At 37.6% G+C, this 132,678-nt stretch overlaps 10 protein-coding genes across 14 annotated transcripts; 6 read left to right on the top strand and 4 right to left on the bottom strand.

Annotated features, from left to right (window-relative positions):
* Positions 1-25,392: 25,392 nt before the first annotated feature.
* Positions 25,393-41,093, top strand: stra6 (signaling receptor and transporter of retinol STRA6). The gene is made up of 17 exons (XM_030135945.1): positions 25,393-25,828; positions 27,069-27,135; positions 28,537-28,619; positions 30,082-30,215; positions 30,728-30,894; positions 31,535-31,660; positions 32,352-32,419; positions 34,330-34,409; positions 34,507-34,568; positions 34,784-34,946; positions 35,778-35,853; positions 36,375-36,508; positions 36,912-37,029; positions 37,872-37,973; positions 38,082-38,245; positions 38,894-39,031; positions 40,031-41,093. The coding sequence occupies exons 1-17, from the start codon at positions 25,758-25,760 to the stop codon at positions 40,267-40,269; spliced, it is 1,992 nt and encodes a 663-aa protein (XP_029991805.1). The 5' UTR covers positions 25,393-25,757; the 3' UTR covers positions 40,270-41,093.
* Positions 41,094-41,493: 400 nt separating this feature from the next.
* islr2 (immunoglobulin superfamily containing leucine-rich repeat 2) lies at positions 41,494-45,768 on the bottom strand. The gene is made up of 2 exons (XM_030135943.1): positions 45,504-45,768; positions 41,494-44,817 (listed from the first exon to the last, which is right to left on the bottom strand). The coding sequence occupies exon 2, from the start codon at positions 44,806-44,808 to the stop codon at positions 42,661-42,663; it is 2,148 nt and encodes a 715-aa protein (XP_029991803.1). The 5' UTR covers positions 44,809-44,817; positions 45,504-45,768; the 3' UTR covers positions 41,494-42,660.
* A 13,295-nt stretch (positions 45,769-59,063) lies between these two features.
* On the bottom strand, positions 59,064-71,044 carry sema7a (semaphorin 7A (JohnMiltonHagen blood group)). The gene is made up of 14 exons (XM_030137508.1): positions 70,841-71,044; positions 70,399-70,538; positions 69,532-69,570; positions 69,310-69,405; positions 68,569-68,671; positions 68,265-68,375; positions 67,827-67,969; positions 65,803-65,981; positions 65,396-65,504; positions 64,677-64,872; positions 64,353-64,465; positions 63,085-63,230; positions 62,755-62,813; positions 59,064-62,662 (listed from the first exon to the last, which is right to left on the bottom strand). The coding sequence occupies exons 1-14, from the start codon at positions 70,959-70,961 to the stop codon at positions 62,238-62,240; spliced, it is 1,980 nt and encodes a 659-aa protein (XP_029993368.1). The 5' UTR covers positions 70,962-71,044; the 3' UTR covers positions 59,064-62,237.
* Positions 71,045-71,065: 21 nt separating this feature from the next.
* Positions 71,066-76,571, top strand: commd4 (COMM domain containing 4). Its single transcript, XM_030137515.1, has 9 exons — positions 71,066-71,429; positions 73,108-73,223; positions 73,510-73,581; positions 73,664-73,729; positions 73,825-73,864; positions 73,980-74,099; positions 75,839-75,919; positions 76,046-76,222; positions 76,344-76,571. Exons 2-9 carry the CDS (start codon positions 73,221-73,223, stop codon positions 76,382-76,384), a joined length of 600 nt encoding a protein of 199 aa, XP_029993375.1. The 5' UTR covers positions 71,066-71,429; positions 73,108-73,220; the 3' UTR covers positions 76,385-76,571.
* A 251-nt stretch (positions 76,572-76,822) lies between these two features.
* On the top strand, positions 76,823-80,946 carry neil1 (nei-like DNA glycosylase 1). Of its 3 annotated transcripts, XM_030137513.1 has the most exons (10): positions 76,823-77,142; positions 77,471-78,031; positions 78,118-78,237; positions 79,651-79,759; positions 79,859-79,952; positions 80,074-80,195; positions 80,279-80,306; positions 80,404-80,474; positions 80,551-80,764; positions 80,842-80,946. In XM_030137513.1, exons 2-10 carry the CDS (start codon positions 77,580-77,582, stop codon positions 80,877-80,879), a joined length of 1,248 nt encoding a protein of 415 aa, XP_029993373.1. In that variant the 5' UTR covers positions 76,823-77,142; positions 77,471-77,579; the 3' UTR covers positions 80,880-80,946. The 3 variants fall into 3 exon arrangements, with proteins under 3 accessions (XP_029993373.1, XP_029993371.1, XP_029993372.1); XM_030137511.1 differs by having other exon boundaries at positions 79,651-79,952; XM_030137512.1 differs by lacking the exon at positions 76,823-77,142 and having other exon boundaries at positions 77,150-78,031; positions 79,651-79,952.
* ca12 (carbonic anhydrase XII) lies at positions 79,268-107,444 on the bottom strand. Of its 3 annotated transcripts, XR_003935701.1 has the most exons (12): positions 107,267-107,444; positions 106,963-106,983; positions 103,421-103,600; positions 102,072-102,214; positions 100,434-100,529; positions 100,285-100,348; positions 100,030-100,187; positions 99,783-99,909; positions 97,305-97,328; positions 96,757-96,841; positions 93,719-94,737; positions 79,268-79,280 (listed from the first exon to the last, which is right to left on the bottom strand). XR_003935701.1 is itself a non-coding variant. In XM_030137510.1 (11 exons), exons 1-11 carry the CDS (start codon positions 107,427-107,429, stop codon positions 94,659-94,661), a joined length of 1,140 nt encoding a protein of 379 aa, XP_029993370.1. In that variant the 5' UTR covers positions 107,430-107,444; the 3' UTR covers positions 93,147-94,658. The 3 variants fall into 3 exon arrangements, 2 of the variants coding, with proteins under 2 accessions (XP_029993370.1, XP_029993369.1); XM_030137510.1 differs by lacking the exon at positions 79,268-79,280 and having other exon boundaries at positions 93,147-94,737; XM_030137509.1 differs by lacking the exons at positions 79,268-79,280; positions 93,719-94,737; positions 96,757-96,841; positions 97,305-97,328 and adding an exon at positions 97,685-99,119.
* Positions 80,889-91,848, bottom strand: man2c1 (mannosidase, alpha, class 2C, member 1). Its single transcript, XM_030137507.1, has 26 exons — positions 91,672-91,848; positions 90,350-90,475; positions 90,141-90,264; positions 89,991-90,061; positions 89,730-89,907; positions 89,447-89,636; positions 88,725-88,831; positions 88,512-88,622; positions 88,258-88,350; positions 88,064-88,180; positions 87,826-87,921; positions 87,579-87,724; positions 87,139-87,262; positions 86,160-86,281; positions 85,983-86,068; positions 84,918-85,064; positions 84,729-84,808; positions 84,554-84,648; positions 83,700-83,804; positions 83,432-83,588; positions 83,160-83,303; positions 82,387-82,496; positions 82,213-82,292; positions 81,625-81,767; positions 81,225-81,328; positions 80,889-81,134 (listed from the first exon to the last, which is right to left on the bottom strand). The coding sequence occupies exons 1-26, from the start codon at positions 91,770-91,772 to the stop codon at positions 81,023-81,025; spliced, it is 3,069 nt and encodes a 1,022-aa protein (XP_029993367.1). The 5' UTR covers positions 91,773-91,848; the 3' UTR covers positions 80,889-81,022.
* A 10-nt stretch (positions 107,445-107,454) lies between the features above and the next one.
* LOC115421040 (papilin) lies at positions 107,455-113,571 on the top strand. The gene is made up of 7 exons (XM_030136695.1): positions 107,455-107,672; positions 110,370-110,542; positions 111,596-111,787; positions 112,292-112,468; positions 112,613-112,657; positions 113,316-113,394; positions 113,484-113,571. Exons 1-7 carry the CDS (start codon positions 107,455-107,457, stop codon positions 113,569-113,571), a joined length of 972 nt encoding a protein of 323 aa, XP_029992555.1.
* Positions 113,572-115,656: 2,085 nt separating this feature from the next.
* On the top strand, positions 115,657-124,509 carry usp3 (ubiquitin specific peptidase 3). The gene is made up of 15 exons (XM_030137184.1): positions 115,657-116,184; positions 116,418-116,478; positions 116,802-116,939; positions 117,278-117,361; positions 117,471-117,552; positions 117,859-117,938; positions 118,830-118,943; positions 119,221-119,334; positions 119,494-119,640; positions 120,001-120,107; positions 120,810-120,890; positions 121,000-121,118; positions 121,239-121,352; positions 121,849-121,916; positions 123,165-124,509. Exons 1-15 carry the CDS (start codon positions 116,094-116,096, stop codon positions 123,607-123,609), a joined length of 1,845 nt encoding a protein of 614 aa, XP_029993044.1. The 5' UTR covers positions 115,657-116,093; the 3' UTR covers positions 123,610-124,509.
* Positions 124,510-126,068: 1,559 nt separating this feature from the next.
* fbxl22 (F-box and leucine-rich repeat protein 22) lies at positions 126,069-132,075 on the top strand. The gene is made up of 2 exons (XM_030135709.1): positions 126,069-126,781; positions 130,458-132,075. Exons 1-2 carry the CDS (start codon positions 126,444-126,446, stop codon positions 130,804-130,806), a joined length of 687 nt encoding a protein of 228 aa, XP_029991569.1. The 5' UTR covers positions 126,069-126,443; the 3' UTR covers positions 130,807-132,075.
* Positions 132,076-132,678: the final 603 nt, after the last annotated feature.

Raw genomic sequence — 132,678 nt, 5'->3', positions numbered from 1 at the left:
CAATGAATTGTTTTTTTTATATTAGAAACAACCATTAATTGTCTTTCACTTTTTTACAGTTCAACTACAGCCATGCTAACGGTGCTAACGGAGCCTGGACTATTGAAGGCATTTCTGAACAGGGCTAATGCATACAGCTAGCGTTAGCTTTACTTTACCAGTTTTTCACTTGCTAACATTTGCAAAAACGGTGCATTCTGAGTCCCACACCCCGTATATTCCATATGAAACACGACTAAGATGAATAAAATAATGTGAAATACAGTCACTCACAAATAAAGAACCATTATTCTTACAAAAATGCTAGTTTTGACATGTCTACATTACACGCCAAGTTAAAACAGACGTCTACGCGGTCAAATTTTATTGCACCAATTTACTACTTGAATCACATTCTAATTTTGTGAGCTAATAATGTCTTACTTACACTTTAGTGGGTGGATGGATGCCGGTTTCCCGCCTCTGTGTCCATCTTCATGTCCTCTTTTGTGCCTTCTAATACTAACAGTGTGTAATTGTAATTTGTATTGTTTATGGTCAGGACCAAGTGAAAACAACCATCCTATAATTTTACAGTGTGATACTGTGAATTAACACTTGAAGTTACTGTAAATATTTTTACCCACAGTGCATTGCAATATACGGTTACACTTTGTAAATTGATAGAACAAGAAGCTACCAATTTTTTATGCTGTAGAAATCACAGGAATTTGTTACAGTGAATGCTGATCATTTGTAAAGCTGAACGACTGAATTCCCACCTCTGCTTCACTAACAATGACATCCAATGACACCCTAAGTTTATGATCCTGCGATACATTTACTATCTTTGCATCTGATTGTAATATTTTATGCTGTAGAGACATTTAGGCTTTCTTTGTGTTGGTAACATCTGTGCAATCACATCATTTAAGTTCCCACAAAATGGCTACTGGAGTGATACGTGCTTTGCATATTTATGCATTTCCTGTAAAAACAGCAGTCTAAATGGACCGGCCCCCTCCTGAAAAGCCCAGATTGGTCAGACTGGTGGACTAACTGCCAGCTACCTCATCCACCCTCCACTCCAGACAAATAAACTAGAGAAACCATTTCATTGAACACAGAATTAGTATAAGCCCCGGACAGCAGGATGAGTCATCAGACAATCTTTTGCTGTTTTCCAGGATGTGACAAACCCTAAAATGCCATAAAGGATACCAGCAAAAAGCAGGCCAGACACACAAATGTAGTGATGAGTGCCACAAGACATAAATAAAAACAGATCATCATTTGATTCATTTGATTCCAGGTGGACTTAAATAATATCATGATTTCATACTAAACCCAAACTGTAGCTATGCATTTCTAAATGTCCTTGGGTATATAGAGAGCAGAGAATACACACTGTTGACACATTTCTGAGCATCAAATAAAGTTAACGTTTTGAGAGCAAAAGAAATGAAATGCACATCAATTTGTGAGTGGGCACAAACTATTTACTCAATTTAACTTTTATCATTCCTAATCCTAAACAAGTCTAGACCAATGTTAAAGAGAGTAAAAAACAATTTCAGCCTCTGCCTCTTTTAATGGATCCGGCCCTCGCTCCACAAACTTTTATGAAAACTGGAGCGGTAGTTTATGTATAATCCTGCTGATAGACAGATGTATGTGACCATATAATCTCCTATAGAGGTAATAAAGCCATTCCAGGCTGGTGAAATATTACTGAGACAGATCATGTTCTTTGTGCTATAATATACAATCTGAAGCTGAGCCCACACAACATTACCCAATCGTTTTATCCTATTTGGTGGTGTGTTGTACTTTCACCCCCTCTGTGGACTTGCAGCTCCTGGAGCTCAGTGGAGAGTCTATCCTCCAGGGAGCGGCTGCATGTAGGCTGATGGGTGCAGCGGATCAACTTCCTGACTCCTCCACCTACAGGAATCCTCCGCTCCACTTTGCCTGTAAATGCAGAGATGCAAACATATGCATAATGTAGTGGAGATAACACTCAGCAGATGAGTCCACACATGTCTGAAAGGTCAGCTGGTTGGCTTATCTATGTGTCTGATGAAGTTCATGGTTGATTAAAGTATTTAAAGTTCGATCATTTTGAAAATGTGTAATTTCAGCACTCGTGCAGCTAGCATTATACTGTATGCAAGTGGTGTTAGCAACAAGTTATGTAGAAAACTTAGGTAAGGAAGATTATGGATTATAGTCACTGCAAGGAAAGGGCTCGGCTCTAAAACCGATTTGGGGGAATCTAGATGTAATACCACTGATGCCCACTGGGGTTGGCTTAAAAAAAACCTTGCTTCTATAGATTTATAGGAAAAATCTCTAAAAATAATAAGTCTGAAATTTTTTCCAGGATTAATTCTATGTTCACACATTTAACTTGGAACCTTTGATAAGTGATCTGGTCACCTATCTTTAAAAATGTCCTCCTTTAGTTGTCTGACAGATTGGTATGGTACTCACTTGTTTTTCTGACGGACAGCACATTAATTGTGGTTGATAGTTTCTGCAAACAAGACTGTAAAATGACTTTGTTATGCAGTGGTTGACTGTTTTCTTTTACCTCTGAGTCCTTCGTCCCCCATGGTTCTGCCCCTTTTGTCCAAATATGGTCACTTCTGGTTCCAAAAAGTCAACATGGAAGGTGATGTAAGTAATGTTAAACTGAACATGAAATGTTAAAGGTGAAGTTGTGCTTTTATATTATTATAAGCAACAGATATCAGAGGGAAGCTTATATTATTACTGGTATACTCAAGTTTTTTGTGTTTGCTAAAAAATGGAACAGATGGAATAAAAGGAGCAGTCCTTCAAAAATAATTTATGAACAGTAAGTTGTATGTTAGATCAGAAAAAACAATGAATGGTTTTACAGTTATGCTCAAAAATCAAAATGATCACATTTATTCTTGTAACCCTTTGTGGTTCACAAGTCATTAAATAGGAAAAGGCACCACTCAAACACAAAACTTGAAGCATGTTTGTTGAAAAAAATGTTAAACTGATTTCTGGTCTGCTCAGGAAACAAAATGATGACAGAAGGATGGACAAACCAGTAACTCTATTGTTGCACATTCTATCCAAGGGGATAAAAAAGAAAGACAGATATAAATTGACATTAATTTTTTGCTGAAATATAATACTGGTCAGGCAAGACTTATCAAAATGACCCAATAAACACTCTTCAGTGTGTAGAAATTGACACTGACCACACATGGAGCAGACGCTATGTTAAGCAGAGTCTGACCAGCTTTCTAAAATTCCAGGAGAGGCCAAGATTGAAGCCTGACCCCTGAAATAACACCACTCTCTTTCACAAGATGTTATAAAACACACATCCAGAAAAATCAGGAGTCCGGCTCAAAATGCCTGACTAATCACATGAACACCCTCCATACTCCTGAACCTTTGAAAAGGCTAATGAAATATACTCCCTCTCCCTTCAGGGGCCTAATCCCTCTTAGCAAGGATGTAAGAAACGTGCCACCTGCCTCCAGTCATACAGCTCCAGGCCTGACTGCCCTTGTGACACCACGCCTGCCTTAATCCCATGAACAAATGCATAACTTCATATCGATACCACCACAGCACAAATACATTTTTACTCCTATCACTTACAAAACTCAAAGGTCCTGTTACTGGCAGGCTGGGATTAAGGGACTTTGACTCAGAAATTCAGATAAACCCAAGAAATTTATTAACTCTTGAGCTTTTTGTCCATTTAGTCCAAAAACTTCACCTTTTAGATCCTATTTTGTGAAATCTTTTCAAGATGGTGATTAGTCTTAGCTGATAAGATGATCACCTATTCTGAATGTGAAATGTATGTGACGTAATTAATCAACTTAAAGTGGTCATCTTTTGCCAAACCCACTTTTATTAGTCTTTGGTACATTTATTTGTGTATTTGGACCCTAAGAGTTTGAAAACTTGAATTAGAACCCTCCAGGTGCTGCAAAGCTATCTTTACATTCATTTTGGCAAAAATCGAATGGATTTCTACAAACTGTTTTAATTCCTTCTTAATTTGTTATATTTTATAACTAGTTACGTCATGACATTTGCACATATAAGATCAAGACTTCCAACGAACATTTCTCTGAGTACGCCATAATGTTTATCAGCAGCAGCGGTTGTAGTCCATACTAAAAATATGTCAAAACTTTGAGCCGATTACTTAAAATGTTCAGTTGTTGGTTGAACTGGACAGAGCAGCACAGTCAACAACCTGGAGGGGGTGGGGCATGAAGTGGCTCATTTGCATTTAAAGGGCCAGCGCTCAAAACGACCTTTCTGGTGTCATTACTCAGAAATAGGGTTGAAGATGGACCTGTGGAGTTGAAATAATGAAGAATTCAGACCCAAGCATAGCATTTACAGTTTATGTAGACTACTTGGAAATCTTTTAAAATGCATAATTCCATTTAAAAAAAAACACAATATCACTCCTTTAAAATATAAATATATATATATAAAAAACTTTCTCACTTTGTAAGAGAAAATATCTATCAACAATAAACAGAAACATTGTGGTATTGATTTAAGTGCTGTGAAGTGAATCGACAAACTGCCAGCACAATATTTTTGAGATGATATCAGACGCTATAAAGTGAGTGTACTTGAAAAGTAGAGCAGTAATGTTCAGACGGATCCTCGGAAGTTGTCTTTAATTTGCCTTTGCAGTAGCCCATTCAGGATGACAGCGGTTGTTTAAACAAGGAGGAAAATGTCAGAATGCATTAGCATCCAGACGGACTCTGCACCCAGAGGATTCAGCAGTGCCGGAAAATCAGTCATTAAATTTGCAGCCATTCTGCCGAGCTGCACCGTCTGCTTATGGGATGAGGGGCTGAGCTTTACAGCCATGATCCTTTTATCGTGGAACAGGTTTCATATTTCTGATTCACCTCACAGATGAAGAGTCGCCTCTACCATCTGACACACAGGGCTAAATTGTTTTTGTTGAAGATGAATTGCACTAAGATGCACCTTATGTTTTTCTATTTCTGTAATGTGGAAGCGAGTACGCCATCTTTGAACAGAGAGTCTTCAAAGTGCACATTCAATATTAACAACATACTAATAAGACACTGGCAACCTTAAAGGCCTGAGCTAAAAATACACATCTGCCGCTAACTCTTCCATAGTCTTGCTTGTATATTTTGTAATAATGGACAATAACTAATCACAATGTTTTATGTACAACTTGGAAAACACTTAAAGACCCAAATATACACCTGTGACCAAAATCATTTATTGATATAAAAACATAAATCACTATTGATCCACTAATTCTATCAATACATGCAAATAGTTGGTTGTAAAGATCCTTTATTGTACAGTACATTATTACCACACACTGAAATTCATCCTTTGCTTTTAACCCATCTCTTGAAATATAATCCCTCTCCCTTCAGGAACACACCACATACTGCAAACTAGGAGCAGGTGCCTGGGGGGTTAAGTGCCTTGCTCAAGGGCACATCAGCCAACAACTTTTTCTGCTAGTCCATGGAATCAAACTGGCGACCCTTCGGTCACAAGTCGACTCTCCAGCCCTCTGGGCCACGGCTGCAATACAGTTTGTCATCTTTTCATGATCATCAGATATGACCCATTTGGATGTTCAGAGGCTCCAGAGTGAATGTGGAAACACCGTCACCTTCTATAACATTGGTTCACCAATAAAGCCCATGAAATATGATAAACGACAGCAGTTGGAGACACTTGGTTTATGTTCAGTCAATGATATATTTGGTTGAAAAAGTCACTTTTTCTAAAATTTTCTCAGTTTTTTGTATAATAACCCTCAAATATAATGATTAAAGTACATGATCAATAAATTAATATCTAAAAATACCTGATTTTCACAGAAAAAATGCAAAATGGAAAGAATAATATTACATTAAATGGAGATAAATCACATAAGAAAGGTTAAATCTAGAGAAAAATCCTTTGGGAACTGTCACAAAAGTAGCACTGGGTCTTTATAGATTAAAATGAGCAAACCCCTTTCTTCACATCTGCACAAGTGATACTGAAAATGCTCTGCCAATCATAGAACAATATCTGACAAGCAAATTGCATGTTACAATTTGGGAATCTATTGACGTGTTGTGGTAGCAGCCATTTTCCAAAGCACACAGTAATGTTCAGGCATTAATCTTTTGCTACTCAGATTTTACTTTTCAGCTGGCTCAGATAAACACGGGCTTTGTTTACAGATCTTTGTTCATCTATGGTAAACAATGGATTTTTGTTGTTCTTATTTCCAGTGCCCTTCCCCCGTCTACCTTTTGTCTCTGAAAACCCTGGTTTGTTGTTAGAAGCCTTCAATTGGAGTCTAGCTGGCCTGCCCCCTCTCCTGCCTCAAAGCCGGTTGCAGATGAAAAATTTATGACTCTATGCCTTGAAAACCTCACATTCCATTTGAAGTGCTGCTGTTCCTCTGATGCTGCCCCCACTGATGGCGACTGCGTCTGCCGTCTTCATTCGACCAGCACTTTTCCTCTCAGTGGGAGTGCAAATCAGGGAGAGAGGGTGGGATGGTGTTCGTGGCTTTACTCTCCTTCACTGTTCACTAATCAAGGACAGATTTTTTTTTTGGATGTGTGCAATAATAAGGCATTGATTAATCACTTTTAAAAGCCACTTACTGCAAACTCACCTCCACACAGCCCCCTTATCAACCAGTGACTTCACCTTCTTTTCCAATCTTTTGTCTTCTTCTTCTTATAATATGGCTCTGTTATTTCATTTCGTTGAACTTTCTGGACGATGGCTATGCTTATGCAATGTCACAATACATGTCACAACATTTGTGTTTACACAGAGGTGCATTAATTTTTTACCAAGTTCCTTTTGATGATGACAGAGTCAGATAGTTACACAAAGTCTTCTCCAGCACATCCAACAGATTCTCAATAGAGCTGAATTTTGTGGTGGCCAAAGGCAAAGGTCATTGGATGAAGCCAATATGGAAGTATATTAAAGTTGTAATACCACTGATGGCCACTGGGGTGGCTCCAAAAAGCCCTGGCTCTTTTAGACTTAGATTGAACATCTTCCTAGACAAACCAAGTGATTCATTTTTTTTTTTTCAGGAATCATTCATGTTTTTCCTTTATTTTGGAACCTCATATACAGTGAGTGATCAATACAATAGTTTATCCATTGATCAGATCTCAGGTCTAATGTTGGGATGTATCTGTTTGACAACTCACTCACCTGCTAAGTCAGACTTTCAGAGTTTAGTTTTACTTGATAAATTGCATTTTTCCTGAAAAATTACTGTGTTATACAGTGCTTGTTTACCATTTTATTCAATCAGTGAAATAACATATTGCATTAGCTCACCTCTGACCACTCAGGCTCAGCTCTGTCCCTTTTGTTCAAATACAGTCACTTTTGGCATTAATAAAGCAACATGGCTGTAATAGAACCACAATACCAACAGTGTCAAAATGGCAAATCAGAAATAAATAGAAGACATTATGAGTCTTCTGTCTGGTAATTACAAACAATTCAATCCATGGCAGTGGCCAGTCCATGTGTAAAAATTATATGTCATGCTCCCTGATCCACCGTGTCACAAGTGCCGTGAACATGATGAATTCTGGTATATGTCTGTGACATCAGGGAAGAAAAATCCACTGATGTTCAGACCTGGTAATTCAGTATATTCGGGTAGTCAGCTGACCTCATATTTTGGATACATAACTTTACTGAACCTACATCTAACCAACTGAACCAACCTCAGATCATAACACTGCTCCCACAGGCTTGTGCTGTAGGCACTAGGCATGATGGGTAATCACTTCATCTGCCTTTCTTCTCACCCTGATGCACCCATCACTCTGGAACAGGGTCAGTCTGGACTCATCAGACCACATGACCTGTTTCCACTGAAACACAGTCCAATCTAAATGCTCTGAAACATATTAATCACTGTAGTAATTATCCATTGGAAGGAGCTGATCCATTGGCTTGAATCCATTTTGTGACTTAGGAAGGATTACCCTCATATATCAGAGTCAGATAGATGTACTGACTTAGAGTAAGCAACATACTTATGACCGTTTTGGGGCAGTTCTGATTATTTAGATTTTGTGACAGCAAAAAAGTGCAGGCAGGCTGCTGCAGAAAGTATTTACATGGCACATGCTGCTCTACTGGAAGCCATGTATTGGTATTTTTTGTAGCTTTTATGAGTTGTACAATCAGTAATATATCAAATTATGTAAATATTTCAACAGCCAGTTAATTATTTCTGTTCGTTATATGTACATTATACAGTTACATACATGTTCATTTGATAAAGCTTTGCTGAGAAACACATCTGCTCTAGGTTCCCAATCAGAGGAACATCATCATAAGATCTGTAGTTCATTAACATTCATTATTTCAATGATACTCACACTTCAGTTTGCTGTGAACCTCATCTTATACCAGCAGTGGAAGATGAAATCAGTGTTCACAGTGACAACAACAACCTGTGTCAGGGCTGAGTGTGTAGGCGTCTTTTCCCAACACCTCCTCTCCATCCTTCACATCATCAGTAACCTGAAAAATATGTTTTCATGCATCTATACAAACAGCTGGGAAATATGTAAGTGTAAAAAAACCAAAAAAAATACAATGAAAACAATACAGTATTTTTAATTATTAAGTGCTGGATATGCAGCTCACTGATAAAAAACCTTTTCAAAGAAGAGACAGTAAAAAATGCACATCAGGGACATGTACATATGCAGTCAGGGGCTTTGATTAAAATGGTTGTAATTCTAAAATGGCTAATGCAATATTTTTGTTAAACCCCTTGAATTAAAGTTGAAAGTCCACACTTCCGCCACACATTGGCTTCTTTATTTCAGATGCACTGTGGTGTTGTGCAGTGGCAAAATAACAAAATTTGCGTCACTGTACAAATACCATGGATTTGCATGGACGTGCTGTATATATTGCATGATTTAGATTTTTTTTTTTTTTCCTAAACAGAGGATATAGGAATTCATCTTTTCAGTCTCCTCTTGTGCATCAAATCAAAGTGGTTCCTAAGCAACAGGTAATTTCACAGCACACATTGCTGTACATGTAGCAGCTTTTCATTGCAGAGGCTCCGGGCCAATTTTAAGTCACAAGTCACATCAGACTGCAACCTTGAGCCACTCAGTACTTTTCAAAGCTCTGTGTAAAGCTCAGGGGTAACGCCACGCTTGTCACTGGAATAATTAGTTCAGGACAATGAAGCAGCATTCATCTTCTGCACAAGGTCTCCTCCTGCACTACAGAGATCAACATTCCCTTGAACAACCCGTGGTTTCCTGGTGAGGGCCGGGATGCCAGGCTTTACAGGTTCTGATCAAAAACAAAACATAACAGGGAGGCTCATGAGTCTCTGTCAGTTTCCAGTCGAACTAAACTTAAGCTTTAATGATCTCCAGTTAGCTAAACCTAAAATGCTTGAAAAAAAGAAAAAAAAAAAAAAATATATATATATATATAAGGGATGCATACAAATCTCAACTAAGACCAACTTTTTTGACAGACATCAGCTACCAGCAAATAAAAGGTCATTTCACAAATGGTATCAGTTGATGTTTGTCTGTTGTGTTGTATTCCACCAACAGATACAATAAAGGCTTCAAGCACTACAAAACACCACAACTATTTTTTACAGTAAGGTGTTTCCTTGGCACAAGAAGGCATGAATACCATTAAAAAAAAACATATATATATATATATATATATATATATATATATATATATATATATATATATATATATATATATATATATATATATATGTACAAAAGAGGAATGCTAGAGGCATCTGTATCAACTCAGAGTGTCACAATGAGTGAATCCCTGCAGCCAATCTGTTCTCACTTATGTAACACTTATTCCCGTGTAATTACAAAACTGCTTTCACTTATTTACAACAATCTTTCATTTAAAAATAGCAAAAGCAACAAAACTATTTCCTGCATTTCCAAGCCTGATACCACTCTACACTACAAACCTTTACTGTTTCCAAAACAATGAAGCAAATGTGCCCCGCCATGCATTTTTTTATAGAAGCATTCCTGTTGTTATATACGATGTAACTTATTGCATAAACTCATTAATCCTCCTGTTTAAGCAACACTTAACCCTGTAAAACCCGACCCATCAAAAACTTACTATAAAACTCAAATTTTTTGGAACTGAGATGTTTATTAGACCTTTTAACAGAATCCAAGTAAAACATTTTGCTATATCATTTTGTTTGATATATTTTTGTATCACATTTTATACATTGGGCATTTTTATAAAGCACTTTATATACCTGCAGTATCAAATTTGATACACACATTTTTAACACAATTTAACTGAACTATAAAGAATCAGTTATGAAGTAACTGCGTACTTGGTAAAAAAGTTTATTACAATATAAATGTTCTTCTTAACATGATTTTTTGAAAATTACCAATGACTTTCCTGCAAAAAGTGTGTGGACGATTTAACAATAGCAACCATATTGAAAAAGGAAATAAAAAGCCCTGTCATTGGCTGCAGTGGGATGATGATAAGAAAACACATATCAGGTCATATACAACAGGTTTTTAAGGAAAGTATTAGTCTTGTTGATTAGATAGAGGTCTCAGAACCTGGTGAAACAAAATGATACAAATGGTTTTATAGGGTTAAAGTACATAAGTGTTTAAGTAAATCACACATGAAATTACATACTTTTGACCTACTTTTCACTTGATTGTTTTTATGGTATTCTTAATCAGACAGTTATATATCTTTCTTATCAGTTTAAAAAAAACACAACACGGAGCTGTTTTTGTAATATTTTGTTTGTTACAACTGATAATCTGAAAAATCTATTTATGGCAAAGTACACTGCTCAAGCCAATCAATCCATACAAAGAAACAAAGAATGACCCAGTTTAGAATATTTTCATACACACTACATAAAGTCTGATGCACAGATGTATTATACTAACCTCACTGCATTTGGCTTTCCATAAGCCCGTTTAACAGTATAGACTTATAGTAGCATAGTGGCCTGTCATAGTCACACCTAAATGGTTTTCTAACCTCATCAGTGTTATTACTTTTACCTGAGTTGTGTCTATGGGTAACAATATTTGAGTAAAAAATAAAATCTAAACAAATATTTAAATATTAAATAGCATTTTGTGGGAATAATGTAGGATATAGTGGTCTGAGAATGATTTATTTATGAACTCATTTCTGCCTGTCAGTGCAGTATGTCATTCTTATTAGATGGAAGCAGTGAAACTCAATCCTTACTGTTCCCCCAGACTCTGAACATGATAAATCCCACTATGTCTTCATTTCAGTTTTGGGGATTCAGTGAAAAAACGAAAAAAAAAAAATCCTGATGCTGCGGCTGAAGGACAACAACACACCATCAGCTTTGTCTCATGGGATTCAAGCCTGGTCAATAATTCATAGCAGGGCAAGAAATTTTATAAGGAGGCAGAATGATGGTGGACAGTAAAAAATAAAGCAGGGAGAAGAGTAAAGAGTAGATAGGGGAGAGTATGGAGGCTTACTACTGTTTGTCTGCTTCTGACTCAGGGCAATAACATGTCAGCAGAGGCTTTCGGGGCTTCTACCTGTCAATCAAAAACAGTCGGTACAGGGGAACGGTCAACATATAGTGCAGGAAAAGAACCATTTTCTTCAATTTTCTGTGGGTGTAGTGTTTTATCAGAGAAATGGACTCAATATCTGAGGGAATACACTATAGCTGCACATGAAAGACTGATAAGAACAACGGAGCAATGATCAGAGATTGCAGTGCAGATGCAAATCACTGCAGAGAATATTTGCATGTGTCGTACTTAGCTGCTTAGCATGACTGATGTTGCGCGATATTAAACTGGCCAGAAGCATATGTATCAAGCTGATAAATGGTACTGATAATTAAGTGCAAAAACAAATCAAGAACACGGGTAGAAGAGTGGGTTTTTTGACATAATGGATGATTTTCTTTGTATTGAGTCATTTATTCTTGTTTCAAGAAAAGCCATTGGTTCTGAAATAAATTTGAAGAGCTGAAAACCCATTTAATTACATTCAGTAGAAAAAGATTAATGTATACAGAAACATTAAACCAAGTCAATAAATCATACTATCAACTCAGAACCTGATCCCACAGAACAGATTTTATCTACATTGCCAACAAGACCTTTTTACTTTAAAGCGAACAGTCAAAAGCATGTACTGTTTTAATGTCGCTGCCTGAAGCTAAATAAAAAGAGGAGTCTAACAGTGCTTTAGTGCTTTGTTCTCCAGAGGCAGAAATTCCCAGCAGGTAAGAGGTAGATCTTTTGTCAGGATCAGGGCACACTTCGAGAAACAATGGCATTCACTCTGCAGAGTTTCCTGCATCTGCTGTGTATATCAAATGCTGCCAAATGCCACCGTTATGGTGAATAACATAAAAATCAAAGACAAATAGTTTGTGTGATCTCTAAAATAGTGCAGATGCCCAAAGACCTTAAAAAGAATGGTGTTTTTGTTTAGAAATTAATTGATCTGCACTGTTATTATAATGCATTTTTAAAATAACATACTATCACTGTCATAAGTCAGTGATTTTGTTGTTAATATCAGCTACATCAGGCAAATATGCACATAAAAGAAGAGAATAACTGTATCCACTTTAATAATGAGGTGCAATAACACTCATGAATTGACTGCACCTTTGGGGTCTGTTAAAAAAAACTGGCCCTGAAGTGCTACAATCCACCCCCCATATGTACGCCACCTCCCATCTCCTCACTGGGGCACGTACATGCAAATGACAATCTGTTGCCATACTAATTACGGTCTAGGTCACGTGAAAGAGAGCCGTGTGACTCCTTGAGCTTAAAGAGGTTATTTTATGATGCGATCATTTGGCAAGCAGCCTATTGTGATATTATGGAGAGGAAAACAGCTTTGAAGCAGAGTTTCAAATCATTATAACGAAATAAAAAAGAGAAAGGGTGAAATCAGACGGACTGTTACATATTGTGCCCTGCCCATCGTCTGCCCACTGGGGTTTCCTTACTGGCTTATCATGAAACCTCTCCGGGAAACATGACTCAGTTCCCTGTGGCACTCATCTGAGGAATCAATATCATGATGACAATGACAGCCGGTGGATACCAAAACCAATACTGATAATACATTAGGGAAACTATAACACCAAATGTGGTAACTCAATACTGGGCAGATGTTTATTAAAAAGTGTAAATCTAACAGTATCAAAGTATTTCTCATCTGTAATAAGCTGAAGAGAAATAAAAATGTGAGATTTCTTTGGGCCTCATATACTGTTTTTAATCTAGAAATAAGCTCTTTAAACCTACTGATTATTCATTAAACAGGGATTTTAATTTCTTTTTTCATTTTATAGTTTATTTGGAAGGGTCAGTGTACATTAATCAGCATTTCAGCAAATGTAAATATATGTAAATGAACATTAGCTCCAGGCTAGTTTTCATCCTTAGTCCCTTTGCCTGTTGTCCAAAAATATCCAAAAATATATAAAATAACAATAAATACTACATGTAAACACAACATACAATCCTGTACAGCATGTATAAAATAGAATAAAATACTAAATGATACATTGTATAATTGTGTTTTCAGTTCATCAATGAGCAGATTAATTTTACATTTCTTTGGATGATTGCAATAATATTTGTTGAAAATGCAAAAATACCTACTTTTTAGTCAATAACAACAAAGAAGCCATGAAAACCTTTTTACGAATTATTGTAACATTTTGTCAAGAGTATTCCTAAAAATTCCTAAAAATTTCTATTCCTAAAAACTTTCCTGGTTATAATAATATTTAACTCTACATTCACTTTCATTATTATACGTCATTTATGTCATTAAATATGTTTACCGCTCATTATTTATATACAGATACACACAAACTTACATGCTGAAATTTTTCTTCTCACTGATGCAAATCTATTTTGTTTACTTATACTAATACAAGTCTAATTCCTCATTTCTGAAACAAATCCTTGCACAGAAAGAGCGTACACAGAAGCAGCGAACACAGTAGCAGAAGGTGACACAACGCTGCTTTGATAATCATGTCATGTCTTTAAGAATCACCACTGTCTTTTATCAACAGATTCTGACTCTGAAACACATCAGTTTAAATTATAGGACTCATTTCTCTGCAGATGTGTCCTACCCTTTCATCAAGTTCTAGTAAATACAACAAATATGCCAGCATTACACAAGTTTGTAATTTATAAATGACACAGGCTTTTTCTCGTGTCAGACCGTGTTTACCAAAACCTTATTTATGACTGCTGGCATTCTTGCTTTAGTGTCAGATGAATACATGTGTCTTTGTTCACGCAGTGACATGTGGAGAGCAGCCTTCTGCTAATGGAGTCGGCCGTGAGTGATCTTTGCAGGGGATCTATGTGGTGCGACGGTCCTACACTCTCAGCAGGATTTACCGTCAGCATCAGAGGACACCCAAGTTCCCGCTCATCTGGCCATTTGTGCTCAACTGAGTTCAATAAATCATCACGTCAGCCACCTCCGTGTCTTCAAAGCAACCAGTGAAATCCATTTCCTCTGACAGAGAGTGATTTGAGAAGACACAACACACAAGAATCTATGAATCTGAGTTTAATTTCTGTAATTTTCTGTATGATCTAAGTATTACCAATTCATAGAGGTCATACACATCAAGCTGGAGCTAAGCAATAAAATGACAATAATAATAACAATGATATTATCTTAAATCATATCATTTTATAGCTTTGTCTCATATTATAATCATGTGACTAGCAGTCATGATATTGACTAGCAGTCATGATGTTTATGATACAATACGATACACTTTATTGTCCCCTTAGGGAAATTTGTCTTGGACTCCAAGAGCTGCACAGGTGAAGCTGCTAATTAAAAACACAGAAGTATTAGACTAGGATACAATTACATAAACCCACACATATTGCACAAACCCATCTCGCATAAGACTCTCATAAATAGTTAAAAGAAACATGCTAGCAATAGATAACGATGACAAAGAATAAAAAACAGCAAGATAAGATAAAGTAAAAGATAAGAAATAAGAGATAACACAGTGACATTATTGCACAATCCGGCTACTTCTGCATGAAACATGGTTCAAATCCCTGATTGAGATGGTTTTATATCATAATGATTATTGCTATCATGATATAAGGATTTATTTAAATTACACAATCAAACAAAGCAAAAAATGTTGCAATATTTTGCTGTTTTACCTAATTTTTTACATATTTTAATGCTGAAAAGCATATAGTATTGTCATTATAATTGTTTTGACTGTTGAATGTCTCCCTGCTTGTTTAGTGTTTGCAATGCTTGGACCAAAAAGAACCATTTAAAACCACAAATAAATCATCTTTTATGTTGTTTTCATGTTGTACAATGAGAACTAAGATTGCACTCATGTTCTTTATTATGAGCTGGATTTCACAACATTAAAATGAAATAAGCAAAAATATGACTTAAATAACAAAAACAGAGACTGCAGGTGTATTTTTGTCTCAATACAATGTCATGTTGTTGCATCTTTTGTGTTAAATTTATTTTATTGTATCTTTTAAGGATAACTTAAAACCACAAACAGTTAACAGACACTAAAAAATCAACCTTTACATATGAAATAACTACTGATATGACATTTATTTGTAACGATAATCATTGCCAATTGTAAAAAAAAAAAAAAAAAAAAACACACACAAAACATTAAATAAACAGTGCATTTCTTCACTTTTTTTCTTTTGTAATCAACATACTCATCAGTGCTCAGACTCTATGAAAACAACAGTAAATGTAGCACATCTCAGAATGGGTATATTGATGACTGCAGGTCAAAACAGCTCAGTAGACTGTGCAGAAATTAATTTGTATGCTGATCATGAACCACATTTACCTTTGCCTTAATATGATACATCTTGTTATGAGGAAAAGAAAAACAAATGTGATTGCTTTTGTGTATAGTGCAAGCAATTTGATCTTTAATATTGATCCTCTACTGTATCGCAATATATTCAAACACAGAACAAACACAGTAAGTGTTGAATATATTGGAATATTTCATAGGTCTTCAAATGGTTTTACATACAAAAAAGTGTGACTTTGTAGAAGTAAAGATATTATTTTTTTTATTCAGAATGTCATTTAGTCATATGCATACAGTATTATTTGCATAGCAAAACCCCCCATTTACACCTTATGACCTAAAATATAAAAAAATAAAAGAAACTACTTGAAACTTGTCATTAAAAGTAAAAAGTATGAGGTTGAAAAGTCACATTATGTCTGTTCCATTTAATTTCAGTCTACCTGACAGATTAATTCAGTATAATTACCTACATTATGACGACAATATTAGAATGGACACACTACAAAAATGCAAAACTACACCTGTGCCATTTGAGACCAGAAAAAGAATCCTTCTACAAAAGAAACAGAAATATGTCTTTCTTTGCCTTTTCTGTAGCAGGTTATTCCCCACAGCTACTGATAACCCAGTCAGGCTCTTGATTCAGCCTCATTCCAGCAGAGAAGTGTGAAAGTCAAGCACCTCTGAACACACACACTGAGACACGTCGACAGCCTCAGACTATAAATACATTATTCATAAGAAAAATCTAACATTTACCGCCTCGGAAATACCTTCTCATATAAACTGGTCAAGCTCAGACCTTGTGGCGTAAATGACGCTGCTCAAATGAACGCAGGATAATCAGACATTGTTATTGCAGAGCCTGTCGAGGCTTATTCTAGCAACAGACATATATTAATTCCTTTGGTAATTTTATGAAGCGTAAATGGCAAATGGAGAGACTTGCAACAATAATATGCAATCTTGAAGCAAGTAAAATGGCCATTCTTTTTTTTTTTTTTTTTTTTAACTGTGCCCTCAATTAGTTTTTTGCAGGATGTTTTGGAAAATTCCTCATCCTTACAGCAATTACATTTGGCATGCTGGGGTGCAATTTCATTTCATAATTAAAACTCTGACATGTCAGAAATGCAAATCCTCCATCAGACTGAGACAGGACATGTTTATCAGGATAATCCATATTCATAGCACATTTTTTCAGAGTGTTTACATGACTTTGGTGGCGAAGAATGACACTGACTTCATTTTCTCTCTTTTATGACCATTTGTTTTTCCCCAATTTGATAAAGCTAAACTAAAAAGTTGCTTGACTGTGCTTTTAAACCACATCAGATTTAAAATATTCTCAAAAACACATCAATATGATTGAACCGCTTCCCTCTTGTTCTATAGGTCGTAAGGTTACATCATCCTAAATTCAACAACAAACCAATAATCTATTGCACATGAGCCACATCAGCACATACTGCAGATGTAAATATGTGTTTGCGTAGACCACACACAAACACACACACACTGACAAAATAGAGGCCACGGCAAGGACGTCATCTATCACACCGACACGGACAACACCCCAACTAAAACAGAGATTAAAACCACAAGAGCAATAAACACCTGATATCAATAACAGTGTTTAAAGAGTATGTCATTCTTTTTTATGTCACTGGGTTATCTCCCTGCAACACAACATAAACGTATACTGTGCACTAGGAGTCTAGTTTAGTGTGTACGACACAGAATCTGATGCATTCAGTACAAAAAGCATGGCTATTATTCCTACACAATCCTTTGTAAAGCTTAAAATGTTGGGCTGTTAATAATTATTTTCATTGTCATGTAATTTCTGGATTGTTTGTTTGGTTTGTAAAAGGTGTAAAATGGTGTAAAAGTGCAAGAGGAAAGAAACTAGAAAAACTTTCAGGTTTAGTTTTTACTTCTTTCTCTTTCTTCTTATAAAATTATCCTCACTGATCAATTAGACCAAGAGCTGTTTTTGTGGTGACTTACAAATTCATTTTTCTCTACATTTAACTTTTCCTAAGTGATTTGTCACATTTATTATGTTTTTATCCTCTGCATTTGTCATTTAAAATCAGGCATTTTGCTATATTTAATTCACTGATCATGTAGATGTCCATAAAAACTGAGAGTGAATTCATACTCATTCAAGGTTTTTATATCAAAACAGAGAAAACGGAAGAAAAAGTGTCTCTTTCAGCAAAATATATAAATGCCTACAACCACTGTCATTCATCAAACTACATGGATTTTATTGGTGAATCAATGACGCAGAAGATGATGGTGTTTCCATGTTCACTATGAATGGGTCATATCTGATGATGTTGAAAATCTAAGAGTCTGCATTTTACCTGAATTATTTTAATGCATTGATACTTATTAATTACACTGGTCTACAATTTTTTTTAGAAATGATTTGCTTCAGAGATTAAATGTGTTAAATGTTACATATTTTAATAAGATTAATTGGAAAATAAATGACAAAAGTACCGGTTTGCTGATGTTTTCAAGGTACATGATGAAGTGTTATCACACATATATATTGGTTTATGTACATTTATATAATAGTTTTATAAATCTTCCACTCAATAGAACCTGTCAAGTGAATGTATTCTAATGTGCAGACAGTGTTTTGAAGTAGATCTTGTAGCTCTGAGACAAATATTCCTTTTGAGTCAAACCCATTCTCTCGTTAATTCTTGAATTTCACATTTTGACCCAAGGCTGTATCTTGGAAACTTCAGCCAACCAGCATTTTTGACTTGACTTTTCTTTATCAGTGACTCTCATGTGGTAAAATTTCATTACTTTTATTCTGGAAGCATTTTCCTTGTAGACCAGTGTTATTTTAGATCAGTAAATGCTTTTGGCTGTCAGGGACTGGGTAGATTTTTGAGGGTTAATAGTCAACAACTTATCGCACCTCTACTGAAATATTCTATCCACATAGTTATAACCGATTTATGATCTGCTCACTCACAAGTGTTTATACTATTTTTTCACACCCCACCCCCTTTTGGAGTATAAGTGGGCTGGTAATGTGCTTAACATCCTGTATAGTCAGTGTAAATGCAATTCCACACAGATGAGATTTCTTAAAGCATGTCTTCAGTAAAACATCCAGTGTCATTTAAGATAAACAAATCATGAAGATCAAATCAAATTCTTGAGTATGTGCAGTGTATTTGCCAAGGTGTTCACCAAACGGTTATATAAAGAAGATTATTACATAGTGTGACACAACCCCCGTCCCCACGCCATAAATTCAGAAGGCTTGTCAGGCGATCGCAGCAGGAACGTGACAGACTGAGTGCAGCACACCGGCATGTCTGCAGCAAAGTGATCATGACCGCTTTAATAACTATCAGGAAGATTTGTACTTGTCACAGGCTCCTTAGATATAACATCCCATTCTCAGCGCTCATAAGCAGGGAAATAAATCTTTCACTCCCGGTCCACCACAATAACAGTAATATATCAAAGCAGAAACGACCTGTATGACTGAAATTGATTTTTTTTCCTGGTGGTCGTTTAAATCCAATCAACTACAGGTGTTAAAATGCAGTCCAGAAGCTGACCTAAGTACATAAGACAATATTAAACCTCAGTGTATAAAATAACAGCATGATAATAATTTTTTTGTGTATTAACATCAATAAATCCTTATATTTTTTGCATTATTCACCTCAAAAAACCTTAAATATGACAATGTAAACATTGCATATGGACTCATTATGTCTGGTTCAGGCTTTGCGCCCAAGAGTGAATTATTAATTGAATATTATAATGTAAATCCAAGCTGTTTTTAAAGAAGCCAAATGTGAGGTATCTGGGGATAAGAGTGGGAGGAGTGTGTGAATATGCTTACATAGACTGAATATTTCTGGAATTTACAATTGGCTGACCCAATCCAGCTTCATTACAGCTGTCAACAGAGATAAGCAGTTCTTTCATGTCTGCTCAAATGTACATGTTTTTCCACCTCGAACACACACAAATCCAATTATGGTCTAATTGAGTGTTACAAGGCTCAATGATTATGACAGAGGCAGTGCAGCAGACTGAGCCGCAGTAAAATATCCCTCGTAATTAGTCCCAGTACTCAGGAGGCATGATTTAATACCGAGGTAATATTACTTAATATTACTCAATTTGGATCGACATTGCCAACAATGAAAGATTAATATGTTTGGAGCTTAAAATGAAGAACTGAGGAGTGTCCAGTTCAGAATTTCAAGTCGAATGGAGTGAACACTAGACTGTGAAATGTGTTTCCTCCCAAGCAATAAAAAACTAATAAATAACAATGAATACCAATATTGTCTACCATAAAATCTAATTTTGATGAATTTAAGGATTGGGTTTTCTCTCCAGCCACAGCTGAGATAGCAATTCTACTTCTGTTTTCATTCAAAAGACAAGCTACAGTCAGCTAGTTAATAATTATTGTCTTGTTCTAAGTGTCGCATAGAGTCGATGGTCAGTAACAGTGGAACATTTCCATGACAGACAGCAGTCACAGGAGGATGCACTCACATGCTTTTAAGTAAAGGTCACAAGAAGGTCATTCGTAAGCAGGAAGAATAAAATGTGAATAAAAACATCGTATCTTCAGTATCTGTATCTACAAAAGAAGAACATGACACAGTTTTTGATATTAAACATCTGGTCATACCATTAGATTTATACCAGTAGTGCCTTGAAGGTAAAATAAAGCATAAAATACAGCCCATGTTACTCACATGAACCAGAACATGTCTCTATTAAAGCCACAATCTAATTTGTAAGGTCAGAAATTCGATTTGTTGACTTTCTCTCTGGAGCTGCGGTACTGTCACTGGTGAGTCAGTTGGAGTACAGACGGTGGAGTTGATGCTCACTTCCATAAAAGGGAGATGATGATTTTCATGAGAAAGAGTTAAAGGAACACGGCGTACAACAGCGCCCACGATAAAAGGACAGAGAGCTGTTTGCAGTGAAGCAAGGCCATATGGATAGACCTGTGTTACAAGAAAAGACTAGAGAAACATACTGATACATGGGTGAAACCAAATGTGACATGTGGAGGATTCACATCAGTATGGATACGTCCCTTATGGTTGAACTTCACCTTCGCCAGTTTAATTCCTCCAGCTCTACTGGGCTGAACATTTCAGTTTAATCTGAAATGTAAATAAAGCAGTTATTGTGGTTCAAGCTAAAATATATCTGGAGTCAGGCCTGTGGTCCCCAGTCCAACATACATGATAGGATTGTAGTTCCATATGTAGGGAAATTGCAGGCAGTGATGTTTCATTAGTTTCACCAAGAGTATTATAATTGACAGATTACCACCAAAATGTAATAAATTAATAGACAGACGGACAAACGCAGGTGGAAACATAACTTCCATGGTGTCCTAGATCCAGCAGAAGAATTATATGGTTCAAACCATTAGGGTAAATAAGCCTAGATATTTGACTCTAGGTGCAGATAAATGCAGATCTTTTTTTGTTCAAGAAAATATGGTAATCACATAGACGTAAATGTAGCATGTGTTTGTTTTATAGGATATAGGCAAAGACCTAGGCCTAAGAACATAATCCGATGCTAATATACCTTGGTGGCTGCTTAAAAATGGTACTGATGAGCCTAATACACTTGTAACTTTTTAAATTTAGTTTCTTTTAAAATGTACCAATTAAATTATAGGCCTATCTAGATTCCTAGTTTTGGAATGTCTAGATCTATTGTATGTGATATATGAAACATATTTGAGCTATGAATGTGAGTAATTATTAATGGATTCAAATTCTTTGTTTTTTCAATATTCATATATTGTGTGGCCTTTTTCTCTGATAAGTACAGCACAATGTAATATTATATAATCACAGACATGAATATTTTTTTCCAATGGGAGTATAGGGAACACAGATATGCTACCAATATGTCTAATTTAGCAGATGTTACTTTAAATATAAATGCATCAAACAAGGCCTACATAATTTGTTTTTGTAATGCTGTGAAATATAATCTTGCACAACGTCCAGTCTGAGTGTTAACTTGAACTTAACAACATTATTCACCCGTGTGGAAGACCATGTTTCACAACAGGTTTTTCTCAGTTCGCCTGCAGCAGCACTTTTATGATGTTCTTGCTACAGCAAGATAGAGACAGGGCAAAGTCCCCACCAGAGACTCACACACAAAAACTTCAGATTGAGAGTTGTTTTGTCTATTGAATTATTGAACCTCTTCTAGGTGGCTGCATGTTGGAAAGTGATGATCTGAAAAGACAGTGTAAATTCAGCAAACCAAGAAAAGGACTGCGCTTTACCACAGGGTAAGATGCTCGAGGACACGTAAGGCATATGTTTGGCGTTACTATGTTGGAGTAAAGGAAGATCAAAATTCACATGATAAGTCTTTCTAGCACACCTGCAGGCATGTCAGTAAGGGGTCTAGTATGTGCCACTAACATGGACAAAGTATAGGTACAGTAAACCTTGAGGTGAAACTCTGTGATTCACTGTTTCTGCATGTAGTTGTGATAATGCTGACTCCCTGAATTCCACAGAGTTGTAGATAGCTTAACACATGTGAATGGAAGCACAGGTGATATTTTACCTGTGGTGGCGTACAGGCTCAAAGTCTCTTTGTTGTCAGAACATCAAGCTCAGCTTCAAAGCCATGAAATTTGTACATGATGCCTGTGTGAAACCGGATCCAGAGAGTTGACTGCTGCTGCCGTTGTACAGAAAATGAGACCACTGTGTCCACTGTGGGAAGGATGACCGTATGTCTGCTTCACATGCTTTAATGACAGTATGAAGTTCTCTTCTATTGTTAAATTAGTTAAATGGTTTATTATGTAGGACACTGAGAAATGATATTAGAGATCTGAAAGAATTTTAAGATGTTCTACATGTACAATTCTATAGATGGACTCATATATATAGGCATAAAAATGGAAAAAACATGAAAACATGAAAATGTATAGTGTTTAGATCCTTTACTTAAAGATAATGTTAAACATTTAAAACTAACGTAGGTACAAGTATGTGTGTTTTATCAGCAAAATTGAAGTGTGAAACTGAAAGTATTCATCATTGGGTAAATGGTCCCCATCAGTTTTTCGCTGTTGCATTGAGCTTGTGTATGAGTGAAAGTACTTAGTTTGGTTTCCACCGCTGGAAAAACATTAAACCCAACATGACATTTTTGACTGTGATCATTGAAGCTAGAGTGTATTTGGTGGATGCTTCACTCTCAGTGTTGATGCTGTTGTCAAATATGACTCAGTAAATCAGTATTTCAATTATGTTTGGGTTTTAACAAAGCTCAAGCTGAATAGATTTCCTACCAAAAAGCTTTGGCTGATTCCTCGACCTGATACAAGTGAACTGTCTGCTTTAATCACACTGCTTTTCTCTGATGTAATTATAACTGTTCAAAGCATTCTTTGTTCAGTGACCCCTTTATTTGCTGGGCTGATTTTTCTTCAGGAGCCTATTTGATTTGGTGGCTAACCATGCTTGAGAAACTATGTTTTCTCAGGAGTGTTAGGAGGGAAATTTTGTTGCTTTTTAAAGTTGGGGACCGTAATCCTGGCATAATGAGTATATGCTGACATGGGGTTAGTGTTGCAAAACTGCCTAAGCTGCAGGTGTGAGCAGCAACTGATCACTGCAGACATGACAAACAGGATAAGGCTTGAACAACTCTTGTCATTGTCGTATCTTATGTGCATAGTGGTGCATTTAAACACAGATGTGCATTGCAGCTTTTGTAGAAATAATGGATGACCTTTGTTTTCTGGCAGTCATATCAGTTTTGACATTGTTAAAACCAGATGTCGCCATGACCTTTCAGAGGATTAAGCAGATCAGAAAATGAATAGATGAATAAAATTTGTTGTAGATGGTCATTGAATTAAGTTGGAGTATCCATTCAGTTGTAATAATTTTGTTTTTAGACACATTCCTATTTTTATTCCTATTTATACACTTCAGTAATCACATTTCACCATGCAGGTGCAATGATTACATACTGAGTCCCAATTACACTTTATTTATCAAGAATAAATCACAATGTGACAAACCTTTCATCAGAAGAGGTAAAAATATTCTATCCCAACTTTATGGGCAACATTGTACAACATTCTTGCCCACACATTATACAGTATTGTGTCCGCCATTACTGTCTGGTTCAGATCTCCTGAAAGGGAAGAGATTATCTTTACAGAATAAACACAGAGGGAAATTTAGTAAACAAATACAATGTGCTGGTTCGGTGATTTTGCCTGTAAAAAACAGCTGTGTTGTTAATCTCCTGTTGGATTTAATATATAACAGAGTTTTGTACATGTAAGCAGTCTGGGACTAAGGTCAAGATCCACCTTGTTGATTGTACCACAGGGCTGGTCAGGTCATACTATCATATAACACAAAAGACAGATGAACAATCTATGCTGTGGTTTTCAAGGTGTTCATCTAACTGATCATCTGTGATAACTGTGATCAACTGTGATAATGTCAATTAGTCTATAAAATAGAAACAATATTGAGATTACATTCAAAACCTGAAGCCTGTAATCCCTCACATTAGCAAATAGAGTACATGTTTTAGCTGAGAAATAACTGACTGTAGAGGATCATGAATTATCAGCAAAAATATCTATTAAAGTGAAAATATGCAGCACTTTTATTCACTATTTCCTGAATATAATGTGAAGTGTAAAAAAACAAAACAAAAACACAACAGCCAATAAAAAGGTTAAATTTCTCTCTTCTGGGCAATGCGCCTGCACCTATTGTTAAATCCATTTCAAATATCATGTACTCCAATTAAAATATTGAATTCCCAACTTTCTGTTACAGTTCAATGATCTATATCAGTCGTTACAGACATTTGTTGTTATTTGGAACATACTCAGGTTTCATTTTTAAGTAGTTGACACCAGTGAGGGAGAGTTAAGATGCAGGTATCTTGTTCCGAATGCTATCTTGCCATGAATACAACCTTGGAAACAGCAGATATCTTAATTTATCTACTGAAGACAAAGTACTGGGTTGAATGACCTCTCCGTTGATCTTTATCATCATGAACGTGAGTTGAAGTAACCCTGTCTTCCTTCCTGTTCTGTTTGTTTCCATGATGCTATGCCTCTGATTTACACATGTAGTTTTAGTCGCATTTTACTATAAGTGAACCGTGACTGAAGGGAACAACGGGAGAATTTCCCTGTTATCTACTGGGAACTCCACTCTGATAGGAAACTATGATTACTCCCGGCTACCCACACAGTCCGAGCTGGAGTTTTATAACTGATCCTTTAAACCAGCAGCACCAGGTCCAACAATCCAACTCCAAAAGTAGATATAATCCCAGTAAGCTGCAGGTGGCCTTCCAGATTGACTGCCCAGATTTCTACATTTTCTCCTCCTTTCAAACACTGCCCCCTCTCACTCTCTCCTCAGGCTCCCAGTGTGGTGGTAACCCTCAGCTGAAATAGGGCCCTCGAAGGGTGGAGGCAGCACACTGAAGCCAGGACCTGTCACATTACTCCTCAGCTCCACATTGGGACCAGGGCACCTGAATACAGGCGGTGAGGGAGGGTAACAGACTGCCAGTGAGAGTAGACCAAACACAAGGAAACAAGGACGCGTCTGCAGCAGCAACAGGGTCCAAGTTGTTGGGACTTGGGAGACACTTTTTCTTCTTCAGCCAAGGGAATCACACAGATTGTGGTTAAAGTATCAAAGCTTCTTTCTAAGACTTTGGATCTGTTTGAAAAAGAGACAACACAATGGATAAGGATGCTTTACTGGACTATGAGTACCCGGACCTGTATCCTCCGCCAAAGAAAATGGAAGTTGAGTAAGTAGACTCACTCTATCTATCAAGGACTAGAGATTATTTCTGTAAGGTTAGACTTCCCGACCTTTCTGTTATCAACTTATACTTGTCCAATGTTTGATAAATCAGTGCATAGTTCAAAGTGTATTATCAGTTACTTAAACTGGCCTATGCTTTGAACAATTGTGCAGCGAAATACAACATTCCTGTAGATATTTGGTGCCACTTGGCACATCTATCCAGAGCCAGTATCTGTGTGTAGTCATGTTTGTGTTTAATGACATGTCATGTTACACAAGAGGCCTTCTCATTTTCATGTTTGGAAAGGCAGGGTGTTTAGTTTTGGCATAAAAAAAATAAAAGTGTGTGTTGTAATTTTTACAGTTTTACAGTTTGTTTTCACATGTAGTTACTTTTCTTATGCAACATCATACTAAAAAAGTACATAGTGGACATATTCAACATAAGTCTTATATCATCCTCCTGGCCTCATCCCACAATGCACCAGCGCTCATAATGTTCAATTCATTTTGACATGTTTTCTAACTAGATAAATTGTTATTCTTTCTAAACCATTACCCATATCAGCAAACAGTCTCAGTGAACAATAGAAATAATATTGATATTTAACTCCCTCTATATAATAGAAAAAGCCCCTTTCATCTCCAGCTGACATGTTTAGTTTGGGGACTTCCTGACTTTTGTGCAAATTAAAAGGTTGTGGTTAAATTGTGGGCTGAGAAGCACTTTAGTGAACTAGTTTCTTTTCTTTTTTTTTTTTGTAAACAGCCAAATGTTCTGCTGCACCACCTCTGTATCCACTAGAAATTTTGACATTACCTTAAATGTATATGGTCTGGTTTGGTGCCAGAGCCATTGTCAGAGTCTAAAACATACATTTTGAAAGCTACCATCTCCATGCTCATTATTTCCAGGGGTCTAAGAATAGCTGATGTGTGAGGCCTTTGAGTGTCGGTGTTGAAACAGGTACCTCATGACCAGGATATTACCGCTCTTCTGTGTACTGTGGAATGTGAAAATAGGCATTTGTTGTTTCCACATGTCATGCTGATACCAATCCGTTTACATGCAAATCTCTGCAGCGGGATTTCAGCTATAAAGTTTCCAGCCACAAACGGAGCTGACAGTGACGTGTGAAAGGTTTAGTGAGGTGTTCCGCAGGGCAACACAGCAGCTCACATTATCAGCTTCAGAGTGATCGTTTTTGCTCATGTGTGAATATTTTCTTTCCTTCTTTTAGAGTAATCCCTTCATGTGACCCCACCGCTGATGACAACCTCTACCACATATGCATCACTGCAATATCCGTGAGTTCCACTTTACTGTGAAAGTGACAACACATTACACAGTCCGGCCTCTCACTGCCAGTCATCCACTGGGTTTATTATCACACCTTGTTGTCAGACACGTGCATGTCACATATAGATACAAGGGTTTATTTCCTGTTGTAAAGTTATGAAAGAAACAGATGTCGAAGTCTGTCTCATCCTAATAATTCCACTAATGACTTCATGTTGTCAGTCTGCTTTTTGTTTATATTCTAAGATAGTAACTTAATAAATCTGAATATGTTTTAATGGAATTTGGTTAAATGATAGTGGATTGGTCCAGATGGAGGTGTGGTTTTCCTTGACATTAAAAAGCCTCTCTTACTTTTATTTCAGCATTAAGATTTAATTAATTTATTTGATGCTATAACATTGATAGAGACTGTCACTTGATATTTGCAAATGATTCTTATCTTCTTGTATCTTCTTATTCTATCTTCTATTTATGTTTATGTTTATGTTTACGCATTTGGCAGACGCTTTTTTCCAAAGCGACTTACAGGGGAAAACCAGTTAAATCACTCAATCAATCAAATTTTATTTATATAGCGCCAGATCACAAAAAAGTTATCTCTTGACATTTTATATATAGAGTTGGTCAAAACCAGACTCTAAGTCAATTTACAGAAACCCAACAGAATCTATTTAACAGAATCACTATTTATCTTGTATTGCAGAATTATCAACTCTAGACATCAATACAGCAGTATGTCTTTGTAAATACGTCATGCAGATCAAGTAATATAAAAGTATAAAATCAATATATCATCTATGTGCTACTATTCACTCACTTTTTTTTGCGTATTCATTGATGTGCGAAGTATGTTTACCTTTCTGTACACATGGCACCTATTGCATTGTCTGTCCTTGAAGACAGAGTCCTCTTGTTTTGCTCTTCTGCAGGTTTCCTCCATTTTTTCAAGTTTTGGAGGAGTTTTTCCTTTTCAAACCAGATGCTGTCATTCATTGTACAGACTCTAAAAGCTTTTTAAAGTTTCTGATTTGTGGCTACATAAATAAAATGGACCTGAACTGAATTTGTTATCAGACTCAATAGGTCAGTATAGTCCACAGCCAATATGTGATATCATTTCTCTACTTTTGATATCTTTTTAGGGATAATCTTAGTGTGTGGTCCACAGTGCCTGATGTTATAGCATTACATTCTTCGTAGTGTGTTTTCTTAATGTGTTACAGGTCATATTCAGACCACATCCATGGGGACCACTAATGAGACACAAGGGTCAGGCCTTTTATGGCATCGTCACTTCCCAGTTTTAGTTCAAAGCAAAGGCCTGAACCCTAAGGAAGACACAGCTGCCTGCACAGGACACACTGCTCTGCAGATAAAGCTAACCAAGGTCCCTCTTACTTTTCCAGGTTGTTATCATGCTCATCCTAGCGATTTTAGCAAGGCGAACAAAGGCGGGCAACAAACAAAAAGGACTCCTAGGTTTACTCAGGTGAGGACTTTGTTATTATAAACTCTTTAAATAGGAAAGAAGACAGATACCTATAGGATCATACTGTTAGCTTAGCATGTTCTAACCTAGTGTAAGAAGATTTATTTTTGCTTTGTAAATTTTACTTCTATAATTTAAATGGGTATATATTGTTTCTGTTATTGGGACTACTGAAATGGATTGGCGGAAGGATACTGTGGGGAGAGAAGGTCATATGACAGGGAGAGTACAACTGTAAGTGAGAGCTGGAGATGGCTAATAAATATTTTTCCTGTGGAGTTAAAATAAATAAATAAATAAATGAATAAAAATAAATAAATAATCTTACAAAAATAAATAAATAAATCATCTTACAGTAGTACTTATTACTTATGACAAGTGTTCATTTTGTTATAGAAAATAAATACCTAATAATGGCTGTGAAAAGAATGATTTTGTTGAACTGGAAAATTCACAAGTCAAAGTATTCTCAATAGAAACATGGGTTTCTGAATTTTTAAATCTCTTAGGTATGGAGCAAATAACAGATAGACTTAAAGATACTAATTTTAGAACTGAAACCATTTGGAGGGGGTACATATCGTCATCATAAATATTAAGTTGAAAGACCATAAATTCAGAGCAATAGGCAATTTTCTCATTTCTTTTTTCCTCAATCCTTAACCACCTTGTATATGATCTTTGGATTGCCTTTGATAATTTAAATGATTATTTATCTAAGTTGAGACTTGCACAGTCCTTTTATGTGGTATTGTTGCATAAGATATTAATGTTCCATCTTTGTGTAGTCGGTGGTTTTGGTTGTTGGTTTTCATCATGGTTTAAATCTGTGTTTATTGTTGTTATGTATAATTGCAAAAATTAAAAAAAAAAATGTGGAAAAACAAAGAAAATAAATACCAAAGTGAAGTATGTTGCACAGCATTCAGATGAGATTTGGAAATAGAAGATAAAAAAAGATAAATAGAAACACTTGGAATAAATCAAAAACAAACCTGGTTGATGAGGATAGTCATTATTTATTATATATATTAAAACCACAATCTTATATTTTATTGTAATAATACAGTGGTATTTTCTTAATAGGTGATTCTCAAGTCAAATTTATTGCAACTTCTCCAAAAGTGCAGGAACATAACAGCAAAGAAGCTGAAATATGTAATGAAATCACCTGTGACCATATAGCAACTTGTGAGCTGACTGCAGTACCTATGAGCAAGGAAATTAACCCCCAAACCCTTTCTAGCAGAGCTGCTCAGAGGCTGACAGATAAGACTATGACCATAGCAGGGACTTTTCAAGTATTCATGGATAAAAGGAGAAAATAGTAAATGATTTAAAACCAGGGATAAAACACCACTATGGTCTTTTGAAGTATGATGATTCTTGCTCAATAACCATTTCAGCCAAACCTGAGGCTGCTCACATGTGGGCTCTAAATACCTGCTGCTTGATTTCACAGTCCGGTCAACTTCCTGGACCATACACAGCACAAGGGCCTGGCAGTGGCTGTGTTTGGAGTCCTCTTGTGCAAACTATGTGGCCTGATCCTATCGCCAAACCCCCTCCCCTTCACAACAGACTCAGAGAACAAACGTGAGGAGCTCATCTTGGTTATTTCTGCACTAACATCAGTCTCTTTGCATTTAATGAATCTGCAATCTCACTAGTTAAAAGCTGCACTAACTCTCTTACATGGATGTATCTCTGTAAGCGTTATTGTTTGTTAAATATGTTATATAATTGGATTTTTTCCATGTGTCTCTGTTATTTTCGACTTAACTGCATTATAAGCTTTACAAGAAGCTTTTTTTTCCCTGACGTTACACAAGATTTGACTGTGAGAAGGCTGTCCCCTGCTACTTTCGTCAATCCCCTAACAGTACATGATTTAAAAGATTTTGAAATACAGCTGCTGCTCAGAGCTATGACATTTGAATTCTTGCTCCTCCTACAAAAACTTAGAAATTTAGTGAGTAAAAATGAATTGGCGTAAGCAATATTGTGTCATATGCTTTAGTACAAGTTAAGAAACTAGACATCCTGTTTCTTATTCAGTACACATTTTGACATCTGTTTTTTACATTTGTGTGATGAACTATTTGCAGAGAACTGGGTGATTCTGGGGGTTTTCTACTACCCCGCACTATACTACCCTCTCCTGGCATGCGGTACTTTACATAATAAAGTTGGCTATGTCCTTGGTAGTCTCCTGTCCTGGACTCACTTCAGTGTCCTGGTGTGGCAGAAAATTGACTGTCCCAAAACACCTCAGGTAAGGAAAGGCGCCAATAGCTACTTAGTAGTGGGAGCGATGCATTCATTGTCCTGGGATTACTTTTTTGCAATGTCCTCTTTCTTAGTTCAAGGACAAAATAGTCAAGACAAAATAGCCATTTATCATCAAACAAAGACATCTGTAGAATGTGCAAGAGAAATAACCTTTAGCCTAAAGCCAGATTTTCTGCTTTGCTTGGGTCTTCTATGCTGTGAATGGCTAAGATTCAAAACAATTAGTTCCACTGTCTGTTGATCTTAATCAAGATGCTTTGCCACGATAATCAGTTTAGTGTGTGTCGGAATAAGACATTGCTAGTCTAGTTATTCATCTTATTGGCTGCAACACACTACTTGTATTTCTGGGGGAAAAAAAGACTATGGAAGGGTGGAATTTGGTTTATCACTAAGCAGAAGATTTTCTCTGTGGCTCTAAATCATAAGTGGAGGTCTCAGACTTTTTAATTGTGGTGAAGCCAAAACTAGACCAAACTAGAGACTCTCACCACAACACTGAAAGTTATTTATGTCCCTTTTGTTGTGATACAATGTACTTTTAAGATGTTTTCCTTGTGTGGGTTTTCAACTCTAAGAACAAGTTCCGTAGTGATTCCAAATCTTTTTTTATCCCTTCACAGATACACAAATACTACTCCCTTTTCTCCAGCCTGCCCCAGATAGCTTGTTTGGCATTCCTTAGTTTCCAGTATCCCCTTTTCCTCTTTAAGGGCTTAAAGGGCACGGAAAAGAACAATGCTACAGAGGTAAGTTTTGATCTGAAAGCAGTTCCTCTGGCATGCCAGGTTGACTGTGGCACTAATTGTGGCCGGCTTACATAACAAACTGAATACAAATGCTACGTTGGTGGCTTGCCTAAGTTCACATTCACTATTAAAAAAGCGAAAAAAAAAATGAAAAAAACCCTCACAAACACATTTCCTCACAATCTGTGCATGTGAGGAACTTTGGTAAGCCATAATCAAGGAGATTATGGTGCTGATGCAGTCTAGGCTGAAGGAAAATGTTAACTCCAATGCTGCACACCCACGGACTAATCATTTTTAAGCAGATTTGACGTAATTGGTTTACGTTATGTTCTTGATCAGATTATGAAAAGGTTACCTTGTTTTTTCACTGAGGAGACACAATGCTGTGTTTATTTGATGCTAATCTCAGCTACGGTGTGACAAAGCTCGGGTGAGCCTGACTCATCCCCCCTCCTGCTCCCCACAGGACGTACCTGACACCACAAATGTGTACAGTTCAGCTACAAAATCTTATTGTAAGGAGGCTTAGTTTGTGACCAATGCTTTTTCCTCATATTAATAACTGCTGAATATGATTCAAACTGAAAGAATAGAAAAATAAAATTAAGAATTTTGGGGCTTTGGCATTTCCATTGTTGTAGTGCAGCATCATCATTTTGTTCTTGTGGTTGCTGTTTTTCTCCATTAGGATCTGAGCAGCAGCTACTACAGAGACTATGTGAAGACAATACTTAAGAAGAAGGCTGCTAAAATCAGGTAAGAATTTCATGTTGTGAATAGACTATGATGCTGTCATACTACAGCATTACACTGATGAAGTGCATAAACATTTTCTCTGCAGATTTTGGTGACACTGATACAGTGGTGTGTGTTTTCACTGTGCTGCTACTCTATGTGTCTTATGCCTCATTATAATTAGTTTGTAATTTTTAGTTTAACCCATAAAGTCCCATTGTTACTTTTGTGGTAGTTCTCAAATGAATTTTTCCTCTACATTCAATCTTTCTTGAGCAATTTTTCACTATTTATTGTAATATGATCCTCTTTTTAAAGTTTTTTCAGTGCAAATCATGTATTTTCCTATATTTAATTCACTGATCATGTAGATATTCATTAAAACTCAGAGTAAAAATGAGGAAAAAAAAACTAGGAAAAAGTGACCTTTTCAGCCAAAATATCTTTAACTAAACAAAAAACAAAAGTCTCTGTCCACTGTCATTGATCCAACTCCATGGGTTTTACCGGTGAATCAATGTTGTAGAAGATGACGATGTTTCCATGGTAACTATGGAGCCTCTGAATGTCCAAATGGATCATATCTGATGACCATGAAAAGATGACAAACTGCATTTTACACTAATTATTTACATGCATTAATAAGATTAAAGAATCAACAGGTATTAAACATTTTAGATCAGTAGATGTTTTGGTCAGTGGTGGGTGTTTGGGTCTTTATGGGTTAACCCAAAAAGACACAGTGTTAATTTTATGGCACTTCCCAAATTATTTTTTCTCTCTAGTTAACTTTCCTTAAATGATTTATCGCCATTTATTACAATATTATCCTAGGTTTTTTTCCAGTAAAAATCTGGTATTTACCATATTTAATTTTCTGATCATGTAGATGTTCATCAAAGTTCAGATTAAAGTTGAGGGTTTGTATAGTAAAAACAGATAAAACTGAAGAAAAAGTGACTTTCTGAGCAAAAATATCAATAATTGAACATAAAAACAAGTGTCTCCATCCACTGCCATTTATCAAACTCTATGGGTTTTACTGGTGAATCAATGTTGTAGAAGATGACGGTGTTTCCACATTCACTACGGAGCCTCTGAATGTCCAAATGGGTCATATCTGATGACCATGAAAAGATGACAAACTGCATTTTACACCAAATATTTACAAGTATTATGGGATTAGTGGATCAACAGATATTAAACAGTTTAGATCAGTAGATGGTTTTATTTGACAAAGGACGTTCGGATCTTTATGTGTTAAGACTTAGATTTGTCTTTGTTGTGTAGATGGATGCTTTTCCATTTATCTTGAAGTTCTAACTCACAAGAAAAAAGCAGTTTATACTGTCACATCTTCTTTCCTGGTGTATTCAGGTTAACCTCATATATGTAGTGCACCTCCCTTCTCCATCATTTATCTTTTTATTTCCCCTTTAAAATAAACATTTAACTGAGGAAAACTATGTGCAAAGAGCACCCAGTGCATACAAATATTGACAATAGATTGACAGAGAGACTATGTAGAGGAAACAGGTTCCAACCCTCTTGAAGTGTCCTTGACATTAAATGCTGATTAAAGAGGTTTTCCTTTTGAGGAAGCTTTGATGAGCAACGCCAGAAAATAACTTTATAAACCACAAATGCTGACAGAAGATTACAACTATTTCCTCAGATCGTCAATGCACTGCAAGTCATGCAGAAATGTTGTTATCATGACGAACAAGCGGAAAAGATTTTTTTCATCTTCCTTTTGTAGAAAATGTCTGGAACCATTGAGAGACACATTTTCATCAGTTTGATGCTCTCAAGAATTATTGCAAAAGCACCGCTGTTTGAAGAACAGGATATTCATGCAGAATCGTCTCTTAAATTCATTGAAGTGTGATGGAAAATGCAGGGTTTTTAACTCTGTTTACCTTTCACATCAGCACTTCGAGCACAGAGACGCCCAAGCTCCCTCAAAGAATAATTGATGCTGTGAAGTCATACATTTATACACCAGAGGATGGTAAATATGTCGCTTTAGTCTGGTTTTATGTCTGGCCATGTGTTCATAGCTTACAGTATCCCCTTTAAACTTTTATAACTCACCTTTTTTCAAACAGCTTTCCGTTTCCCTCTGAAGTTGGCTATATCCTGCGTAGTGGCCTTTATAACCCTGTATCAGGTAATAAACTATATTATACACTGCCTGGCTTATTTATACTTGCCTGTCACATGAAATAAAGCAGATTATGTATCTAAGATACCATAATAGTAATAATTACATTACAATATTTTTACTTACAGCCTAATTTTAGATTCAGTCTTATTTACATAGTCAACAACACACAATTTATACAAATAAATATGCAATAATGCCTCTTGTGTGTTTGTTTTCAGGTGGGTCTGCTACTGATCCTTACAGTGGTGCCAACTCTTCAGACAGCCCGTGCAGGAGTCGATGAGGACATTGCCAACGTTTTAGCTGGCTTCAAGATAATTCTGTCTCCAGACAAACATGAAGTAGTTCGATTAGTTGTTTATTACATGTGGTGTGTAGAAGGTGAGTGAAGCTGTGAAATCAGGAAGTAAAAGCATTAGTGCTGAGATGTGAAATCTGCCAGGGACACTTTTATTTAACCCTGTAAAGCCTGAACCATGAAATCATTGACAGAAAATTCCAATTCTTTGAAACTGGAGCCTTTATTGGTCCTTCTGAACCACCCCCCCACCACCACCCCCATTTTTTTTTTTTTTTCAAATATTAATTTTCATGTATGAGTTTCAATTTTGTATCATATTTGATACATCATGTCTCAGTGTTCAGATTTTATTATTTTTGAACAAACAAAAACATAATATAACACAAACATGTCTAACAAATTGGTAATTCCTTTTCAAAATTGCCCAAGTTCTGCCTCCTTCCTCATTAATCACAATCTTTTAGTGTCACTGGAAAGGCCTCTGGTGAACAAATTCCTCCCCCCGTTTGTATTATCCATCTGTTGCATGTATCTAATTGTGTACATTAGGTTTAAAAAAAAAAAAAAGTATATATATATATATATATATATATATATATATATATATATATATATATATATATATATATATATATATATATATATATATATATATATATATATATATATATCACTGATCATGTAGAGGGCTTCAAAACTCATGTATCAAATATGATATGTCTGGCATTATAGGGTTAATTATATTGTTTAAATCCCCGGTTCTTCTCAGCGCACATTTTTTTTTTTTTTAATCAGATGCTACAGTAGCTGCAAAAGGATGTGCATGCATATGATATTTTATCAATAGATCATCATTAAAATGTGGAGAAGATTCTTCTGCTGTAAAACACTTTTTCTGTTTTCTTTCACAGTGTGCTATATCTCAGCACTGACCCTATCTGGTTTGGTCAATCTGGCTATGCTCATGCGCTCCATGGTTCTGCATCGGTAGGTGTGGGAAAAGAACTGCAAATGAAAAATAGTCATTTCGCTAACTCATTTACAGCAATGAGAATTAATGTACAATGTCCCTGTTAAATGAACCAATAAAAAAGAACAGTAGCTATAACTTTTTTTTTCACATATATTTTCGTTCTCCTCCTAAACTTTCTGAAAGCCCTGGGTGTGCTTTGCATCTTGGTTTCTTCATTATATTCTAATGGTTCACAAAGGGGTTATTCTAACATAATAGTGGCCTAATCAAGCAAACAGACAGAGCAGCATTTACTCTGCATTAATGGCTGCTGGAATTGAAAATGGCTATCAAGATAAGCAATGAAATACTGCCCTATTACCATAAATTGTCATATTGAAAGAAATGAGTTTCCAAGCTGAATGTTGAATTGCATTTTTGGTGTACTGCAGGCTAATTTCCCACTTCAATTTACGATGTAATTGGTACATTTATTGATGCATCACTGTCTGTTGCATAATGGAACATCTTAATGATAGTGCTTTTTTTTCTGTAGGTCAAACCTGAAGGGGCTGTACAGAGGAGATATCTATAATGTTTACAACTGCCAGAGAAGCATCAGGGCTTCCCGGCCTGCACTGGTCTGCTGGATGGGATACACCAGCTTTACAGCAGCTCACATTTGTATCGGTAGAGTTATTTATATTATTAAAAGACTTCATTTTGCTAACAATAATGGTTTGTTTTGTCTTGCTCATGACAGTTTTGTTTCATCTTAACACAGACACTAAGCAATACGCTATATTTGACCTTTTGTGAAAATATTCACCATTCTTATCTGTTCGGCCTCATTATTTGTGTGTAAATGCATCTTTCTAGCTGTGTGTTGACTCAGCTGGAATGAAGATGTGAAAGGTTTGGATATGTGGCTCATGAATGGATGCTTTTTCAGATCTTCTCTTGAGCTTATAAAAAGAAATGACATCTCACCTCTGCTTTCACTGATATAAGAGTATGTGTGTCAGCGCAGATTTTTGAAGATGTTTGATAGGATCTACACAGTTACCCTGACGCTCTGATGTCTTCCCTGCAGGCATGCTCATCCAGGCTATGGTGTTCTTCCTCTGCCTTCTGATCGCTGTCTTCCTCATTATCATACCTGTTTTACACGGACAGAATCTGGTTCTCTTTAAGATGCTGTGGAGCATGTGGTGAGTTTTTGTCACATCTCTAAATCAGTGGTCCCCAAACTTTTTCACCTCAAAATTCAAAAAATGTACTTTATGTTTCGCCAGGACACAAACTTACAGAAATATATTATGAGTTGATATGATGTCAACATTTCTACTGATTAATGAATGTTGATTTAAATGCATTTTGCTGGAATGTCAATCATGGAGAGAAAAATAATGTCAAAAGTCACTTCTAACACAAGTCATGTTTGGCTCTGCACATTTAAAGCAGTCATGTGAAACTATTCAGATGCAACCAAATACAAATACACACGTGAATGAGTTTTTCATTGTCAAAAAACTGTGTCTAAAATCTCTTCTGCATCATTTTCATCTTGTCGAATGTTTTCCATCATTGTCTTTTTTTTTTTGTGGTCGTGGTGCATCATTTGCATAGTTTTTGCATTTTTTGTCTTTTATGTTGTTCTTTTTGTCTTGCTACATATTTTACATAGTTATTGTCTTGTGTTTTGCATTTTTTTTTTTTACATCTTTAACTTTTTTTTATTTGTTTTGTCTTGTTGTACCACGTATTTCTTTTTTGTCCTGCTCTTGTTCCAGAGAACAATCTTGTATTTTAATAAAGAAAATCAATTTACATTTTATTTTATTGTCATATATTTTACTTTCACTAACATCCTACATTTACATTTTGGGTTCTGAGTTGAAGAAAGGCAGGATTAAAATATTCCCATCAGCATCAAAATGCCACATACACTTTATACAGATCAGTAATACCTGTAGCTTGCTTCTAAATCCTTTCTTCCAAAAATATTTTCTGTCTGCTAGAGCTGTTCTGATTATTGATTTTGTTCATTCAGGCCCTTCTGGCTCATGATCCTTTTGGCTGTTTTGATACAACACATCACCGCCAGGTTTTGCTTCATCAAAAAAACAGCTGGCACACGAGACCTAGACAACAGGTGATGACTGCATTTGTTTTCATGGTTTTTTTGTTTATATATTATATAGTTATTGGAAAAAATGGCAGAATATCCCGATATGCCTAAATTTTCACACTTTCTTTACAGGGGTAATCTATTCCTGCTGACGTATCTGCTGTTTCCTGTCAATGTTCTGATCGGGGTGCTGCTGGCCATCTGGCGCATTGTCATCACAGCCCTGTTTAACATCGTCCATATGGGACGCACGGATATCAGTCTTCTTAACCGCAACGTAGAGGCATTTGACCCAGGTAAACAGATACTGTATAGTGCACTGTGTTCACATTGTTATACTGTCTAAACTACTTTGACTGTGTACCAACATCAGGTCAGATATCTATAGAAAAAAGATGTTTAAATATAATCTTTCCACCTACAATGTACAAACAGTTTTGAGCCACAGAAAACTCACATGTAACTAGAGAACTGAAAGCCTTTGCATTAACCACTCAGAGTTTACATATTCTCATCTGTTTCATATTCACTGGTATTAGAAGCATGCTTTTTACCTTTGTCAATGCTACTGTGTTTTTCTTTTTTTTTTTAATCCTTGTGCCGGCGTAAAGAGAGGCAATTTCCTCTGAGCAAAGGCACTTTTACTGATCCTACTTAGAGACCATAAATGTGTGTCCTTTCCTCTTTACCCTGTGAGATGCTCAGTGCAGCTCAAATGATATCTGTATTCTGTTCAAGGGACTCTAATTGCACACCGGTCTCTGAAATGGCTGCAGATTTAAGACATCTGTTGTCAGAAAAAGCAGGTGGTTAAAAAAAAAAAAAAACGTGTGATTGTACGGCCATTATGTGTGATTGCCTCAAAGCCAACTCGGGGTGCAGTCCTGTGTGTTTATTGGTTTTTCTCTGTCAGAGTGATCGCCCCTCCCTGTGTCTGTCTGCAGCCTACCGCTGCTATGCTCATTATCTGAAGATTGAGGTTAGCCAGTCTCACCCTGTGATGAAGGCCTTCTGCGGGATGCTGCTGCAGTCTGTGAGCCAGGAGACCAATGCTGCACAGAGGTCACGGGATGCCGAAGAGGGTCTGTAGTACAAAAACAGTACACCTCCTAGACAACACACTCTAATTTACCCAGTACTAATGATTCAGCTCAAACAGCTGCAAAAAAACATGCTATCAAAACATATTCTGTTCTTTCAGAATACATTCAAACCTGCAATGAAAGCAGCAGGCAGTTATAATTTCTATAGAGAATTCAGTAGGTCAGTGTAACACAAAATCAGATCACAGCACAGTCTTGCACGTGCAGAAGAAATGAAAGCATTTCTGATTTAATATGACACGAGCAAATTGAGTCTCTGGGTGGCATAATATACAGTCCTGCTACTGGCCTCAATCAAATCTGTCATAAACTAATCAGCCATCTGTATGGTGAGCCCACACTCACTTCAGCCCTCCACGTCTGTCACTGTAGGATATGGATGGGGTTCTTTGTGTTGCTTGTATCATTTCATAGATGTAAATGAAATATGTTTATCATTTATAAAACTAACCTGAAAATATGAACATCTATGCCCTGTTTTTGATGTGGTGATAGGATAAGTGATGAGAGAGAAGAAAATGTGCATTATCATGAGCAATTAGAAGCAAATGCATCAGGATTCATTGGTTGTGGTGGAATCTAGTCGCAAATGAGTCAATTATAAATGTTGCTTGTTTGTATCCAGTGAACAATGCATTATCTGGAATAATCTGTTTCATTACAAAGATTAGTTCTCCAGTAGCTGGTTACACAGATGAGCTACGCTAATTGCCTGTTTCATATTCATGTAGCCCAAGGGGCTTAAGCTTTTAGTGTTAATGGCAAGCCCAATATGCTCCCACCATGCTTAGAGAATTAGACTATGATTGCTTTCTATTATTATGCTTTCTGTAGTATCAAGGTAGTCCTGGGTGGCCTTCAAAAGTACCTCCTCTTAGTAAACCTCAGATTAAAATAAGGTTATCTATTCATGCAAGTGTATAGGGCTTGAGTACATGTCTCAGAGCAGGTGCTATCATGATGTCTGACTGTCCTCAGGGATCCAGCTGGTCCACCAGGAGAAGAAACAGCACAAAGTGTCCAGTGCCAAACGGGCCCGTGGGCACTGGCAGCTCCTCTACACCCTGGTCAACAACCCGTCCCTGGTTGGTACCAGGAAGCACTTTCAGCGTCAGACCGCAGAGAGCTTTGTGAATGGAAGCCTCAACCGTAATACCAAGGAGGGGAGCAAAAAGGAGGCAGCGACCAAGGAGGCAGAGGCCGCCGCCAGCAACTGAGAAAGAATGTGTCCCTCATGAAAGATTGGCTTCACAATTTTTAAATGTTTTTTTTTTTTTTGGACAAATTATATAATTAAATATTATATAACTGCATGCAATTATATAATTTGTCCATAGTGATATTTCTGCATTTGTTGGCACCAGAGCACTCACAGTGTAATTCAGCACACTCAGCCTTTCCCATTGGTCTGGAGATTGTGTGTTCACTTTGTGTGTTTCATGTCCCACTGGTTGTTTGTTTATGTGTGATAGTTTTCAGTCTGATTCAAAGGCTTGTGTGGCACTGATCTCTCATCTACCAAAACTATGATGTGTCATCTTCAACACATTTCTGTGCTTATTTTGTGGCATCGTTCATTTCTGTTTCAACCTGCAGTTTAATTCCATTTTTTCCCAATAGGCCCAGACTGGTGCAGTGCAGATAATGCAAATTTGAACTTATCCAAACTAAACACTGAATATCCAGTCCACAAAGCATCCTTTGCAACAGGGTATTTATATATAGAGCATTTGAGTATTTATGAATTTACACAATGAGCTGTTTTCATAGACTGGTTAATAAATTGTTTGGTGTAATTACCAATAACGTGGGTTAAAAACTTCAACGCAAATGAAACTGACATTTTCTGTTTTGTGACCTTTAAGTCAAAAACCACTTGCTGCTACCAGCCTTTTCTTAATATTGTCTGCATTCTTTTGCATTTACCAACATGTCATCGTTTGTTTCTGCATTTACAGTTCCGAATTTTATTTAGGTAAGAAAAAAATATGAAAACCCGATTTTTTTGTGATTACTGTGAAAATAAAAATGAAAAACAGTTCCCTCTTTTTTCTTTCTATTTTTTCACACCTTCTTTAAAGGTCATAAAGTGGAGTGTGATGCTGTTGATGCAACGCCGTTAAGATCTGAACTGCAGGATGAGAACAAAGGGATGCTTTGTGTTCATCTGTACTTTCAGTAAAGGCCTAGTTAGCTTTTCACTTCAGATCAAACACAATCCCTACAGTATTAGATCTAGAAAATATGGGAGACATTCGGAAAAAAACACTCGTAAAACATTAGAGGCAGTTTTTACCTTAGAGTGCTGATCTTACATTTTAGTTGTTAATTTGATTCTGAAATACAGTTTAGTTATTTATGGCGAATACAGATGATCATATGAGTGAATTAGAGCTTTTTTTGTTTTGTGTGCAGGGAAAGAACATTTCAGAAAAAGCCTATTTAGTTTCATATATTTTATTAATTCCACTTACATAAAATAATATCAAAAAATCTCAAAAGATCACGTTTCTTGATTTCGTTTCACAACAGTTCACAAAAAATCACTATGTCAAATTACAAGACAGTGAAGCCGCCACGCGCTCGTGCGCTTTTTGTTGAGGCTTCATAGAAATTTACCGTCGTAAAAAAAAGAATAAGCTCAATTCACATGGCTTTACATCACATGTTGACAGTAACATCTAAAGTCCTCTAGACTACACTAATAAAAACCACACAGGTAAATACGTGTGACATGCCATGGACACGTTCAATTGTAAAAAGCGAGAGTAAAACAAGCACCCGTTTATTAAGAGGTTAAAATCGCACATTTTAAAGCCTTACATTACGTGAAACAACATTTGTTGGTAACGTGGTAAATAACCAGGGGTTTCCCGTCAAGCACAGCGCAGTTAAAAGTGATATTTCCCTTTTTTACGCACAGGACAGCAGGCTGCGCGCCACAGTGTGCGCTCTCAGACGCAACATCACCGAGCATTAATATCACTGCTGTAAAAAATCTACACATCCGTAGATGAAAAAAGTGGAGCCGGTGCGTCGACGGATGAAAAGATGAAAAGTATCTGACAGGTGTAAGATCTGTTTTTTCTTCATCTCTTCACTGACGCACACGGCTCCAAAAGAGCATCTGGTCCCTGATGTTAATTTCTGATGGCTTTGAAAATATGGCACTTATACTACTTTTTGCTTGTTTTTGTGCTCTAGAAAACGCCGATCGCATGTTGATATAGTTGTGCCCTCCGTTACGCGTGACCGTGGCGAGCGTTATAGCCTCCGTCCTCCGTCCGTTTACAATTTCCAGCTGTCCTGCAGAAAGGGAATATCTGACCGCTTTTCTGTCCGTTCTAAGGTTTTGAGAAACTGCAGATTATCTGTGCTTGCATTGTAAACGTGAGTTTTAACCTTAAACGACATATGTCACATGAATGAATTAACAATCTCAGTGACTGATGGAGTGCTTTCTGAGGTAAAAAATAAAAAAAGAGTCACCTTTTTTTTAAGAACCCGTCGATTTCACGTGTAGGTGATGGTGGGTGAGTTACCTGCTTGGATGTAAGCTACTTAAAAATCAAATATTTTACAACAGACTGGGTATGCTTCAGTGGAGTTCAGCGGCTGGGCTCCTTATAGTTGCCGTTGATTTCCTCGGAGATGTTGACCGCCTCAGCGCCCAGCGGGAGTCTGTCACTGTACTCCGAGCCCACCTCAAACTCCTCCTGGTTGGTTTTGGATGAGGACCCCGGGATGGACTCGGTAACGACGCTCCCCTCAGCCTCTCCCTCCCTGTCCCCCTCCTCTCCCTCGGCCTCTCCCTCCCCCTCCCCTAACTCGCTGGGGTTGAAGGTTTTCTCTGACTCCACAAAAGACGCCCTGCGATCAAAATCTCCGGCCATTTGTTTCTCCATCTGATCCGGGTTCTGGGCCTTCATGATCAGTTTGTAGGTCTTCCCCTGGTACTTGTATAATAAATGGCAGCAGGTGGCCCCCAGCAAGGGAACTGTGGCCAAAGCCAGAAGGAAAATACTGACAACCACAATGATGAGGAGGGAGGGGATTTTCTTCCTGGTTGTGAAGACAACTTGAACTTGGCAGTCCTGCCCCCCATAGGTGAGACACAGTGTATAATTGGTACCAGGCTGTAAATTGCGGAAGTGGTAGGAGTTAACCCCCTCCTCTATCTTAGACCACTCCACCATTGAGTGTCCATTGCCTGTATTTACACAGAGGTAGAGTATGTCTAGAGAGGAGGATTTGCTGGATGAGGACTGATACAGACTGAACGGCTCTTTGTTCACTGTTTCCAGGTGTTCACTTTGACTCAGGTGAAGGTTAGATTTGCTGCTGGGGAGCTGCAATGGATTCAGCTGGACTTTGGCCTCAGTCTCTGACACTTCCAGCGCAATAACACCAAAATCAAAAGTGTACTGTTTCAGGTCATCCAAGCTCAAATTGAAGGCATGGTTGGAGATGTATTCACTGCTGTCCTGCACACCACACTTGCTTGCAAAGGTGGGGTCTTTCAGAACCCCTCCATCCTGCTCTGTGCCGTCATGTTTGTCAGATGAACCCGCAGGGCTGCCCTTTGTCTTTTCATCAGTTTTGGACCAGTTGATCACATTGTTTTTAGAGATCTTAGGCCCTGCAGGCTTGCTAACAGTGGTGCGACTCTTTTCCGCTGTAGTATCAAGCACTGAGTTGGGGGTGTGCTTTTGGGTGCCTGCCAGGGCCACTTTAACACTACTCTCAGCCCTGCCTAATTCATTGGCTGCAGAGCAGGTGAAATTTCCACTCTCTTTTTTACTTATGCGAGGCATGATGAGGGTACCATTTTGATAGAGGAGGAACTGATTTCTGGTGGATTTGTCATTAACTGGAACTTCATTTTGCGCAACATTTGCAGGCAAGAGAAGTTGAAAATGCTGATTTCCTGCACTTATTTCCCACATGACTTGTGGTGGTGGGTTTCCTTGAGTTTCGCAATTCAAGATCACCATGGAGCCCTCATAGATCTCTGTGTTCTCAATGTCAGGATGGTAGGTAATTGTGACAACGGGAGCCTTACAGTTCAGTCTGGGCATGTTTGTTACCAGTGTACCCCTCAGGTGTTCAGGGGCGTCACATACAATGGTATTCTGCTCAGGTACAGATATCTTGGTTGTGGCGATCCAATCCCTCAGCCATTCGAGGTTGCAGGAGCAGGAGAAAGGGTTGTTAAAAATCTGAAGGTGGGACATAGAGGAGAGAGCAGTGAATGTTCCCTGCACAATGGTGGAAAATTTGTTGTTGTTAATTCGCAGCGACCTCAGGTCTTTCAGGGTGGAAAAGGCATCCTCTGGAAGATTGACCATTTCATTGTTGTTCATTTTCAGAAGCTGCAGGGCAGTGAGGTTGTGCAGATCCTCCCATGGAAAGTTTACAATCTTGTTGTAGCTGATGTCCAGGTTGCGGAGTTGAATCAGGGGGGCCAGAGTGTCCTTCTCTATGGTAACTATCTCATTATGGGCCAACCACAGAGAGGTGACCTGCGTGACATTGATGAAGCTTTTACTTTTCAGTAATTTGATCTTATTGGCAGAAAGACTCAGTGTGGTGACATTGGAGGGAAGACCCACGGGTACCGCCAGCAGGTCTTTGTAAGCACAGTCAGCAAACTGGTGGGCAAATTTATCCAGACAGCTGCAGAGCTCTGGACAACACTGCACAATGCCCACCATGGTAGTCCACAAGGCAAGGAGCTGCAGGAGCCTTCTGGCCATTTTCTGCACCTGAAAGCATCAATGACCAGATATTATCCAATGTTTTTATCAGTTTTCATCAGAGTATAACAACAACTGAAAACAACTTTTACATTTCAGATCAGTTTTAAAGCACTGCTATAAAGGCATAACCTTGGATGTCAAAGCTTTTAAACTTAATTCATAAGTGCAAACTCATGAAAAATTAAAACACTGAGAGAAACGTAGCTTCTACAAAGGAAGGCTGTAGTAGAATTACACTGAAGATCAGAAGATATTTTTAGATTTTATTTTCGCATAGAATAATAACGAATACTTTATGAGAAATAGCTTATTTATCTAAATCATTGAGAGGACTGGATTTGGATATACTAAATGACAACAAACATGTACAAACACTGTTGGTCAGACCTGCAGTAATTTCAGGGTCAGACAGTCTGTCCTGCTCTGAGCGCGTCTCAGTGCATAACAGACTGACGGACTCGGACTACGGCGATGAACCCGTTAACTGCAGAATTTCACTTTCACAAAAGCAAAACTGCACTTCTTTTACATTTCCAGAGCTGTGCTGCTTTTTTCATTCATGCACACATGCCTTTGTGGTTACAACTGGAGGTTTATTCACCCTAGCTTTGATTTGACTGTCCTGACCTTTAATCAAGGTTATAATGTTTTCTTATTATATACAGTCATAATTAACAATGCAATCATCTTACCTGTGCAATGTTAAGTTCAATTCCTGTGTTTTATAATTTACTGTAGTTTATAATCCTCTGAAAGAAGTTTAATGGTCGGAAAAACTCCAGTCCTCATATGTTGCGGTTCCTTTTAAATGACTTTTGCAGACCTTAACAGCGTTGATGAAGGGCGGTGGAGGAAACATTTTTTTTCCGGTAACTCGGTGCAATCCGACGGCGCTTTTTCTTCCTCTGCGAGTGTCAGGATCCACTGCGCGCTCCCGCCGCCGCTGAGCGAGAAAATGACCCGGGAACGCGCAGCCTCTCCCATCTCTCTCCTCACTATTAAAGATACAGAAGCTCCGTGTCCTCCACCCTCCGAGAAAATCCATAATTTAGAATGTGATGTTTAATTCATTTCCCCGACCCAGACCTAATCTTTGACCTCATTCGGTTCACATGAAGCCTCTTGTCTTTAATTAAAGAACCAGACAAAAGTTTCCAAAAGCACCGACACGTTTAAGTTTTACTTCCCAAGTCGAATGGATCCCGTTGTTTATGTTATTATTATGATTAAATAAAAGGGGGACAAAAGAAGCCCGACAAAAGGCTGAAGTCAGACCAGCACAAGTCATGCAACTGAGTCACATCAAATCCAAACCATTAGATCTGAATCACATCCTTCACCGTTATGTGATGCACGATCTATTTTTAAAGCTGAGATAAAACCCATAGCCTGAAGCTGTCCAGGTACTTTTAAAGACTAGAGTGTTTTTTGTTCTCCACATTATCCACAATGACTCGCACAATTACGCACAATTTTTCAGACAGTTGCTTTGTTTTCGATCTACATCACTGCTTCTGCATTTGAGTCCATTTTTCTCCGTCAATATCAGCATTACTCATTCTAGTTCTGCAAATGTTTGAGGAAAAGGAGTCTGTTTGAAGAGACTTATTTCCTGCTCAAATACTGCCATCATCTGGTAGGACTGAGGTATGAATTATGAGTCAGTTCAACAACTGTAAACCCATCTTCAGGCAAGAAATTGAATTACAGCTGTGAGCGGCATCTAAAGGCCCTCTCCATGGGCACGTCCAGTACAAGCATGTCCATCGTTCAGCAGGTGGCGCTCTAGCACCAAATTTTGATGTCTTCTGATTAGAGATCGACCGATATGGGTTTTTCAGGGCCGATACCGATACCGATTATTAGTAGCTAGAGGAGGCCGATAACCGATATTTGGAGCCGATATTCATTTGCAGTAACAATGTAAAAATTGGCATGAAAATTTTTGAATAATGCAAACACTGAACTTCGTTTAAATGCCAAAAGCATGTTTATTTAATCAAATAAATAGAAAATAATAGCTCCAGAAGTCCATGGATTTCCTAGACTCAGAAGCATCTCATATAAAGTTGAATAAAAGCTTAAATAAATAGCTCCCTGAAATTTTTCCACAGTAAATAAAGTAAAATTTAAATGTGAGTATAATGACTTATCTTTGTTTTAAGTTCAAACACAACAAAAATACAGGGAGACTGCTGTAAACTCTTGGGCCACATGCTGACATCTGCTCAACTCATCATGCTTCATTTATTACAGCATTTGGGAAGCCTTAAGTTGATTTCATTATTAAATTTTATATTTTACCATTCGATAGTAGGGACGCTGTCATTCAAAACTATGCTGCTACATTATTAATGATTAATATGCCAAAAGCTACATAAAAAAGTATAATAGTGGCTATGAGTGCAGTTAAACTCCTGACAGAACACAAACAGCCTTTAGGGCTTTAATGAGCACACACAGGATTTAAAATGTTCCACCATGTTCAGATAAATCACTTCTGAATTTGACTCTGTCTCATCTTCACTTTAATTTTCAGATCATAGGACTAGAAAGCTCACAGCAACATTAGTAGTTGTGAGTTGTAGAGTTCCTCATGTGACTTTAACGCAAACACACACTATTACATTACATACCAACACGGTCTCATCCCAAATAGTCAGAAACCGACGCATGCGGTCAGAGCCCCATAGCGGCATTATTTGACGCGGGGGGTGTGTACTCCTTCCGCGTCGGATTTCGACGCGGAAGGAGTACGCACCGCGGAGAGGCGAAGTTTTCTCGTGTGAGAAGCCCCGGAGAGAAAACATATGTGTCAAAGGTAAACGCAGAAAACTCTTCTGAAACTGTAATAATCATCCCTGTGCTCTACATCTCACAACTACTACTAATGTTTCAGAAGAACTTCAGAGCAGAGTAAACATTAGCGGCAGCTCTGCTAACTCAGATTACCTCCTGACGTGTGTGAATTAGACTGCTGATAGTATGGAGATGGAAACAGAGAGAGAGAGAGAACATGTATGTAGAACACAGTCTCATCCCATGTCAGTCCCAGTCTGTGTGTGAGGACAGCTTCCGCGTCAACCAGTCAGAGGGCACAGAGTGGATAGTGCAGGAGAGAGAGGGAGAGAGAGAGAGAGAGAGGCGCGGCTGCATCTGAGCCGAAATAACCCAGTTTTAAATTGATTTCTTAATATCGGCCAGTCGGATTAAAAAAAGGCCGATACCGATATACGTCAAATTCCCAAATATTGGCGCCGATAATCGGTCCGGCCGATAATCGGCCCGGCCGATTATCGGCCCGGCCGATTATCGGTCGACCTCTACTTCTGATGAATGGGTGTAGGCCTGGGAGATTGACAATTGACTCAAATTTGAGGTAAATCAGTGTTCATACGTACGAACTAAAGAAATTTTTGTATAAGTAAATCTGTAGGAGGCGCCATGCAGCCAAAATTCAATTTGCTCCATTGAATGGGTGTAGGCCTGTGAGATGTACTACTGAGTCAAATTAGAGCCAAATTGGTGTTCGTATGTCTGAACTGATGCAATTTTCATAAAGGTAAATTTGTAGGAGGCGCTATTATGTGAATTTTCAATGTCTTCTGACAAATGAGTGTAGGCCTGGGAGACTGGCAACTGATTCAAATTTGAGGCAAATAGGTGATCGTATGTCCAAACTGAACCAATTTTAGTAAAATTAAATTTGTAGGGGGTTCTATGGAGCAAAATTTCAAATTCTTCAGATGAATGGGTGTAGACCTGGGAGATAGACAACTGACTCAAATTTGAGCCAAATTGGCGATCATATGTCCAAGCTGAAGCAATTTTTGTAAAGGTAACTTTGTAGGGGGTGCTATAGTGCAAAATTTAAATTTCTTCCAATAAATGGCTGTAGGCCAGGGAGATTGACAACTGATTCAAATTTGACCCAAATTGGTGACTGTATGACCAAACTGAAGCAAGTTTTATAAAGGCAAATTTCTGAAAAAACTTTGCAAACTTTGTGACCTCCTTGCACAAAAATGGTAAAACTGATCCCAAAAATTCGGCTAACTTTTGATGCCCCACTTCTCTAGATACTGTACACTGATTTTGAGCTCATTTGGCCAAACACCCAAGGAGTAGATAGTTAAAATACGACGTCAGTGAAAACGCTGACTCAGCATTTTGGAAATTTCAATTCAATATGGCCGACTAACGGTTGGTTTAGGGGCGTGGCCATAAAAATATTTTTTGTTTGTCTCCTCATGATGAATCTGTGTACTGATTTTCGTGGCTCTACGACAAACTTTACGTTGGATGCGCTCCCATTGGCGTAATACATTGCCACTTTTCAAGGGGGCGCTGCCGTAACATTTCTTTACCGACATCTACAAAACCTATATGTAAATTCAATTTCAGGTACACAGGTGCTGCTCCGCAAAACGAATCTTCTACAGGGCTAACGGGTCTGGCACCGATCTGGCAAACGGGTCTGAAACGCATCTAGAATGCGGGAGACTCCGGCACAATGGAGCTGGGCCAGAGCCGGGCCGCTTCTGTAGAAGATCTGTTTCGCGGAGCCATACCAGTTTTGGCCCGATGTGCGTTTGGACACTGGGCCAGATCCGCCAAACGGTTTCGGGCCATGTCGGGGTGCGATTCTGTTCCAGATCCGTCCCAGTATCTTTTTGCTATTTGGGACGGAACTGGGCCAGAGCCGGGCCGCCTCAGTAGAAGATCCGTTTTGTGGAGCCGTACCAGTTTTGGCCCGATGTGGGTTTGGACACTGGGCCAGATCCGCCAAACAGTTTCGGGCCGACTCGGTAAGCGGTTCTGTTCCAGATCCGTCCCAGTGTCTCTTTGCTATCTGGGGTCTTCCCCTTTGGAATTTTCTGGGGGGCTCTTCCTTTAGTTAGTGTTGAACGTGGGTAGTGCAGTTGTCTCGGGAGCTCATCCGATGCTGTAGGTGGAGTCTCCATTTTATCCGGTTGCTTCACTATGCATGCGGGATTGAGTGTCTAAATACCCACCACCAACAGACACGTGAAGACTGGGGGGGGGGGAAGAGAAGATTCTGGTAGGCAGTTAGAGGGACTGGTATTTCCTGGTATTTTTCCCCATCTACATTTTTCCTTGGTATTTTTTTTTCCCCACTAATTTTTTTTCCTGGTATTTTTTTTCCTCACTAAATTGTTTTTTCCTGGTATTTTTTTCCCCCGGTATGTTCTTTACCCGCTAAATTTTTTTCCTGGTATTTTTTTTCCTGGTATTTTTTTCCCAGGTATTTTTTTACCCGGTATTTTTTTTTCCTGGTATTTTTTTCCCAGGTATTTTTTTCCCTGTTTTTTTCCCGCTAAATTGTTTTCCTGGTATTTTTTTTCCCCAGTATTTTTTTTCCTGTTTTTTTCCCGCGAAATTGTTTTCCTGGTATTTTTTTTCCCCGGTATTTTTTTTTCCTGGTATTTTTTTTCCCAGGTATTTTTTTCCTGTTTTTTTCCCACTAAATTGTTTTCCTGGTATTTTTTTTTCCTTGCTTTTTTTCCCCAGTATTTTTTTTTCCCACTAAAGTTTTTTTCCTAGTATTTTTTCCCCACTATTTTTTTTCTGGTATTTTTTCCCCACTGTGACGGCCCCGCAGCTTTTGGCCATTAGGGGCACTGTCACTTTTCTTTTTTTCAGATGGAGATGGCCTGATTGACTGCACCTGTGACGGGCCTATTTAAGCAGCTCAACATGGACGCTCACTCTCTCTCTGGTCTGGCCCAGTCTACTCTCTGCCTGCTTGGCTCGGCTCGGCTCTGGTCTGGTCTTGGTTCTGCTCGCTGCCCTGCTCTGGTCTTCATGCTCCTCTCGACTGGCGTTTTGTGTTGGAGTATATTGGTTTTGGTTGTTAGTTTGATTTAATAAACTTTTGTTACATTTTTACCACCTCCTCCATCTCCATCTTTGTCCAACCTCAGAGCTGGGTCATGACAAGTGGGGTCTCCTCCGTTCCTTGCTCCTGTGACAAGCGGAGGTTTGTCTTTTATTCAGCTTCACACTATCTGTGGTTCCGGCCGTGTGGGTGGGGACTGCGTGGTTTTTGTGAATGACTCAGGTTGTAGTAGTGTCCACGTGAGGTGGCGCGCGGGTATGTTTTTCATAGTGCAGGTGAATGCGCAATCTGTTTGAATTTCGGAGACCAGAGGTGAGTCTGTTTTTGTTGTGAGTAGAGAGAACCAGATGTGTGTTTTGTAGTTGTTCAGGTGAGTTTTAACACTGAGTTGTGTTTGTGTCCTTTCACACTGGTGTGTTGCCTCTGTCCGGTCCCTGTTAGGTTCAGTGCGTCTTCCCCTTTGGAATTCTCTGGGGGGCTCTCCCTTTAAGTGGTGTTGAACGTGGGTAGAGCAGTCGTCTTGGGAGCTCATCCAATGCTGTAGGTGAAGTCTCTGTTTTATCCGGTTGCTTCACTACACATGCGGGATTGAGTGTCTAAATACTAGGCCTGTAACGGTACACACAATTTTCGGTTCAGTACGTTTTTGGTTTTGAAAGCCACGGTTCGTTTTTTTTCGGTTCGGTACGGGAAGAAAGAAAACCCCTCAAAATGTCTTTAATACATTTATGAATTTTTTTAACATTTTTCCCCCAATTTTTGGACACAAGAGAATATAGGAAAACAGGAATAATATAAGTCTGTTGCTACAAATCAATAGAGAATAAAATAAATCATTAATATTACTAAATGTATTTTAAACATTAGTATTGCACTTTTCCCTGACAGGTAGTTTTGAACAAACAAAAAAAATCTAATCACAGTTCTGTCAGTTCACATTCTGTATAAAAAGATCAACAAAAAAATTCTGCATGAAGTGCAACATTAACAGGAGGGTAAACTGGTATTCTGTTTTAACAAACTGAAGAGCAACACTGACAACAAACTTAACCAAATTATTTATTTTAGGACAGAGAACAAACTGTTTAGGACACTTTGTGTACTTTTGTGTGTGTGTATGTGTGTGTGTGCGCGCGCAAGGTGCGATTTATCTGGAGGACGGTTTGTTTGTTGTTTTTTCGTTTTGTTTTTTTGGTCGGAGCCGGGGGTGGGGGTCCGGTCCATAACTAAAATAACTAACGCTGGCGTGAAACGAAAGTGAAACTTTATTTTTATATACTTTCAATGGCCAACTCCGAGTTCTATTCCTCTGTTATGCATTCCCAGAGGCCCCAGTGGTAATAGGTTAGAAGTTGTGAAAATTTCGTGTAAGATCCCGAGTAAAAGAGAGGCATAGAAGCCAGAAGTCCAAAGTGAAGTTTCACTTCCAGTTTCACGCCAGTTAAGGAACACCCCCCCTATATGGATAAGTGAGTGATGAGGATGAAGGCAGGACCGCAGCAGGTCCAGAGAGGATCCAGGGAAAACCTGTGAGGACATAAAGCACAGAGACTCCAGGGAAGAAGACAGTTCTAAATAATCCCAAAGGCATCAATTATGTGAGGGATTTAGGACTGTTTGAAACTGACCAAGTCTTTTTCCTGGTAGATTTTTTCCCCACTACATTTTTTACTGGTATTTTTTCCCCACTAAATTTTTTTCCTGGTATTTTTTTCCCCACAAAATTTTTTTCCAGGTATTTTTTCCCCGCTATTTTTTTTTCCTGGTGTTTTTTCCCCACACAATTTTTTTTCCTGGTATTTTTTCCCCACTTTTTTTTCCTGATATTTTTTCCCCACTAAATTTTTCTCTACTAAATTTTTTTTCCTAGTATTTTTCTCCATTTTTTTTCCTGGTATTTTTTTCACCACTATTTTTTTCCTGGTATTTTTCCCCACTATTTTTTTTCCTGGTATTTTTTCACCACTATTTTTTTCCTGGTATTTTTCCCCACTATTTTTTTTTCGTGGTATTTTTTTCCCACTAAATTTTTTCCTTGTAATTTTTTTCCAACTATTTTTTTTCCTGGTATTTTTTTCCCCACTAAAGGTTTTTTTCCTAGTATTTTTCCCCACTAATTTTTTTCCTGGTATTTTTTTCCCCACTAAATTTTTACCTGGTAATTTTTTTTTCTACTACATTTTTTTGGCTGATATTTTTTCCTCACTAAAGTTTTTGTCCTAGTATTTTTTCCCCACTATTTTTTTTCCTGGTATTTTTTCCCACTGTGACGGCCCCGCACCTTTTGGGCACTAGGGGCACTGTCAGTTTTCTTTTTTTCAGATGGAGATGGTCTGATTGACTGCACCTGTGACGGGCCTATTTAAGCAGCTCAACATGAGGCCCTTTCCCACCGCAGGAACTTTTGCAGGAGCTTTCTGTATTACCCTGAACTTTCAAAGTTCCTGGTGCGTTTCCACCGAAAATTACCCTGGTAACTGACCCTCCCCCGGCCCCGAATTTACCCCGAAGAAGTTCCTGATACAGAGGTAGTACTTTTCAGATTACCGGGAACTTTAAGGGGCGGGGCTGTGTGCTGGAGAAGGCTGAGTGGTGGACTAGACTAGCAACATTTCCGCATTCTGTTCACCGCCAATATTTAACTCAGTTAATTTCCACAAGCTTTGTATTTTGATAATTTGGAAAATGGACCAAAAGAGAAGCTACAACAAGTGGATGGACGATGAGGAAATTCAGACGGACTTTGAATCGCCGACATGAAACGAGTGAAGTTCGAGTAAAAGCTGTTGGAGCCAAATATAAGACACAAGCCTAAAGAAATACGAGAAAAGCCCAAGAAATTTATGCAGGATTAAAAGAAACTAAAGGACCACAACGGTCGCAGTGGATCTGACTGTCGAACAAACCAATGGTATGTATGACATGAGATCTGAGCCTGTAATAATATAACTAAAATTTTTCTCAGTTAAAAAAAGCTACAATTATTAGTTACAAGATGTAGTGGGTTATGCAAATACATGACAATCAATGATTCTTCAATCACATATAAAAATATTTATTGTTTCATTTTCAGTTAAGAACAATGAATACATGTCGCAAATCATTCTTCAGATTTTGTTTAATATAAAGTAAGCATTTCTCAGTTAAAAGCTTCAGTCAAAAATATTCATGTAATAAAATGTAGTGATGGGAAGAAAAAATGTTTATCTGTAGGAAATACATAACTTTAAGCAAGTTCATATGCAAATATATCACAAATTTTAGCTGAATTCTGAGAAAAGCTATTGTTATAAACGTATTACTTCAAAGATATTTCAGTGGAAAATGAATATAGGTCAGTCAGTGATGTTACAAAACAGTCATACAGGAGATTAGTCACTTTTTTCACATTTTTTGCTACTTTATTGTTACATTTTATTCATTTTTATCTTGAAGTTCTTGATTACCTTGTTCATCTATGTTCATTCTGTTGCTTTATGGCTCATTTTGTTTAATATTGTGCTAGTTTTTGTTAATGTACTAATGTTACTTGTACTTGGAATAAATGCATTTGAGAAATGCAATATTTTTATCTTTCATGTTGATCAGTTAAAGGTTTTTTTCCTGTAAAAATGAAAATCTTGACATTATGATGGTGTTACACAGCCAAACAAATAATATTTTTGGAAAGAAATAAGGAAACATTCTGTTATGTCAGCATGGGTGTATATGGGTGTCAACAATTTAGTATTTCCTGTTTTTCTTCAGTTGTTCATTGTAGGTTAAATACATTTTTCGGATGAGGATTCAATTGGAGACATTTGTGCTGTTGTGCCCTGTTACTGTTGTAAACGTGTCAGTCCTGTTACAACAGCTTCACCTGCTGTAAATCATATGTAACTACAGATAAAATGTGTAACATATCCAGTAAGTTTCCAAGTAAAGAAAACTTCCCACAGTTCAGTCTGGGCATGTTTGTTACCAGTGTACCCCTCAGGTGTTCAGGGGCGTCACATACAATGGTATTCTGCTCAGGTACAGATATCTTGGTTGTGGCGATCCAATCCCTCAGCCATTCGAGGTTGCAGGAGCAGGAGAAAGGGTTGTTAAAAATCTGAAGGTGGGACATAGAGGAGAGAGCAGTGAATGTTCCCTGCACAATGGTGGAAAATTTGTTGTTGTTAATTCGCAGCGACCTCAGGTCTTTCAGGGTGGAAAAGGCATCTTTTGGAAGATTGACCATTTCATTATTGTTCATTTTCAGAAGCTGCAGGGCAGTGAGGTTGTGCAGATCCTCCCATGGAAAGTTTACAGTCTAGTAGCTGATGTCCAAGTTGCGAAGTTGAATCAGGGGGGCCAGAGTGTCCTTCTCTATGGTAACTATGTCATTATGGGCCAACCACAGAGAGGTGACTTGCGTGACATTGATGAAGCTTTTACTTTTCAGTAATTTGATCTTATTGGCAGAAAGACTCAGTGTGGTGACATTGGAGGGAAGACCCACGGGTACCGCCAGCAGGTCTTTGTAAGCACAGTCAGCAAACTGGTGGGCAAATTTATCCAGACAGCTGCAGAGCTCTGGACAACACTGCACAATGCCCACCATGGTAGTCCACAAGGCAAGGAGCTGCAGGAGCCTTCTGGCCATTTTCTGCACCTGAAAGCATCAATGACCAGATATTATCCAATGTTTTTATCAGTTTTCATCAGACCATAACAACGACTGAAAACAACTTTTACATTTCAGATCAGTTTTAAAGCACTGCTATAAAGGCATAACCTTGGATGTCAAAGCTTTTAAACACAATTCATAAGTGCAAACTCATGAAAAATTAAAACACTGAGAGAAACGTAGAACAAAGGTTGTCGTAGAATTACTCTTAAGATCAGAAGACATTTTAGATTTTTTTTGCATACAATAATAAAGAATACTTTACAAGAAATAGCTTATTTATCTAAATCATTGAGAGGACTGGATATTGATATTGTCAGCTTCCTGATAAACCTGCTATGTGACTTTTTGCAAATTTTACAGGAGAAACAAAAAACTGTTTATATAACAGGAAACTGTGAAATATGGCAAAAAAAAATATCTGTTCCTTTAATGTTGGTACTTATGATGGAATATAAACAACTTTCACAGGAGACTGAAATTTGAAGCTATAATAGGGGAGATAGCAGGTTTTTATTCCAAACCAAAAATGTCACTTAGCAGGTTATATCAGGAAGCCGACAATATACTAAATGACAACATGTACAAAAACTGTGTTGATCAGACCTGCAGTAATTTCAGGGTCAGACAGTCTGTCCTGCTCAGTGCATAACAGACTGACGGACTCAGACTACAGTGTTGAACCCGTTAACTGCAGACTTTCACAAAAGCAAAACTGCACTTCTTTTACATTTCCAGAGCTGTGCTGCTTTTTTCATCCATACACACATGCCTTTGTGGTTACAACTGGAGGTTTATTCACCATAGCTTTGATTTGACTGTCCTAACCTTTAATCAAGGTTATAATGTTTTCTTATTATGTATAATAATAATTAACAATGGAATCACCTTACCTGTACAATGTTAAGTTCAATTCCTGTCTTATAATTTACTGTAGTTTATAATCCTCTGAAAGAAGTTTAATGGTCGGACGGAAAAACTCCAGTCCTCAAATGTTCCTTTTAAATTTACTTTTGCAGACCTGCGTTGATAATAAATGCGGTGGAGGAAACTTTTTCTGGTAACTTAGTGTTTTTCCTCCTCTGTAGGTGTCGGATTCCACTGCGCACTCCCACCATCAGTTCTGTTTCAACAGTGTCATCTGCTGTAAAGGCTTTGTAACTACAGATAAATGTGTAACATCTCCAGTAAGTTTTCAAGTAAATAACACTTGCATGGAAATGATTAGAAATGTTGAGACTCATATCCAATGAGAGATTAGCTGTAAGCTGTAAATGTGTCTGTACTTTATGAGTGCACTGACCTCTGATGTCTAAATAATTCCTGACAGGATCTGTAAAATGTTTGTACAGGAACATGGAGGAAACTCAAACATGCATGCAAATATTTACAAACACATGTCCGTATCAAGTGCATCCTCATGCTTTTTGTTAATATTTTATTGTATACTGTAAGACCTGTGTCCACTGGTCACTTAACAAATGATGACACACACACTGACATCCAGTATTACTGAGAAGATTAAAACCACGTAAAACTAGGACCACCAGGGGTTAGTATATACTAGAAATGACCAAACAGGTTGAATTTGCCTGTACACTATTTCTAATCCTCTGTCGTATTTAGTCATTCCCTTAAGCAACGTCTTGTTTTATATCAGAGTCTTGGGTATGACAATAAATAGCAACAATAGTAATTTCATTGTATTAGTATTTTTACCCCACCCACCAAGGGCTATTGTTTTTGGTTTGGTTTGTTTCTTTGTTTGTTTTTTTAACACTCTAGCAGCGAAACTATTGGTTGAATTCATACATAATTTGGTTTACAGATTTCCATTATATTTTGGAAAAAAGAGGGCAAAGTTTAAATTTTTTTTATGAATTTTTAAAATCTTTTTTTCTCCCATTTACTTATAATGGGTAAGACTTCACATGTCTATAAAAAACTTGGCACATACAGTATATAGAGGCAATTTATATGCTGATATCAGCACATGCATAGACGTGATGATGTAAACTGGATTGGTGCAAAAATAAGCAACAATACTTGCAAGGGGCAGGATTTGTTGTGCCTGGCACCACTTGTTTTATATGAGGTCAAAAAATGTGGTTTCATTGTAAGTCAATCAGGATTTTTTTTTTTTTTTTTTTTGGCTGCACTGCACAAAAACTACTAATTAAAGAAAATCTGTGCTATTACTGATATTTGACATATCCAAGACTCAGATATAAAAGAATGCTACATCCCTCCACTATGTAATATATGGAAAATATCTCATATTTATGTTTTCTTTAGATGAAACAAGTCATGCATTCAAACTGGTATTTAAAGTGTTAAATGTTTTGGTATGCATTTGATTTGCACGTACATTTTTGGCTTACAGGGGCAAATCTGACCCAGTGGTTTTTCCATCTAAATGCCTGTATTTTTAAACTGGATTTATGCTGACAATTTTAACCCATAAAGACCCATTGCTACTTTTGCAGCAGTTCCCATATGATTATATCCTCTAAATTGAATCTGTCAGAAGTGATTTATAACCATTTATTGTAATATTATCCTTTGTGTTTTGCAAAGTTTCAGTAAAAATCATGTATTTCCCTATATTTCATTCGCTGATCATGTAGATGTTCATAACAGCTCTGATTAAAATTGAGGGTTATTCTATCAGAAACACAGAAAACTGAAGAAAATGTGACTTTTTCAGCAAAATTTCTCATTAACTGAACATATAAACAAGTGTCTCCATCCACTGTCATTGATCCGACTCCATGGGTTTTACTGGTGAATCAATGTTGTAGAACAGGGGTCTCAAACTCAGATCCTCAAGGGCCAGTACCCTGCATGTTTTGGATGTATCCCTCTTCCAACACACCTGATTCAAGTGATAAGCATATTATCTAGCTCTGCAGAAGCCTGATAACGACCGTCAGGTGTGCTGGAGGAGGGAAACAACTAAAACATGCTGGATACCGGCCCTCGAGGATCTGAGTTTGAGACCCCTGTTGTAGAAGATGACGGTGTTTCCACAGTAACTATGGAGCCTCTGAATGTCCAAATGGGTCATATCTGATGACCATAAAAAGATTACAAACTGTATTTTACACCAATTATTTACATGGATTGATAGGAATAATGCTTTAACAGGTATTAAACAGTTTAGATCAGCAGATACTTCTGGTCACCAGTGGATGTTTGGGTCTTTATGGGTTAAAAATAGGGACAGTAACATAACCCACTTTTGGGGAAGGTAAAAATAATTGGGAAAATTCATTATTTCGTTAATTGTCATTATTTATTTAAACAGACTAATGCAGAACTGAAAAAACAGGCACAGGTACATTTGACTTATTGGTGGTTCTAGTGCTGAAATATTTCTGAAGACTCCCTAATATTGTATGATTTAGACATACTGACTCTGGATGTTTCTATCTTTAAATCATTACTTTATCTAAAATGTAGTTAGATTTAATAAATAATTTGAAGCCATTCATTTTTCAAGAACTAAATGAACTATTTTGTTTAGCTATGTACAAAATGCAATATTTGTTAGGGAATCAAAATCATGAAAACCAACCTTAAAACGAATCAAACAAATCAACTTTATAGTTTTTTCTTTTCTACATTTAGCATTAAATTTAGTTTTTCTAAAAAAAAAAAAAAAAAAAAAGGAAAATTAGCTAAGATTGTAATGAATGTTTTAGATATTTCTATATAGATGATTCTACTCTCAAGTAAATATTGCTTTTATTTATTTATTGTACAGTTTTTACAGTGTACACTGCAAATTATACCCATGTTTTATTATTAGAACTAGCTGTTGTGAATTCTCAGGGTGTGGTCCCACCCATGAACCATGACTTTCATTTGAAAAAACAAATCAAAACATTAATTTAGCATGTTTTTTTCACTGTTTCCTTTGTTTTGGCTCCAACCTAGTTAGGCTTTCCTGTAAAAAGCACAACAGGAAAAATATGATCCACGTCCTCAGGGGATCAAGGCTTATTTGAGCTCAGAGCTTTATCAGAGGAGTAGCTCATGGCCACCATATCTCACTGAAGAACTGCACTGTGGCGCCGCTCAGATTTAGTCCAGCTGCAGTAAGGACAAGAAGAAACTGATATAAACGTAGATCTACAGTAAATACCTGCAATCTCATCACATCAAGGTGGTTGTAACAGTCTTGGTATAATTCAATCTTGAAGCAAACACAGAGAAGTTTCGGACCTCATAAGTATAAAATAACCCAGACTACTTTAACTATAAGCTTCTCAACAGTTTACAGTAACCGGTCTGACACCATCCCAGCAGGAACAGGGCTTCTAGGTCAAGTGTTGTGCCAGTTCCGGCTTAAACCAGAGCCTCCGTGAGCTTCATTAAAGTGAACCAACAGCAGGTAACAAGGCGGTGCGTTACCTGGTAACTGAAATGTGCTCTACGCAGCAGGGAAAAACAAACATGGCATACAGAGCCACTTTGCTCTCACTGATCTAGAGTCTCTGTTGCAGCTATAGAAGAAAACAGAGAAAACAATGAGGTGTTAGGTGGGGTCTGTGGATGGAAAGAGTATGTCACTTCATACACCCAATAATATCATGTTAAGTCACTGTTATGCAATAGCTTTCCAGCCACTGTGGATGCTTGGCAATCCACACAACCCACCCAACCCTCCACCCAACGGTCTCAGTATTGTGATCCATTATATTTTTGTTGTTTACGATGTTCTCACTTCATTAACACACACACTCATTGGGTTGGATCAGTTTAGCAGTTTTTAACATACTGTATGAAACATCTCAGTGTCCAGCTGTGGTTCAGGGTTAAACCACAGGCATTCACAGGAATTTTAATGGAACTTTGGGACAAGTTAATCTCAAAGAGAATCTTCAAAGGATCCCAAATGGAGTTGCACTGATGGCAAAAGGTGATAAAGTATAAATGTGCTGTGCCTTCATTTCCTTGCGTAAACAAGATGTACTCAGTGTAGTGACATTACTGAACCAGCAGGAAGACACATTCACACCCTTTAGAAATGTCCTTTTTCATACATTTCAGGCCAAGATATTCTTCTCAGTGGTCTGGCACACCTTTATCAAACAGGCAGTGGACAGTTTGCAGCCTGATCCAAGTACAGAGGAGGACGAGATGCAGCGTGGACGTGACGTGCCTTCATTTCCTTGAGTAAATAAGATGTACTTAGCCTGTGGTGGTGATCATCATCATTAGTTGTGAGACTTTAGGATCAGGAGTAAGACAGATTAAATAAAAGATCCTTAAAGCCTCTGTCTGTGCTCTGAGCTGGACTCACACAGCTCACTGTGTATTTGATAAAGGAATGACCTACTACTGAGACACAAACAAACCAGCCTCGAGTTGAAAGAATACCTTACTTTAAAAGCTCAGTTTGAAACTCCAGAGGAAATGAGGGAGAGGTTTGGAAAGGTTTCATTTTGAACAGAGGAACTTTTTTTTTTGGATCATGTTTAATCTTCATATTAATCCTACATTTACAGTTATAAAAATATTATTTCAACATTAGATTACAGAAACAAACAAAAAATGTACCAAAATGATATTTAAATAATAAATATATTTAGCTCTGTACTTTAACATTGTAAAAAATGTGTTGTTTAAAATAAAACAAAGGTATATAACTTTTCAAAGAAGATACTTTTCTCTGTTCTAAAGAGTCTGATAAGCCGTAAACATCCCCTATTCAGTTTGACCAGTAGCATTTGGTTACTAAATTTTAGCAAATGTTAAATTTACTGTATAATAGGCATTAATTAATCAAATCAGTGACTTTATGACTGATTAACCTTTTCTGCACGAATGGGTTAAAATTTAAAATCATCCTGTAATTGTCAAAAGTTACATAGCATTGCTTTAATAAACATTCAATTAATAGATAAAAACTTTCATACAAAACTTCATTATCTATGTAAATAAACAAAGCTGATCTATGTACATCAGTGAAACTACTACATAAAGTAGTTGGTCTATTGCTGACATCTCTTAGAGTGGAATAAAATACATTTTTGTGGAATAATGGGATTGAAGTAAGGGTTTATGTATTTTGCAGATAGCTAACAGATTTGGTCAGCATTACATTTTAATTGCACATTTCCCAAAAGCCTCTCTGACCACCGCGTCTCTGATTATGATAGTGAGGGTTGAACTGAACAAAAGAACCAGTGGAGTCGTTGTGTGCCTTGACCATTTCCTAAGCACTCTGCAACAAATAATCTGTCATCAGTGCAGGGAAGTCTAATTTAACTGAAGAGTTTAACATGCGCATACTTTAGTGCCACATTCTAAAACAAACCCACCTCCACTTATTGTGCACCGTACACCAGTCTCTCTGGAAACTCTGCAACAACACCTGAAAGATCTGTCTTCAGATTCATTCTTCCACCTCTTCTACCTTGATTAGATTTAAGAAAGACAGGTTTTCACCCAATAAAATGCTTAAGTTCTTCATGCAGAGTGAAGATCACTGCCTGAATAGCTTGTGTAAACACACATTAGGCACCAATGGGCTTTTTGGTGTTCGTCAGGTTTTGTCCTGCTGCTGACTGCTTCTCCTTCTCCATCACTCAAATGTCTTCCTGTTCTGGCTCTTTTCTGAAACTACACTTGGCTGCAGCATTTCCTGAAAAGCTATGTTTTCTGCCAAATACCACTATGTGCCCACTTTCACTCCCACCATGCTTTCAGTTCATGCTGGAATTGTCAATTGTTCTTGGTGCACATTTGATTTTTTTGTTCCGGGGGATTTCCCTGGGTAAGGCCTGCATCCTGGACTCAGCAGCAGCAAGGACAAAGGACTGAAAATGCTAATGTTACATACTTCTTTCTGTTCTGAGCAACATAAAGAAAAGAATGTGAAGTTTGCATAGTCATTTTTTAAGACTGTTAGGAGAGTACTGCTATGGTCAGTCCCAGAGTGGTCCATAATACCTGTGGCACAATAACCTGCACATCACTTCTCTCTGGAACATATGTGCTTACTACATCTTGTCTTTGTTTTGTCTCTTGTATTACTTGTGCTGCAAGGTGATATCTTTGCACCACTTTGATGTAGTCTTTTTCCTTGGAAACACAACTGTAGCTGCCGTAGTTCTCTTGTGCCATGGCAGGAATGAGGTGGAGGCAGTTTGACTGCATTTGCAGACAGGGGCTGCTCTGGCCTCCATGCTCCCAGGTGTAGTCTGCATGGTAAGAGTCAATGGGACATGACAGGTAGAATGGGACACCCAATGGGACTGAATGAACTGTCACTGAACTTGATGGAGATGGAGAAGCTGTTTCCCGTTTGCTTCGGTTTACTTGCTTTTGCTCTAGAAGAAAAACAAGATACATTTGTAATGTTACCAAAAGTTTGCAATCAAATCTTTACAATCGTGAGGATACGATGTCTGTCATTAGTTACCTTGTTCTGGTGTAGGACACACACTTGATTCTCCAGTCATTAAATTCTGAATTCCCCCACTTGGAACAAAAACAAAACATGATAACATTAAAAACATGCTACAGAACCGATAGTTTTTCTTTTAGAAAGAGATGAGTGATTTACTGTAGTCATGGTTTGGAAAATCTGTTCAAGTTTACATGAAAATTTCAAACACATTTATGAATCAATGCCTTAATATTTGCCCAAAAAATATCCTAATCTAGCAATAATTGTGGACTTGGTTATGATATGTTGCTCATATACAGTAGTACTGGCACAAATCCTGATATTAACACTTTCCAAACTTACGGAACAGTTGGAGAACATCCTGACGTGGTCCAGGCACAGTATGGGTCTCGAGCCAAAACACACTCGGCACAGGATTTGTTGTACTGTTCACATTTCTGGAGGTCCACGGCAGAAATTTTTTCGGGAAACCCCACAACTAACTTTTTCTAAATGAAGAGCACAAAAAATTATTTCAACTCAATAGACATTATAACCACTTCATGAAGTTGTTAACAACAAGCTAATAAAAAGGAGTCTTTTAACATAAATAGCAAAGCATGGAAGAACAACTTGTCTATTAATAAGTTCAATCATTGTTTAAGCTTTCTGTCTGTACCCAGTCAACATCTGACCTTAGCCAGTAACTTTCAAGCTGTCAAACTTTCAGGTGTTGGAAACGTTCACCATCTTAGCTCTGATATTTCACCCTAGTTTCATCTTGTGAAGGCGTCTCCATAAATCCTCATCTATCTCATCCTCACAGGAGTTTTTCATTTTTAATGACATATTCAGTCCTGGCCAAATGTTTTGTTTTTGCAAATCTAAAAAAAAAAAAAAAAATCTATGTGTTTCTGAGGTACAATAAAGACCAATTAAAAGTATTATATATTATATGGGTTTTAAAGACTTTGATTGAAAAAGAGATCTCTTTTAAATAAACATTATATTTGTGTCATTCTTACAACTGTACACTGTTGCCCATAAAAGTGGAATAATTTTGTTTTCAGACACATTCCTGTTTTTATTCCTAGTTATATATATATATACATATATATATATATATATATATATATATATATATATATATATATATATATATATATATATATATATATATCAGTAATGACCTTTGACCTCATGTAATGATTACAAACTCAGTCCCAGTTACACTTTATCAAGAATAAATCACAATGTCACAATCATTTCATGAGAAGAGGCAACAATATTTTATTCCACCTTCATGGCCAACAGTGTATTATACATTTGCTAACTATTGATTCATTTCCCTTCAAGTCTCTCCTGATTAAAGCAACATTACATTTCTGAGACACAGAGACAGCTGGGGTAAAGTACAGACTTGAACAGCAGGTCTCATTACATGTCATTTGATCCTTTGTCAATATGAAAATATTGACTAGAGGCGCTTCAGAATGATGAAGTCGTTAGAAATGGAATATCACTGATGCAAAAAAAATGTGCAAGCACTTATGATCCAACAAAAACATGACTCATAACCCTCCAGTGTACATTGTATGACATTTCGAGATGGCATTTTAAACGAGCCATACCTTGTTGGCGTCAAGTTTCATTGATTGTATGGCTGAGCGGTTGGAGAGTTGTGTTTCAGAGATGATGAAAGGTTCAGAGCCAGCCTCTAAGACTTTATGGATCCTCCCAGAATCTGACAGAACAACACAAACAGTGATTCAAACATTGTTATTTTGGGCGTTATGTAATAGCCAGGTATTTTTAGCTCATTGTTCTTTAGAGATATTTTAAACAATGCCTGATTACAAGCCGAATCAACAAGGAAAAAACATCTACACTACAAGCTACACACAACAAGCAAAGACAGAACTGCTGCTTCATATTTTTACAAAACCAGGACATACCGGTGGCCAGAAACAGAACATTATACATCTGGTTGTTCGCCGCTTGGACACGGTCCACGGCTATCTTTGTATAGTTGTTGCTGCTTAAATAAAATGGAGCTTTATAATGCACAGAATGCACCCAGTCGGTCATTTCAGAGTAATCCTTCACCATATTGATCGTGGCCAGTGGCAGGCTCTTGCTGTTCTTTACACACTGAAACAGACAGACATATTTGTTTGATTCAAAAGCAACAGGATCTGATGTATAAAACAAATCAGTAGTATTTCCTCATTCTTTCTAAGGTAACTAGTTTGAAGGGAGTGGTGTGGTTTTCCTTTACAGACACAACAAACCTACCTCCATAAAAACACAGCTGTCAGTTAAGTGTTTACCACACAGACAGGGCATTTTTCTGACACTTCTGGTTCCCTTTAGTTCCCTAGATACAGAGCTGAACTCAAATAGATACACCAGTCTACGTCCTCCCAATCTACATATGGGAACACTGAATCACACTTGGCTAGTGGACAAGCACACTTTTCCACATTTCCACCCATTTATATCACATTTCTGCTTTTTTTTTAAATGCACCACATCTCATAAACATGTGATTAAAAAAAACAGCCGAGAATACATTTGAATGAAGTTAAAAAGGAAGTTTTGGAAACAAAAATAAAACCTTTGCAGGGAGTTCACTCTTATTGTAACTCAACATAGCAACAAAACAAATCCTTACTGTTCCTGGACGTGGTTTGGGAATCTCTTTGTCATAGCCCTTAAACGTGGAATTCTCAAATATTTCTTCAATCATTCCCACAGTGTAGATGCAAACTGCTGTGGAGTTCCTTGAGGGGAAATAAAATCATGTAAGTTAATACATATAGATCTCACCTTGACAACTACTTTGCACTAAATAAATATCTCATGCATGGATCAAATCTTGAGAGACTCATCTTACAAATATGACAAGGAGTACAAATAGTGCAACCTCAGATTCTCCCACAATCAAATTATAAGATATCGCTGCTACAGGTTTATTTTGTCTCCATGGGCCAAATGCTGAGCTTTCAGTTTGTGCTACTCAGTCAGCATGTTACTAATACTGTTGCTTCACTAATGAAAAAGGAAGGAAAAGTGTCTAACCAGCTGCTTGTGAAAAGAGCGTAGACTCTCGTATTACGCCAGTCCTCAGCATCCATCACATAGATATCCTGGAGACGATTAAAATAAAGAGACTCCTCTGGAAAACCACAGACAAGCCGTGCCTTGACAAAAGACGTCCACATATTTTGAAAGAATCGTTTGGATCCACCTTCATCCACCTGCAAAATGATATGAACAAAGTACATCAGGAAGACGCTCTTTCACTTTTGATGCAAACTGACACTCGCCGACTAAGTGATATTTGATAAGACTGCTATAACAGAAACACGTTGTTGCTTTAAAGGCATGTCTTGGTTTGCACAGATATTTAATAACAAGGATGTTCAAGAGACTATTTGACCACAACAAGCTCAATGCAAGCTTAGTTAGCTAAACAAAGAAGAGGAAGCCTGATCCTTTTGGTAGGAAGACCACTTGGAGTGTAGCTGAACCACTGCATAAGGATAAATACTAAAATTAAATGCACGATTTTTTTGTACATCCTGGCATTGTATTGACAGATGGTTATATTTCTCAGTTTGTTTACTGGCAAACAATTTCTTGTTACATTATCATGTTGTCCATGACAACAGCCTTCCATTGTGAGCATATTAAAATGACAAAAGATAAAAAAAAAAAAAAAAAAAAAAAACAAGTGCTCCTTTAATAAATGGAAGTTAAAGTCAACATCACAGATCATGAGAAATTAATTCCACAATTTACTGATGATTGAAAATGATGTTTCCATGTGTGATGAAAGACTCCACTGTCTACTCAGCTCTGTACAGTTGTTCTGTTTCTGTTAATAAGCAACGTCAAGTGTTTCATGAGTAATTATTTATCTGTGTTTATAGATCATTTCATACAGTCACATGATCCAGTTTGTAAGATTTAGGAGGATTTAATTGCAGAAATGGGAATGTTTTTTATTAATTTACCCAAACATCCACCGCCGACCAAAACCATCTATGTTTAATACCTGTTGATCCACTAATTCTATCAATCCATGTAAATAACTGGTGCAAAATACAGTTTGTCATCTTTTCATGGTCATCAGATATGACCCATTTGGACGTTCAGAGGCTCCGTAGTGAACAAGGAAACATTGTCATCTTCTACAACATTGATTCACCAGTAAAACCCATGGAGTTTGATAATTAACAATGGACAGACAGGCTTGGTTTATGTTCAGTTAATGATACATTTTACTGAAAAAGTCACTTTTTCTTCTACTTTAATCTGAGCTTTAATGAACATCTATGTGATCCATGAATTAAATGTAGGAAAATACCTGATTTTCACTTAAAAACACAAAATACAGAGCATAACATTAGCATAAATGGTGATAAATCACTTAGGAAAGGTTAAAAATAGAGAAAAATTCTTGTGGGAAAATGACACAAGTAGTACTGGGTCTTTATGGGTTAATATCACATGTGAGTAAAGGGCCACAGAGTCTGCGCTGCCTTAGAATGAACTGTTCATATCTAGAGAGAGAGTGGGTAATCCTTCATGTTGTGCTGCAAAGTAAGTATAGTATCTCAGAAAGGATTAACTCCTTTAACGCACCTAGCACTAAGGTGCATCACCATCATTTACAGTGCTTGAGCATGGACTGGAATTAATATCCCCTTCAACCCTACAACTTTACCACTAGATTTCACTAAGCATTACACACTGAACATTTAAACTCCCTTGTTTGTTAAAAGGCATATGTTAGAACAGAGAAAACAAATGATTAATAGTTGCATTGCAAGAAACATGGCTCTACCCTACATTGCATCATTATGTTGTGTTTTTAGTGGTTGGTTTTGCACACCCTGTAGTGTCATGGGTCTGTGCAGTAGAGAGTGCGTAACTGATTAACTGACTCATAGCGATGACATCTATAAGGCCTCACCCGCTGTTAGGGACAACTAGTGTAATTGTTTCCTTCCTAAAATGTCTAGTTGTTCAGTCTATTACATAGAGCATGAGTTCTCCACCCTCCATATACTTCTACTGCTGAGAATGAATCATATTACCTTACAAATTCTTGCCACTCTTGAGATCCAGGGGTCCGCCTCTGGGTTGTGGTCCGAGTTCTTTTCGCGGAAAAATATATAAATTTTCTCATTATCGGCATCATCCTCCCTCTTCACCCAAGATGCAGAGATGAATGTGGGTTCTGTGAGAGAACAAAGTGTTTACTAAACAGTTCTAACTGTTTTAGCGTTGACAGTTCAGTGCAGTGGGTTTGTGATGAAAGAGTTTCACATAAACAAGCAAAACAAATGACAAAACTGAGCTGAGGGATGTGGGCTGGATGTGGATCTATAGTATCAACAAAAATATCTGTGATTTATATGGGGGGATACTACTAAACTGGTCTTTTTCTGTCCATCTGTGTCCAAGGAAAAGCCAGCTGGTGTTGTGAGATCATTATATAAATGATTTTAGACAGAACATAAGGATTTCCTCACCTGAGACCCACTTGTCATACATCCAAACATTTGTTCTCCTCCCAGCCGACCTTCTGAACTGTAAAGAAGTTCCATCGCTCTCCAGAGGTGCTACTGCATAAAGGTCCTCCTCTAAAAATAGCAGAAAAGCATCATATGAATGTAAGAGATGTTCAATTATTGCGTGAATTTCAGTGAAAATGCAGCAGATGGCCTCCTCTACAGCCACACATGAGCTGTTATGATTACATAACCTGAGTCACAGTTTTTCAAACCTTAAAATACACACAACCCATAATTATGCATGAAGCTGTGTTTAACATACCTACTGTGAGAGACAGCGAATTCTGTGTGTATATGTACGGCGAGATGCCCGTCCCCTCGTAGCTCTCCACTATTTCATATGACTGGTTATTTACTGAAGAAAACTGCAGGACAACAAAAAGTCAACAGATTATTGTGTTAGTTTGTACCAAAAAAAACAGTGGGTCTTTTTAAAAGGACAAATATCTGATTAAAATACTCATAACAGCTGCAAAAACTATAACAAGGAACTGGGGGAAGACAACCATTCCATCAAAGAACCAGTGAATATCCACAATTGAAGAAATATTTCTAATGGAAAAATTAACACACAGACTGAGACTGCAAGAACAACTGATAAAAAGTGGAATAAATGGATTATATTTACACAAAATCAATAGACTGACTATTGCTACCTGGGCACATTGTTTTCTTTTGTACTCATTTGTTCTCTTGTTTGTCGCTTCTGTTTCTTGGGTTTTCTTTTTGTGTGTTTTTTTTTTTTTTTTTTTGGTTCTCAACTCAATAAAGATTTAAGTCAAAAAAAAAAAAAAAAAGCAGTGGAAAAACTATCAGCACCCAGACTCAACTTAAATTATAGACCAGGTGCTTAATTAAACTTTAACTAGAACTTGATCACACAGCTCCATCCTTTAATGACAATGGCCCTGCTGCTGTTAGTACCATTACAAAGTCACAGTGGCAGTTTACAAGACACATGTGACACCAGCTTAACATATAATACATATGTTTACGAACATACCAGTTTCCAGCACTGCGGTCTGTGTCCATTTGTGCCACAGACAAACAGACTGTCCTGAAACTTCTCGATGACTGTGATGACATTTTCACAGTGGTCCTACAACAGAAACAATGGCATCACTATGGTAACCCAAACACAGTAGTCCATATCTGTGTAAATTTATCATGTATTTAATTCATTTAAAATATCATAAAGTCACCATACATAACATTCTTCACTTACTTGACAATACGTTTGTTCAGTTGTTGCCAGGTTAAATTCCTGCAGAAAACATCCATGGTTAGACACATTTTAAACGTGTTTTGTTAAGGAGTTGTGAGTTGTATATTAACTAAAAAACTGTATTAGTCAAAGTGAGAGTGCTGCACTCTAAATTCCACAGAAAGGAGATTACAAAATGTTTGAGATAACTGTTTGACAGATTAAAAAAACCAAAATTATGAAAACCATGTTTGGCTTTCTCAGGTTTACTGTCTTATGTAAAGGCAGTTTCACTCAAGATAATGCATTCTCCTTAAAAAGCTTGCGTTGCTCGTAGCTGCCGCAGTCATTTCCATTAGTGAAATGAAGATCTATACTTGTCAGAACTAAAAGCTCATTTGCTCTAATTTCTTATAAACAACTAACAATCAGTAATACTGATTAATGAAGGATTAAACCCATTCAGATTACACAGACAGACTACCAGATGGCTGTGTTGTCTGAATTGTAAATAATAAAATTATAGAAACCCTAGTGATAATGTGATCTGATGGTCTGGTTGTATCATAGTTACCATCAGAAGTTAATCAGCAGCCTTTGACTTTACTACATTATCAGCTGGTTTGGAAAGGCCATGGCCGTCTGTGGGTGCTGCCAGACAGAGCCATTGTGTTCTATACAATAGGGTGACAGCCCATCTGCTACAGTACAGGCACTTATTATGTACCCAGCAGCTGCTTTACAAACTCAACTGTCACACTCATGAATCACAAAATGCTGCTAGAAGCACATCATGAAAACAGAAGGCAATGAAGTGCACAACACATGCTGCAGGTAATAAAATGAACAAAAACAAGAACTAAAATCTAATATTCCAGCACAACTCACCTCTATAACATGATGATCATTCACATCAAATCTTAACACAAAGTCACTTCCCCCAACATACATCTCCTCAAAGTCCTTGTTATAAAACAGCACACTGTGGTTTTGGTTTACTTTGTATTCAAATACACCATTGGCCAAATCTGGAAAAGAAAACAAGGCTCAAAAATCACTCTGGCACAGTTTAATACAGAACAATGCAATTTACTGAACATGTCAATAACTGCATTGAGCACTAAAAACTAATTGTGTACACTTGTTATCTGGGTATTTTCCTCTGATCATCTAACCATAAAGACATTTTAGTGGACATAAATGGGGTTTAAATACAGCAGTGACTCAAATAACAGTATACAGAGCATATAGAATAAACTGTATCATCTGCAGCAAAACACAAGTTAAACAGTGGATTTAATGAAAAGGTAACAAGTATGGATTGTCTTACCTTCTCTCAGAAGTCTGGGTGTATTTTTAAATCCAAGAATTGGTGCGTTTTTCAGTAAAACGCAAAGAATCGATTGAAAATCCACAGCGAGCCAAATATAGAGCAGAATGAACCGCTTCATTTTCAGACTGTGCGAATTATCATGTTCTCCTGGCGATGTGAACGATTTATCCGCTCTGCAGACCACTCCTCCTCCTCCTCCTTCGTCCTGTGGAAGGTTATACATACAGATTTGACATGACTGAAATGAAGCTCATTTTTTCCGCAAAAGGTTTAATCGTGCGTAATTTCGCGCAAGATATATTTGAATAACAATGCGATCAATGTGTGGTGGAGTTTCTATGGTTTAAAAGACGGAAATCACCTGCCAGGTCGGTAGCTCACCTGTTTAATCCTGCTTTAGAAGGGGATAACAGCTGAAATAAACGTGGCGAGACGTCGTGCGCAGCCAAGTTTCCTCACGCGCTGGCCTTACAGACTGACACAGCTCCACAAACAGGCAACGCAACATCGTCTGCAGCAACCGATTTTTGATCTGAGAAGGACGTAAACTCTGGTCTCTTTCCAATTTACCTCCTGGAAGTTCACAGTAGGTTTACACTTCAAATAGCACACTGACCCGACAGACGGCGCAACATGAAATGCGCAGATTCCTGACATCAGCGTTTCTATTTCAAGACACGTTCAGTTCAAATGTCAGTGCATTATTTTACTATGAAACAGATTCATAAAACATGAAAAGAAAAATAATTATATAGGAAGGAGAAGGGTGGATGTACGATATTGCACACGATTTATCTTCATATGTCAAACTGTTTCTGTAAGTCACCACTTGGCCACCCACGTTTGTTTCTTAAAGCAGAATTGCGCATAAATACAACCTTACATGGCGTTTCCAGTGTAGTGAATAGGCTATATGTTGCATGTTCTAGAGCACAATGACATTTTAGTCGCTTTTTTATCATTATTTAAAGGTCATATCAATGGCAGAATTATGAGGCGTCTGTGGATACATATTACTTAAATTAATTATGGTTTTTGCCAGTGTTATGGAAAAATAATACTCTACTAATTCGTCTTCAATAAAGAAGGGCCAGTTCAAGCGTTCAGTGTCAAAAGTATTCACTTTATTGGAGCTCCAAGAAAGAGATACGACATCAAGCAAAGGCTGAAGCTGTCTGAGCCCAAAAACACAAGTAACAATGAAGTCTTCTGTCTCCCATAAGATAAAGATGAGAAAATTATGGTGCGTCGAAAGTGTTTTGGTTAGTGCCAGGAACTTAGAGACAAGACCCCTGTGAGAAATCATCTTTATCCTACTCAGGTGTCGGTTTGGCCTTCTACTCTGGACACAACACAGAAGAGGTCAAAACTGCTCCATAATACTCAGTGACATGTGCATGCATGTGAAGATATCTGGAATAGAGTTAGAAGCCTATATGATATATGAAATGCACGCAAATATGTATGGATATATATGGATATAAGTAATTTAGCCATCACACCAGTATGTTAACAGGAACTGCAGGAGTATTTTATGGTTGGGCAAATTCACGGTCCAGTCTGTTCGATCCAACTAAACGTCCACTGGCGTCCATCAGCTCAGTATTAGTCTGAGAGAAGTACGGTCTGCGGTGGAAAAGTGGGACAATGTGATTTGAAAAGTGTGGTTTGGATGCGCTCACTTACATCGTCATCATCATCTGATGATGATCTGATTCTTTCCTTTATATCTCCCTTGTGTTTTTACAGAAATCAAGTGCATCCTGGAAGAGATTAAAAAAGTTTTCATTTTCAGTTCTTAAAAGCAAACCAGCGGGATATTAATTATTTTTTTAAAAGTTTATCAGCAAATTGTCTTCGAAAATTACCTTGCCGTTTTCCATCATATTCTTTTTGCAGCTATATGATTGCTGCAGGCATGATCAAGAACAGATCTGATATGACTGCTTCCTATATCACAGATTAGTCTTTAATTCACACATGAGGCACTGTAGTGAGCTACACTTTTATCAGACTTCACATGTATTGTTAAGGTTTTATCATCATTACCTTACATCAGTATCTTACAGTTCCCATCAACCTCGTCATAATTGTTTTTTCTAGACTTCATATGTTTCTGCATTTTAGCTATTTTTACACTCATAGCAGTCTAAACCACTCATGTGTTGCCTTATATTTTAATGTAACATCTAGGCTTCACCTGAACTTTCATAAGAGTATGATTAAAAGAGAATAAACTATTCGCTCCGTATCGCCAACATCAGGACCGTTTCATGTGTTTGAAGCTCCGCCTCCTCCTCTCCCTTCAGCCAATCAGATGTGAGGACGATACAGTTCTTCCTGTTTGCTCTTCCTGCAGCTCAGCTGACTGACAGCGATGGTAAACACGTTTATAATACTTTTATTTTAGACACAGATAGCATAATGTAATTCGTAGTTTTGAATCGTGTTTATTTATTCATATTCTAGGTTCATGTGTGTCAAATGACCATTTATATCAACATTGTTGATTCTTCTAAATAGCTAACAAGCTAAGCTAGTTATGCTTCCTTTAATGAGCAGTCGCAGATGTAAATGTTAATGTTAAAAGTATCTTAAGGGATTTTTTTTTTTTTTTTTTTTTACTGCTGAGAACAGTAACAGTTGCTGTTTTTTCTCTGGTGTAGCGGTTCCGTTTTTGCGGTGATTTGGACTGCCCGGATTGGGTACTTGCAGAAATTAGCACGTTAGCAAAAATGGTAAGTAATCTTTACTAACAGCACAACAAAAGAAAGCAAAGTTTGTGTTTTCTTTATGGATTAACACATGTTTATTTAATAGTCCAGCGTTAAGATGAAACTCCTTTGTGCCCAAGTGCTCAAGGATTTACTTGGAGAGGGAATTGATGTAAGTCCTAGTTCTTACATCCACATACTCATTCACATATCTTAATTTCCACAGTTTCTTATAACTAATCTGTGCTTTTGTTCCCGTTTCTTTAGTATGACAAGGTTGCAAAGCTTACTGCAGATGCAAAGTTTGGTAAATGCCTTTCCTCCATGACTTGTTTATGTACAATTTTTTTTTAAACTCAGTCATGCTTGTATGGCACGTTTTGTAGTATAACATGTGTTCATCTTTTCAATCCCTCTTGCAGAAAGTGGAGATATTAAAGCCAGTGTAGCAGTGCTCAGCTTCATCTTCTCCAGTGCAGCAAAGCATGATGTTGACAGTGAATCTCTGTCCAGTGAGCTGCAGCAGCTTGGTCTACCTAAGGGTATATTTTCTGTGATTCTTTCAGTTTGATCTCAAGATTTTGCTTTGAAATTAGGTGTGGCATCTAATGCAATAACACAGGCCTTTGTGATTAGATTAGAGCTGCATCTTTGTTCTGCAGTGCCCTCCTTTTAATCCAAAACCTGGTGTTATATTTAGAAGACTAAATATAACAGCAGATGAACAGAGGTTGTTTAAGATGAAGGAAAAGTGAAGCCACTTCAGATCAAGACATCTAACAGAATCTGATCAACAATTGGTAATTGTAGGTGTCAGTTAAATACTCAACCTCATTATCTGAATGAAAATGCTTTTGATTAGCCAGAAATCTGCATTGATGTGTAGATGTTCTACAGCATGAAAACATAGGGAAGGAGTAGATGCAGAAGTGTCATGTCCTCACAGACCACTTGAATTACCCGATGCCTAATTAGGGCTTTTTTGTGCAGTCGTGCTGAAAAACTATCAAGCACTGCAGCTTTAATGACTGTGCAAAACACAAACACACATTACTTCAAGTGCTGAGTAAAAAAAAGAAAATAGTAGATTAATCTATTCATTCATTTTCCAAACTGCCTAGTCCTCGAGGGGGTCGTGTAGATGCTGTTAGATTGCTTCTTCAAGAAATAAGACTCCTGACAAAAGCAATACATTTATGTCACAGGACATGCTGATCTATTGCTGGCTCAATCTTTGAGTTTATTGTGTCACTTGGATGCTTTGGGGGTTTAACACATTACTCAACACTTTAGATGTCATTATTTGGATCTAAACAAAGTGTCAACTTGCTTGTTGTGCAACATAGAAGTTTAAGGAGTCTGGTGGCGTGTAAGAGAGTGAAAGAACTGAAAATATAGTATAAATTGAATAGATATTATGTTTTTTTTTTTGTGGTTAAAATATATTTGCTGCTGCCTTCATTAACCACATTTCATTGCTTACCTTCTACACAGTACTTCTATCAGGTTCTCCACCTACAGAGGACATGCTCCGTAGATTTCTGAGCAGAGAATAGCACTTAATTTTTCATTTAACACCTTATGATTTTTTTAAAATCAGTTAAATATGACTTGAAGCTTAAACACTTTTTTTGTACTTTATTTCTACTTTGCATAGACAATAAAAGTAGAGAAACACTTTTGTACAAACTGTTCTTCATCAGGTACAAAGGCACCTGACTGAACTATGAGCTGCAGGGAGGGAGTTTTACGTAAAAATGAACTGATGCCATTTTATTTCCTTGAGGCTTTTTTGTTGAAGCAGCACAAAGGTAAAAACAAAAATCTGACTCATGTCTTGTGGTAATAGAGTGATGATGGACAGACTCTAGTCTTTCAGACAACAAACAGGTCCTTAATACACAGTTACATATTTAGATCCTGACGCAGACGGCTCCATTTTCAAAACCAAACAGCGTCAAATCACAGACCACTGCATTGTCTGCTGTGGGATGATAAGATGCCGGTGCTAGAAGGAACAGAGTATGCACACAGTGTACTTAGCCTTGTGACTTTGGTTCGCTAGTAATAGCTTTCAGTCATATTCGGCTTTCCAAGAGCTTGATTTTTCTTCTTCAGATGTTGTGAGGATATCCCCTGTAGTTAACTCTTAGCCAGAGCATTTTTCTTTCATTAACCATTTTGTTGTAGAGAATTTGCTCTCACTAACAATGTATTGAAATACTTGTATTTTATGCTTTTAAAATTTATACTAACTTTTAGTTACCTACGTCTGTTTCAGAGCACACAACAGGACTGTGTAAATCATATGAAGATAAACTTTCTGCACTGCAAGACAGACTAAGACAGACAAGTCTGAGATGTAAGTATTTCTCTTGGTCTTGGCCTTTTTAAAAGAGGAAGGTGCTCAGCATGTGCTGTCTTCTGTCTCCGGTGAAATTTTCACTGACCAAGGCAGACATCTGTTCTGCACTGTAATGAATTTCAGTGGGACGTCTGGAGGCTGTTTCTTGGCGTGTTGACTACACTTTGAGCTCCAGTGAGTTGAGAGAGGTGAATGAACCAACAATTCAGCTGAAACTGCAGGTGCAGGGCGCCGAGTCAGGCTCCACAGAGACAACTGTTGTGTCTGTTTCTGCTGACAAATTCAGAGTCATGCTTTCAGGTCAGTTCACTGTCGTCTTAATACATTGGTTTCCATTAGTTTTTCATTTGGAGTAAACATTTTGGCTCAAGGGAATTAGTATTATGTTATCCTTATTACATTTCTGTGTTTATTTTTATAGAGCTCAAACAAGCACAAACTATGATGAATGCACTTCAATGAAGAAAGGACCTTTTCTGACCCTGAGGATTGATCAAAAAGTGGACACAAATGCCAAAAGTGCCATATTTAAATCCATAAGACATTTTGTATAATTCTGTCATCTGAATGTTGTAGCTCATCATTAGTCCATTCATTTGATTGTTGTGTAGTTGTATTTTTCTAAAACCTTAGAAATAATTGTTGGAAATATGTTTTTTGACACAATGATTTATCAGACATTGTTGATTACCCCACATATTAAAAAAAAAAAAAAAAAAAAAAACTGTACTAATACTTTGTGTTTTACAATCAAATGTTCATTAATAGTTAAAACGAAATAAAAACCATAAGGTTTTAGTTTTTGTAGTCGCCTACAAATCCCATCATGCATTGAGGGCCGTACTTGCATTCACTCTCAGCTCACGTTGCGTTTCTCGTGTCTACAATACGTGTGAGGGAGAAGCTCTGTAAGTTTGTAAGTGACGGCGGTGAGCCTTTAGAGAAAATGTGTACAGCATCCTCCTACATCGGAAAAATAAAGAACGTGAACGCGATCCTGGAAATCTCGCGATATGTGTAAATAATGGCTGGATGGTGCTTGTTTTGTAATGTCAACGCGGTAGTTTGGTAACATGTTATGAAAGCCTGCTCTGCAGGTTTATACAGGCAGACCTGCACAGACAGACAGACGGACAGACAGACGGCGTTTGTTGAACACTTGCAGCTTGAACAAGAAAACGTGTCAGCTCTGCATTCGTAAACTCGATTTCATTGTTTAGGTAAGTTATTTGAACTGACGCTTTTATCACCTGAATGTAAACATCCCACCTTTCTGTCCTGAGAACATATGTGTACCAGGTGGATTTTCCTTTGGTGCTGTGGACTCAGACCCCATGAACATGCAAAGTCTGAGGCTGAATGCATGAATGCATCACAAAGTTTAGTCTGCGGCTGTGGAGTAGTAGTACTGTTGTGGAGACTGTGATTCTAGTAAACCTGAGGTCAGAGTCCTCAGTGTTAAACCCACAGCTGTCAGACAATTGTTTGTGATCATTTTTCATCTTTTTCTACTTTATATTTCTTATGTATATCTTAATGCTGTTTCAGAGCCTTGTCAGCACTGCCAGTGTTTTTTGGAAGGAAATCTGCTGAATCCTTTATTTTTCACCTCCAAGAAAAGTAGAGGTTCCACCACAGCTCCACCTGTTCAAACAAAATGCCAGAAGGACCTGAGCTCCACTTGGCTAGCTGTTATGTGAACAAAATGTGTGATGGAGTGGTGTTCACTGGTGCAGTTAGAAAATCTGAGGTCAGCAAGAGTCCTGATGTGCCCTTCAACTCTGAGGCCTATCGCATCACTGCCACTTCCAGAGGGAAGGAAGTGAAGCTCACACTGACGCCCATAGGTGGTGATTCAAAGCGGAGAGTGAAGGCAGGACAAGCTGACCAGCCCATGGACATCATCTTTCGCTTTGGGATGTCTGGCTTTTTCCGTTTAACCAGTGAGGATGAGCTCCCAAAGCATTCACATCTGCGATTTTATTCCAAAGAGAAGCCCTGCAGAGTGCTAAGCTTTGTGGATGCACGCAGGTTTGGTACCTGGCACCCCAATGGGACATGGCAGCCAGACAGAGGACCCTGCATCATGTTTGAGTACAAAAGCTTCAGGTTGGGAACACTGTAATGCTTATGTATCACTTACATATGCCCCAAGTTAAATATCATATAATACTGATTAGAACTTTATTTTACAGGGAGAATGTTTTGTCCCATCTATCTGACCGTGCCTTTGATCGGCCCATCTGTGAGGTTATGCTCAACCAGAAATATTTTAATGGCATCGGGAACTACCTGAGGGCAGAAATTCTTTACAGGTGAAGAACACGCACAACTCTTCTAACAATTCACTTGTGACTTTGTAGGACTGCACATAACTAATATGCCTGGTTCTTCATGATTCCCAGTTGTAAATGCATGGTTTAGTTAGATTCATTAAATCAAACATTTGAATTTGGATCAAATGTTCCATAGATGATCAAACTTGGGGCAAATGATCTGCATCTCCCCGTTTCTTAAAGAGTCAAACAATACATACATATGAAATGGAAAGCCAGTCAGTGTGGCAACCCACATTTGGGCAAAGTCAAGGGAAGCTTAACATCTGGTCCCAAAAAAAAAAAAAAAAAAATTACAGTAATCTACACTAAATTTATATTTTTGGGTAAGTAATTACTTATATTTTTAGTGAATGTTTGGAAAGAGACAAAGTTTTGTGGCATCATTCTGGGTTCATTTTATAAAGTCTCGTAAATAAACTAAATTTATTCCAAATACATTGATGTTTGATTATTATGTTATTTATGTCATATTCTGAAGACAGTGTTTAAAATTAATAAATGTATATATCTATGCAAAATACATTTGAATATAATGTTAACATTATTTTTATGTGGTAAATATTGTTAAAAAAAAATTATATGATAGTGATAATTGAAATAAAAAATGTTTAGTTTGATATTTACTTTTGTTGTCCATCTGTGACGCTGCCATTTGCCATTTCATCTTGCTATCTAGGTATGCTAAAATATTTTTTTCCTCTAACCAATTAGAAGGGTGTAAAATAGAGGGTTTAAGGTATACACTGAATAAATTTTAGGATGAAAATGTCATAGGAACTTCACTTTTGAGAACTTTGTAATTCTTGCAAAAAATAGACGTTAATTTTTTTGTCCATCCATGACACAGTAGTTTTTGATATTTTTCATTTAAAAATATTTGAAACAAAATGTTGCAGTTTGAGTATGTGTAAGATGACATTTACATCTTTCCAGTTATGTGTAATATTTGTCTTAAACTTGTCTGGTTCAAAAGTTATGAATCAAAAAGTAGTGGGCTGTCCATCCGTGACACCCTTGACCTCGCCCATTTAAGAAAGATGGAAAAGTTTTGAGATTTGACATGTAGTACCCAGTGGCTTTGCTTCGGTATTTGGTTAATTATAATCTTTTACTCTGTTATCTCTGCTTTCTAAGTGCTACTTTTTGTGCGCTTCCTGTGTGAAAAAGGAGGGTGAAACTTGTTTTGCATTGTTAAGATTAAGACCAAGAACAGTACCAGCTCTCATGAATTTCAAGGACTGTTTTCCTTTGATATGAAGTGAATGTCTTTCTTTCTTTTCGGTTCTCTACTTCCTGTGGGGAGCATGGTGATTCAGCTTCATTTAAAAACAAAAGGGCCTTTTTTTGTGTGGGCTTTTAAAGAATGAGTCTAAATTTGTGTCATTCTAGGTTAAACATCCCACCCTTTGTGTGTGCCAGAACTGTACTGGAAGGCCTTGAGTCAGAGGATTTGTGTGAAAGTGAGAAGCCTGTAAAAAAGGAGTTCTCAGACGTCAAGGTGAAACGCCCAGACAAAAATGCATTTATCAAGTCATCCTCTGCTGACCTCAACCATCTTTCATTTTCTTACAATGCTTTTCTTTCTTCTATGCTAAAGGGTTCAGACAGAATCACAAAGGTTAAAGTGAAAGAAGAGAAGACAGACCTGCTCAGACTCAGTCATACTGTACCTCTGGAGGTTGTAAGCCTAGGTTTGTTGTTGTCTGGTCCACTCTGAAATTAAACTCAAATTTGTTTCCATTTATGTTTTGTAACCCATCAAATGTTAACTTCTTTTATTCTGTTACCGACATATTATGTTTTTTAAATTAGGAGGAAAGGGCTATGATCCAGAAAAGGCCGACTACTCTGGTTTTCAGGCGTGGCTGCAGTGTTACAGCGTGGATGGAATGAAATCTGTTCGGGACCACAATGGCAGAACAATGTGGTTTCAAGTGAGTACAGGGCAAAGCTTTATTTTATTCTCATGAACAGAATTTAATGTCACTGATGTTAATACCTGCTATTCTTATGTCAGGGAGATTCTGGGCCAATGGTGCCTAAAGGTATGTAATAAATTAAAATAAGAATCATAACTGAACAGTATCTGAGAAGAATAGAGCAAATCAAATTAACCTTGTCCCCTTTTTCTGTTCAACATAGACCTAAAGTCACCCAAGGCAAAAAAGAGAGTGAAGAAAGAAGATGACCATGATTATACAGACAAGAAAAAGGTGAAAACACTAAGTTTTTGCAGGACTTGAAAGGAATCATTTAGATTTAACTCTAACACCAATCTGAACTCTTCAGGTTTCCAGGGGTCGCTCTAAAAGCACATTAAAGAGAAAGCTGATCAAAGAGGAAACTGTGATCAAAACCCCGAAGAAAGAAAAGGATGCACGTCTCAAGGAAGCAGGATCCAAGAGAAGAAAGACTGAAAAACCTCAGGAAATAAACACACCTCATCGTGAAAAGAGATCAACTGCACGCAGGAGGAAGAGCAGCAGTAATGACACAGCTGCAGGTGACTTAACTATTGCATCTCAAAATTAAAATAATACATGAACCACGATTTTATTTCCAAAATCTGTCTCATTGCAGGGTCACAGAGGCAGAGCAGGAGAATGAGCAGCAAATAAATACAGGGAGACACTGTTCTGTTTTTATACTTTTTATACATTTTTCATTAAAAAATATAATGAAATTTTTGCTTTTCTGTTTATTGGCTTGATCTTGATCTGCAGACATCCTGAACTGCAGACCATTTCATTAATAAGGGTTATTACAAGACAAGAAGAAGTGAAACAATTTGAAAGGGGCTGAACTGGAGAATAATTCCATCTGACGTGATGAGTATCGGCTTGGTGCCATCCTGTCTCTCCATGAGATCACAACTGAAAGGGGAACCAAGGTTTATGCTATTATTATTCCATGCCACAATACAACAAAGGCACTGCTATAAAAAAAAAAAACCTTATACTCACTGCCATGCTTCTCTGACGTGAAGGGCAGTACGTAGCGTTACAGTAACGCTGCTTCCGTGCGACTCATACAAGCGGACGACAAGCGACTCCTTCCTGTCCTCCGCCTGTTGTGGTAAATACAGTAAAGAGCCATTAATTAGATGAGATTACAGGATGTGTTGAGTCAAAGCTTTTACAAATGTCCCATGTGCGCAATATATTTGATGTGGTTAAAGTGGCTTGATTCAATTTTGTTTGATTTTATTTCACAACACTATATATTAGGAAGAGTCCTTTAAATAGTCTACATGCAAACAAGCTGTGTTTACATAAAGCAAAATGCCTGAGTGTTCACATGGGCACCGCGCTATCGTTTTAAGACTTAAGTGAAGCTAGGTTGAGCAAGTACTGAGTGATATACCTGTTTAATGGTCTCAAGGATCACAGCGGGATGACTGACAGAAAAGGCACTCCAGGCCACAGTGTCAGGACAGCTTTGGATTAACCGTAAAGGGAAATTGAGGTTGTACGCACACTGGATGACAGAGGAATCTTGGAAAGATCCTGTAGCACAAAAACAAATTTCTTTGTCAAATTTAGTTAGAGTTGCACTACCAGTCACAAATTTGGACACACCTTCTCATTTAAATGACAAGAGATGGACTGCAGATAGCCAACAAGTGTTCAGCATCACTGGGAACTCCTTCAAGACTGTTAGAAAACATTTCAGGTGACCACCTCATGAAGCTCATCGAGAGAATGCCAAGAATGTGCAAAACAGTAATCAAAGCAAAGGGTGGCTATTTTGAGGTATCTGAAATATAAAACATGTTTTGAGTTATGTCACTTTTTTTTAACTACATAATTCCACGTGTTCATTCATAGTTTTGATGCTTTCAGTGAGAATCTAAAATGTAAATAGTCATGAAAATAAAGAAAAAACAGGTGTGTCCAAACTTTTGATTAGTATTATAAGGATTTTCAAAAGCATAAGCAGTGGAAAACATACCTGAATGTGGCATGATGGCATAGGTGAAATGATGAGTCCCCATGTCAGCGTTGGCATCAGGAGACTTTGGTGCTCTCAGTCTAAGACCAAGACATGTACTGTTAGATGTAGGAATTTACATTTGGTGCAAAGAATTACACATTGTGTTACCAAATGAACTGTGGGAAGCCTCACAGGGATAGTGTCATAGTGTTCTTGTGGACTGAATAGCCGTATTTGCAGTCATTTAGCAATGCAACTCCAAAGTTGTGCTCTGACAAATCAGCCCATTTGTGACCCCAAACCTGGAAATTAAAGCAACATGTAAAACAGTAACAAGTAATGCAAAGAATGTCATCTTCAAATAGATATTTAACCCATAAAGACCCAGCGCTACTTTTGTGTCAGTTCCCAAATAAAATTTTCTCTACGTCTAACCTTTCTTAAGTGATTTATCACCATTTCTTATAATATTATCCTGTGTATTTTGCATTTTATCAGTGTAAATCCGATATTTTCCTGTATTTAATTTACTGACCAGGAAAACATTCATTAAAGTTCAGATTAAAGTTGAGGTTTATTATACCAGAAATAGAGAAAACTGCAGAAAATGTGACTTTCCTTTTTTTTTTAGTAAAATCTATCATTAACTGAACATAAATCAAGCATTTCCATCCACTTATTTATCAAACTCTATGGGTTTTACTGGTGAATCATGTAGTAGAAGATGATGGTGTTTCCACGGTAACTATGGAACCTCGGAGCGTCCAAATAAGTCATATCTGATGGCCATGAAAAGATGACAAACTGCATTTTACACCAATTATTTACATGTATTGATGGGATTAATGGATGAAGTGGTATTAAACAGTTTAGATCAGTTGATGCTTTTGGTCTGTGATAGATGTTTGGGTCTTTATGGGTTAACTGTAATGTTTATGGTATTGTTGTGTAGCTAACCTCCGTACCTCAAATCTCGCCCAGTCCCATGAAGTGTTCCTATGTGTGGGTCTCTGCAGGTGTCCAAACTGTATCTCATATGTAGCGTGGGAGCTGTGTACCCGCACAGGGAATTCAACCTTGAGAAACTTGTGCGACTCTGCCCATTTCACCTAGAGTTGAAACATTCACACAGGCTTTCACTATCTTTCCAAACACTGTTTTTTATACAATATTTGCAACAACGGATAAAATCTGTGTGCACATACTGTAATATCAAAAGTACAAAATGACAGTGTACCTCTGTGTTGAACTTGATGTAAGGACACATGGCGTCCATGATAATCTCTTGTGTGATGGTGCTCTTGTCGCTGATTCTGAGGGTGAGGCTGACGACACTGCGAAGCCCATCAGAGGAGACCACGTGAACTGGCTTCACCACCTCCAGCACTGGTTTCCTACAGCATCATTTGAGTTACGATTATGGTATGTATAAAAGGGAACATGTAAAGGGTTTGACAGTGGTGTGAGACTGTAAAAAAAGTGGATGCAACAAGAATAAGTGACACCTGGTCTGAAGATGGTAGTCCATTACATCCCATGCATCCCAGAACAGGGGTACATCATCAAACATGACAAACTGGTTCCCATTACAGCCATCAGAGATGGCTTCTCTGAAACAAGCAGAATGGTAAGAGATTTTAGACCAAAATATGTATACTGAGCAAAAATATAAATGCACCATGCACAGTATGTGTGTAACTGGAGATGTGCAGCCCAAAATGAGCTCATGATGTCTTGTAATTGTAAAACATGGTTAATTCTCTTGACTTATAAACAAACTTTGCGTCCATCTCTGCAAGTGAGCACTTGCTCAGTGGTCTAGTGATTCCACCCACAACACAGCTGCAGCATGTCTAGACGCTGCTCAGACAGGATTGACAGTATTCAGACCCTCCTTACACTGGGAACAATAAAAGGACACCTAAAAATGTCACCATGCCACAGATGTCACAAATCATAAGGGAATGGTTCTGGATAATATCCCATAGCTCCGTGTGGCTCTCAAAGAGGAGTGGAATAACATTCCGCGGGCCACAATCGAATATTGTCAACTCAATGAGAAGACGATGTGTTGCTCCACAGGAAGCCGATGGTGGACACATGAGATATGGAGTTGTGATTTCTTTCAACTGGCCCCCACCGTGTCCACATGAATGTTCCTGAATGCCAGACGCAACTATCATGTTCTAACGGACAGTAATCTGTACCACATTGATCAACAGAGTAAACTGTGTGATTTAATATATTGTACTACACCTATTGCTATTAAAAAGTTGATGTGTCACATGTTGCGTATATATTTTTGCTCAGTATGTTGTAATGTAGCAGATACAGTTATTCATTGCTGCCATAATAGTACCTGTTTGCATGGACCAGACGCAGGGATGCCAGAGTACCATCTTTGTTTACAACTGTCTGTAAAATCCCGTTCTCCATGAGGACCGTGCCATCAGCCTGTAATGTTATGCAGAGTCTTGGTTTGCCAATTTTAATTCCAGTATAAAATGTGCACCATAAATATCTGTGGAATGTACCTGAACAGTGACAGACACTGGAGTCGTTGGCTGTGTGCTTTTGACAGGAGACACACCGATGCTAGGAACGTTCACCAGAGCTGCAACAGGAGACATGAAGGGAGTTGTAGTTTGGAGTCACCAATAACAAACCAGTATATTTTCCTTAATAATAGCAATTAAGATAAAGAACACAAGTGTCTGGCTCACCTAAGCTAGTTTTACCAGCTGCATCTTGAGTCACGATGACTTCCTGGCGCTCCCACGGCAAAGAGTTGAACACACCAGGAGGGTTGCCCTTTGACCCCAGGCCTTCAAATGCATCATGCAGCAGCTTGGCACCAGCACGACGGATATCTAAGACAGTAATATGTGTCTGTATATGGGTGCTTCTATGAAACTGGTACCTAAAACAGGACAAGGGGGCTAAAAATTCAAACCAAATGTAGACTAATGTTATGAAGCAAGTGTGGAAGCACTTTGGGTCTGTTTTAAAAATAAATATTTACTGAGATAAAACAGAAAATATTTCTCAGATAAAACACATTTTTATATTATTTGTATACAAGAATCTGCATGTAACACGGTAAAAAGGACATGAAAATGGCATGCTACTATTTTTTTCAAATATCTTTTTATTCTCTCACAGGTATATTTTGGGGATCGAACCAGTTATGCAAAGGCTGAGTGATTCACAAAAATGACTGCTGTTGCAAAGTCACTCGCAGTTTATTTGTGTTTAAATGGGCAGGTTCTGCATGTAACGCGAGTGGACACGATAGGTTAGATACAGATACAGACAACTTTATTATGTGGATTACAGGTGAACCCTCGAATGAGACTGCCGATTCATTAAAAAACCTGCATGTCTGGATTAGAAAAACCACTAGGATCCTCAAATTTAACACAGTGTCTATTTATAGCAGTATATAAGACCCTTTCAAGCCATGTTTTCAAGATCAAATGCACTGACACCTAGGTAGTTTTCCTGTCTGAATTTTGGTCTTATTTTTGGCCCCAACATTTGAATAAAAATTCATTAATTTTGGGATGGTTCAAAGCAAGCGTGTATATATTTTTTGCATTTATCTGAGGTCATCATTACGTACATCCTAAGGGGGAAATATGACTAAATTTCTCTTTTATTATTGGGTCTAAAAAAGCTGGCAAAGTGCCAGATACCAAAATGAACCCAGTTTCATAGAAGCGCCCACATATGTTTTGGAAAACATCACATAGTTCTGATTTTAATAATAGTTATAATAAATACTATACCTTCATAATATCTGAGTGCATCTTCCACCACCAACTCAATACAGCTGCCGGGGATCACATCATGGAACTGGTTTAGAAGCAGCAGCCTGTGAAGAGAAAAAAAATGATCATGATCTGAAAACAGTGACCATCTGTTTGTTCATCCCAGTTATTAAATTTTAATAGGTGTGTCTGGACCTCCAGAGCTCCTGCAGCTTCTCCACGGGATACGGAAATGTCCGTCCTCGACACAGTGCCAAGCTGCTGGCGATCTCAACGTCATGAAGGAGAGTCTCACACTGTCGGTTTCCTCGCTTAATCTGAAAACATGGAGAAAATGGCACAGAATCAAATGTTATTCATACAAACACTCATGTCAACAGATAAATAGTTGATAGTGCTTTTAATCTGTTTAACTGGATTGGTCTGATACACTGTACAGTACACTGAGTGAGAATCACAGAGTAACTCAATACTATTACAACTAGTGACTGATACAGATGGAATCATAATAAAGTGATTGTGATACTGTACTTGATACGAAACTACATAATCATCTTTGAAATATCTGTCTGTGCAACGGAAGAAAAAAAAACACAAGATAAAAACATAGAACATGTGTTTATACACTACATTATAGAGTTAGTTTCACACAAAGTGAGATGAAACGATGCATTAAAAAGTGCATGAAATCTCAGTTTAGTGCCTTTTAAATGGTAGAATGTGAAACCTTGAGGATAATTTAAGAGTGCATACATGTATAAACTGAATATAACAGTCATAACATTTTTTTTCATCAGTGTATAAATCAGCTTCACCATTAGACATCACTAAATATTACACACAAACTTTAACAGATGGAAAACAGTGACTGATAAACCAACTGGTAGGGTAATCCATTTGGAGCGCCTGCATGTTTTAATCAGAATATCAATATGTGGCACCAGGGTATTGATAATATATCGCAGTACAAAGTAATATGATATATTCTCATATTGATATTTTGCCTCACTCTGTCTCTATGTTTTGACTTGAGTACGACCTATTTCCTCTTATCTATACTTGTACATTAAACAGATTCATTCTTTTTTTTTGTTCAGAGACATTAATTTCTTCTAATATCATTTTCGTGCCTTCATACACCTTATAAGGAGAACAGTGTTGAGGTCCAGTCTACCTGTGCCTCTGTGGTGTAGGTACCATTGTGCAGCTCAAGGAAGAGCTCTCCAGTCCACGTACACAGCAGATCTGACTCAGCCTTTAGCTGTGAGAAGAGATGGTCAGGAGTGGACATCTGGACCCTGAGACACACATGAGACAAAGGAGCCACAGTGAACAATGATGTCTTTGGCTGCACATTGTTGATCATTTTAACTAAAATGTGAGTAAATGTTGACGTTGCACCACAGTGACATAAGCATACATCATTCCTATTTCCTTTTTGTATTGATGTGGTCTGCAGTAGCCCACTGCCTACGTGCATCACAGTTACTCAAACTGCAGGAAACATGGATGTAAAACTCATGACTAATTTATAGTTGGGAAGTGGTTCCACCTCCGTTTGGAATGGGTCATTTTACTGATAGATTCTCAGATACGTTTTAGGCAGGAACTGACTTGGGAAGTCCATCTGTATCCTGAACCCGCTGGAGTCTGTCTAACATCAGCTGAGTGGGTCCACCTCCACCGTCCCCAAACCCAAACAGCGCTGCACTGTGGTTGGCCCTGCCTTTGTCCTTGTTGTTTTTCACAGTTTTTATTAGCTGAGGACAGAGAGAGAGACTACTGTAAACCATGGCTGAACTGTAAAAACTCTCTTTACAGACTCAACAGTCATTGGGTTGGTCAAAAAAACTAAACTCACATCTTCAACTTTTCCTTTCATTTCGTAGGAATTTCCTGGTGGGAAGTGTGTTAGAACCTTGGATCCATTGATGCCTTCCCAGAAGAATGTGTTGTGCTTTGAAAGAAACATAATAAAAAAAAAAAAAAGTAAAGTTTCAGCTTCACTTTGTTTTCAGCATATGTCTGAAACACAATAAAAAAAAAGAGTAAAGTTTCAGTTTCACTTTGTTTTCAGCGTACGTCTGTTTTCTACTTACTGGGAAGGTGTTGACCAGGTTCCAGCTGAGTTTTTGAGTCAAGAAATGGGAAATTCCACTGCCCTGCATTATCTGAGGGAGTTGGGCCGAGTACCCAAAGGTATCTGGAAGCCAGAACTGAAAATAAGCAGAGAAAATCATGTTAGTACAAACATACCATGAATTAACGAATCGGTTTGCTTTATTAATCTTACCTCTTTGCAGTAACTCCCAAATTCCTGGTAAAAGAAGCGCTGGCCCTCTAGGAACTGCCTGACCATGGACTCACCTGAGGGTAGATTACCATCCTGACAAACAACACTTGAATTAATGCTACATATAGGACACCATCCTCATAAAAAGGGGTGAATTCAACTGTACCTTACAGTTACTTTCAAGAGATACAGTAGATTAAATATCAGGTATGTTTAGGTTGAGGGTTTTTTTTTTTTGTTTTGTTTTTTTTTACCATTTCAACCCAGGTTCCACCAACTGGAACAAACTGGCCCTTCTTCACAAAATGCTGAATCTGGGAAAACAGTCCTGGGTACCACTTCTTTACCCAATGGAACTGCTGGGCCTAAACAAAAAAAGAAATAAGTGTTACAGTTGCAGAGGTTTCCTCAAATACACAGAACTGTCTGTATATGACTCTCACAGAATTGCATAAGTGTGAAATAACCTGGGAACAAGTAAACACAAACTCTGGGTTCTTCTCCATTAATCGGATCACAGTCACCCAACTCCGGCCACACTTGCGAATCGTCTCTTCGTAGGGCCACAGCCAGGCTACAAAAACACAGTCAGAATCATAAATACACTGTAAATCTTCTATTTAATAAAGTGACCAGCATCCCTCTTTTATTACTGAGCATTGCTCTAGTATTACAAGACATACACTTAGTTTCTCTCTTTGATTACTACTACTGTCTTTTAAACGGACATAAAATTGTGCCTAGTAGATAGTCGGGTAATGTTCGCGAGTTTGGCAGTGATCGGGCCTGTGAAGGCTGAGGAAAACCCGTACAAACACCCTCCTGTGCTGTGCTGCAACTGCAACATCTGTTGGACATCGATGGGAGGGACGGACACAGGACACGTGGCAGGGCCAAAATGTGCATTATATAGGTAGGATTATTATAAGATCGACATATTCAACCACATTTGGAAACCCTTCTTGGACTATACTGAAGGAAATGTGTCCTCAATTCTGTCTCGCGCTTTCATCTGCTTTTTTATTATATTGTATAGATATGAATGTGATGGGAATCTGTCTCTATGCTGACTGTAAATCTCTATTTTTGTTTTGACTCTGGTGCTGAGCTGTTTTGTTGTGAAAAATGAAAATTCAATAAATATATTCTTTAAAAAATATACATATAATAATAGAGATGAACCAGAGACCTGAGTCAATGTGACAGTGGCCCATTGCATGGACAGTGTGCTGGCTTTCTCCATTCTTCTGGCTGAAGAACTTGTGAGCCAGAGTTCGGGCACTGGCAAAAGAGCTGGGATCCGACGGGTCACAAAGATTCACCATTTCATTGACAGTGAAGAGTGCCTGGAAGCCACGTTGCTCTCCTTCTCCCAGTTCCTACAGAAGAAGCAGAGGCAGATGTTTGCCTTTACTAATACTGGACTGTCTGAAAGTGATTAAAAAAACTGAGATATGTTATTCTGTCTGTACCTTAACAATATCGACAAGCATCTCAAAATCAGTCAGTAGTTCCTGTACATCGCGGTTAAATACCCCCAGCTCAGCTTTCTGTACTGAAAATGTTCTATTTGGGTCTGGGGCTGCGATCATCGACCCCTGTCCAGCTCCAAAGAGCCCATTACAGGCCATCTCCACATAAAGGGTGACACTAAAGAACAAGAATATTAAAGAAGTTAAATATGAAAATGGCAAGATACAAGATATACAAAGAGCTCAGCGATTCAGACTGACCTGTGTGGTTCCTCATCTCTCAGACATTCAGATAAGATGTAACTCGTCTTTTCACCCTCTTTGGTCAGACCCTGAAAATCCACATGTTCGTATTAAACCTAGACATGGATTCAGTGTATATTTGGAGAAGAATAACCACCGCAGTACTACCTGAACTGGCTGTTCATGTCTCCAAACCATTGCTTCCCCATCACATTCCCACAGAAGGTGCACCTCTTTGCCTCTCCAGGACTGTGGGATGTTCAGGGTCACTTTAAACCAGCAGGTCCACCATCTAGCATGAAAGCCTGGGTTAGCGCCAAGAACTGAGGCTATAATGCTATATAATAATGTGGATGATAAACTATGTTATCTCTTACGTTGGTCCAAAGGTATCACCGATTTTATAAGGTGCAAAGTTCTGTTTGGATGCCTCTGGGAATGTGATGCGTTTAGGGGACAGGAAGGACGCAAGGGTTTCCACCGGCCAGGATTCTCCATAGAGACTGCAGAGAAATAAATCAAAGTCAAATTACAATGTCAGTTTAGTTTAATCAAAAATGTATACAATATTAGAACTCAAAATACCTCCAAAAGGAGCAGAATCTATGCCAAATTAATGCAAAATCAATGTCACTGGCTTTTCCATTTCAAATATCGTCATTTCCAGAAGACTTTTTTTTTTTAACTTTTGTGATGGTGTTTTATTTGTTCTCCCATTTTTTGTACCCTGATACAGTAATAATGGTTAAATATTATGTGAAATTATAGGCTCCGACCTCTGACCCTTGACTCTTCCACAAACCTGGGTACAATCCAAACCTTAGGAAAACCCTGCAGATCATATGCAATCTAAGTTTGTGTGCAGGATATGAGCAGATGAGCAAATGCAGACATTACATATACAGTATGACTTTAACCCTTTCATGCATGAATTATGACAGCCTTAATCCTGAGTGTTTTTATTCCTCTTAAAACATAAAAAAAAACTATACAATTGAATATTTTTCATGGGGTTGCAAAAATGTCCATTCAGCTGGACATCATGCATTTTAATTTTTGAAGCAAAGAAACATGCATTTACTAATATACTGTTTGAAATCTATGAAATAAAAACATTTTCAATGCTGCTAATCTGATGTTTTCTCACATTTTAACATATACTAACTCTAGTCATTACTCACTCCATGAAGATAATATGCAAAAAAAACAAACAAACAAACAAACAAAAAAAACCCCAAACTTTTTGTTTAAACCCTAACCCCATAAATTACAGTCTAACAGCAATAACAAGCAGCTGATTTACTCTCAAACATGTTAGTGCAGATCAGGTTTATCAAGAACAGTTAAGTGACAATAATGGTCTGAATGTCAGTGTATGGAATGGTGCATATGCGTCCACTGTGTTGGCTGATATGGAACTAAACAAAACAGATGAATACACAAGAGAACAGCTCTAGAATAACTGTCCACTGTAGTGACCACTATGCATGAAAGGGTTAAACACAGTAAATAAAGTATAAATACTCCTGCAGATTGATATCCAACAGACATGTTTATTAGTCTAAATAATGTGCACAGAAATAATATGGTATAATCATATTTAGAAGAAATAAGCACTATACCAACAGACACAGGTCCACGTACTCTCCTACTCATTGCAGTTAATCCAGTCAGACAAAGTTCATGAATGCATCCTTACCGTCCTCTCAGATTGCAGTCCGTGAAGTAAACATCAGAGATAAACTTCTCTGCTCTTTCCAGGAGAGTGCGCCTGTTTTTCAGCACAGGCTGATGAAACATGACAACAAACGAACACAGAGATGCCTACAGATTCCCCCTTTCAGAGAATACACACAGAGAAAGGAAGATCTACTCATTAATGAACATAAGACCCCGGAAGTATTAAGTCTTGTTGCACTTAAATAAATGAACCACTAGAGGGGGCTACTGGCCCATACTGTTATGTGTTTATTCCTCAGGTCAGGAAGAGCAGAGAACTGGACAGAAGTGTTAAAATTTTACATGAATAAAAGAAAGTGTTATCAGAAAAAGTATGAAAAATAAATTAAGTTATTATGCAGCAACATGTCACTTTTTACTTATTAATGCTGCATTAATGTCTATGTTGCATTTTTTTTTATGCACATTTGGCATTTGATCCATTTTAAATACTTCACTCTTGGTGCTTTTTTTTTTTCTTTCTTTCTTTTTTGCATAATTTCTACTCTAAAAGGTCACCACATGTCTGCAGCCTATAAGCACCTTATCAGTTAACTTTATTTGAGTATAGGGAAACCAGGCCTGTTTTCATGCCTTTTCTTGATAATCCAAAAAGGTCTTAAATTGTGCATTTAACTTGATAAAGAGAATAATTTTCTCAGTCCATTAACAAACACTTCCTCCTTCAGGTCACCTCAAACATTAAAAAAATGAGCACATTTGGAGATGCGAGATTTTCACTGAATCTGAAATGTTGCTAAAGCTGTCAGGCAAATGTAGTGGAGTAAAAAGTATAACATTTGTCACTGATATGTATCCAATCTAATCCACTTTATTTATATTGCAATTTTTTTTTTTTTGAGAAAAACATAACACAAATACTTACACTAACAAAAAATACAGAACAAACAAACAACAGAGAGGGAGAGTCCAGCCTTAGAGCTGCATCTAGTCCACATATACATACATCACACACATGCATTAATATACTCGTATACCCATATTTTTATTATTATTTTCCTTTACAGTAAAGTTTAAGGACGCTTAGAAATTACACAAAGTCTGGTCTCACAGTTACAATGTAAGTGAGCCACTTTGACCAATTTTCAGAAAAAATATGAGTTTTACATCTTAAATCAAATGTGATTCTTTCCATGACATATATATTGTATACTACATCAATCCAGTCATTTATAGTGGGGATGTCTTATTTATATAGAAAATTTAATCAACAAGAACATTTCCAAATTTGCTACACATAGAATCGTAAAAACAATAAAACAAATAAAAGAAAATATACTAAAACCAATAAATAAGTACATGAAATTACAACAATGCTATAAATAAAACAACAAAATCAAATAATTAAAAATAATAAAATAAATAAAAGACACAGAGGACCACACAACTCATGCGGAGTTAAAAGCCAGAGAATAAAAGTGGGTCTTAAGACAAGACCCAAAACATTCCACTGTGGGGGCTGTTCGGACGTGATATGTAGTGGAGTAGAGGGATATAATTGGATGAAATGAAAATACTTGAGTAAATTATAAGTCCTTTGCAATACACCACTGTACCATTAACTGTGTCATTGCTCTTTAATGTTCAGAATGTGGTATGAAAAACTGGACGTTGTCATTTCAGGTCTAAATTTTATTTTATTTTTTAAAAAATGTACACAAAAGCAAATGTTATTGCTGTTACACTTACTGTGGACAAGTAACAAACCTGAAAACTATGGCACACAAATCATAGAAGAATATCGAATACTGCTCTACACATGTAGTGTCACATTTGTGGTAAATCAGCACAACAGTAACAGTGAAATGAAGCCACGGGCAGCAGCAGTTGGAGGACTGATGGAAATGGTATGATATGGTCACTACATTATTCTTCACCATTCAATTTCCTTTTATCAGATGATTTATTAACCATTATAAGTATTTTTTTTAACTTACAGCAAAACATAGTACATTTTGTTCCCCTGTCACACCAACAATGTCCCCTGAATCTAAGCCTAGGAACACCTAAAGGGATATCAATAAGGAGTAAATATAATAAAAATAGAGTAAATGATGACGGAGCATGGGATGATAATGATGTAATAATCTGAGCTGTGGTTAACTGAGCAGGCTTCAGTCGAACTGGGCTGGGGAGGTTGTCTTGTGATCAGAGTGCTGGGCAGGGGTTAGGGGTCAGCCCACGTGCAGCCTCTCAACACAAAGGCCTTTATTTCTCAGAATATTTCACAGGGAAGGAGCTGTGTGTTTCTGTGTTTGTATGCAGCTAAGCGCCCTTTTATTATAAAATCCATAGAGCAGCTCTAAGTACAGGGTTGGTGGTGGAAATGTGGTATAGCCCATCCCTCTCAGGCCACCCTACCATCAGCAATGTCTGTCAACTCCTATCCCCCTATTGTTTGGACTGCGGTTGGGCTCTCCACCATGCCCGGACAGCCGAAGGGAACGAATGCCGCTGTCCGACTTGACCTGAGATTCTCACCAGTCCAGCTCCAGCCTGCTGCACTTGCCTAGAAGCTTCTGTTTGGAGCACTTCTTGTGAAACACACCACATCATGTCAGATAAATAACGGAGGATTATAGAGGACATTTGTTCTTCTTCCCTTAAGGGAATAGTTGTACAGCATACACTTTTCAACATCCAGCAAGGAAGCCTGCCGCATTCTGCCACAATACAGAAAACTGAAAAGGAAGTTCAGTCAAAATGTGGCTTGGAAAAAAAAAAGAGACTGTTTCCCAAATCCCTACAGCTGCATGCAAACGTACTTGCAAAGTGCATACTTTAACTTTGCATGCTTCCAGAAATGTCCACGTGGACGCATATGGTAAACACAAACACAGTATGAGTGATGCAAAAGGACAGTAATCTGACGTTGTTGAAGTGTCATGATATGGGAGCTCTTCTGTTTGTGTTCATGTAGTAAAACGAAAAGGCCAAAATGACGACCTACACTGTTGAGCCGTACTCATCACTCTCTCCAATGTTGTATCCAATACTTCTGTTCTTGTCTTGTTCAGCACCAGATCTGAGAAATAAGATACCCGCGATGCATTAATTGTTTTTTTAAGCATGCAATTTCCAGTCTTCACTTAAGACACTTGTTTGCAAGATATCTTTTTTTTGGTCTTTTTATACTATGCCAGTATAAAAATCTAATAAACAGACAAAATATTGACGTGATGTAGAAACAAGGTCAAAAAGATGCAATCTATGATTCGTCATGTGACATGAAGTCAAGTGTGACCCTCTATGTAATCACTAACACATCAGTTCTTTTGACTTTCCTTCATCTATGGCTGAATAAACATAAGTGATAGAGAAGTGAAACTCAGGTTATGTAGTCACTGTGGCTGCTCTGGATTCTATTTTTATAAACTAAAACCCATCACTCCACACACTATGTTTTATCGTTCTGTTACCATCACTACATGTGATGTTACTGCCCTTTTGCTGTCAAGATTTATTGTTTTTAAAACAGAGAGACACTGAAGATTTAGATAATATTTGACTGGCTAAAGTAGAAGGGCTGCAAGAAACCCACCTCTGATACATGCATCATTAGCATATAATAGTAAAATTATAGGTGAACACGAAGGAGCATTATACTGCAATCCATTTTCTACACCATTGCTCCTGAAGTTGGAATAAATTTGTTTCCAGACACATTCTTCTTTTTATTCCTGTTTATACACGTCAATAATGACCTTTGACCTGGTGCAATGAAGACATACAGTTACACTTTATCAAGATAAAGTACATTGTCACGTGAAGAGGTAAAAATATTTAATTCCAATTTTATGGTCAAAGTATAATTTTACCTGTAAAGTGCTTGTGTTACTGCTGCCTTATCTTTACACTTATTTTCTTCAGATATATTTCTGCTTATGTACTTTATGCACTCCTTTCCTATAAACCCTGTTTTTGTACAAAGTGAGTGTATTTAAGTACACAAACAAATCTATATTAATTTATGAGTCTTAATAACACTGTTGACAGCAACTGCTTGTTTTTCAAATTTGACAAATAAAACCTTTTACTCATTGCAAAAGCCAGGAATCCGACTCCAAAAGTCTTTTATAGAAAACCACAACGTTACAATCTGGATTCTTGATTTATGCAGTGTCAACGAGCGTGACTAAGAGCGGCAAAAGTGAGTGTACGTTCCCAAAAACTCCTGCTAATGAGGACACAGTACATATAAAGATAATTATTTTCTAATTTAAACTCTGAACCCCAGATGTATAGTTCACTTAAGGTTAACCATTCTCATAAATTTCTCTGTGTCACTGCCCACTTTATATATCTCACTAAAATGACTCACAGAAAGGTCTAAATTTGACCTAAATGTACGTCCATCAGGGAAACTCACCCACAGAGACACTGTTTAACAGTGGGTTTGAAGACTCAGATGGACAGTGTTGACTTCTGTGTCTTTTAGTTCAACGAAAAGCACATTTAACCCATAAAGACCCAGTGCTACTTTTGTGGCTGTTCCCAAATAAATTTTTCTCTGTATTTCAACTTTCTTAAGTGATTTTTCACCATTTATTATAATATTATCCTCTGTATTTAGCATTTTTCAGTGTAAATCATACATTTTTCCCTATATTTAATTTACTGATCATGTAGATGTTTATAAAAGCTCAAAGAAAATTCAAAGGATATTATAACAAAACAATAAAAATTTGAAGAAAGTGACTTTTTCAACAAAATATATCATTAATAGACCATAAAAACAAGTGTGCCCATCCACTGGCATTTATCAGTCTACATGGGTTTTACTGGTGAATCAGTGTTGCAGAACATAACAGTGTTTCCACATTCACTACGGAGCCTCTGAACGTCCAAATGGGTCATATCTGATGACCATGTAAAGATGACAAACTGCACCTTACACCTATAATTTAAATGTTTTGATAGGATTAGTGGGTCAACAGGTATTAAACAGTTTACATTAGTGGATGGTGTTTGAATCTTTATGGGTTAATATATCATATCAGTTAGGAATACTATAGTCTTATCTTGCTGTTTATTCTTTACCTACCGTATTTGCCTTAATAGGCAGCAGATTAATGAAACAATGAAAACAAGTCCCAGTGCAGAGCCCACCAGTATTGGAACCAGTACACCTGTGGATCACGGACCAACAGAGGCAGAGGAGTCATGTTATAGAGGTGTACACTCACTCTTTGCATGTCTTCACTTGGATATGAGCTTCACATGTTGATATTTATAGAATACTTACATGTGTATGTAAGTATTCAACTATTCAAAGCAGGGAGGGAAATAAATGTGGCAATCAACATGGCTTTGAATTAAAACATTCACCAGTTAAAATGCGGTTAAAATAGAATTATACAAATTTAAGTGACGATATTCTATAAGAACTACAAATGCCAATTACTTACTAGTCTATGTAACACACAAATTATTGATTTAGATTTAGTTTTTAGTTTTAGTTTGAGTGTTAAAATCGTCAATCTTAGTTTTGTTTTCACACAGGTACAATTTAAGTCAAGGGAAATGTTAATGACCAACAACAGGAGGATGATTGAACAACTGAATTTACAATATAAACCCAAAGACACATACCAGTGTTCATCCAAGACAGATCAGCTGAGTAAAAAGAGGAAAAGGTGGCAGTTAACAGAGAAATATACCCACTTGAGAGACATTTAGGGAAAGATTTAATCTGTTACTTTCATTCAATAAGGACTGTTCCTGATAGTGTTATTAACCTGAAATGATTAAATGTCAGCTGTCTATTGCAAACGACCTTCACAATCAGTTTAACCTGCTTGGTAAACTGTTTATTATTGACATGTCAACATACTGTAAGTAGATTAGAGCTTAGAAATGACAGATTTTAGGTTTCATAAACAATACAGTCATTAGGACATACCTGATCCAACACAGAGATGACACTGTTTTCCTTCCATTTTAATTCTAATGTAACAGTTGACATAATGCACGTGGAAAAAGGCTTTTTTTTTTTTTTAAATAATATCATTAGTTCTGATATCAGTTCAGAGTGAAAGGTGCAAATTCATTATGAAAGAGATTGGTCATGTATGCTCATGTAAAACTCTTTTATTGAAAATCACTGTATATGTGGCTGCACTCTGGGGGCACAATATGTTCAGAGGACAGGAACGCTATGTAAAGTGCATAAGCTATAGCAAATTCTTTTCATTTAGCTGAATTACAGTAATTACTAGTATAGCTCCGTATTTACCATACTAAACTTGGCATACAGTATAACACCATACATGTTTCTTGCCAGGCGGTCTGTGAGCTACATGTAGGTCTGTGCATACAGTCATATATCTCTAAGCATGAAATGTTAATGGATGGAACGGTTTCACCTCTGCAGCTGTTATCTTTAGCATTATTTAGCAAAGAAGTGCAAAAACCCTTAAGCTCATTGTCATACATTTTTCTTTTTTGCTGATTTTATGACAGTTCCACATGTTCAAATCTTACAGTACCTAGCACAGTGACTAGAGGTGATGGATTCTGTCTGCAAAAAATAGTAACTACAGTAGATTAAATCAAACAATTGTGCTATTGTGATAAAAGCTGTATTAGAATTATGTGCACGTACTAGAAAGCTTAATATATTAAAATATGCCTGTATGAAGAAGATGGAACCTCACACAGAGAATGCAGGGCATCACTTTAAATTAGTCTTTCTCACAATGATGTGTGCTAGAAAAACTGACATACTGTGAGTCTCAAAATGCCAAGAATATTTCTAGTCTTCCCACTCCATTGGCAAAAGCCATGGATGTGGATAACCCTGGCTGGGTGGTTTCCTGGGAACAGGAACAGGGGTGAGACTCCCATATTTTGTCATTGGCACCGTTTTCTTTATTACTGTGGAAGGCTTCCCCTGGTTCATTAATGCTTTTGTCAGAGAGCGGTCTAACTCAAAAGCCTCATCTGTTGGCCTCCCACGGAGAAGATGTCTGATAGTTGGGAGGGCTAGGTCAGACTTGCAGTCCAGGTAGCTCTTCAAGTTGAGGTCAGGAAAAACTGCATCTCTTAGAGCCTGAACTATTTGATTCTCAGCGTGAGACTGTTTGAGTTGTCGGAAAATTTTGTGCTCCAGTGATACATAGCACAGTGGTGCTTCAGCCAGCCCTAGCTTTCCCACAGAGCGGTTGATCTGGCTCTTCTTCCACATAGATGGATTCAGCATTTGCTGTTTGGTTTTGGACACACTCCCACTTTGCTGGTTCTTGAGGTTGTTCTTCTTGCCAGGATAGATCTTCTCCAAGCCACTTGGTAGGAGCCGATAGAGTCCCTCATCAGCTAGATCAGCTAGGTCACCCACAAGCAGCTGCTGAATGATTTGCTTCCTCGTGTGTGGAGATGTGACTGTAAGAGTACCTTGTAGTCCTCTGCCTACATCGGACACAGAGGCAGTCACAGCTTGTTAATCATCCCAGTTTGTGAGATTTCCCTTGGAACAATTTCGGTCTTCACATCCATGCGACAACACTGCCCATAGTGACACACTAAAAGCACAAGCCATCGCCTTCTAAATGCTGCTCATTAAAGCTTATAGCACATCACCACGTCACAACAGATGTAGGCTACCGTTATAGAAGGATAGCATCGGAAGAAAAGCTTTGAAAATGAGTGAGACATGCAGATTCATACCACACTATATGGCCCTGAATACCATACAGTGCGGTAAACCAGTCAACCACATAAAAGTAATCCTTTAAAGACAAATTTAAGGGATGCAGATTTTCTCAGTATGTCAGAGGGTTGGCTAATTTGTTTGGTCTTAAAAGGTGGCCTACTTTCCAACGAGCTCATCAAAGTCCATCAACTTTTAAGATGGTTGAGAAAGACATTAGCATAAAAAGTCAAACACAAGCAGCAGATACCACAAGCAAAAGCCAGCGTGACAGCCATATGCTTTGAAGAAGAAAAATGCCAACAATTCATCCAAACCTGTCTTTCAGCCATTACAGAGCATTTCAGGAGCAATGTCATTTATGTGACCTTTGCTTTCATACGCCAATAAGAAAGCATGCTCATTTTAAGGACCATACTTACCCTCCTTAAAAGATACCAGGACAACGCGGTTGTCTACGAGCTGCGGTTTCCTGTAGTTGCCGTTCAAAGGCACAGGGGCTGAGTCTTGGGCATGGGAGGAGTAGAGGGCTGTTGCCAGGGACATAAACTGAGACAACACAAAAGCAGAAAAACATCATTCCACATAACATTTTTTTGCACTTTTTCCTGAAAAAAAAAAAATTCTTATACCAAAAAACATGTTGCCTAAATTAGACTTAGGAGGCACCTGTTTGCGAGAAATTGTCAGATGATTCCTGAAGAGCGTCCATAGCACACTAGGATAGCATGGAGGAGTTGTGAGTGACCCATCATAGCGATAATACTCATCCAAACGTGCAGGTAGCAGCGCTCTGATGTTGAAACCAGGCACCTGCACTTTCTGATCTGCCAATTAAAATGAAAACCAGATCATTTAACTATCAAAATGTGATTATGTACATCACATAATAATAAAAGGCAGGTGAGGTCACTTTAAACTTACCTCTGTATTTGATACCATTGATGAATTTCAGGAACTGTTCAAAAGCTGGATTGAACTCACCAACCTGTATGATAAACACTGTTAGATAGATGTGTTTACACCACATATAGTCACAGCTTTGTCTGCGGTCCCTTCCCACAGAGTCTCACCTCAAACAGAACACCCAAAACAGCCAGGCCATCGGATTTATCCACAGCCATGGAAATGTTTGGATACTTGTCTGAGTTGTAGTGCACAACATGCATCTGTGAACAAAATAGAAAATTAGGACTCCTTTATACAAAGCAGAAGATACATGTCTAATAAATCTTTTCTCAACACAATGCTCTGTTGCTTTTTTACCTAATTTTACATCACATTTTCTACATTTGAAAACATTTTTCCAAGCTTCCTCTCTTTTTGGTTTATCCTTCTTTTCTGAGAAAAAAAAAAAAAAAATTCATACTATGTTGTCACTAACAGAATTGGATTTACTGTAGCTGAGGTGTTTAGTTGATGCTGTGGAGAAAAGTCTATAACAAGGGTTTATGGAAAATGGTAAAAATGAACAACAGCCATCAGTACATTACAGTAAATAAAGGAGATACCAAACAGTCAGCTGTTTTGTTGACAACGTTGTGTAAGGCTAGTCTCAGTCATCCAAACAAAACATGACGTTATTGTATTCACGTGTTGGTAATTAAGGTAGAGTTTTGCACTATTTTGGGGAAATGTTCAATTTCCCATCATTCCATCCCTCTGAAACAACATGTCATCAAGGAACTGTGGTTCAGGAGTCTGGAGAGACTTGAAAAGATGCATGCTCTCGACGTGTCCACTGAGAAACTCAGGTCAAACCACAGCACCTTATATGTGGCTCTGGAGCAGCTGGGCCATGGGCACATAAAAGCACACAGGTTGCAACCATTTCAGCTTCTTCCCATAATGCGATATTATGTAAATAAAAAAAAAAAAAAAGACTCTTATTTTGTTTATATCGTGAAAGAGACTCTTACATTTTACTGGTAAATCATCAGTTTAACTTCAAGTACCAAAGAAAACTCTGCAAACAAGTGTGTGAAAACTGCTTACAGAGCTTGACACATTAAATAGCACAGACAGCCACTCCTTTCCAGAGGTGGTGGAAAACCAAAGCATATAATAGTCTGGTAGTCTAATCCCCTAAAACCATCCAGAAAGAAGACACACTGTCATACTGTCCATTCTGAGACGGACCGAAATTAAGGCTTTGCATTGTCAAATGTGTAACTAAGTGATGAAATATGCTAATTTGACTGACAATGGGATGATTATTTTAGAAAACAATACTATGATATCACAGTAATTGACATCTATTCATAACCTCAGTGGGTTTATTGTGCATTGTGTGAATGTCTTTTTACAGCAGCCTGTTTCACAACTTGGTTAATGTTATAAAGTGATATTTAATTATAGTGTGTTTTATACAAGCCGTGAACTGTACTGTAAAGTCTCAATGAAGGAAAAGATGCACATTAAGCATTTCTGAGACTGTCTGAAGGGTGTAAGTGAATGCAGTGTCTGCCACGCTGTCAAGAAACCGGAACAGAAATATGCAGATGCAGTGTCTTTTCAGCTCAAGCAGTGTCTGTGAGTCTTGAAGGATGTCGCTGGCTCTGCTTCTTCTGTCCATCAAATGTCACCTGTCTAAGGTCAGACATGTTGTCACCTGATGCTAGAATAATTGGAATATAATAGTGGACCAAAGCAAATTAAACACTCATTTACATTTGACGTAGTAACAATAAGTGCTGAATTGCTTTGTTTACCTCTGCTGCATACTGCTTACTGTTGACCATGTGCTCAGAGCCTGCAGGCCTGCCAGACGAGCCCCAGTGGAAATGGAGTTGAGCTGCAGTGTAACGATGAGGCAGGCTGGAGATGTACATTTTTGAGGGCAGTGAGATTTGCACTGTTAAGACAAAGACACACACCCTCTCATCACATGACAAAACTGGTTTAACGATTGTCCGGCTAGCAAACAACAACATGAAACATCAACTGATGAAGTCAGCGTGGACCGTTTATGTGCTGTTAAAACCCATGTGTTAAGTGTTTATGTTGCTTCCCTTCCACATGTTCGTCACTGTTTGACGAATGTTTATAAGAGAAACACCTCTGTCAGCTTTTTTAAGACATACATCACACTGATGATGCCTCTCAACTTGGAGGTTTGAGGTCCGTCATGTATGCAAAATAAGCATTTGTCTGGTCTGGCAGTGTGCCGGTGGCTGCTGGATTACAGCACAATAATTGAGTTGTCACCAACACAAAACACATACTACATACATGTTCGGCTGGAGTGAAGCCGCTTAAATCTCTCATGAAATGCCTTAGATAATCTTGGTTTTCATGGCTTCAAATGTCAGAGAAATTTTTATCACGGAGAGTTTTTTTTAAGACAAAATTGTCTGCTGTTAAATGTTATTGCCCTTAAATGCCTCACACATACCACTGTACAGAAGCAAAATATATGAAATTAAATATGACAGTAATGAGTGACTGAGTCCAGCTCATGTAAATCCTTTGTATGATCCTTATATCAAACTCTAATTTTCTGGTCTAATCACAGTCATCATCTTCATTCTGATTTCTATATTTAGTAGTAACATCCAACACTGTCATAAATCAGTCATTGTTGGATATAAAATGTTAAGATGCAAACGGATCCAGCTCAGAGGAGAGCAGCTGACTAATCTTTCCTCATATTTTCCCAGACGTGGAGCCTTTTTCTTCGAGTGAAAGGACAGCAGAGATAATAAGAGAGTGATTATATGAAATTGCTGTGGTTTATCTAGAAAGAAGATCCTCCTATCATTTTCTTTAGGGTGACCCAGAAATTAGGTCCCTACAGAAAGAACAGACTCCTCCATGTTTATGTGGGATCATTCCTAATGAATAAGTTGAGTATCTCTCAACATATTCATATACTGTTTATATCCTAAGCCTGGCAAAGTATAGTGTGTACTGCCTCTGTTGTTAAATATTTGAGTTGTTTTCTACACAGTCTTGTTACCTGTGACAAACTGACATTAAAATACAGGTTTCATTTCACAGACTATGCATTGTCATGTCTTTTTAATGTCTAACACTGATGATATATTGTTTGTTTGCTCACCAGAATGTCCATTATTTCCCAGAGTAAGCTGTTCATGGGGTGACAGGTTGTAGTTGTGAACTTCAATAGGACGCAGCGTTGGATCGAATCTCAGCAGGTCTGATTTGATGTCTATTGGAGACTGGAAAGCTCCTCCACAGTATGGATAATTCTTGGACCAGTGGTGCTCTCCCTCTGGTCCTGTAAAAGCATTAATAGACTGTATTAAGACTAATAAAACATCTTTGGTATAGAACGGATATTTCTAACTATTTAGTGATCATACATTTAGAGTATATCATCATCCAAAAAGTGAGTTTTGCTTCATAAAACTTCAAAAAGAATAAATCACATGTCTTTTCAAGCACTACATGGCTTCATAGGACATGTCGTCAAAAATGTAGCCCACATTCATATTGTACACAGGGATGGTTCCAAAAAGGAGCATTGAACTTTTTTATCTACAATCAAACTGAAGTATTTATATGTACAAGCTGGTATGGGAGAGGCCCATGGCTCCACTCTTGGCCCTTTGAGAGGCAGTGAGAATGAGAACCAGGCTGTTTGCAGGGAGAGCCAGTGAGAACACTGTCTCTTTCCAAATGAGAGGTTTCAATAAAGCGCAGGACACTGAAAATGGCCACATTTGCAGATCAAGTCATGCAGTTTACAAAGTGACCTCAGCTGAGTGTCTCTCAATGACGTGTCTGAGGAGGCAACGAGGCACAAATGAGCTGAAAAGACTCAAAGGTGCAAAAAAAATGTTACTGCAAAACTAACAGAAACTGAATGGAGGAAAGAAAATCAGGAAGTTCTTGATTTCTGAAGTTGTTGACCACAGTGTGAGGATCCATACTGAGCTTTTCATTGATGCTTAAAGTGAAGCTAATTTGAGATGAATGAGTCTGAAAAAAGTAATTGTGTAGTGACACAGAAAATGCCATGAAAGGCACAAAGTGAACCAGTTCTGTCAGCACTTCTGTATATTTGCCCCGTATTCATTATTGAGCCACAAATCATTTAAAAATTCACCATTCACCATCTGCCAGCTGACCGTCATTAAATAGGAATGATACAGCATGAATCCACATCCCCGACAGTCTTGTCCAAAAAAAAAGGAAAAAAAAGTGGATGAATTGTACAGGACATGCCAAAGGGCATCAAGTGAAGCTGTGAAATCACTGAATACTTGTTTGAAGCAAAACTCAAAGGTCAGTCTAGGCCAACCCTCTCTGTAATAAGAAAAAAGGTTACTCTTATGGATATAATTACTCAGTGTCCAGTTCATTTGCTGTTTTAATTAGACCCAATGTGCCCTTTAATGATGGCCTTTGGTGGCCTTTGATGGACCCTTGGCAGTCCCGGGTAGAACAGACATAGAACTACGGTAATGTTTTAAATAGGAGGCTTCTATGTAAAAAGAATCTTAAATGAGAAGATTTATATGTTATTTTTTGGGTTAACTTAACATCAATGGTCCGAAAACAAAAACTGCAGGATGATAAACAGCCAACCTCACCATCCTCATTTATTGTACTCCCATGGTAGTGCTCTCTGTTTTGTCAAGTGCCAGAGGGTGGAGTGTTGAGGTGAAGATAAATCGCATGACTCAGCTGTGCCCCCGTCAACAGAAAGTGCTACCAGCTCTCACAACTACTGACTATGACAAGGCCTCTTGAGGGTTTTACCATAACACACGAAGAAATCCACCACGCTGCACTTAGAAGGACATTTTACATTTTACAGCTCTTTTCTGTCATAAACTTTTTCAGTGTATTGTCAAGGTATGTTAGGGTCTGGAAGGAGTTAGAGACCACCGGAAGAAATTTAGCAACCACTGGTACATTTTTATTTACTCTAGGAGCTGCTCACAATATTTCTCCTGCATTCTACATGTACACATTTAGCATTTATTTGCAGAAAAAACATTTTTTAAAAGGAATTTTTAAACAATACAATTGAGTTGGAAAGACTTCAGAAATCTATATTTTCCGCACACTTGTCACTTTATTTATTATTATTATTATTATTTTTTTTTTTTTTTTAAATTATTATTATTATTATTATTGCTATATATTTCATTTTTAGTCACTGGCCATTTTTCTGTATTATTTTTCTCTTTTTTAATTGTATTTGATGCTTCTCATCTATGCTACTGAGGCATTTTAATCCCCCCTTTGGAGGTTCAATAAAGTATGTCTTATCTTACTATATTTGATAGAATGAGCCTGATTTTTAGGCTTGACCACATTTTTGGACCAGTTTCAGGTCTTGGGAGGTGTCTTATTTTCTTCACAGAGCTGTATATGTTGCATGATGTGAAAGGAAATATTGAAGGTCTAAAAAGTTCATTTTTCCTGATTTCTGTTTCCGATATTAAAGAAAAAAAATGGCCTTAATGAAATGTGTTATTGATGACATCCATGTAGGCGATAAAAAACTATTATTCTATTCTTGTATCAAAGTGGCTCAAACTTTTTCCTCTTATTGTATGATGAAATCTCATACACACAGTTTTGTAAGGTGAAAGCTACTCTCAAGGCAATCTGTTCTGTACTATTAATTACCTGTCTTTTGTTGATAATGGCAATAAAGTTAAAAAAAAAATCTGTTTGTTTCTGTTTTCAAACTATTTACTCTTTGAACACTAATTACTGCTTCTTTGGATCAGTTTTTTCCTCCAACTGTAATTTTCTGTTTTCTAAATTTCCACAGTTATGAGATCAGCAGTGCTGTACCTGCTATAAAGGGCAATTTGTTACTGTTAATGCCAAGCCACTGTTTTTATTATAGCAGTGGCTTGGCATTAACAGCACTTTCTCAAAATTCCATATTAAGCAAGTATAATTTCCTCTAAGTATAATTATTTGGCCATAAATTACTGTGCAGAGAGGTAAGTATTTGGACATCAAAGTTGTCTTAAATGGGAGACAAAAGCATATTTGTCTGAAAAAAGAAGAAATTTAAATGCAATGTATTTCATGAATTACTTCACCTGCCTTCTTATTTTTTCCAGCATTCCTTGAATGCAACAGAGGTATGAAAAGCAGTGGCACGAGAGGTCATGCTCTGAGCACAGTTTATGTAAGAGACTGTCATGGTTCAATAAGTCCCTTCCAGCTGACCTTAAGGCACGAGAGAAATGCATTCAGCCAATTATTGCAGAGTCCATAATAAACTCTGCAACTGCATGAGGTGATGGGAGGATGTCAGTAATAAGTAAGGAGGTCAAAGACGGGCCATAAAGGGGTTTGACCTCTTTAATAGAAAGCCCTGATTCTTATTTTGTGCTCACATTTGCCTTGGGTATCCTATTGACAGTTCAAAGCACTGCTGCAGGGCAACAACAACAATGACTTCTTCTCTGACTCAGCTGCTGCTGCCTTTCAGAGGATTGAATTAGAAAGCTCAGATAGCTAATGCAGCATTGGGGGTAACTGGGACTGATCAAAACATACAGTATAATACATGTCTTCTTGGTTTGTTCATACATGCAGAGTTGATGAAAACAAGAATAAATGATGGTAAAAGTGTGATCTGAATTACTGCTTTATGAGACTTACCACTGTAGGTCCATTTGGCAGCTGAAACAGAGAGAAAAACATATTTTGTCACAGTTTTTGTTAAAAAAAAATAAAAAAATAAAAAATAAAAAAATAAAAATAATAATAATAATAATAAGCCATGAATATTTGGCCCCTATGAATAAAACCAAACGGATAAAATGAACTCAGATGTTATTGCCTATTTCAAGTCTTATTCCTCACGTGCAGGTGGATGTATGGATCAGACACCTGTCATGAAGCATCATCAGCCAAAAAAAAAAAAAAAAAAATCTAGAAGTGCCTCCAAACTTTCTGAGCTTACCATGCAGTGCGGAGAGTAAAGTCAGTTGTAGTAAAATATTAAGTGTGAATCTGAGAAACAGCATCTTGATCCCTCCCTGGTGTGTCAGCCTGATTGTAACCCGGTGCGGAGCTGGATCATGGAGCACCGGAGCGCCAGCCTTCAAACCGGCTTTTATACTCATGTTGTCAGCTTCATTGTAGCTCGGAATGACGTCAGAGCAACAACAAAACCAGCCTCCAAAACCAGAGTCATCTGGTCAGTGGAGTGACAGCTCACCAGCGGACACGCACCGCATCCAGGCTCAGACCGCATCTGTCATGTCAGGGGGGACATCAGAGGACCCACGGACCCAGGATGCGGCAAAAACGGTGCGCCTGTCTGACCCCACACCGGAGCCCACAACACAGTCTTTAAAGTGGTTTATGTGGGTTTAGACAGGTGACACACAGATGGAACTGGACAGGTATCAACATTTAAGAGCCTGATGAAAACTTTGGAAACACTTGTAGTTCTGCAAAATCTAAAAAAAAAGACCTTTTCTAGTATTCCTACGCTTTTAGAAAAAAATATCTTGTTTTATTATTTATCTTTAGTTTTATTATTTTTATTATTTATTATTTATTAATTATCTATCATCTCTATGTTCAATAATTCACAATAAGATAATATAGGTGAACAAACAAACAAACAAATCCCAGCAGAATTCACTCTTCTGATTGACACACTGATTGTCTTCAAGACCTTTTTTTTTTTTTTTTTTAAATCTTTATTCTTTTTTTTTTTTTTTTTTAATAATGCAATTAAAATTTTAAATCTATAAATCTAATCTGGCCAATTTAAGACAATTAGTCGATTATTCGTGGCATAATTTAAAAAAAAAACCAAAACACTTTAATTACTTACACTATAAAAAAAACAAAAAAAAAAAAAAAAAAAACAACAAAAAAAAAAACATCCTGTTGTTTTTAGAAAAAAACAACAACAACAAAAAAAACTGGCAGCAGTGGTTACCAGAACAATACTGTAAAAAGCACATCCAACTGTAAACATATTTACAGAGTAACATGTAGATTTAACATTTTAAACATGTATATTTAACATTGGATTTAAATGGAATACACTTATTTAGCACATTTTCTACACCTTCATGGTGTCCAAAGCACTTTCCAAAACCACCAGGTCCAACTGGGAGCAACTTGGAGTTCAGTGTCTTACATGGACACTTTGACATATGGACAGTCGGAGCCAGGATTCGAACCACCAACCCTTTGGTTATTGGACGAGCCGCTCTACCAACTCTACCAACACATTAATTTACAAGTTTAAAATGTTAAATTGTTAAATGTTTACTTTTTATAACTTTTTTATTAAAAAAAAAAAAAAAAAAAAAAAAAAGCAAATACGCTGTTATTTCAACATTATGGTCTTTGCAATTTAAACAGCACCACATACATTGTTTTTCAATTTACAGTTTTATTTTCTAAAAACAATAGAAATACATCTTTTCTACATACAAATCTGGTTTTGTTTACATACTCTAGCTGTAAAAACTACAGCTATATTTGATTTAATCGTTAACACAAAAATCTTTTCAAATAAACAACTTTGCATTGTATTGTCACTTTCAGTTTTTTTATGTTGCAATTTTACAACTTTTTGGTGTTAATTCTACAGTCATTTTTTACAGTGTAGCTCTTTGGCAGAAACAGTGTCTCTATGACGTAAAACATAAATCTCCTCCCACCACAGTTACCTATAAAGTTGGATTCAGATATTTTTTACCTCTTTTCATGATTTGATTGTGACAATATTCTTGATAGATAAAGTGCAACTGTGACTCAGTATGTAATCATTACACCTGGTTGAAGGTGATGGAGTACATTGCTCCTGTGTTCAATACACACACTACGACAAGCTAATGATGCATGTATTTGGAGGTGAAGTCTTATCACAGGTGGGTTTCTTGCAGTGTTTCTGCTTTAAACAATCAAATATTATCCACAACTTCTGTTTTTCTTTCTTGAAAAACAATAAATCTTCCCAGTAAAAGAGCAGTATCATGAGCTGTAGTTTTTCATAGATTACATTATTTTGATTTAGATGAAAGAGGTCAATATATTGGTATTATTTAGATATATTCAGTACAGTGGTATAAGTGATGAAGTGACACCTCACCTTGCTCCTAAGCACAGTATAAAAAGACAAGACCATGAAAAAGATATCTTTATGAATCTGATCAAAAGAAGAATGTGTCTAACATAATGGGCAACAGTGTGTAATGTAATTAAAATGTAGAATCTAACCAATGTAATGGTTCATTTAGTCATGACATAACTATAAACACTTAATCAGACTTTACTTGACACATCCAGCTCTTGGGCATAAATAGTGCTATCAACATTAGTTCTGCATTTCTATAAAGTAAAACATAAATGTCCCCCCACCCAAAATAAAAATAATTTAATAAGTTGAATATTTTTACTGACTAATTGATTATTTGTGCATAATTTGTCCTAATAGGGGACAAAAGACTGTAACATGAAACAAGATGGTATAAGTATGTACAATTTGAGGTGATTTATTACACTTATTGACAATATATAGGCCTATGAATGAATGAATGAATGAATGAATGAATGAATGAATGAACGAATATGAAAGTGTTTCAAATTCAACACTTGACAATGACAAAGCCTCAAAGTGTATACTTCTTTTACTCTATACTGTGTTGGTTACATCTAGTTACACCCAAATCCAATCACCCACTTCTCACCTATATATGTGTACATATATATATATATATATATATATATATATATATATATATATATATATATATATATATTCTTTATTTAACCAGATTAAAAAAAAAGCTTCATTGAGATTGCAAATCTGTTTTTCAAGACTGACCTGGCCAAGAAAAGCAGCAAATCACGCAGTTTCTGACAAGACAAGACATAATCAGCACATAATACAAAAACTTGCAATTGATAGTTATAAAACAATCATTTGTGCAAGTTTAAAAATAATTACATTGATTTCAACCGAACAAACAGAAGTAATAAAATGAGGAAGAGTTGTTTCTGCTGTTAAATGTTGTTTCGATTATATGTCACATTAGTGTGGTGTACGTGGTCCAAAGGTCAGTAGAGACAAACCCTCACTCTATGTGGTTTACAACTGTCACTAACTCCAGGAAAGAAGTCACAACGACAGGCAGCAAGATGAAGCACCTGCTGTTTTTTGGAATAGCTTTTGCTGTGCTTCACATTAGCAATCAGCAAAGTACTCCAGGTAAAAATGTTCTCTTCCTTAATTATATTTAATTAGAAACAAACAGAGTTAAGTTATTAAATGTGAGATGTACACTTAGCTCAGACCTTTTCATCACTGAAACATAATGAGGTCTTTTTCTGAAGTATTACTAGTGTTTTTGTTATTTAATATTTGCAAAAATATTGTGTTTTTTATTTTTGCCTGACACTACATTTCTCATTTGAGTGAAACAAAATCAAAGAAATCAGGCTTAACCTTGACTTCTTTTATATCAACGCAGTAGTTGGCGTCTCAGTGTTTTGTAAAACTTACAAGAATGACAACTGAGCTGAACTAAGGACAAGTGAAAATGAACTGAATACGCTTGAATAAGTAATTATAATAGTGGGAGGAAAATGTTTCAGTTAATTATACTTATACTTGTATAATGCATCTCTCAGCAGGATTGAGCTTTTGGTACTGGCTATGTCTCTGTTGAGACTTGCAACAGAAGACAACAATAATTGGTGTTACGCGTCACCAGAATTGTTACAATAGTATTTACTTGAAATTCACTCTCTCAGAAATGTTATTTGCACAATGCTAATGATTGTGTTAAGCTGACTGGATGGTTCCTTCCGCTATAATTCTCAACTTTTAAACACTGAGGTCATTTCTGTCTGGGTCTGACTCTTATAAGCATGTCAGTCTGTAAATGCATCTCTACTCACTACTGTGTACATCACTGGTGAAACTGTAAACTGTGAGCATCCTGGAATAGTCTGTCATTTCATTCTGAGGAAAGTGGAAATTTATTTGATAAAAATTTGAAAAAGACAGTTGGAAAGCACTTCCTCTCTGTGAAATCTATGAAGGGCGGTAGAACAGAAAGTGTACAATGGATGATAGTTTTTATTGCTGTCATAAAAAGAGGGAGTGGGTCTCTGTAAATGATGTTAGTTAAACATTACTCATGTGATTACAGGTATCTGTGGATGACCTCGGCTGAAACATGGGACTGTGAAACAATCATATAGCTCAGGCCTTTTGCAGTTAAAACTCATCTACCTTCTCCTTTACTCTTTTCAACAGATTTCTGTCAATTGGCTCCCGATGAAGGTGAAGGCCCATCCTTCCAGTTTGCCATGTTCTATGATCCTGCCATAGACAAGTGCAGTCCTTTCATATACAAAGGCCAAGGAGGGAACGCCAACCGCTTCAACAATGAAAGAGAATGTATACGAAACTGTTCAGTCAATGCAGAAGACATCTACCCTATGGATGGTAAGTCTGTGACCTTTACTGCTTATTTACAAAATCTCAAATGAAACTCCTAAGACACCCTGGAAGTAGATTGGAGCTGTTTCTCGAGGACTTTGGAACATGATCTGAACAGATGAGGCAGTTTTACGACCAGACAGACTATGAAAAAAGACACTGGAAAAGAATAAGTCTGTCTTGAGATTCACCTTAAGCAGTTTAATACAGCTAGATGATGATCAGTTATCCTTTTCCTTTAATTTCATACTGCAGTGTCTTAACAAGCTGTAGTGAGGACGTTAGAATTGAGCAGTAACCATGCGCCATCTAGTGGTGAAAAGTGACACAAGCGGAAATGAACATATTGTACAGCAGATTTTTACAAATGGCCTGAAAAAGATCTATCTGATGCTCTGTTGTGTGAATAACTAAAAGTTTTAAGCAGAATCAGTCACACTTGTGTCTTTTACTTTAATAATCCACAACTATTTTCACTCAAATAATAACAATGATGTTTCCTATTCACAGTTTCCAAAGCTTGCCACTTCCCCAAGGCAAACGGTAAATGCAGTGGAAGGTTTCTGAGATACTACTACGACTCTGTTTATGACAGATGCAGGAAATTTCACTGGTCCGGTTGCTATGGAAACGGCAACCGATTTTTTGATCAAATCACCTGCAACGCCACCTGTGATGGTATCCACGGTGTGTTCAAATCTGTTCCTCATGCTCAGTGTTGTAATGCAGTTATATCACTTCATAATATCATTACGTACTGTTTTAAACAGTATCAAAAATACTATAAAACATTTTTCAGAATATACTGATGTTCGTTGTTTTGTTTTTTAGATGACAGATATGAAGATGAGGACATAGAGACAGACACTCCAATTGGTAAGTTGACACATACAGTGTTCAGCAAAGGGTTTGGGCTGTACACAAACTAATTAGAAACATATTTTACTGTGTTAAATAGTAACAGGGTTAATATGATGTATGATGCTGTCGCTAAGCAGAAGACAGAAAATCAGATAAACACAGACAGAATGTAAGAACTTGGAGTTATTCTGTGATGTGAAGGAGTCACCCTGTGATGTTGAATTACAGAACTGAGAGTTCATGCCCTACCATGAACTGAAATGTCATGCTGTGTACCTTGTAGTTTTATTAGAGATAATGTAGCTGACAATGTGCAGAACTGAGGAACTGACTGAGAGCAAACGTTCATGTGTAGGCCTGTGGTTAGAAAGAGAATAAAAACTGAAGAGCTGTTGCAAAGGTCACAGGTGTCTAATAAAATAACAGTTTTGGGGAGATACAGACAATTCCAAGAACAGAAGACTTATGGTCAGTATTAAAATCAGTATTAGAAATAGTCATGAGAAGGAAAACATTTTCTTGCTTGTTTGTTTGTTTTAAAACAAACCTTTTTTTTTTTTTTTTTTTTTTTTTTTTTACACACAACTATCAGCATAAATTGTTGTTAATAACTGCTGTTGTATTATTCAGTATGTTTATGTTCCACCTCTTCCATCTTTGCCTTCTTCAACAGCGATCATCTGTGGAGTTTTGCTGGCAGTCATTGTGTCAGCCATCTTGATAACTGTCATTGTCTTGACAGTGAAGTCAAAGTAAGATTATTTTCATCTGAACATCTGAATAACATTACTTACAATGTTACTCTCTTGCCATCATATTGATTGCATGTGTGTGTTTTCAGGAAAAACAAAGGTGAGAAGAAGGCGCCAGGGAGAAGTAAAGAACAGCAGTCTGACCTACCTCTTCAAGAGAGAGAAGACATGTCATGAAGGATCAAGACTAGGGTCACTCACACTTAACAGCTATTACAACTGTTAAACTTGTGTAATATGTGTTTGAAGGAATGTTCAAGTGGTAGTTTTTTCCTTGGAGCTTTATTCTACATTTTCTTATAGATGATAAAAAATGATTTTTTCTGTGATTCAGACTTTTCTTTGCTTAATTTGATTGTGAAATAAATATATATGGCTTTTTGACTGTTGGGAGGATTAAACAGCAGGTGGATCCAGGAAATTATAACAGACATTTCTCACTATTGTGGATATTTTATGAACTAAATAATATAGCCATCGTGAATTGTGGTAAAAAAAAAAAAAGTGGCATAAATGGCATTTAAGTATAAAAACCATCTGTTCATATTTTGTCATATTCATTATCTTCATATTAAACTACATAGTGTGAAGTGCTTTATTTAGCTGTATTTGAAATTGGTGAATAATATAGGCAACACACCTGAAAATTATGCACTGACGGCGTTTTACATACCACTATCAATTGCTTAATTATCTCTTTAGTGACAAAACAAAAATCTTGTTAAATGCTTTTGCAAAAGATAATAGTGTCTTCTTTTCATTATACTTTTGTACTGTTTTAGTTTATCAGTGTGTTTGCTATTTCTTTTACAACTTGTTGTGTGTAGTTGTCAGAACAAACACAACTGGATGGATATTGTTCATAGGCCTCTTGCAAAACCACCAACTCTGACTGAATGTAAATGTAGAAATTGTTGAAAATTTACAAACTGCATATCAACAGGATTTTGTACAGTGGAGCTTTGGTAATTTTCAGATTAAACAAATGTTTGTAATTGTTGTGTTTACTTTGCTCAAACCATTTTGTGCATATAACATTTCGATGAATTTCTAAAAGAACGAATTTCTACCATCAAATTGCACAAGCAAAAACATATTTGCAAATCCTCAAGATTGTTAAGCAACAACTTAACAACAGCTAAAAAAAATCTAGCATTTTATAGTCTTCTGAGGTTTATCTGCAAAAGTAAGCACTGGGTTGTGTCACTGTAATGCGATATCAAAGGGTGTGGAACACAGGGAAGTGAAACTTTGCTATAAGATAATTAAATATAGTAAAAAAACAAAACAAAACAAAACAGTGTTGACAGACATAAAGTGGATCATCTGTCTTATTGTGTAAACCTGTTGAACATTTTCCAGTTAAACAATAATAGGATTTCACACCTAGCATTTTAATGATAAATATAGTATTGCCATAGTGTCAAAGGTAAAGAATGTAACTGCTGCATGTGTTTAGTCTCAGGGAGCTATACTGCAAGTTAATAAGTAGCTAATACATGCAGAATTTTAACTTAAAATATGGTTTAGAATGCACAACTTTTGTTTGTATGGAGTATTTTCACAGTGTACTATTCATAGCCTATGGGGTGTCTTAGGTCACAAATTTTGCTCCCAGAAGATAACTATCTCAACAAAATCTCAAGTTCACACAAGAAATTATTTTACTCTGACTTCATAATAACTTGCTCACATAATAACTTGTTTGCTCAAGATATTATCTAACTGCATACAATAACATCTTGTCCGTACAAGGTATTATCTTGTTCCTAGAAGATACACATTATTGACACAAGACAATATTTTTGGGGGAACTAGATCATTTAAGTCACTTGTGCAAAATATATTACTTTGTATTTTGCTTTTTAAATTTTTGGGGACTGGGGGGAGGGATGGAGCCTGATCACTTTACATTTTACTATACTTTGGCATTGGTCACATCTTAAATAATAACGTGAACCGCAAAACAAAATCATTTTTAATGGTTTCTCCCATTTCTAATACACCTTATGCTTTTTAACAAACATATCAAACACCTTTAACTCATCGAGAGAGTTCATTGCCTGGAATCAAGGAAGCAAAAGGACGCATGCGTACTGCGGATCGACTTCTAACCAGGTAATGCTTCAAATTGCCGCTTAACTGGGTTCAGGATTAGAGTTTCCACTCAAAAAACAGACCAAATGAGGTGAAACAAACAAGTAAAGAATGTAAGTCAAATGTGAAACTAAGAGATTAGGTCTATGTGGTCTTCGGGTGCAAACGAAAAAGGAAGTAGTCTGATGTATCTCCGAAATAATTTTTCATCTTTGTTTTCTTTAACGCCGACCCGGCAGACCTGACGTCACTTCCGCAAGTAATTTCCATTTGTTTGTGGCAAACGCCTGCACTCTCTTTATTTTAAAAACCTAAGAAAACGTTGTAGTTGTAGTTCACAATATACTGGCGAAGAAATAACGTTATCTACATTTTCTATAAAGTGCCGTATCCTGAAATTCTGCTGGAAATATAGTCACTATCAAACGTGTTAGCAAAGACGGAAAAACGTGCGGTAGTGAACAGAAGTAACGCTAGTTGGCAGCTAGGTTAGCTAGCTAGTTTAGGTTAATTAGCTGACTATTGTTTGCCTCCTTGTCTTCGGTACCCTTGTTGTTGTACAGTTGGCTAACGTTAGCGGTCCTTTTCGGGACTAAAAAGTGATGGAGTGCCCTCATCTGAACTCAAATGTGAGCTTTGGGCTTGACTCCTCCAGGTTCCCTAACGGTACTCCGTCCTCCTGGTGCTGTAACGGTAAGAGAAAAATAACTAAAATCACTCTTCATGTAAGAGTTTGTTACCTGTATATATGTATTTCTGTGTCGTTGTATTTGTTCAGAGTAATGCCATTGATAGTGTCTGTTGCGTGGAAGACAGTTATGAAAAGTACAAGTTGACACCAGAGTAAAAAAAAAAAAAAGATCTGTTTATCTCTGTCTGTACATGACACTCCTCATAACTAAGATAGCTTCTCTGTTTACCTCCAGTGTGCAGATCTAATAAAAGTCCATGGATTTGCCTTACCTGTCTGATGGTTCATTGTGGAAGGTAAGTGTCTTTTCTTTCATTATTGAATAACATCACAAAGCAACAGCAAAACAAAACCCTTGGTTTTGATGAGTTTTTTGTCTTTGATACTGAAAAGTTCATGTTGTTACTATTATAATAGGTAAAGCTTGCTCTGATCTGACAAAATAATCTTACATCAAGGTTCTATTTTCCTCTTAGTTGCTGCTCCTTTAATCTGAATGAGTATGGTCTTAAGACGTTTTTCTGTTATCTGTTACCTATGAGAACTTTTGTGAAAAGTTTAAGTGTGAAAAGTATTGTTTAATGCAGTGTGTGCTCTAAATAAATCTCTTTGGAATTAGATATGTCAATGGACATGCAAAGAAGCACTTTGAAGACAGCCAAGTCCTTGGTGTAAATCTGAAAAAGGGTGAAAAACCAGAGAAGGAGAAATCTCATCATTCAGTCTGTATGGACTGCAGCAACTACAGTATTTTTTGGTGAGTACTATTAGTGACCAGCACATCTATGTCCAATCTACGACTCATTGGGGCACCCAACAAAAGTTAAATAATTAAATGTTAAGGGTTATACAGGTGTTATATCAACTATTTTTTTCTTTCTGTCACATTTAATTTATTGAGGCCTACTGGTTACTGTTACAGGGAACCAATGTTTTTTAATTTTAAAATGCTGTAAATGCTAGCATAATCAGACAAACATTCAAATATTATAATATATATCTTCTTTTTGTTTATACAGGCTTCGTGCAAAATGAATGTCAAAATATTTTTTCCATTTCTGTATGATGTTGGTGTTGATCAATATTGATTTATAGTTACAGATGTGATGACTTTATCGTCAACGACACCAAGCTTGGGCAGGTACAGAAGGTGAGGGAACATTTGCAGAGTTTGGAAAAGTAAGTACTAATCTAAAGCTTTTACTCTTTTGTCTCAGTGTTTCACCTCTGAAGTGAAAGGTGTTTTACAGTAACATTAGTTAAAGTACAATGTGTTTTGCTCTTACAGCTCAGCACTCATTAGTGACAGACAGAGAAAAAGAAAACTTCAGGAAAGCCTTGTTCCAGATAGCAAGATGCTAAAAGACAGTGTAAGTATCCCAGTATGTTATGCTATGTTGCCACCCCCACAGTTAAATAGATCAAATGACTGTGTACTACTGCTCAAAGTATGGCTCAAATTTTCCTTTTACAAATCTGTATTTACAGAGTGAAGCAGAGCTCCAATTAAACATGAGTCACCAAAAGCCATTACTGACTCTAAAGTTACTATCCAAAAAATGTTAAATGTTAACTTAAATCTAGCTTTTTTAGTCCCACTATTTCAGTTTTTTCCGTTCAGTAAAAAAGAAAAAAAGTGTGCGTACTTATTTGTTTTATGTAATTTTTTTTTCCAGAATGGAGCAGCTTTAGGTGCTACAGGCTTGAGGAATTTAGGGAACACATGCTTCATGAATGCCATCCTGCAGTCCCTCAGGTAAGCCTCTGCCCTCAGATAAGGTGTGCAGTTGGCAAACTGGGTTTGTAACATGGTTCAGTAGCTTTGCCCCAGGAGACTCAGGGCCCCACAACCAGTCATCCTTTATTAATACAGTCTGGGGCACAGTCAGGGGATTACACAGGCTGCTTGGAAACAAGACACAGTAAGAGGCCAGATTTTGTGGCATGATGTGTTCACTATATATTGGTTACCTCTGACCATTTATCAGAATGTGTTGTGCATTTAGTATGTATGTTGGTCCTGCTCATTGGCATTTTGTTTCAAGGCATTTGAGCTACACTTTAAAAACTAGCCCCTCCAAGCCAATAAATAATTAAATCACATTCCAGACTGTTGTGTAATGCTTTGCTCATAAAAATACAAGCTTAAGTGCTGTACAAGAAAATTTGCAATGCATGGGACAACAAACAATATTACTTTTTATTTCTATCAGGATCAGGGTAGACCCCCCCCCCCCCCCCCCAAAAAAAAAAAAACAAATAAACAAAAAAAAAAATAAAACGCCATTATATTTACATGAAAGCTGTAGTTCAGAGAGATTGATCTTAATTAAGTGTAGGGCAGTTGGAGGAACCTGGTGGTTACAGTATTTAGGCATATGGTTAATTGCTTTGTACTTGACCGTCTATTAATGAGGTAGAGAGGGCATTAATATTGTAGTATGTCTTTGAGTTCAGTATAAGAATAATATATAATAGTCTCATAGGCTTTGAAGAGAGTCAAAAATAATGTTTTTTGCAGTTTATGTTTTGGAAATAAACCACAGACAGACGCCATTATTTCCTTTAAAAGCACCCACGTTTGCTGCATGTTATTATTTTTCCTATTAAATCTATTATTGGGGAAATATGTTTATTTCTTCGACAGTAACATCGAGCAGTTCAGTTGTTATTTCAAGGAGTTGCCTGCAGTGGCTCTGCGCAGCGGTAAGACGGCAGGAAGAAGGATGTACCACACCCGCAGCCAAGGGGAAAACACTGTGTAAGGTCCTCTTCTTCAGGAGGGAGAAGCTGAGGGCATTCATCTGAAATGACTGGAGCAATTCTAAAACAACATGTTCAAGATAATTGATTGACTGATTTAAATGATCACAGAGTAATATTATGTTATATTAATGCTACTGCTAAACAAGTGCTATATAAGTGAACAAATGAACAGTCCCTTTATATAAAACCAACACAACAGCCCTGTAAGAAAAATAAACCCTGTGTTGTGTCAGGCTGTGCATCATAATGACAGGTTGCTTTGTGTTAAACAGATCCTTGGTGGAGGAGTTCAGGAAAACTCTTTGTTCCCTGTGGCAAGGGAACCAGACGGCCTTTAGTCCAGACTCCTTATTTTACGCCATATGGAAAATCATGCCAAGTTTCAGGTAAACTACACCTTGCAGAAAAATTTGCCACGATTAAATAAACTTGTTTTTCCATTCTCTGCTGATATGTGAGACTGAAGGCATATTTTGCAGTAGAAACTGTTTAAAACTGTTCTGTTTTTACAGTAATGTCATTTAAGGATGTTTTTGTGTGTTCAGGGGCTATCAGCAGCAGGATGCACATGAGTTCATGCGTTACCTGCTAGACCACCTTCACAGGGAGCTCCAGTGCTGTAAGAATGGAGCAGCACATCCAGTCTCACCACAGGATGGCATCAAACTGTCCACCTCAGACAAAAGCTGCTTGTAAGAAGCATTCTGTTTTAGCCATTTGACTTCAAGCTCATGCACTGGACTTCCTTCACTATATGTGAATATTATGTAATGTTATATATTTTCTTTTATGTTCCCATTTATGCTTGTTAGTTTGAACTCTACTCCTTTGGCCTCCACAGATCATACTCAGTGAACATGGTGAAGGAGCCCGTTTTTATTTTTTGATGGATTTTATGTAATATTTATTTGTGTGCTAGACTTGTCAGAACACAATCCAGGACCTCATGAAAAATTTTGGTTTTGATTAATGGTTTATGGTTTTGCTCATGTCGTGGTTTACATGAATTTAATGGCTTAAATGGCTTCATGTTTATTTTGGATTCTTCGTAGAAATGGGACCGCCAGTGTCGTCACATCTATCTTTGGTGGCATACTGCAGAATGAAGTGAACTGCTTGATATGCGGGACAGAATCTCGCAAGTTTGATCCATTTCTTGGTAAGACAGTTTCATTTGTACAGTACTTTTTTGGAATAAATGCAAAAAAAAAAAAATTTTACAAAAAATAACCTAAAATAAACCACTAAATGAGATTATAAAACCAAAGTAAAAGGGTGGAAACCAGTAAAACAACATATGATGAAGTTTTAATGAGTTGCTGCACTTATTACTTGTCTTTAAAACTATTTGTGCTTAAAAGAAGAATCATTTTCCATCCAAACTCTTAAAGCCTTGTGAAAGTGAGTAGAATTTTTGTGTCTAAAGCTGAATTTATATTTGTGAGATCAACAGATTGACTATTTTGAAGCTGACTTGGAAAAAACAGCTGAAATGAAGCTACTTTTTGGGGCTGTTATTTCAGTTTCATAGACTTGTGGAGACTGTAAATGAGTACCCACATACAATACGTCAAAGGAATGCTCAGTTACTGTTTTCCTTTTAACATCATGTGTTGTGGAATCTAGCGACCTACTGACTTCCTGCGTATCATAATATTTGCTCCCAGTCTCAAGGTGATTTAATGTCAATATATTATAATGTGAATGTAAAGCCCATACTTCTATTTTCAGTTTACTCCTACAATAACATAAATGAAAGGATGCAAAACATTTTTTGGGGGAATGTAATTAATATTTCCCATGGGAGGATGTACTGATATTCCCAATGGTTGACGTAAGACTGTAATTCTTTATCCCTCAGATCTATCTTTGGACATTCCCAGCCAGTTCAGACAGAAGAGAAGTAAAGACCAGGAGCCTGGGCCGACCTGCACCTTGCCCGGTCAGTTCCGTTCCCCGCTGTCAAACATTGCTGTTTTATTATGTTAATATGTGCTGATGGGATTTCTGAACATGTCTTTTCCATTTCATTAATTTTTTTTTTTTTTTAGACTGCTTACGTAGCTTCACTGACCTGGAAGAGCTTGATGAAACCGAGCTGTACTATTGCCACAAGTGCAAAAAGCGACAGAAATCCACCAAGAAGTTTTGGATTCAGAAGCTGCCAAGGGTAGATTATATTCCATTCATCACCATAATACATTTGTCTGTTCTTTGAAGGTTATAATGTGGTCAAAACACAACATGGTTTGTAATATTGAGTGGTTTCTTGCTTTGTTCTTGGTTGTAGGTTTTGTGTTTGCACCTTAAACGGTTCCACTGGACAGCATTTTTGAGAAATAAAGTGGACACTTACGTAGAGTTTCCACTTCGAGGCCTTGACATGAGGGGATTCTTACTTGAGGTGAGTGGTAAATACTACTGCGGCAAAGATGGTGCTTTTAATCTAAAGGTCTCACTGCACTATTTGTGTGTCTTGTCTTTTTACCTGGAGTCTGTAATAAAAGTTTGCTGGATTAAATCCACAAAAAATATAAAGTATGTTGTGGATTGGTATTAATTATAAGGTAATGACAAATCTATTCAGGATGTACAACTAAGGATACTAAATTACAGTGTTTACATTAATTAAGAGGTAATTGCAGTGCTTTGGTTCATTTGGGGTTTAGGAAAAGTTAGACGGAGTTACTCAATCTTAGAATATATTAGAACCACATTAAAAAGCTTGTAATTACCGTCCGTCCTGTATTTCAGGAATTTGAAACAACACTGATATTAACCACGAGCAAGCTCCATGTCTGTAGTCCAATATGCATACTAAATGAAGAGCATTGCTAAATAAATAAATAATAAATAACCCAGAAAAATAGAGGCGTAAATCTCTTTCTCTTATTTTGCAGCCAGAGAATTCATTGCCAGAAAGTTGCCTGTACGACCTGGTTGCAGTTGTGGTGCATCATGGATCTGGGTGAGTGGACATTTGCCATTTGTGAGATTGTGTTATTTATTTCACTGCCTCTTGAATCACATGACAATACTTGATTGTAATTAAAGTAATTGGAAAAGCGCTGCCGTCACACAGCCCGAATCTGAGTCATAATTGACATTAGGCTATTGAGGGAAAAGTACCGTCTGCTTAGTTCTCATTTGCTCATCATTTAATTGTTTTTACCAGAATGCTGAAGTGTCTTGGTCATTTGGGTTGATTGTGTGTATAATATGTGTATTATAAGCATTTGTCACAACGATAGCAAAATTTCACACCTGCATTCCGTTATAAAACTCTAAGTCATGCATGTTTTTTAGTTCCGCTCAGTCACTGTTCAGAGTAACTGACATTCAGTTTTATTGAATGTGATAAAAACAGTTTTAAAGTTTGGTCAAAGTACCATATGCTGAAAATAAATTACAAGATGGGGTTTTCTCTGGGTTTCATCTACAGTTTTGGTGTTGTGATCCATCCATCAAGAAAATTAGATGTTATTTACCTCAAAATTGTCCATTGATTTCAATTACTCCCTAAATGTGTGTAATACTTAAGCACATGGGATTCATCTTACAAGACAATTTTATATTTTTTAGTTAAAGAAATAGAATTTCACAACATTTTCGGTTATGACCGCCTTTCTGTGTTGAGTTTATGTGCTTTCTCTGTGTCTCACACACTCCACCTTCCTCCCACTGAGCACCTTAGTAGATGAATTGGTCAATCTGAATCACTGTTGATGTTTATGGGAGAGTGAACGGTTGATCATCTGTATATGTTGATCCTACGATAAACTATGATGGTAACAGGGAGAGACTGCATCCAACCTGTGACTCTGCCAAGGATTAAGCTATTCGGGAAAATGATTGAATGAATGACCATAATTAAGTAATATGTAAATAAGAAAAAACTCAATAACAAAAGTTGACAAGGGATCAATGTCAGCTATTATTTCTGGGAAATGTCAAGAAAAGGTTTGGCTCAGTCGGTGCCCAAAATGGAAGTCCCATACTGTTAGGGAAAAAAATCTGCTGGAGTTCCTGTAAATGTGTTCAGTTGTAAACAAATATAGTGTCATTTTAATCCTAGCCTCTAGGTGGTGCTGTTGCACTTTTGCTGTGATGTGTTGAGAAACCTGCTCCCTTCACTTGCACTGGTGGTCACTTGTATCGTGCATGAAACTGGACAGCACAGTGTGACATGTATGTACGTATGTGTGTGTGTTCACAGTGTGGGATCAGGGCATTATACAGCATATGGCAGCCATGAGGGCCACTGGTACCACTTCAATGACAGCACAGTGACTCTGACCACCGAGGACACAGTGAGAAAAGCCAAGGCCTACATCCTCTTCTATGTGGAGCGGACAGGCCAGATGGACTCAGACGAAACTGCCACAAAAAACACGGCCACAGATAAACCTGGTGTGGAAGCAACAGCAGTGAACAGTGTTTCTTCAAATGTTGTTCAGGACCAGGTAGCTCCAAACACAAAGGAAGCACATGGGCTTTTCAAGGATGTGGCTGCCTTACACGTGGTTAAGCTGGACCCAGCAGCTCCACTTAATGTGGCCGACGACGTGGCTGAAATGGCCACAGCTGTAACAGACAGGGATACCTCAGACATGACTCCAGCAGAGGATGCTACTCAAACTATACACACCGTTGCACAATAATTCTTTTACTGCCTCAGACCAACTCGTCACTCCATTTTTGCTTCACCTCAGTCCCACCTCACACAGTGCTTGATTTTAAGTGTTTGTTTTGTATTTTATTTTTATGACCTGCATGATGGCATCGTGTATTAATTGCTGCTTGAATATTATTTGTTATGTTTGACATTCTTATTTTATTCCCTTGTTGTATTACTCCTCAGTTGAGGTAGATTATCTTAATGTAATAGATTCCAAAGGTAATCGTTTTAATGAAATGAAAGCTTTAGCCTTGAAGAAAAGATTGGTCCAAGGTTTAGCCTAGACTGACAACAGTCACTGTGTCAAGACACTGTGTCATTATAACAGTATATGTTATAACCGTTTTGTTTTTAAAGCTTCTGATTTTCTATTTTACACCTTAAGAGTGTAGACTTTCAGTTGTCCAATTAATAGAGGGGATAGAGGGCTAGAATGCAATGCATTACATGACTGAATGCTTTTTAAGACAGTACGAAGTTGTTTTAACCTCTTGACCGGAACCAATGTGAAAAGAAAAATTATCATTGTCAAACAGTTTTGTCTTGTGTTTGCTGCCTTGTATTAATTAATCACTATTTTATGTCAATTTTAGATAAAGTCACTAAAGAAAGAAAATCTTTTAAAACATATCAGACAAAATGAAAAATGCAGTTGAGAATCCTTTCTTCTAACGATGTTTTTTTTTTCTTTTTTTTTTATATAGCTTTGTGGAAAAACCTGGTAGTTTAACAGCACCAGACAGCTGTTAAAATTATATGGGAAAATAGCAGACTTAATCCTCAAGGTCCTAAAGCCTCTCACTAATTCTGAAAAAAGTTGATGTAATTAATGCAGACCATCACAGTTATTTGTAATTATCTTTACATTTCAGTTACTAATCATTTACTGTCATCATGATTTATCTGTACCTGAGCAAACAATGAAATGCCCAAACTAAAAAGAAAGAACATTTAGAGAGGAACTTTTGCTTGAAAGCATCTTTATAGACCTATAATACAGTCATCACTCTTTGTCATAGCATTTTATGTCTTGTGGGGAATTTTTATAGCAGAATTGGACTACGTTGTGTTTTTATGCTCTGTTACATTTTATATAACCTATATCATGTGTTCCAATAGAAGGCAGACTTTGATATGTCTGAATATAACATTAGGGGAGGGAGCATGAATTTTTAAGTGAGCCTTTTTTTTGGTGTTGTTTATCTCCCCTTGAAACATCTCCGCCCACACACACACTAACGTAAGCGCTCCCCTCGGGACACGTGCCAGCCAGTCAGCCTTCTCGCTCAGGCAGGAACAAGCACTCCTATATGCAGAGGAACAGCTGCTCTTCCTCGCCCGCTCACAGGTGGCTGAGGGCCCGCTACTCCGTCCCCATTAATGACACAAGAGGCCTTTTTTTTTCCTCCTCTTTATTTTCTCTTGAAGGACAGATCCCAGCTGTTAATAATAAGCCCACATTGCATTGTGTTTCCAGGATCAGAGGTTTTGTTAAGGACATCATGACACTATGAGTCAGAGCACAAAATGTATTCAGCCTCCAAACAGTGGCATTTCCCAATGTCCTGCGTTTTTCAGAGATCACTGATGATAACAAGTGGAACAAGGTGCGGCTGGTGACAGAGCATGCAATGATGACATATCCAGTAGATATCGTTCTCTGCCTCTTGTCAATCAGTAGGTTTTCTACAGTAGGGTTGAGTAATTTTAAGTGTACACTGACTCATAGTTCACCGTGTTCCGTTTAGGCAAAGCGCAACGTAACACTGTTTGCTCGTGACTTTCACTCACATGGAGGGCTCATATGTTTTCTGTTATCAAAAATGGGTCAGTAAGTTTTATAACAAGGTCTGTAATCAGTGAAGTACACCACGAGTCTACTGTGAATGACACTCATGTCCAAAAAAACCTGATTTAACTCCATGACAAATTCTAAGGCAATATTATATCATGATGTAATAATTGGTAAAATATTTGCAATATCTTTGCTCTTCCATGAAGATTTTATCCTAATGCTCTGCCTGTGTTATTAACACAGGCAAGGTAACCAGTTACATGTAACAGAGTGGGAGAAAAATTATGGATTGAAACCATAATTACTAGTCAAAACATTGGGGTTACATGTGAATATGTTCATTTGGGTAGAAAGCATACAGACAAACAATCGATGCTGTCTGAAGTGTAGGATCAAATTGTACTTTGTTTAGCTTTTGGACATACTGTCCAAAAGTAATCCAATAGATTATTTATGAAAGTAATACACATGTAATAGGCTACACTACTTTAAGTGATTAAAATATTTACTTTACGCATTTTGATATTCTGTTCCCTATTACATTTCAAAAATCTTCTCAACACGGCTTAAAATGTCCCCAAAATGATCAAAAATCCACACAAGCAACAACTAACCAACTTGGAGAGTATTTGCCGTAGGGCTGTTTTTGGCAGTTCACAGTAGAGGTGTTTTTCCTTTTTTTATGTTAGTCAGTGTGTATCTCTGACAACTAGGCCAGGGCAGTGTAAACATCTGGCTCAGTCCAGCGGCTGCCTCCTGCCTGTTGAGAGCCATGACAGATGGAAAGGGATCGTATGGCTCAAGCACTTCCATCTTTGACTATACTGGCAGTTGTCTTCCTAAAATAGCCTCCACTCCACGGCCTTATATGTGCAGGCCTCTGGTGTGTGCCTGAGGAGGCATCATGTATCTAGGCCACACAATACGGGCTGCAGGCTCATTGTTGCTGCTTGCATACAGGCCTCTCGCAGCCCCGGGGACGAGGCCTGCCGTCCTGACGTTCTGCTCTGGGAAAGAACACCATGCATCTCACCCAACTCAACCATGAATGTCTCCTTCACCTTTTCTCCTTCTTGGACAAGGACACCCGCAGGAGTTTGTCCCTTACCTGTCACCAGCTGCGGGACGTCTTTCTGGATCCGTGCCTGTGGAATCTACTCCATTTCAGCTCTCCATGCCAGCTGAGGAGAGACAACTTTGTGCTGGGACCTTCACTGCGTTACTTGACTATTTGCTGGCACTCCAGCAGGGTCCTGCAGGTGTGCAACATCGAGGACTGGTTGAAGAGCTCATTTCAGAGGGACATCTGTAGTAAACACGAAAACCTGGTCAGCAGTTTCCTGACCCAAGTCTGCCATGTGTGAGTACTGTCTTTATTACCAGCAAGAACATCCCATAAACAATTTTTATTTAAGAAGATCAAGAGAAGTTAAGTAGTAGCACATTTCAATATAGAGCCATGTAATCTAAAATGGTGACACCAAGCACTTCCACGACCAATGGAATAGTGAATAATTGATGTCCTTGAGTACAATTATTCAGTAACACACACACATACTTTTGGTTACCTCTTCAGACTTGACTGTTGTTGGATCCTGACATCTAAAACAACCACAAACATGCCTTCTGTGTCATACTCCCATTATTTCACCACAACGATGACTGAAATGAAAGAGTTTTATATGGAGATGTACTATGTTGGAGGAATTTTTATCTTTCCCTCTAGGTGCTTTCCACAAGATGATGTTAAGACACTTCACAGGAGCTGGTGTTTTCACAGTTATGTGTTAGACACATATTCAGAATTATGTCAAGAAAAAAATTGATCAGTGATATATTCAGGGTTATTCACACCTTCCACAGGGATCAACACATGGCTTCCTTTTAACTGCCATGTTTAGGTTTAGACAGTGGGGAACCAAATCATTAGAAACAGACGGTGCATCCAGAGCTGCCTATGAAACTGAAAAAAGACACAAGTGTGCAGATTATATGTCGTGCATGATCAGACAGTTGATTTTGGTAGGTCACTGAAAACCTAGGACATACCAGCTCTATTGGCTTATGGCCTCTTGTGCGTGGCTGGCTGCACGCAGAGAGCAGCTTGGAGAGGCGTAATGAGGTCTCTGGATAATTTCTTCAAGGCAGCCAGTAATAACAGTTGATGTGAGGGAGCTGGGCCACCGCAGCTGGCCCGGACCGGAGGAGGAGACAGGGGCCGGATCGTTCGCAGAGAGCTCAGTGTATGACCCTGTGAGGATTTCCTGTATTGTGAAATTTGATACCCAAGACATGAGAGCAGAGAGACCAGTCCAAACTGGAACCACCTACATTTTCAAGCTTCTGTATCTCAATGCTCCTAAGTCACACTCATGGCATACTGATAAACCCTCCCAAATTGTCTAAAGGAGAAAAAAAAATGCACGTGACAAAGTAGGAGGGGAAGTGGAGACGCTGTGGTAGTGATAAAAAAAGAGTGATTTGGCCGTGGACCCTCCCAGTCAGCTGCAGACTGAAGATTTACGCAGGCAGGTGGAGCCTACAATTGGCTCTTTGTTGGTGTCAGAGGAATGAACATGTGTGTCTGTCTCTGCCTGCCTCTTCCTGGATGAGATTCCACTCAAACTCTGACGCCAAGCTCATGCCTTTTTTTTTTTTTCCTTCATGAAAAAAAAAAAAAAACATGCAACATTGCCTGTCCTTGGGCTTTTTTTATAGTATGGTTTCCAGTGTAATGCCAGATAACTACAGTAAATCAATTATTAAGAAGCCAGTTACTCGATCTTCATTATCTTCAGAACTACAGTACAACAGGAAAGAACTGTTCACAGAGCATAGTCCAGTGGATGGCACAAGAATCCTCTGCATAAGAGGAAAATGATAAGTTGTTGTATTTTTAAAAGCTTTACAGTGAAATATTTTTGTTTCACTCCAGTAGGAGATGAGCACCATTTGAACAAATTGAAGCCTTCACTCACAAACTGCTGCGGGTTGCTATTTATATTATGAGTTCTGACTTGTGTGTACAAAGTGCTTGCAGATTCATCTCTCACAGCTGTTTATGAAAATATTCATCGCTGAATCTAGACCAAAAAACGTCTCCTAAAATCGCCCACTTAAAAGACAAGAGGAGGTGGATGCTGAATGTAAATCTTAGCCCCTTCTTGAGCTCACCGGATGATTTGACCAGACAAAATAACCGTTAGGAAACCAAACAGGTCATTAGAGAGATGATTACAGGTTAGCAGCTTAATGTTCCTCTGTGGCCTCTTCCGTCTGTGTTATTGAGCTCAGACCAGACTGCATTTTGTTTTAATGTGAAGTACAGCATGACGTTGACCTTAAAGGAAAAACAGGAATAATGTGAGGATGACATTTTTATGGCTTAAAATGCCTATAATGGGAGTGGTGATGTAGTGTAGGTTTGGGTTATTGGCCTCATTTAGATACCAACCACATCTTATTTATTCGGTGAAAACAAAATACCTGCATGTCTGCGTTTAGGAGTGTGTCTGAAAAGAAAGAAGAGGAATGTGATGTTGGCACATTGAGATGAGGTGACGTGCAGATTGTTGTTTGCTTTAGTAAAAAAAGCAAACACATAAGCAATATATCTGCACAAAGCGAAGGGAGGTGCTATGAGAGGCTGGATTATATAACAAGGGTTGATGAAGTTTTTATTTCTCGCATGTTTATCTTCATGTACAGTACCTTGTCAGTGGGGATGCACACTAACAGCAGAGAGCGGCTGAATTTCATAATACCACCAGCCTTGGAGCCTCTTATTATACAGCCGCTCCATCTTTTTTTTTAATGTCAACACTGAGCGATCACATCCATTCATAAAGGCCCACATTTACCCCACGCAACAATGCAACGGGGCACGTGGATCGACTGTGCGATGCCATGTCCAGAGGTTACTAGGGCAGTCCTCTCAACACTTGCAGGCAACTGGAATATGTTTGGCTCACATGTGGTTAAGTGGTAAGATTATGTAAGTCTTTATGTAATCTGCATCAGTGAACGTGAATGACATCCTCAATGCGCTGCCATCAGAGTGTTTGTCTGCTGGGTCGGTACTGCAGGCCTGCCAGCAGGTTGCAGTGCACTCATGATACTGGGTGGGACCATGCAGTAAACACATTCATTTTACAGCCACAATTCACATGCATTTTTACAAGTTATTCCTAAAGAAACAGTAAAAAACAAACAAAACAGTGACTTCCTGTAATTATGTTGCACCACAAACACCAGTAAGTAGCTACCCTACTCCGTTTACTCACAAAAGCTTTTTAAAAAACGGAAAAACATATGCCCAGTGGGACAGTATGAAAAGAAAGGACCTTGTTCCAGGTATTAAAGTACTGTATCGTTAAAAGGATCGAGTTACTGTCTCACAGTGGTGTTGTTTACATCTCATTCACATGTGGCTCAGATCAACCCTGATCTATATGTTCTCCTGTGTTATCTGAGACTATTCAGAGTATATTCATCTGAACATAAGCACACACGCCAAACAGTATTGCTTACTTAACACCGGTTCTTCTCCAAACTAATCCTCTACTGACTGTACTTCTTGTACCTAACAGCTTTTCTCTAGCAATAGAAAAAAATGAATACTGTTTCATTAAGCTTCAACATTTAGACCACTGGGATGCAGTTAACCCCCTCTGTCAATATTTTTTGTGTTTTATTTATATTATATTTGGGTGCTTTGGATTATTTTTGGGCAATAAAGATGCAGGCTGGAAAACTGCAACATGCAACACAAACAAACATGGAGGAGCCTCAACATGATACAGAATAGTGTCATTGTGAATAGGAAATGTTTGTATGGAAGTTCATAATTATATCAAAGGGGATTTAGTACAATGTGGTTATTTAAGTACTTAACTGAATATACAGAACAGTTACTATACTGGCATAGTTACTGTTAATGCGATAATTACATGTAATTATTGCCAGAGATATTTATATCCCTGTTCTCCATCAGTTGTAAAACATGTCAGTTTAACTCGATGTCTTCGGTGCCACAGGTGTCCTAACTTGCTGTCGCTAACTCTGTGTGGCTGTGGACACATCACTGACCAGGACGTCATTGTTGTGCTGCAGAGCTGCCGAAAGCTGCGCCGTCTCCACCTGGAGAACTGTGTCCGCATCACGGACCGCATCCTGGAAGGAGTAGTTACTTACGGAGACAGTCTGGAGGAGGTGAAGGTGGACTTCTGCAGGAACATCACCCAGGCAGGGCTGCAGGCTGTCAGGGAGAAGAGGCCAGGCATCCAGCTGGGTGCAGAGAGAAGCGCAGGCATGATCCCCGACATCAAGCCTGAGGAGAAGGCGCCGCTCAGGAGGACTCTGCAGAAAGTCCTGCTTTTCTCCTAATGGAAACACTGCACTTGCTATAAAAGCATTTCTCCAGCATTCAGGCTAATTATTATTTACAGATTCGTTTGCACTGCTTTTGTTGTGATGCAGCCTCTTAAGCCAAGTCGCCTCCAGTGCCCACAGTTCCATGTGTTGCCATGGCAATGCTATGTGATGCTTGTGGCAACATACACAGTCTGTACATCCAAGTAACCACAAGAACATCAGCTAAGTGCTCAACAAAACCTATTGTGGGAAAACAGAACACAACCAAACAGCAAGCACTAAAATGAGCAAATATTTAAAACAAGTTTACAGACTGAAACCAACGTGTCATGAATGACTTAACAAAACCAACCAATGCGACAAGTTTGCGCCACTAAGCAGATCCAAGAGCACAAATATAGTTTCTCTATCATTACAACCATTGAACGAGCCAAAGAGCACAAATAAATTGCTGTATTATGACATGATGAAGCTTCTTTTATCGGCTAATCCGTTGTTTTGTGTTACATTGAAATGATTCTGACTGGAAATAAACAGGCCGGGGATTAACAGGTTAAAGCAGTTTTTAATAGAAGTGTTTTTCATACCTTTTTGATATCTTTTTATACATATTTCTAACGCTAACTTATGAGATTTTATTCCATGCTTCCTTGAATAGGGAATATTCCATACACTTATAATTCAGTCTTATTCAGACAGGACAGGTGGCCTTAACAGTAATATTCTGCCAATACACATTACTGATATTATGTGATTATACAATTCCACTCACATTAGCATATGGTAATCTGATGAAAGTATCACACATCTACACAGTGAGAACATGCGAGGTGAGGTTACACTGTGTGCTCATTTCACTGTCATGGTAAGACATGTCAGCAGTGGGGAGGATTCTCTGGGGGCTAATGTGGCCCTCTGCCTGAGCTGTGATCAGAATCATGTTATATAAGACTGCGAGACATCAAAGTAGGTTGATTAGGCAAGTGTTCCGACGGTAAAGCCATGTGACAAATGTATCGCAGGCTGGTGCTGCAGGGCGCTCCCTGCCAGGTACTGCATCTCATCCATACGCTGAATCCTTACAGATGGTCAACTTAATGGAGCGGTTTTCCCATCCTCCAAAGATCTATGCCTTTAAGAAGCTGTTCTTGATGAGCAATGTATGGACAAGTTTTACATTTATTTCAGTTGCTCACAATATATAATGTATTTTGTTGTTTGATTTGCTATTTTTTCAATCTCTTTGCGTTGAACAATAAAGTTGTTTTTGTATTATTTGAATGAGTGTGATGTGTACATCCTCAGATTAACAGAATGAGTAAAACACTGCTCAGTTCACTAAAGATACACCAGATATCTAAGCAGATTGTGTCTACTAATGGTTAATCTGATGAGTGATATGTAATGAAGATAAACAGACACTACAGTTGCGGGAAAAAATTACAAGACCATCCTTGTTTTCTTCAATTTCTTGTTCATTTTAATGCCTGGTACAACTAAAGCTACATTTGTTTGGACAAATATAATGATAACAACAAAAATAGCTCATAAGAGTTTAATTTAAGAGCTGATATTTAGCCATTTTCCATGGTTTTCTTGATAATAACCAAAATCACTTAAATTCTTACATCAGTATCTATGGCATTGTACTGACAAAAACAGTGCTTTTAGGCATTCCATGTTTTCTTTTCTGTCTGTTTTAGTCACATGATACACACAGGAGTTAGTACTTGATTCCATAACCATTGTTTTGATGACTTTTGATGATCTAATAATTTTTTCCATGACTGTATTTGTTAAAATACACAAATTTTTAATCAGGTTTGGTGCCTGACTGCATTAAAAACTCCATTCAGTTATTTATTTAACTGTTCATTAGATGGT

This window comes from Sphaeramia orbicularis, chromosome 6, assembly GCF_902148855.1.
Source record: "Sphaeramia orbicularis chromosome 6, fSphaOr1.1, whole genome shotgun sequence".
Lineage (NCBI taxonomy): Eukaryota > Metazoa > Chordata > Actinopteri > Kurtiformes > Apogonidae > Sphaeramia > Sphaeramia orbicularis.
The sequence above is the reverse complement of the archived record's forward strand: the minus strand, read 5'-3'. Positions and strand labels throughout refer to the sequence as shown.

Bases quoted from the DNA above. Each gene is read 5' to 3' on its own strand.
- stra6 (XM_030135945.1), top strand. From the start codon at position 25,758: ATGGATAAGGATGCTTTACTGGACTATGAGTACCCGGACCTGTATCCT. The intron at 37,030-37,871 runs GTGAGTTTTTGT...TTGTTCATTCAG, and splicing joins AAGATGCTGTGGAGCATGTG to GCCCTTCTGGCTCATGATCC. The intron at 39,032-40,030 runs GTCTGTAGTACA...GACTGTCCTCAG, and splicing joins GTCACGGGATGCCGAAGAGG to GGATCCAGCTGGTCCACCAG.
- islr2 (XM_030135943.1), bottom strand. From the start codon at position 44,808: ATGGCCAGAAGGCTCCTGCAGCTCCTTGCCTTGTGGACTACCATGGTG.
- sema7a (XM_030137508.1), bottom strand. From the start codon at position 70,961: ATGAAGCGGTTCATTCTGCTCTATATTTGGCTCGCTGTGGATTTTCAA. The intron at 69,571-70,398 runs GTGAGTTGTGCT...TGTTTTCTGCAG, and splicing joins ATGATCATCATGTTATAGAG to GAATTTAACCTGGCAACAAC. The intron at 68,672-69,309 runs GTATGTTCGTAA...GTTGTCCTGCAG, and splicing joins GACCGCAGTGCTGGAAACTG to TTTTCTTCAGTAAATAACCA.
- commd4 (XM_030137515.1), top strand. The intron at 74,100-75,838 runs GTATATTTTCTG...CGTCTGTTTCAG, and splicing joins GCAGCTTGGTCTACCTAAGG to AGCACACAACAGGACTGTGT. The intron at 75,920-76,045 runs GTAAGTATTTCT...AATGAATTTCAG, and splicing joins AAGACAGACAAGTCTGAGAT to TGGGACGTCTGGAGGCTGTT.
- neil1 (XM_030137511.1), top strand. From the start codon at position 77,580: ATGCCAGAAGGACCTGAGCTCCACTTGGCTAGCTGTTATGTGAACAAA. The intron at 80,196-80,278 runs GTGAGTACAGGG...TTCTTATGTCAG, and splicing joins GCAGAACAATGTGGTTTCAA to GGAGATTCTGGGCCAATGGT. The intron at 80,765-80,841 runs GTGACTTAACTA...GTCTCATTGCAG, and splicing joins CAGTAATGACACAGCTGCAG to GGTCACAGAGGCAGAGCAGG.
- man2c1 (XM_030137507.1), bottom strand. From the start codon at position 91,772: ATGTTTCATCAGCCTGTGCTGAAAAACAGGCGCACTCTCCTGGAAAGA. The intron at 89,637-89,729 runs GTACAGACAGAA...CTTCTTCTGTAG, and splicing joins TGCTTGTCGATATTGTTAAG to GAACTGGGAGAAGGAGAGCA. The intron at 84,649-84,728 runs GTACATTCCACA...ATAACATTACAG, and splicing joins CAGTGTCTGTCACTGTTCAG to GCTGATGGCACGGTCCTCAT.
- ca12 (XM_030137509.1), bottom strand. From the start codon at position 107,429: ATGAGTATAAAAGCCGGTTTGAAGGCTGGCGCTCCGGTGCTCCATGAT. The intron at 100,530-102,071 runs GTAAACAAAGCA...TTTTGTTCACAG, and splicing joins GTAAGCAGTATGCAGCAGAG to ATGCATGTTGTGCACTACAA. The intron at 99,910-100,029 runs GTGCCTCCTAAG...GTGTTGTCTCAG, and splicing joins TGACAATTTCTCGCAAACAG to TTTATGTCCCTGGCAACAGC.
- LOC115421040 (XM_030136695.1), top strand. From the start codon at position 107,455: ATGACGTCAGAGCAACAACAAAACCAGCCTCCAAAACCAGAGTCATCT. The intron at 110,543-111,595 runs GTAAAAATGTTC...TCTTTTCAACAG, and splicing joins CAATCAGCAAAGTACTCCAG to ATTTCTGTCAATTGGCTCCC. The intron at 112,658-113,315 runs GTAAGTTGACAC...CTTCTTCAACAG, and splicing joins AGAGACAGACACTCCAATTG to CGATCATCTGTGGAGTTTTG.
- usp3 (XM_030137184.1), top strand. From the start codon at position 116,094: ATGGAGTGCCCTCATCTGAACTCAAATGTGAGCTTTGGGCTTGACTCC. The intron at 116,185-116,417 runs GTAAGAGAAAAA...GTTTACCTCCAG, and splicing joins GTCCTCCTGGTGCTGTAACG to TGTGCAGATCTAATAAAAGT. The intron at 118,944-119,220 runs GTAAGGTCCTCT...TGTGTTAAACAG, and splicing joins AGCCAAGGGGAAAACACTGT to ATCCTTGGTGGAGGAGTTCA.
- fbxl22 (XM_030135709.1), top strand. From the start codon at position 126,444: ATGCATCTCACCCAACTCAACCATGAATGTCTCCTTCACCTTTTCTCC. The intron at 126,782-130,457 runs GTGAGTACTGTC...TCGGTGCCACAG, and splicing joins CTGACCCAAGTCTGCCATGT to GTGTCCTAACTTGCTGTCGC.